Below are 144,179 nucleotides of genomic sequence, written 5' to 3'. Positions count from 1 at the left end.
CTAATCTCAGTCACCATTTCTGCTCTTCTGTCCCCTGTTAAGCCTCTCTGTTCCCCCTTGCTGTTCCTTGCTAACTCTGGGACTCTTCCTGTTCTTCTGACCAGGGCCACAAGAAGGCACTAAGATACAGCTTTCAGCCACACTTCCTTGAATGACTGGATCTCTCAGAGGCTTGCCATGTGGTTGGCCATTCCACGCTCACCTTAAGAAAAGAGTCTCGACTTCAATGGCAGGTTATGAACTAGGTTTCCTTCTAACCTGCTGGCCAGTCCTTCCTTTGTTCTTTGCTCTGTAGCTTTCTTCTCTTCTTCTACCAGCTGTTAAATTTCCTCTTCTCATGCGACATACTCCTCAGATGACCTCACCCATACCATGCACACTGGTAACTTTCAAACCTTGAGCTACAGCCAAGAATTTCCTAGTGAGCCTCGGACTTATGTACTTCTCAGCTCGCTTAGCATCCCCAGGTAAAATCTAACAGACCCACAAAGAGCATGTGCAAACCTGAACTTGTAATCTTTCCCTCAACACTCTTTTCCTCTTCAAGGGAATGACCTCGCCATTCATTCAGTTATACCTATAAAAATGATAGGAGTTGCTCATAGTAAATGCTGTAATTCTTGCCTGTCTGTCATCTGCTCACAATTCTAGTGGTAATAGGTTCTGAAATTTGCTTCCTTATGCTATGCATATTTACTCTATGTAGAATTGACACTGTTCTTGAGCTCCAGGCATAAACATGTTACTCACAACTAGGAGAAGAGAGAAAATGCCCTAGAATGTTGAAATCAACATTCAAAAATAAGAAAGAGAGCTATTTTTAAAGATATGATCTGAACTCCTCGGCCCAGCTTTGTTGAGCATCTGATCTACCCAAAGGTTTCTGAATACTTTGACTATACATTTCCATTGAGTCCTAACCCATCTTGAATGGGGCTGTCATTACTTGTACAAAGCCAGAAAACTGCTATGGGATAATACTCTTTTATACTGTAAAGATATACCACACATATTGGTTTAATTAAATGCCACACAGGAAGTATAGGCAGGGCAGCCAGACTAGGAGAATTCTGGAAAGAGAAAAGGCAGAGATGCAGTAACCAACCAAATGCAGAGGAAGCAAGATGAGAATGCTGCACTGAGAAAAGGTACCAAACCATGTGGCTAAACATAAATGAGAATTAAGGGTTAATTTAAACTGTAAGAGCTAGTTAATAATAAGCCTGAGCTAGTAGGCCAAATAGTTTGTAATTAATATAAGCCTCTGTGTATTTCATTGGGACTGAATGGCTGTAGGACTAGGAAGCACAAAAACTTCTGTCTACAAAGCATCATCCAAACAGATATACCATGGTTAGTACTTCTTTTTCATCTTCCCTCTCTCTTCTTCATAACATCAATCCCCACATCTTTCTGGCTCCTCTTTCTAACAAGCTAAATATATCTCTAGGCCTCTCCTCTTTGATTGTTTCTACCCATTAACCAAAGCCAAGGCATTCAATCTCAACTGAACAGCTACAAAGACATTCTAACATTCCTTGTCTCCATGTTTGTCCCCTCAGTGTGCTCTTTACACAGAAGTCAGCATGGCCTGAGTAAAAACACCAATCAGATCACGTGTTCTCACTGCCTGAAGCCCTTCATTGCTCCTTCTCACCCACATAATCAAGCCTGAAAGTACTCACAAGGCCTGGGGCCCCAGAAGAGCCTACTTGGGTCTTCATTTATGGCTCGTCACATTCCATTTTTTGGCAGTGTTTTCTCTGTCTCAGCCATATAGAAACCTCTCCCAAACTAGCACCAGTACTTTGGAAAATTCTATTTCTGATGGCCAGTTCAACCTTTGACCTCCCCTCTCAATAGCATCCCTGTAGAGAAGGGCAGCTTCCGGCCAGACCAGACCAGACCCGCCTCCCTGAACTTCATCCTCCATCTTCTCAGCATCAGCCTGGGTCTTCATTTAATTTGGTATTTCACATTGGCAAGTGACTTAGGGTCCACCTTCCCTGTTTGATCTCAAGGGCCATGTGGACAGGACAGGCCTTCTTTATTTACCTCACTTGCTTGCTATATGTCTGATATGAATTTTGACTGATTTTCCTTTGTGTTTGGGTCTGGGTGAAGTTAAAGAAAAACAGGGATATTTTCCAAGATTTTGAGCAGGTTTGAAAATTTCATTTGAGACTAAAGGCTTTACATTTAAAATCTGGCCATCTGTTATACCAATAAGGCAGAAGCAATTGTAGGTGAAGATAAAGCAGAAAGTTGGGCAGTTGTTTTTTTTAAGTCTGTTTTATGTAAAGAATCAAATCTAAAAAGACATAATAACTTGCATACAGTAAACTTCAACCTCTCTTGATGTTTTTTCAACAAAAAGTTTTATGAAAAGTACAAGATTAATGAACTCATAGGTTAGGGTAATAAAGAGGTATGCATGACCCTACACTTTGAGTTCAATTTTGGCAAACCGATTGTAAAGGACATTACGGGGTCAGGCAGGGGAAATTTGAATATAGACTGGGTTTTAGATAAGATGAAAATTTATTGACCTGGCAAGATTGAGATCATTAACTAAAACAAACACACAAACAAACAAAAAACCAGCAGGCTACAAATAGCATGTGCAACATGATCTCACTTTGATAAAAAACATCGATGTGTGTATGTATATATATGTATGTATATATATTTATAGAAAAGGTTTAAGGATGTGCACATGCAGGGGTTAAGATGGGTAATCTATAGGGGGTAAGAAAGTGGGGCTATCGTTTTTAATTTTTTTCTTATTTGAAATTATAACTCTCCACAAAGCACACATTACTTTTGTAGTAACAAAACTTAAAGCAGTAATTAATTTTTCAAATGTTAGAGTAGGCTTACATAGATCCAGACGTACCCTGAAAGCCTTTTAGGACATTTTCGTTCTATGTCTTCCACCTCAGGAATGACTAGCATGTCCTAACTTCCGGGTGGGACTCAGCGTGAAGGAATAAATGTTTCGGCAATGCTTGATATGAAGATGTGAAAGGGAATCCGTTATTGAGCATGCGCACATTTCTACAGGCAGCATCCGGCTCCTGATCACTCGCAGAGAAGCCACCCTTACAGTGAGGGGCCCGCATAATTACAGGCAATACTGAAACCTCCATTTCCACTCTAATGGAAAAATACACAGTTCATCAACTCTTATGGGTAGGAAGTACACAGAAAACGGAGAGAGTGCTGAGTTCCAGCTGTCTGAGAAGAGGAGGGACGAGTATTTTTGATGACAACTGAGAAAGCCAGGGAAGGTCATTACCAGGCGCGACTGAAGATTTAAGAGGCTGTATTCTCGCCTGGCAGCCTTGTCCCAAAGGCATCGATAAAGCTCATACCCAAGGTGGCCCCTACACTTCTTAAGTACAGAATGAAGTCTAGATGCAATCTCAGATTTAATTGATTTATAACGATGTTTTGTTAATTAACTATATATTGTATTTGGTTAAAACACATACACATTTATATACACTGAAGGTACAGAAAGACAGATTAAAAGAAAATGTTGCTGGCATCGTTCCTGGATTCGCACACTGCTGAGAAAGTCCCCTGTAGAGGGCACTAGTCAGTTGTTAACCTCTGCATCAGTTTGACTCTAGGAAAGGAAAGGGCTGTAAAGGGTCCTATAGTCAACTTTTTTAGGGAGGTGGAAATTGAGGCCCAGGGAGATCAGGGGCCATGCTCAGAGTGACAAAGCTAGAGCCTCCCAGTGCTAAGTAAGTCTGACTTACAAATTTTAAAAAGAAAATAAAAGGAAAATCAGAGCACAGTGGTCCCAAATCCATTTCCATCTAGTTATCCGTTTAGGAATAACATCAGCACCTTAAGTAGACCATCCCAGAAAGCCCACGGTGTGAGAGACTTTTCTAAGATGTTTAATTACCACGCCCCATCTGTAATTTTGGCAGCAAAATTCTGCTGAAGCATTACCTTTTTTTCTGATAACCTTTGCTATTTAAACATTACCAAAGAAACTGGGAGAGCTCTAAGACTGCTTTAGTGGAAAGGATAGCTTGTGTTTTTCTTTCTCCCAATGCCATCAAAGGCAGTCCATTATCAACCAATGGGTGGGTCTAGCTCATTTATTTTGTTAGCATTAGACAAACTGGACTGGCAGTGTGGTTTCCGGGATGGTTGCCTGCTTCTGTGCCACTCTATGGCCAGGCTAGAGAAACACCTTCGCGAGATGCGTGAGTTCATTTCTGTTGCTGTGATAAGACACCGTGACCAACGGTGACTTATGGAAGGAAGAGTTTACTTTGGCTTCTGGATCAAAGGGAGATTCCGTAATGGCAGGGGAAGCTTGGCAGCAGGTGGCAGGAGCGGGAATCGAAAAGGTCACATTCTCAGCAGTAAGAGAACCGGAAGTGAATCCAGGCTATGAAGTCTTTAAGCCCACCCCCCACCCCTGAGTAATATAAATCCTCCAGGAGGAATCTATGGCTGCGACTTAAAGGTTCTGCAACTTCCTCAAAGAGCACCACGAACCAGCGACTAAATAGTCAAATACATGAGACTCTGGGGAATGTTTCCCATTCAAAACACAGCATAAGATTATGTATGCCTTAAACTAACCTTTAAGTAACAGTAGCATCAAGCAGTGCAGACTTGTGCGTCTGCTTGATTCAGTTTGCCGTGTCCTTACCAGGCCTGAATTGGAATCGCACCATTTCGTAGACAAAGGAACTGAGTGTATTGCTGCACTTTTAAGTTTTCAAAACAGTGTTTTAAAATTGCATTGTTTTTATTTTTTTTAAACTCAGTTTAAAAATAACTAAAATGTTCTTTCAAAAGAGGCATCTAAACGTGTTCCTAATTTTGTATATGGGCTTAGGTTTTTGTAACCAATAAAAAAGCTGCTATCAAAAAAAAAAAAAAAGATTATGTATGCCTTGCCCGTATATCAAAATTGCTGCACGTGGACCCAGTCTATGTAAAACATGGCTATATGTGTTTGTTGCTTTATCTTGGGGGCTTTTCTGGTTGTTGTTGTTTTGAGGACTAGTTGGTAGTAGCATGTTATAGTAGGGGAATCAGCAACTTTGGAACCCAGAAGACAGATTAAATTTTAACTGTGGCTTCCGTATATGAATAGGTTGGGTCGACTCAGCAAGTTAGAGTCTAGATTTCTCAACATAGCATCCACCTCACAGGGTGAGGATTGAGAAAATGCCTATAGGAGGAGAGACTCTTCGTAGGAAGGAGATGCTCTGTTTGGAGATTTAGGAAAGAGAAACCAGAATCCAACTGTGTGATAGATTCAAGGTCATGCTTCCAAGAGAGGACATTGCTTTGAAGACCTCCTGAAGAGATGAATGGGCATTCTAGGGGATGGTTGTCAGGGCTCAACCCTCTCCAAGCTGGTGCCACAGCCCTCTCACGATTCCTCCACCATTATAGCAGCGTCATTGCCAAACTCCAACCCACATCACCCCACACATCTCAGAGGTAAAAGAACAACACGGTCAGGGATGTGAAAGGAAGAATTTGCGGGGCAGAGGCACCTCTCATTTCATAATTTCTAGGGTGCATAGAAAACACTCCAACATCCTTTTCCAGAAAAAATCCAATGTTCTCTTGCAGGAGAACGAGGGTCGCACATTCCAAAGGTGTGACGGCCTAAGTACAGGTATCCCACTGCTGAGACACACTCTCTTAGTTTTGAGCAGTTTATTTATGCTCAGGTAACATGTGTGCTATGAGGATATTAGACATGCATCGTTTCATTCCAGCTCCAGCACTTCTGCAAAGGAAGACGTTAACAACTTCAATATGTTCCTGAGAAACTGGAGTTTGGACCTAGTGTACGCTTGCACAAATCATGCCACAAGTTCGTAGTATGAAAAAGCCTGGCTGGACTCCTGGAACAGGGGCTCCGTAGCCATATAGCAGTAGTGTGCCAAAAGGCAAAGGTGAAACTTCTGATCGAGGAACCGCTGAGATCTTAAATTTAATAGCCTCATAGGTATACGACTTCCAGCTCGTGCATTAGTACAGGTTTACTGTCCAGAAAAACCTTACTCAGAAAGGTAATAGTTGTTTCATGGTCATTCCAGAAACTTCCATAAAATCCATTGATTCCTTGACAAAAGGCATCATGGAAAATTTTTCTATTGGTTTGAGCATCTTCTAGCCACCTTGCCTTAAAATCTTTATCTTGCTGGGTCCAGCAATCCTGTAAAAACTCTAACCATTACAATCGTCACCCAACCTAAGTGCACCCCTCTGCTCCTGCACTAAAAGATGCATATTGGAGTACCCATCTTCAAAATTTCAAAAATATTACCAACTTTCCTCTCTCCTTTTTTAGGCTCTTTTCAGACTCTGCCAAATCAGTGTACCCCATTATGTGTAAGATGCTGACTCTGCCTCTTTAGGGGGGACATTCAGCAATGTCTGGAAACATCTCTGATAGTCTTGACTGGAGGTAGGGGTGGAAGTCCATTCCAGGGGACATCTTCAATGTGCAGGACCTCCTCCACCCAAAACTAGCAATATAGATTTTAATGATATCACAGGAGCCAGCATTTGAGTCACTAATATCCAAGGTTTGAGCCGATGGAGTCAAACCTTCGCACAACCCCTGGACCCTTCTCGCTGATTTGTTACCCTTTTGTGCTCTTGATCTCAAGTATCCATGCAGGCAAAAGAGCTCCACACCCACAATGCCCATTGTAAGAAACTTTACTTTCCTAGTTTTTTTTTTTCTTTCATCTTCAATGAAAAAATTGCTTCTGCACTGTGTGTTGTGAGTGAATTGTTTGAGGGACAGGCTTGGGACACAGGTTTTTGGAGGAGTTTTTGACCATGCTCATAATACCATAATGTCATAATTCCTGGAGTTATAAAGGTGACTTTAGTGGACAGAAGGCATTTTTCGCTGTAGAAAAATAGCATTAATTCTTACAATCCATGAAGAAATAGAGATGAGAAGCTGTCAGTTGAAATTTGCACTTTGAACCTCACATGTTCTTCCAAATATTTCAAACAGCAATAAAGTTTCCTTGCAGTTATAGATTCAGATTGTGACTCAAAATTATAAGCAATCCACGTTTTCCTGTCTGTAATAAGCGAAGGGCAAAGTCGGGGGAAGAATTGGTGGCCCTTGTATTACTTAATTCTAAATATTGCACAATGGTTTTTAGATGACAGGTCACAGACTTTGGATCTATAACAGACACCAGGCTTCACTGTGGCACAGACAGATGGCTCACGCGGTTGGAGCTGGGCCCAAAGTGATGTCAGTCTGTACAGGGACCTTATTGATAACCTCAGTAGTGTATTTACATTATCCAGAAATTTCTCTGTCACCAGGACTGTCACCGAACCTTCCTGAAGTTCTCTGGCATGTCTCTAGAAGATTGTCTACCTCAGAACCTAACCGAGAGGGCTTTGGTCAGTTTTCCTTTGTAAAAGTCCCTGGGATGCACATGTCTCTGGTTTCATATGGCTATGGGTAGACTCTCAGTGTAGCAATAAAGGTTATTTAAAAGTAAAAAATTGTCAGTTGACTAGAATACAGAACCGGTAGCTGGACTTGACTTAGCTGACAAGGACTACGGAGCTTCAGATGTCACTGGCCTCCATTTCCAGGAGTATTTTGGAATTTTGCTAGAGGCCAGGGAGGCAAACTACATGAAAAACCCAATAGAACCTTCCAGACCTTCCCACTGGTGATCTTGTTCCCTGTCCCTTCATTCTACTTGGCGTATAAAGCTGCCCTGAGGTTCTGAGTCAGGGTACACAGCACTGAGTACTTCTGCAGGTGTTCATAAGGAACCCAGTCCCTCTTCCTGGTCATCAGTCTGTTGTCTGATTATTATCAGACCCCCGACCATGAGACTCAAATTGGAAGAAAAGAAATTTTTCTCTCTGGGATTTGGTGACAAGTCTAGGACGTCTGGAGTCTCTGTTCTTCCGGAAAGTACAGCTGCGATCTCAAGATCTCTGACCATGCCAACAAAAATAAATATCTTACCAGTCAGATTCCCGGACATTTGCGCTGGGTCCAGCCAAGTGGGTGTGGTGGGAACCCCTTCTTCTCGCTTTCTTCTAAGACACAAACTAGCAGGGACACTATAGAAACACTGTTCTTGGTATATAATAAGAGTGTCTTACTTGCTCTAGACACTCTTATTATAGATCCCTTCCCTCCTAAGGACAGCCGTAGTGCCCTCCCTGTCTGTTTCGTGTTGTCCCCGAGGGCTTGGCTGGATTCCAGTGGGAGAGGATGTGTTCTTTCACATGCTGGTGTGTCCAGATTGTGGGTTCATCACTGAGAAGTGGTCAGCGGTCATGCAGGGGCTTAAACAGTTGCAGTCAGGGGAGCATAAATGTGGGCTTCCCCTGCCCAGCTGGTGTTCACATAAGCCTAGATGATAGGACCCTGTTCGTGTGGTCCTTGTGACTTCCTGCTTCCTGCCTTGCTAGTGCTGGGAGGTCTTATTTGGGCATTGTCTGCCCAGTGTTGTGGACATAGCAGGCTTTTCTTTCTTTTATTTTTTTAGATTATAATTGCATAATTAATTTCCTCCTCTTTCCTCACTGCACACCGTCTCATATAGTCCTCCTTGTTCTCTTTCAAATTATGCCCTCTTTTCTCATTAATTATTGTTACATGCCTACACAGAGACATATTTCTAAACGTAACCTGCTTTGTCTGTATAGTATTACTTGTATTCAGGACAGAAGACATCAATTTTTTGGACTCTAATATTAGTTTGCACAAATATCATTCTTACTTCCTGTAACAATGATAGTCTTCACTGTCCTTCTTGGTTTATTTCTTGCTTAGAGTTTCTATTGCTGTGATAAGACCATGACCAAAAGATATTTGGGGAGGAAAGGGTTTATTTCAACTTACACTTCCACATCACAGTCCATCATCAAAGGGACACAGGACAGGAACTCAAAGCAGGAAGGTGGAGGCAGGAACTGAAGCAGAGGCCATGGAGGAGTGCTCCTTACTGGTTTGCTCCTCATAGCTTGCTCAGCCCATTTTGTTCTGGTGCCAAGGATGTCACCATTCATAATGAGGTGGGCTCTCCCACATCAGTCTGTCACTGATTAAGAAAATGTCTCATGATCGTGCCTATAACCCAATCTTATTTATTCATTGTCTCAATTGTGGTTCCCTCTTGTAAGATAACTCTAGCTAGTGTCAAGTGGACAGAAAACCAGCCAGACACTGCTCTTTGCTCTCTGTAGAAGTAACCTTAGGCTGTGAGGGTTGAATCTTCTGCCTCTTTTCGGGGATGCCTCTGGCGGCCATGATGAAGGCATAAAAGCTAGTTGCTTTTCAGTCACATTTTAGGACTGATGTCCCTTTAGAGACCTTAAATTGTCCAAGACCAAACAACAGATCCCTTAATGGAGAAAAGTTTTTATGTTCGAGAGGATTTTGAGAGAATTCTCATCCTAAAAAAATGTCATAGTAACAATATGGTAGGATCAACTTGAAAGAAAAATATTTTTTTAAAAAAGCATCGAGATTGGCCTAAAACAAAATAAGAGGGAAAATCAGATGTAGAACAAAGGGTAAAAAAAAAAATACTAATATTCCCCCTAGCTCTTCTCTGTACCATCTTCCTGTAGATGGCCCAGGTGAAAGCTGATTTTCAGAGTCTGAGGAGACTTGGAGAACTCTTCCCTCTGAAGATAAACTGGGTGAAGGTGGAGCAGGGTGTTCAGAGGGTGGGCACCCATGCCGAGGCCCCCACTGAATGACGGATGAAAGCATTCCAAAAGGAGACGACCCTGAAGTCCAGGAGACCCAGAGCCTAGACATCCTTCCAGGGCACTGCAGTTGGAAATCTAACAGCAAAGAAAGCCAATAATGCTATTATAGTCAGGTTAGTCTTTAATTAATGCTAACAAGGAGGCCGCCATTGCTTTCCCTGAAAAACTAAACATTACTGTCTTTCTTACTCAAGATATATGGACAAAAGCAGCGATCTGACACACCCATGATTCTCAGCAAACCCTGTTCATTTCAAGATGTGTGCAGGCATTTCAAAAAGGGCTGGGGGAAGGGAAACACAGAATAAGAGCAGATAACACCTGGGTAAACATAATATATGTATGATATATAATAATAAACATAATGTACAATAATAATTGTATAAATATATACAATATAATATATTGTATCTATTATATATACAATATAATTTAATATAATATGTACAATATATAGTGTAAAAATTGTGATATGTAATAATAAATACAAGTTCTTGTAGAAATTTATGAAATGCTTAGAAATTTGTCACCATCTATCAATCTTGATAGAGCATTGCCAGTTCAGATTCCAGTTATTATCTTAAAATGCCATGTCAGAGATATAACCAAATTTCTTCATCATTTGCATTATTTCTACAACAAACTTGTCCAGACCTGTAACCATGGACATCCTGAATCTTTTGTCACTCATTCTATTGTTGTTTTAATCCAATGTTCTATTAAAGATCTTGCAGCCAGCTACAAGCCAGAATGTTTCATCTTCAACAAAAGAGACATGGCAGAGACCCCCTAGAGAACACACTACTGGGTACTGTGGATATAGGCTTCTGATGACAGAGTACCAATAACTTCAAGTTCACCTGTCTGAATGAGGGTTTCTAGAATTCTGGAGAAGTTGAAGCATTTAAAATGATTAACCCAAGGCTAAGTAGACTGAGGATTCAGTTTATAGAGAGCTGTGGGCAGATTGACTATGATTTTCTACTTTTGTTTGCTTGTTTGGAACATTGCTGCTCTTGGGTACTGCATTTGCTTGGTGCAAGGAGCTTTTCTCTTAAGCTCTCTATAATTCATAATAACTTAGTAGATTGTATTTTATTAACAAAATTAAGTATTTATATATTTTTAACCTGACTCTCTATAATTAATAAACACTACTTGCATAGTCTTATTTTCAAGGAATTATGCTTTTTGCGTACATTCAGTGGGGTTCTTAATACACTATATTAAGGAGATTGGTTACATTAATAAGGTTTTCATCGGAGTGTCATATATGAGAATGATGTGCACAGAGACAAATAAGACTGCACACATAGGAGCTAAGCACTCAGGGAACTGACACTTATAAAGCCCTTTGACAAAATAATCCACACCCCATTAGAATTCTGCCGTAAAGATAAATAATGAAAATGATTTTAGGACTGACTCAGTAAAAAGAATATTTGGGGGCCCTTAAGAGGAAGGAGCTGAAAAGAAAAGTCTGGTGACTTGGTTGCCCAGTGTGTAAGACTTTATACAGTGTAATTCTGAGGGCTTCTTTTGTAAGGCTCTAGAAACACCTTTCTCCTCCTCATTTCTTCTTCTTCCTCCTCCACTTCTTCTTCTTCCTCTTCTCTTTCTTTTCTTTGAGATAATGTTTCATTATGAAGCCTGGGTGGGCCCTGAACTGTCAATGCCTTGAGTACTGAGATTACCGGTGAGTGCCACTATACCCATTGATAAAGCAAGTTTTAAAATGTCTATGCAGTCAATTACCTAATGTACTTATAAAACACACAAATTAAAGAAAACTACTTATTTTGTAAATAAAAACCACCTTACTTCGATTTATTTTTTAGGAAAATGAGTGTGATTCTAGAGAGAAATTTCATTTTTCAATGGAAAGCTATAGTTAACCAAATTCTAGTACTGTTGCTGGTTTTTTTAATTTTTTTTATTCCTTATAAATTGAATCCTATCATCTTGCACATTTTGTCAGAAATTAAGACTCTCACACTCCCAGGCCCCTCCCTACAAAGTCACCCTCACCAGAAGTAAATCTGTCCATCCCTATCTCTGCAAGCTGAAGGTAGATGATGTTATAGAAGATCAGGGGATTTGTCACCTCAGTAGTGTGAGACACTCGGAACATTGAGTGGCACCTGCATCTCCACACTGTCATCCTGCAAACAATTACAACCGTGACATTTTTTCCCCTGTCATCCTCACTCAAAACATTTCCACACCAAATTCCAGAATTTTCTTCACTGACTTCCTTCTATATTCATCGAATGGATCCACTCTGCTCATACTTGTAGTCTTTGTTTTTCTTTCCCTGTTGTAGGAGCCTGTTTGTTTGTTCCTGGCTGCTCAGCCCCAAAATAACCACACAGTAACTGTATTATTTGCGATACTGTTTGGCCAATAGCTTAAGTGTATTTCTGGCTAACTCATATCTTAAATTAACCCATCTCTATTAATTTGTGTATTGCCACAAGGCTGTGGCTTACCTGATAAAGTTCCAGCGTCTGTCTCTGATGGGGCTATATGGCTTCTCCTCGACTCTGCCTTCTTTCTTCCAGCATTCAGTTTAGTTTTCTCTACCTAGCTCTATTCTGCCCCCTGCAGGCCCAAGACAGTCCTTTATTAACCAATGGTATTCACAGAATATAGAGGGAAATCTCACATCATCTCCCACTGCAAATACTGTATTTCAGAACTTCATCAATCTCTCTTCATAGCACTAACCCTAGACACATCCGCTGCTGCCCCCTCCCCCTGTTCCTCCTTTTTGGTAAAATTTTTTAAAAATAGGCAAAATAAGAGAACCTGCTTGGACTTGATAAAAATATCAGTTTAAAACAAAAATAGTTGAGCTAAAGGTGAGGCATAAAGAAATTTTATTAGATATTTTGCATGTGTATAGTGTGTGTTTTGTGTGTATGTGTGTGTGTGTGTGCACGTGCAGATGCACATGTTCATGTATACATGCAGAGACCAGAGGTTGGCACACAAGGTCCTCCATTAGTACTCTCCATCCTATCTTTTGAGACAGGGTCTCTCACTGAACCCAGAACTCACTGATTGGCTAGATTGGCCGGCCAATGAACTCCAGGAATCTACCTATTTCTACTCCCCCAATGCTAAGGTTTCAGGCATACTTGAGCACGTTTAGTTTTGCTGTGGGTATCATAGATCCAAATTCATGTCTTCACTCCTTGTGTAAATGGCTGGGCAATCTCTCAGCCTGTCACAATATATCTCTATCTGACCAGAACCCCTAGAAAATACAACTCTCACTAGCCCACCTCTTAGGAAGTTCCTGGTACCTTTAACTACTATGGGAAAAAGTGATTTGTCTATTAGCTGAGAAGGCCCAGCAGAACCCTCTCTCCTTTCCCATCCATCAACCCACCCTGGTTTGGTAGAGTAGACAGTGAGTTACTCGTCACAGTACTCTGACTGTGCCGTAAGTAAACTCTGCCTCTTCCTTCCTTTTTCTTTATTTTATTGATTCTTTGTGGATTTCACATCATGCATTCAATCCCACTTATGGCCCTGTCTCCTCACATTTGCCCTCTGCCCTTCCAATCTCCCCCCCCCAAAAAAAACAAACTTAAGAGAAAAACCAAAACCAAACAAAATAAACAAATCAAAACAAAAACAAAAATAAAGCAACAGAAGGAAAAGAAAGAAATGGGGAGGAGGAAGAAGGAGGAGAAGGAGAAGAAGAGGAGGAGGAGGAGGAAGAGAAGAAGAAGAAGAAGAAGAAGAAGGAGGAGGAGGAGGAGGAGGAGGAAGAAGAAGAAGAAGAAGAAGAAGAAGAAGAAGAAGAAGAAGAAGAAGAAGAAGAAGAAGGAAGAAGGAAGAAGGAAGAAGGAAGAAGGAAGAAGGAAGAAGGAAGAAAGAAAGAGGAAATCTCATTCTAGAAGCTACAGTGTGGCCATTGAGTCACACAGTTTACCCTTAGGTCTATTCTTTACTTGCAAGTGTTCATTGCCTCAAGTCATTGATCTGGCTCAAAGTCTCTGGTTTCTGCTTATACCACCCTCATTGGGACTCCCCTTGGATATCCTGTTGTCCTATGGCATGGAGATCCTGCTGTTTTGAATCTGTAGATTCTCCCCCTTCACCTGTTCCAACAGTTCATAGATTTGGTGTATGCTGGGGTGGGTTAACTCAAAGGCCTTATTCTGAGCCAAGGTAGTGGCTGGGTTGGTCAGATCCTGTCTCTCTTTCCCCATCTATCCATTGTGAATTAATTTCTGTACCTCCAACCACTAACCATAATTTGGAAAGATCTTTCTTCTTAAAGGTCCCCACTCTGTTCTCTGTCCAAGAAGTGTTCTGTGCTATCTGTTTATGTATACACACATACTTAGACTTGTTATTTCCTATATACACATGTGCACACACCCATGTATTCCTATATGCATGTGTATCCATGTCATGTGTTTCTGAATGCATATCCCTATACATGTGCTTACCATGTGTGTGTACCATGCCCATTTCTTCCAACACATATGTGCTTGTGTCTATTTATGTATGCACTCACAGGCCTATATGTCCATGAACACAAATCTTACGTTCTAATATGTAAGCATATGCGTACATGTATGTTTATGGGCATCTGAATGACCATCTTGAAGAATTTCTTTGGAGACTCAAAACTTATAAGTGTGAAATGCTTCCCAGAAGATCAGAAGCTCTTTAAACCTAGCTCATGCCCTGTTAAGTATTCCTGAATACCTATCTGTGTTCCTGTGTGTGTGTGTGTGTGTGTGTGTGTGTGTGTGTATGTCTACACATGAATCTGTGAACATCTGGCTGACTATCTTGAGGACTTTTCTTGGAGACTCAAAGTTTATTCAAGAAAGAATACTTCCCAAAAAATCAGAAAGTCTTCAAACCAAGCTCACCCCTGCTTCGTTGCATCACTATGCTGGGCGCTTAAAATAAAGTAGCTATTAAAAAGGGAAGCGATTACAAAACTCACCTTTCAACTCTGAGTTTTGGGAAATGGATGAGAGTACTTCTTCAATGGTAACTTGACCGAGCTCTCCCCGGTGACATCATCTTGGAATGCTGTTAAATGTCCCTGCGTGTACACTGCAGTGAGAAGACAGTTGCTCAAATCAGTGACAGTCTGACAGTCCCGAGCTTTGGTGTCTGGCATACCATGATGAATTTCTAACTTAGTCACTTACTCATTGTGATCTTCAACAACCCGCAGGCAGCCTCACTTTCCTCATTCGCAGAATAAGGAAAATAAGACTTTAAGTCGAAGGAGGGTTTTTCAGGGAGGGTAAATGAGATAAGCAGATATGTGTGATCTGGGTTTTCTTCCTGGACTCCTACTTTTGAAATCATTTGGGCTGCTGAACTAATATTCCATAGTGGCTAAGGACCTATGGTTTCCTCTTTAACATAGCATATGTCCTTATTTATTTACTTAACATTTATTAGCTATTTATCTGCTTTCCCCATTCAAAAAGGTGGCACATGTTTTATGTGGACAGAAAAAAAAATTCTATTCTTTTTTATGTGAATAAAACTATAAAAAAACGGAATATAATGTCTATTTTGAGGCAATTTATATGTTAAAACAAACAAACAAACAAACAAAACTTACCTAATTCCATGAGGGTTTTCTGGACTTCACTCTAGTTCCTGTCTCACGGGCATGGGCTGTTGGGAAAGGTGGAACCTGCTTTTGTCTTCACCTGGATGTGTAGATTCCCTCGCAGCTGTTCTACACACCGTGACCTGAGCCACCCTGTGTCTGGGTTTGACCACACCAGGCAGTAAGCAGGCCAAGATCTTTCTGGTCAGGCCTTGGCAACACGCAGGGAGGAAGATGCCAACATTATTGCCAAACGGATGGCTCATATTTTCCATCTTTGTCTATGTGGATGGCAGTCATGTGTTTCTTATGGTGCCCAGTTGAGCAATTGATGAAGCTGGCCCAGAACCAGAACAAGGGCCTCCTATAGGGACAGGTCTTCCTGGTGGGCCCTAGTCGGAGTTGCATGAGCAGGCATGTATTCTGCCCGAATTATCAGCTATGATAGGCTGGATCATAATAAGCTTGATGTCTATAAAATAGGAAACAAGTGCTGAGGATGACCCTAGGAATGACAGAATGGAATGATTTGGAATGAGGAACTTCGGTTGCTGCTGATTTTAGAGGTTCTACATGATGTAGAGAAGACAAGGAAGGCAATAAGTTGAACATAGGTGAAGATGGTAATAAACTCATCACTAAACCTTTTGAAGGGGTCTGTGGTGCTGATAGAGACTTCCAGAGGATCTTAGGGTCTCTTTGGGCAGTTCCATCATGGGGTGGTCTATCTGTGCTCTCCAACATTTCAGTTCTCCAGTTCACAGGTGGCCAAGGTCAGTAAAGAGAGGACATTTGTTCCACCGAAACAATGCCGAATGTCCCTTAGGCCAGAGCCAGTTAGTGTAGTAATACTGTCCTCTGAGCTGAACTCTGAGGCAAATCTGAATTTCTCTCCAGAGCAAAGAGAGAGCTCTCTGCTCTGAAACATATAACCAGAGTCTTGGTAGAAGGGATTTAGTACTTAGCTATAAAGAAAGCCCACTACCACCACCGCAAAACCAGGTGACAGAAGGGAGCCGTTATTCACCACTGGTGAAAAATGTAAACTAGTCAGTCTCTACAGAAAGCAGTGTAGATGTTGCTCAAAAAAATAGAAATAGATCTACCATATTAACTAGAAATAGATATCATACCAACTAAGCTATATCCCTCTTAGAAATTAACCCCACCAAGTCAACATGTCTGTCTTGGGCAGGTTGTGAAGACATACCATGGCCCTGACAACTTTTATAAAAGAAAACTTTTCATTGAGGTTGACTTATTGTGTCAGAGGTTTAGTTCTTTACCATCATGGTGTGGAACACGGCAGAATATAGGCAGACGTGGTGCTGGGAAGGGAGCTGAGATTCTGCATCTAGATCCACAGGTAGTAGGAAGGAGAGAGATGCTGGGCCTGGCTTGAGTTTTAGAAACCCCAAGACCACCCCAGCGACATGCTTCTTCCAACAAGGCCACACCTCCTAATCCCTGTAGGTAGCACCGCTCCCTAGTGACCAAGCATTCAAATCTGTGAGTCTATGGGGGACATTCTCATTCAAACCACCACAATGTCATAGACACTTGCCCGTCAATACATACTGCAGCCTGATTCACAATAGTTATGCTATGGAATTGGCCTGTGTGTCCAAGAACAGGGAAGTACAAGAAAATGCCATAAACATGTGCATTCTGTTGTATATTATATTCTTATATTCCCCCTTAAATTCCTCTCTCCACCTAGACATAACACTCCTGTCTCCACCTCCCTAGCGCTGGGATTAAAGGCGTGTGATTCCATGTGCTGGGATCACCTTTGGGTGATCTTTGTTTCTCTTTTAGACTGGATCAATTTCATGTAGACCAGGGTGTCCTTGAACTAACAGAGATCTGTCTGTCCCCCAAATCCTGAGATTAAAGGTGGGTGCCACCACTGCCTGGCCTCTAGTGGCTTAGCTCTGCGCTCTGATCTTCAGGCAAGCTTTATTTGTTAAAACACAAGCAAAATACCACAACAACAGTCAAAAGGATTTTTTCAGCCATAACTAAGCATGGAGTTATGCCGTTTGCAGGAAAGTGGATATAGCCGGAGATAACTATACTTCGTGAATCAAAGCAGTTTCAGGAAGACAAATATTGTTAAATGTTTTTCTCTTTGTGGTACCTGGATGCTTTTGTAGTCACATAAAATCATGTATGCATAGATTCAGTGGGAGTGAAAATAAATCAGGGGAACGAAAGAAATTAAGAGGAGGAGGAAGTGATGAAAGCGAGAGAGCAGTGAGGTGGCGGGCAAGGCCGTTATGTGCCCAGCATACACTGTGTGCCTGGCATTGTTAGATTCATCAACTTAGCACCACCTTCATCACCTGGAAAAACAGATTTTCTTTATTGAGCTTGACTGTAGGCATGTCTATGAGTGATTGTCTTAATTACTTTAATTGATACGGGAAGACTCAGTCCCATGTGGGTAGCTGAGTACGGGCACCATTCCATAGACAGGAGGGCCCCAAACTCTGTAAGAGTGGAGAGATCTGAGCTGAACAGAAGCAAACAGGCAAGTGAACGCACATGCATTATTTTTCTCTGTTTTGTCTGGGGATATGATTGGCTGCTCTTAGATACTGTCCCTCGACTTCCTTGCTATGGCAGACTGTATCTTGGAATTGTAAGCCTAGTAAAACCCTTCTGCCCCTAAATAGGTTTTTGTCATGGAGTTTTATCACAGCAGTAGAAAGGGAACCAGGACAAGGTCTGTACACATTTTTTAATTATTATTTTTAAATTGGTGCTTTAGGCACTTCGATCTGTGTTGGCGGGAAAAAGATATGTTTATGGGTGACTTTTAGGGACCATATTACTGAGTGGGCACACCAGCCTAAGGATACATCTTTTACACCATTAACAGACCTGTTTATAAGCACCTGTATCAGAATGCTATAAAGGGATTTAAAAATCAAAAACAAAAAACTGACAATCAGGAACATCCACTGCCAGAGCTCGTCAGCAATTGTAAAGATGCTTTAATGCCATGAAAGTCTCAGACTTAGAGATCATATGGGCCTGTGGCTTGTTTCCTTAACCCAGTCAGTGGCTTTAAAATGAAACCCTGGGGAATGACATCATCTGGGGGTTGGGAGGAAGAGGTGGGGCCTCTGTCAGTGGGGTCCACATCTCTTTGGACTTCCAGCACTTTGTAGAACTCTTTCTAGAGCTGTTTGTCAAGTGTTCTGAATCCTCTTGGCATCAAGAAGCCCCTGGTCTGGGAAGCAGGTGTGATCCTGCTAAGACTTGAAGGTATGAGGTCATTTAGCATCTATGGCTACTTTAGTAGGAATGTTCACCCAGGAAATTAAATAAGGGTGTGGGGTTGAGGGGTTGGGGTTGTGGGGTTGTGGGATCAGGACATGGATATTGTGGACAAAATGCCATGTCTTTCCTGAGAGTTGCCTCTGTCATACTCATGAAATTAGATGACCCTCTTTTCATGCCACAGGGACAGGCGACCTTCCTGAATGGCCACATTCTCTCTGTCATGACTCTAGGACACAACAATTTATGTATTCTAAGTACATAAATTGATCATTTTATTTTCCGAAAAGTCTTAGTCCCAGCTGTAACAAAAATTTGGCCCTTTAGTACAACTGAAAAAGCAAAAACCAGCAACGAAACCTGAGACTAAATCAAGACCATAGAAACTCCTGGCTTCTCTAAGCTTCACACATGAATAAATAATTCCCCATGGATGAGTCTTATGCATATCAGAGCAAGATGCAAATATATAAACCTTGTACTGGATCCTGGAGTGTTTCTATGAGGGCACCTGCAAGGTAGGATGAGGAGAAATGTGCACATAACTGTGGCCAATAGGGAAGCAAAGTCCTCTGGATCACTACATTCACAAAGCACGTAGTAAGTCAAATATCTAGGCGATTGTTTTATTCCACATCACACTTTTCAAATACACAAAATACTCTGCCATTTAAAAAAGATCAAATGAGCTCTTTATGATACTATATAGCCCTACTTTATAAAATATAGTTTGAGCCGTACTTTCTGGAATTTTTAAAATATTTTTGTAATTTTTTTTTTTTTAGAAATTTCTCAGAGTCAGTTTCTAAGACTGAGGTCACCCCAGGAGTAGGGTGACCTCCGGCAACCCCTCATTTCATCCCCAACAGAAGCTTGAATAATGACTGAGTGACACAGTGTCTCATTTAGTTATTATTCAACTGTATTAAATTGCTAAAGTTGGTAATTGGAGCATATCTTATTACAGAGGCAAAAGTTCACCCTTTCTCCCCAGGCACAGAAGGCTTGCACACTTGCAAACCTCTTGTCTGTTAAGAAATTCAGTGTCAGGCCACAGTGCATGCAACAAGTTAAACAGAGAAAGACGTATTAACCAAACTCCGTCAAATATACCAAGCGTTACTTTGAAGATATTTACCAACCCTAAGGGTTTATCGTGAGGACTGAGGGGGGTCGAGGTAGCTGAAGGAAATCTTGGAAATCTGTCAATATCCCCAAACTCCATTAAGCATATGCAAATGAAAGCCAACATTTAGAATATTCCAGGGCTGATATTTAGACAATAAGGGATGGTTGCTTAAATAATACTGTTTTCCCTCTTTGGGTGATGCTCACACAGAATCTATAATTAAATCTTTGGAAAATCCACCTGAGTGTATCAAAAACCATTGGCATCCCCACTGCTGGGCTGTTTACCGGAAGTGTCTTTTGAGTAACAACAAAAAGAACGAATTTTCTCTAAAATGATTCTACAGTAAAGGAACAGGTTTCCCCGAGACAACAGGAGTCTGGGTACTTACTTTGATGTGGTCTCCCTAAGTTTCTGCTTCAGAAGCCAGAAAGTAAATACTGTGAGGATTATATAAACCACCACTTGTGGTGATATTTCCCCCAAATCCCATTAATAGACTCATCTAGGGGACCAGTACAATTGAAAGACTTCCAGATGACACTGCTGGAGATGGCTAGCATGAAATCTTAGGGATGCCTAGACAATGGTCTTCTTAACATGGACATCAGTGATTGTCATAGCAATGCGAATTTGGGAGGCACTGTTTAACGACCCTCTGTGGTTCATTCCCTCTTTTGATTACTTAGCAATTGCTTGGGTATTTTTCGAAGCATGAGCTTCATTGCAAGCTCACCTGAGGCTAGTTCCCCTGAGGTGCTGTCCCAAATCTATGACAGTAGAATCTACAGAGGTAGGCTCTGGAAATCCATAGTAGAAAGGAGCTCGTCTGGAGATCCTTTATAGCAAGGCCTGGCCCTCTGTGTGTCTCTTCAAGTGGCTCGTGCCCGGTCAATAGGTAGCCCATATGTAAATCCTTCCTGGGAGAGTTTCCATCAGTAGTGTGGAGGTTGAGGACTAAGATGTGGCTGTCCCTGCTTAAAAGGGTCAATCCACAGGCTTGTGCAAATAAGAAAGGAGGCTGTCCTGCAATGAAATGGTCGGATTTAGGGAAGATGACAAAGATGAGTGAGACTTTGTCATCCTTCACAGTCTGGATGTAGCAGCCATGTTTCTGGTTGGAGACAGTCAGAAAAGGCTCTGTGACTACTAGGTCAATGGATGGGCCACTCATGGGAGTCCTCATTCAGAACTTCTTCATAGAGCAATAGTCCTGAGCACATATATACAGTTTCATTTTCTGCTTCCTTTATCATCTCCATATTGTTATTTGGGGAGCCGGAGTAGGGCTTGCCGACCCATTGTTTTGCTTTGGCGTATAAGATGCCTGTTCTGAAGTCACCTTCTCATTGGCAAACCTATGGGGCATGCATTTATCCTTAGGGGTTTTTGTTGTTCAACAATTGTGTTTGAAATAACCTGTACACACTGTGTCTAGAGATTGACACATTTATTACAATCACATTTTGACAGGCAATGCCAAATCAGATTTTCTCTCTGCTCAGATGACTGGGTGCTGGCCCCTCTAGTGTTGACTGGAAGAGTAATAACATTGATAGGTGTACTCACGACCTTGTGGTATTCAGCTCTAACATATGATTTAAATAAAAAAGTCTGAACAAGTAAAGTAAAATGTCTCTCCTCTTGGAAATGAAATAAGTCCTTACAAGCTAGCCTTCTTCCCTGAGTTGCTAAAAGTCTACTCACTTCTGAATACTGAAGTCAGTTAAGGCGTTAGAGTTTCACCCACCCATTGGCTGTTGGTTTTAAAACAGATTGATTTTTGGTGCTTATCCTCCTCTAGCCCCAGCCAGCGTTGAAATACTTTTGTCAGTATGAGTCAATCTAAAATTAAGCCCTGAAAAAGGAAACACTCGAATGTGGGGAGAAGGTACACGCCACTGCATCTGCCTCCATTCCAGACACAATTATTTGGACCAAGATTTTTGTTTGCTGAGGTCTGGGAAGAAGGAAGTGTGATCCAAATACCAAAGGTCCCAGTGACAAATGAGAAGCCCTTGGACACTGTGGCGCATTGTTCTGCCTGTCTAGAAGGCAAAATACTGCCGGGACAAGGATGGAACATTTCCAAGTCGATGATGAAATATACTTTATTGACATTATCAATAAGGATGTATTTATGGGAAACAAGCACAGAGCATAGCTCACACTTACAGGACTTTGAAGGTAATAAGAGTGGAGTGGCGTGGATCATCATGACGTTTACACTGCTTTGTGGCTACTTGGCACTGGCTCGGGATGTGGCAAACGAGGTTACTTTCAGGTTTTATCTTCCATCATGAAGTCGCAACTTCCTCGTGCCTAAACTAGAGATGAAAGTGTTTGGAGGGTGTTATGAGATCACAGAAGACACTCATTTTGCTTCCAGATACAGGGTCTCACACAGTTAGTCTACAACTACTGGACAACAGAAGTGATTTCTTTCATGTCAGTTGAGATCCCAAATGACCTATGATATGGTCAGCAAAGCAACAAGTGTATTGCAGATCTCTGTAAATTTTTTGGCTTTCAGAAATATAAATATTTTATTCTTGGTTTTCTGTTTCTTCTTTTGTTAATGGCTTATATATGTATCTTCTTGTTAGACCCTCAAAAGGGAAATCAAACAAAGAAGCAAACCCAAACCCAACAACTCTCTTTGGGACTACATATGAAAACAAGCTTTTCTAGTCCAAACCACTCCCCTTCTCACTTCTCAGAATCTTAGAAGGAAAATGGAGAGAGCTTGGTAGATGAAATAAATGCAAGCTGAGAAAGACATTCCGGCCATGCCTTCAATGCGTGCGCATCACCATAAGACGATGAATCATTGCTTGTTCCTGTAGAACTTTTTAACTGGGGGAGAGAAAAAGGTTAATAGAGGGTGGTTAAAGTTGCCAAGTTGACAAATCCAGAGAACAAAGAACTTTTCTTCACGGGTTAGGTAGGAGTCATAGCAGGTTTAAAGCCACCAGGAACCTTCAAAACTCTCAGGTCGCAGACTGGAAAGCTGGTGCAAAACGGTTAAGTATCAACAGTATTAATAACATCCACTGACCCTGCCTCACACTGACTATGCATCCAGGGATTTGCATGTGGTGCTTAATCCTAAAAGCAACCTCAGAGCTAGGTGCATTGTTGATGCCATATCAAAGATAAGGAAAATGAAGTTGAGGGACAAGGAGTCATTTGCTCAAGGGTAAACAGATTGTTCTTTCTCCTGAGCTGCCTTGAGGAGGAGATTGAGTCATTTGTCTAACCAATTAGTATTTCCTGCACATATATTAAGTGTCAAATGTGTCAAATGCATGCTTGGCGCTGGGGACACCAAGGCACGTGAGTCAGTGGTGGCACCCTCCTTGGGGCATGTGCAGAGTGTTGGGGAGACAGGTGCAGGCCAACTGCCACAGAAGAGTCACTCTAAAGTGGCATCTGTGGGTCTCAGTGCAGAGAACATGTCTGTGAGCCAGGTACTTGTTTTTAGTTAGAGGGTTCAAGGTGATCTTTCAAAAGCTGAACCCACTGCCCTGAGACCTGAAGGGTTAGCATGCTAACTAGAAAAAGCAGGAGACTGTAAAGATGTTTCAGATTGGGAAACTCAAGGGCAAGTACCCTGGGCCAGAGCATGAAGAGTGGGGTGTAAGTAAAGGCAGTGGGAAGAAAGAAGAGAGGACGCAGCTTTTTGTACAGAATGTTGGCACTTCTTTTCTGTGTCATGGGAATAAGGGCTTCTGGAATTACCTTCCATAACTTTGCTGGCGACCTTCTAGGTATCTGAGGTAACAGCCTTTCCTTGGTCCCTCAGAAAATATCTGGAGCATCTTGGGTCTACAAGTCCTCCAGTTTCCTTGGTGGGTTCTGCCGAACCTCAGGGTTCTTTCTTTGGCTCGCTTCTTGGTCACCTCCTTAATACAAAATTACAGCAAGCTCTTTCAAAGCACAGACTGTCTTTTCTCAACAGTATTCTTGCTCATTTCCCCAAATTTCCAAATCTCATGTTCTACACTGACTCAATTCAACTTTGGTGAAGCCACTAAAGTTCCTAGAACTTAGTATTTTTTTTTAAGGTAGTAGCCAAACTCTTAGTTTTATCTCCTATTCACTGACTGTGTTTGAGAATCATGTCTATATATTTCTATTTATTTCTGGAATAGTGTTCCCCTCTTTGTAGGGTATTTTTACTAACAGTTTCAAAACATCTCTGCTACTACTTTCTCACTTGAGATGATAGGATGTCCTCCATTGCCACTGTGGTTACAAATAAAAAGCCATCCCCCATTCATGGTCCTGTGTCTGAAATTCCCATTAGAATGCCTTTCTTTAGTTAAAACATTATCCAATCAATTAAAATAACCAGTCTGAAAACATGATACACATAAGTTATTCCCATCATAGCAGACATGAATTCGGGCCTTTCTCACATTTAACTTACTTACTTTTCCAATACATTGCAACAGTTAAAGGAATAAACATGCCCACTAGTATTATTTAGCTTAACAGGAGATGTTACTTGGGAAGAAATAGCTAAATTTGTTGGTTGCATGATTCAAGATGATTGGCCCTTAGAAGCAGGCTTCCAAGTTCCATAGGGGGAGTTTGACTTGGATTGGGCAGTCACTTATCAGGGTTTGTTCTACTGGTCTCCGGGCAATGTATACATTACTGCTGACTTGGGTGTGGTAGAGAATGAAGGCAAATTCCTTCTTTAAGGAGACATGCAATTCTATTTGATTTATTCCATGTGGTAACATCGGACTGACTAACGAGAAGAAGCAAATGGCACCACGACACGATATGGGCTTTGTAGCACCTCAGGAAGACTGGAATTCTGCTTGTAGACTGAGGCTTACTGCTCAGCTGTAAGGAAAGACACACGGTGGTTAGAGGGGAAAGGACTGGATGCTCCTCTCTCCGTAGTGACTTTGAAGTGGTTTGTCAAGTGATATTTCAGGCTCCGCAGCCTCACCCCGGTGCTAACCCAGGGAACAGCTTTGTTAGGTTTTTCTCAAAGCTGGTTCAAGGACTTTGAAGAAGTACAAAGTCAATGATATTTGAGAACTGCCTGCATCGTTATGGATACGAAACGATTCCTACCCCCTGAGAAATAGCTACTTCTGGCCAGAAAGAGTTAAAATGGGTCACTGTGTCAAAAAAAAAAATGGCCTAGGAATAGAGAGGAACTCCAGGGAGGCTTATCCAGGAACAGGCAGCTAAAACACCATCAGAGTTGGAAGGTGTCACCTGCGCTCGGCTTGACAGATGTTTGGTCTGCCCACTGGGGGGTGGGCAGTGTCATGGGCATTCGGGACACAGTGGTCCTTTTGTTCTGTTCCTTAAAGGTGTGTACCAGCCTTTGCATGGGAGACTGGCTGTGTGTCTCCTAGAGAAGAGTCACAGCCACCACTGTGAAGAGTGAAGCCGAACTGAGAGTAGAGCCCTCAGATGGCGACCCTCAGATGGCCACCCTCAGATGGCCACCCTCAGATGGCCACCCTCAGATGGCGACCCTCAGATGGCCACCCTCAGATGGCGACCCTTGCACAAACAGCTCTGTGAGGTATTGAAGATTATAATGATGACACCTTGAAATCACATTGCCCTTCTGTTTATGCCCCCTCCCCCTTTTTAAAATTGAAACCGTGTGATCTCACCAGACATGCTGCTAGACCAAAGTTGGCATCAGGAGAGCTGCTAAGGGCCTGCCCCGCCCCCATCTCTGCCTCATTCGCTAAACGGGTACAGTTTATAAAACAGTTAATCCTTGTAGGGGAGTCAAATCCTGTAACCCACCAGTGACCTTTCTAAATTTGTTAAACATCACGCTCTTTCTCTGGTCCTAGAGCAGAGTGCACACCCAGCATTGGGGTGGAGAAACGAGCGGAGTTTCAGGGTAGGGCAGCCATTGAGATTAGTGAGGCCCAATCCCAAGGTGAATTCTGCATCCAGCCTGTGCCCAGGGAGTTGGTCCCCAGACACCACCCTTGTCCTCCTGACCTGGACTTCCTACCTTGCTTCATTCCTTTCTCCAGTAGACGGAAAAGGAAGGGAAGTAGAGAAAAAGCAGAAATGGGATTTCCACTCACCCAAGTGGGTGAGGGGCCTCATTCCGCAAAGGGGAAAGGAGACCAACGCCGGGAGGAGCTTCACCCTGTCCAGTCAGCACACTCGAACTGCTCTTGCTCAATGTTCTCCTGTTCTTATCCTTCCTTCCCAACTCCTCCACCCCTACTTACCATGGGCCATAGCACTTTAGTAGTACTCCATGTCCTCACAACCGAAGAGCCATCACAGTTCTGCCCCCATGGGATGGCTGACTTCCATCTTTCTCTTGGACAGTTGGAGGTTCCAGGCAGCAACGACCTCTCCGGTCAAGGTGGAAATAAAGACAACTATTTTATAATTCAGCGCGTGCACATAGTGAGCCACAGAGGGCAAAGGCAGGCTGAAATCCTGCAAGTTTTATACATCGGCTTGCTGGAAAAAATCAAGCAAACGGCTCCAGTCTCCTCAGGAGACAAATGGGTCTAGCTCAAGATAGGATCCCAGACTCCTTCTAGGGAGGCATGGCAGCCTTTGGAGGGGTTATGAGGTCCTGACCTTAGAGATTTCCTTGTTGTAAAACCAGAGGCTGGGCTTATCTCTGCAGCCCAGGAGGTAGCATTTAAATTCCAAAAGATTGGAGCAAAGACTCCAGCCCTTATGCTCTCAAGAGACTGTACTAAGAACAGTAATACCCTGAGCCTCTTAAGCAAAATATCCACAATGCCCTTCTCATAGTGAAACATATCGAAAGTCTACTCTGCGCTCCTGGGGGACCTGCTCCCCCAAAGGGCTTTTCTCCCCTCAGTGCCACCACCACACACTGGGTATTTTTATGCAGACATGGCAGCGGGGTGCGGGGAGAGGGAAGAGGGCAGAGGTTGGGATTGGGATTGTGGTTCTCTTTTCTTTTTCTTTCTTTCTTTTTTTTGTTTTTGTTTTGTTTTTGTTTGTTTGTTTTGTTTTGTTTTTCGAGACAGGGTTTCTCTGTAGTTTTAGAGCCTGTCCTGGAACTAGGTCTTATAGACCAGGCTGACCTCGAACTCACAGAGATCCACCTGCCTCTGCCTCCCGAGTGCTGGGATTAAAGGCGTGCGCTGCCACCACCCGGCTGGGAGTGTGTTTTTCTTAAGCAACCCCTTTCAGCGGCACCTGCAGCAGTGCCGAGGTTCATCCTGGGAAGTCCGGGGACTCGGCAAGCTGGTCAAAGGGAAGCAGTCTATTTATTGAGAGAACTCATAGAGATGACAGCCAATGACAGTGCCCGAAAGCCACCTACGCGAAGAGGTAGGAAAGATGCCCGAAAGCCACCTACGCGAAGAGGTAGGAAAGATCCCTTTCTCATTCTGGACTCTGGTTCATGACCAGAATCAGCTCTAGGGGCTGCATGAGGGAGGCAGAGAAGGAGAGACCTGCCCTATACCCTCACTTGCCTTTCACTCCCAACGCCTCGCCAGTGCACCTCAGACTTCAGTCTGACGCTTGTCATGCCCGTTTAAAGTTCACGCTTCTGATTCTCCTCTCTCATCTAACCAATTCGGAGTGCAGCTGAGGAATACTTACTGTTTACAAAGTGTCCTAAGTGATTCTGAAGTCAGTTTCACACAGGGTGACTGATCTACCCCAATAGCTATATATGAGCCTATTCGTCTAGTAAGTGACTCCCGGAAGATGGAATTTCCTATGCCCGTAATGACCTAGGCCCTTATGAAATGTGCACCTTAGAAATGTTTCAGGAAGTGTACTTTGGGCTCCGCAAATATGGTCCTAGGAATATCTGTTAGTTCTAACATATGTATTAGGCGATAAGAAAACGGAGTTAAACCTGCTCAGCAAGGGTTTCTTTCTATAAAGTCTCTCAGGCCCTTTCGTTAGCTCACAGATTCTCCAACTTATCACTTTCTCTCTCTACCAAAAATCAGGCTACATCCCCGCCTCTGAAGATCTCTGGAGAGAGCTGCTAAGAGGCCTGCTGATAGCCTAGCAGTCTTCCCTCCCCTTTGTGGCTCTAAGCCCAGACGCCCTGGTACCTAAGCCCAGGACAACCTTGAATTATATTTTTACTTTTACCCAGTGATTTTGTTGTTTTTGTTGTTGTTGCTGTTTTGTGACTTGACATGGATGCCAGACTCTGTGATATGGACACATTCTCTCTCAAAACCTGTAACAGCCAGACTTCCTTTGTCCTTCAGAACTGAATGGCCCATCTTTTCCTGGAGGGCCCCGTCATGCTATCCACAACAGCTGTCTCTTCTAATGTCGCTTTGCTTCAGACATGAAGGCCTGCTCCCTTCTTTAGGGCCCCACCGTCACTGTCAAGGCAATGTTGGGGTGACTCCTGATAAGGCTCTTTAGAAAGGAGATGCTTCTCTGTTTCCTGTGAACCGCTTACGACAGCTTGTGTTTTAACATGTGATTAGCATGATCACATGTTCATGTGATGCTCGAGGGAAAGTATAGAATGCATGTTTACATGGCCACATTCCTCTGCTGAATTTGTAACCTGCCTTAGGAAAGTCTGACCTGTGGGTCTTCAGAGACACATTAGATAAGGTCTCTGCTGTATATTAATGGCAGCTAAAATACTTGATTTGACTATATAAAATAAAACAGATAGGTGTATATGAGCCGGCTCTTAAACATGCCAATCAAAACACACCATACTCCAAGGGATATATTCTCCCAGGTACCCTAGTAAATGGCATATGTACTGTTTAACTTTTTGTTTGTTTGCTTGCTTGTTATTTAATTTTTAGCTTTTGCATCCCAATCAAAGCTTTCTCTCCTGTCTCTTCTCAGTTTCTAACCCCCCACCCATCCCATCCCTTCTCCACTATTCTCTTCAAATACAGGCAGGCTTCCGTGGATATCAGTCAGCCATGGTACATCAAGTTGCAGTGAGACTAGGCACCTCCTCTTCTCTTAGGGGTGGATGAGGCAATCCAGTAGGAGGAATGGGTCCTAAAAGCAGGCAACAGAGTCAGAGACAGCTTCTGCTTTCACTGTTAGGAGTCTCACACAAAGACCAAGTTACACAACTTTAACATGCAAAAGGCTTTCCTACTTAGGTCAGTCCATGTGGATACCCTGGTTGTTGGTTCAGTCTCTGTGAGTCCCTGGGAGCCCAGATTAGTTGGTTATGTAGGTTTTCTTGTGGTGTCCTCGACACCACCGTATCCTATAATCCTTCCTCCCCCTCTTCCGCAGGATTCTCTGAGATCCACCTAACGTTTGGCTATGGGTCTCTGCATCTTTAACCTGGTCTTCTTAAAGTGAGCATTCTTCTTCCTATCTGTTGATAAAGATGCTTGACAAACTGAAATAACTTGTCTACGATCACACAATGAATATGTAACCAACCTGAGATTCTACTGCAGGATTCAAACCCAGGTCAGCCTTTCTGAGAGCCACCCTCCTTTCTCTATGGTCCCTCACCTCCTGAGCAACACAAGGGATAAGTTCCAGGAGCTTCCCACCTTTTGCGGGTTTAGATTCTACTGTTGGATATGATAAAGGTAAGATAGAGAGACTTTTAAATCACCTAAAAATTAGTTATATAAGGTTTAATATCATGATTGTATAAATATTCAATGGATATATACATATAAAAGGTAAAGTTATGCTATTTTTAACTAAATAAAAGAAACTGAACTTACAGAGCCAAACTCATGTAAGTTAAATTACTATATGATAATTTTTTGCATACACATGCATTTAACTGTGGGCCAGTTTAACAGAATAGTGTGGTAGGATTGTGCAACTTAAAAGCCAGGTGAGGGCTTCTGGCATCTGCTGATTCATTCTACCTTTGGGTGAATCTAGGCCCAAAGAGGCTGCCCAATTTCAGTGTCTACTTTTGTTTCTAAAGCCTTCTGTAATGGAGTGTCTGCTACAGCAAAGAAGAGAGGAGAAAGAACTTAGTTGCCCTTATGTTTGCCCCTCGTGGCCCAACCAACCCCATCTATAAAATGCAGTCACAGTCTGGGCTTCTTGTTCTGCAGGAAGAGAGCTGTTTACTGCCGTTTCAGCTTTATGTTGTAGCTGTCTTCTTGAGGAGAGTCAATCCCAGCCCATGGTAGCTCTTCTCTGTGCAGTTCTGGGAATTGTTCTGAGTCCAGGGGTGTTGAGAAAGGGATAGTGATCTGTAGCCATAGAGCACACTGTACATCATGGATATATGGACCTCCATCCCTTTGAGGCAGGATATATGATGTGGTCAGCTGTTGACTTGTAATGAGACAGCACTAACTCGGAAGAATTGAGACAAAACTGGGGAGTGCCTATGGCTCTTGGTGGGCTAGACAGTGACAGTCAGGATCAAATTGTAGAGATGAAGGGAGATGGGGCTGGAGAGATGGCTCAGCTGTTAAGAGCACTGACTGTTCTTCTCAAGGACCTAAGTTCAATTCCCAGCACCCACATGGCAGCTCACAACTGTCTGAAAATCCAGTTCCAGGGGATCTGACACTTTCACACCAATGCACATAAAATAAAGTTAAATAAGCCATAAATTTTTTTTTTAAAAAAGATGAAGGGATATGAATGCTACTTTTCTCATCTTGTGGCAAAAATTCCAAACAACAGACACTGAAGGACAGAAAAGCTAATTTGCGCTCGCGGTTTGAGGGATCCCTGTCAGCTGCGGAGGGCAAGGCATGGCAGCAGGCAGCTCCATGGCGACAGGAGTGTGTGGCTGGCACTCCTCACCTCCTCACATCATGGTGGAACAGAATGTAGAGAAGGAACAGGAAATGGGGCCAGGTCATAAAACCTCAAGATCCACCCACCCACCCAGTGACCCACTTCCTTCAGCAAAGGTTCACCTAAAGGTTCCACAACCTTCCAAAACAGAACAAACACTGGGAACCAAGTGTTCAAACACATTGGCTTATTTTAAGCCACAATGAGAGTAAACAGCACTGACCTTCAGTCTGTGAACTGACACCCATACCTCCTTGGGTTCCTCATCAGATCTCACAGCCCTCTGACCTGTCTTCATTCCCCAAGCTGCATGCCAAGATTGCGAGCAACTCCTCCCGAGACGGCAGATGCCAATGAGACCAAGGTACTTCCAAAGGAAGCGATGGAAGGAAAAATCTGCCAGATTACAAAGATATTTCGAGGCTACATCCATGCCTTTTTGATGTGCTTCAAGCAACAACTCAGCTCATGCTGCTGTTTTTGTGCTGTGGAGGGGGACCAAGTAGGAAATCTGAGGAAGTCATAGTCCGGCCTGAATAATTCTTCATGCCTGAATTTAAAGATGCAAGCTGTCCTTGTGAAATACAAATCCCTATCCATTCTCATTTCTCACATCTTTGTTTTTATACCTAAAAACCACTTCATTCTGCAGAAATTTTGAACCCAAAAATATGGGTCACATCCCTTAAGAGTTTTACATTCCCTCTTTATGTTTTCCTTCCAGGCAATTCATGTAATCCCAGCCACTCCCTCCTCTGTCAGAACTCCTAACTGGGGCTAATGCAAGGTTTCAGGTCCTTTCGAGAGACAAAGCTATTTTGAAAATATGTGGTGATTAGTCAATATACCAGGACACCAAGACATTCAACAAAGGGACTTTCAAGGTCAGCCTTGCTCAATTTGTGCAGCTGGGTTGATGACTTACATCTCCTGCCATGAAAGACCCACGGTGGTATTGCAGGAACGATGGTTCTCAGAACTCCTGCTTCTGGAATTACTCGGGGAACCTGTTAGCATGCCAGGCCCGGGTTCAGGAGCTGGAAAGTGGACTGAGCTTACTTACCTTCCCTCTGTGAGCAAACGAGGGCCCATTTGAAAGGCAGATCATCTTCAGCTTGTTCACTGAAGACTCTGACATGATCATCTGTGTGCCGAACAGCACTCCCTCGGCACATTGGGGGGTGGGGTGGGGAGAGCTGGCAAGTCGGTATCATCAATAGAGACGCTTCTTGATCTCTTGCATTGTCTGGGAACCTTCTCTGTAGACCTGCTTCTCAGCCAAGGGACACTTAGATTTTATCTTGACTGGAAGTAAGTCCTGGGGCAGCTTGGCCATGAAAGTTGGTACCGCTTCAGAAAAATTCCCCAACAAATTGTCATTCCTTGCCAACCAAGAAACCTCCTCTGAGAACACAGGGCATTCTCAGTTATCCAAGATTTAAATAGTCAACACCAACCAGGTCTACAAAAAGATTGTGCTTGGAGGTAGCGTGGTCTATGTACAAATTTCACAACTGATGCGGTGGTATCCGTGTGTGCTTCTACTGTCTCCTGTAAAAAATGACCTTTGACCTTTCTCTTGGGTTTATTATAATAATTGGTGGAAACACTGTCCACCAAATTCTTAAGTCTGGGTTGTCGGAAAACAGAGCTCTGACTGGCATGCAGGATGTCTTCATGCTATTGGAAAACGCTATCCACCTGCGAGTAGACAATGCTAGAATACACCACTTTCTCTAGGATGGGTCAGGCTGGTTCCTAGGCTGATGTCTTTTGGAAGTGGAATACGCTGCTCAGCTAGCACCCTTTAGGCTAGGCATTATCTACAAACCTGAGGCTGAGGTTCAGTCAGCACCCTTTAGCTAGAGCAATGGACCTAGGAAAGAGATTAATGAAGAGACCCCGCCCCCACCCCAGATCCTACACCTCTTCCACAGGCTCCCCAGGATTCTGCCTGTCTACAGGTCCAGGCAGAATTGCACCCTCCAACGAGGGAGAGTGGGAGGACTAAGTACTGCGGTGCTAAGCTCAGCAAAGGCTCCTCTTGATAAACAGCGAGAACGGAGAACAAAAGCACCACAGTACCACGTCAAGGGGCAGGGTTTTCTTTTCTGAGCCTTCTACCAGCTGATCCCGCTTCCTGTTTCTCTAAGGGCTTCCCTGAGAGGCAACTTGCTTCATATTTGGTCATTGCCCTCTCACCTTCCCGGGTGAGTCGGTGCAGCTGACCTTGTACCCTTCGAGCTCCAGGGCTCCAGTGTGTACCCTGTCCATTTCCCAATCTTCTCAGGTGACACCCCCCTCCCTCCACACTGAACAGAGAAATCGTCCCACCCACAGCCCACAGCCTACAGCCCTCTGCCTCTGAGACAGACGCGCATGCACCGGGGACGTGAGTCACGGCATTCACCCATCCTCTCCATCTGAAGCTATAATTGGAATGGCTGTGCACGCAGTGCACGCCTGCTTCCTGTATTTCACAGGCCAGGGCTCCAGGAGCTGCTAACCACACACTGCTCAGCCCGAGATGCCACTTGGATGATCACGAGGTGGTTGCTCGGAAGGGTGACTGCTTCCAAGAAAGCAGGTTGGTTGAGTCCAGATATCCCCACCTCCTTCGACTAGCATCAGCCATGTGTCTGGGACATGTGCCTAGCAGTGTGCCTGCCTTTGTGGGTGGTTCAAAAGAAATTGTTCTGGATTGAGTTTAGAGGAGGAGGCAGGAGCATGGAAAGCAAGAAAGGGCATTGCAAACACATGTGCTAAGCAAGCTCTCCAGGCAGAGGGAGCTGGGGAGGTCCATGGAGGAGGAGAAAAGGAAGAGGGAGCCAGAAGATAGGTAGCTGTGGGGGAAATGATGGGCCAGAAGCCATCAGCTCAGGGAAGATGCATAGGGGGTATGAGTTGGACTTGTTCCCACAAACCTAAGCATTGAGGTAAGTCTGAATTTTGAAGCTGCCTCCTCTCTATGCTAGGGGATTAGTCGTTTCATATGGTTTTGTCTGTTTGTTTAGGAATGTTTCATTGCCAGGCAAAGTTATTTTCTCCTCCTTCCCTTAGTAGAGAAAGAAAGTGAGGCCAGAGAGGAAAAGGCCTGAGCTTTCAGTCCATCCACCAGAGCTGAGGGATGACATGCACAGCCCAGAGTCTGCCTTCCTTCAAGCGTTATGGCCATAAGCAGTGAGAGATGTTTTTCTTTAGGTGGAAATGGGAAGGGGTGGGGTTAGCCTGATTTCTCCACCCCTTTTCTGTGAAAACCTAAGGTCAACCTCACCTTTTAGATACAGATCTTGGTTTGTGTCCAAGCTGCTGGGCTCTCAGGAAAGTTCTGGTGCCCCTTGCAGGTTGGATAATGCTGGTCTCCCTAAGTTTGGGAAGACCATTTCCAGGCTGATCTGACACAGGCTGAGTTCCTGACAGAGGCAGCGATTAACGTCCAATTTTCCCTATTGGACATGAGCATGCAAACCTGAGCATAAATATACGTACAAAGACCTTTGCCTAGAGCATCTTCAGATCCTAGGAAAGAAGACTGGGATTAGAAAAGCAGTTCCCAGGCCTGTGGTGGGGGTCAGTCACAGAAGGGGTTCTCAGAAGCCCATTTATCAGCAGACCCTTAGCACGATCTATATGGAGAGAATGGGGTGGGGGTGGGGGTGGGGCAAGACATCTCTCCTCAAGTCTCAAGCATACATGGCATCTCATAATACCTGGGAGCCACGTGGTCCCTTCCTTCCCCTGACAATGTGAGGAATTGGCAAGAACTCAACAGCCCACTGTGGTGAGTCACCAACCGTCTTGAGGACCCTTTCAGTCTCCTTCAGTTTGTTACAAGTGACTACACTTCTGTCCCTCATCACCTGGAAAAGTGGGGTGGAAACAGGGCACATCTATGACTTAAGGTTAGCTGACTTTGTTCTGCTCCTAGATGCAAATCGTAGAGTGGCTGAGTCAGGACAGTTGAAGAGAGGACTGTGGGAGGCAGTATGTGGATCCCTTCACCGTGATGGAGAGAATTACCATGTGACACACTTCCACTTGGAAATACTCATCACCAAAGAACGGAAACCAGGGAATTGCACACATATGTGTACCCAGGTTCACACTGCAATATTCACAGTAGCCTCCTAAGGGTCTGTGGGCAGGGGAGGGAAGTTTTCAATGCAGCACATGCATCCAGTGGGACATTATTGAGTCTGTGAAAGGTGGAGAGCCTGTCAGGCCGAGCAAGATGGGTGACTTACATAACATGTCGTGAGGAGTCAGTTTAGAGACAGAAATGTTGGAATAGTGCTTGCCAGACACCAGAGGGAGGGAGACTGGGTAGTTGTTTCATGGGTATAGAATTTCAGTTTTGTAAGATGAGAAAGTTTGTGTCATATGTATTTCATCACATTTTTTAATTTTGAGAAATGAAAAGGAAAGCCTGCATTCTGTCTCATACGTGACTACAGCTATGTGAAATGCTAGATCACTGTGGCCGGGGAGATTGGCAGTGATGTAGAGATTGGAAGCACCTCTTTGTCCTTGCTTCCATAGACAGAACAAACATGCACAGTGTGACAGGCCGAGGGAGACCGGAAGATTCCCCCAAGAGCATCTATGACTCACCACAGCGTGTAGATGGAGTTTCTGTCCCACCGAGTCCCACAGCCATTCAATCCCAAATAAACACACAAAGGCTTATAACCGTTATAAACTGATTGGCCTATTACCTCAGGCTTATTGTTAACTAGCTCTTACAACTTAAATTAGCCCATAATTCTTATTTATGTTTAGCCATGTGGCTTGGTACCCTTCTCAGCAAGGCATTCTCATCTTGCTTCCTCTGCTTCTGGATGTTGACTGCCTCTGCCTTTCCTCTTCCCAGAATTCTCTTAGCCTGGTTGCCCCACCTATACTTCCTGACTGACTACTAGTCAGGAAATTTTCAAAATATATATGTTGGATTAATCCAGCAGCATTCATAATCAAATGTCTTTTAGCAGCTGTTGCTCCTTCCTCAGCAGTCAATTTGAAGACAACACAATAGCATACAGTATCCAGATTTTCTGTGTATTTCCATCTTTACATGGCTTTATTTTTTTACTCTCTTTTATTTTTACTTTTAATTTTTAATTTTTTGAGACAAGGCTTCTCTGTTTATCTTTGGCTGTCCTGGAAGTCACTCTGTAGACCAGACTGCCCTTGAACTCACAAAGATCTGCCTCCCAAGTGCTGGGATTAAAGGCGTATGCCACCACACACAACTACTCTATTTCTTTCTCTTTTTTAAAGGACTTTGTCTATCCTTTTTTTTTTCCACTCCCAAGCCTACATATATTTTTTTAAACACACTGTAAACTGTTTAGAGACTTTTTTTCATCTGAATCTGTTTTTACTATATATCTCTCTTTTTCTGACCACATGAGTCCTTTAATTTACTGAGTGATATGACTAGGATTGAAGTTGCGGCTTTGCTGGCTAGATCTGCCCCATTCATTGACTTCCTGAGAGTCTAGCCTCATGTTAGAAGTACTGGCAGGAGCCTTTTTTTTTTTTACTACAACTCTGGAGTCTCTAGGTCCATGTCTCCACCAAGAAGCAAGCCAGCAACTGCTCATAAACACCATTTAAGTGTTTGGTGGCAGGGCCTCCTAAAAGAACTGCACAGTTTTTGCTGCTGAGTCAAGAAGCCTCTCTTAAAACATTGGCACCACTGCTCACCTCTAGCAAACAGATCCCACCTGAGACAATGTCTCTACCAAGAAGCCACTCTTGACTTTGTTCTTTTGTCTTTCTAGAATCCTTTTCTTAAAGCTTTCTCAGACTTTATGTGAAAATTTATGGCAAACATTTGGGCACTGTAAGATAATGCTCTTGTACCCTATAAAGATTTGTCACTTGTATTGGTTAAATAAAGCACTGATTGGTCAGTAGCCCAGCAGAAAGTATATGTGGGACAACCAGACTAAGAAAATTCTGGGAAGAGGATAGGCAGGGTCAGCCACCAGCCAGATGCAGAGGAAGCAAGATGAGAATGCCTTACTGATAAAAGGTACCAAGCCATGTGGCTAAACATGGACAAGCATTATTGGTTAATTTAAGTTGTAAAAGCTAGTTAATAATAAACCTGAGCCAACCAGTTTATAATTGTTATAAAACTCTGTTTCTTTGGGACTGAATGGCTGTGGGACATATAAATTTCATTTATAACAGTAGGCTACAAGTTTCTGCCACCTCCTTCCATAGCTGTTCAGGAATGCACAGCTCGGTGTCTCTTCTGGATTCCACCACCCAGTAATCCTGGCCCATAGAAGGAAAGGTGTCTGCATTTAAGATCATCATGCAGCAGGCTCAAGAGACTTGCCGAGAGGTGTGATAGCTTCTCTGACTTTCAATTTCCCAAGATCCGGGTACTTTCTTTCTTAGAAGAAAGTGAAACATAGAAATGATTTTGAAATCTGATTTAAAACTACTGCTTTAACAGGCCCCTGAGAAACAATGCCCATCAGTCATTCTATTGACCTTTTTTAAACAAAATGAAGTGATCTTTGTATGATATCCAGAGGAAGAGATTTACTAGGGTTAACAACAAAAAGAATGGGGATATCCCAGAGAAAGGGGGGGGGAGGACAGAAGTAAGAGCAAGTTTTTTTTTGTTTGTTTGTTTTTCGAGGCAGGGTTTCTCTGTGGCTTTGGAGCCTGTCCTGGAACTAGCTCTGTAGACAAGGCTGGTCTCGAACTCATAGAGATCCACCTGCCTCTGCCTCCCGAGTGCCACCACCACCCGGCTGCAAGTATTTGTTTTTAAGGTGTTTGTTTAGCATTTTATGGTTAGAAACACTGAACTGGAGCTGTATAATTGACCAGGGAAGGGATACCTCAACCCACTAGGAACATAACACTCCAAACCACCATGCAACTTTTTGGCAAATAACAAAACTGGTAAGTGTGCCGGTTGGCTACTGCATGAAGGGTTAGCCACTGGGGAACAGAGCATCATTTTGTATGCCTGCTTTTTGTTCTCTCCTGTATCTCCAAGCTCTAGACCCAGTGTTGCCCACACACTCTCCCTCACTTCAGACTTTTCTCAGTGGCATTTTCTGAAACCTCCCCCACCATTCCATCCATAACCTGGATGGAACTGTAGAATACTGCTGCCATGTTAGTTCAAAGTTTACCATGGGTCAGAAGGTTTTAATCTGATGCGTCGCCGAGTGTAAAAAACATTGCAAAGGTCATGGTTTGGAATTCTGAGATGAAGAAGGATCTGGAGTGTTTCAGTAAAATGTGAGGTGACAAAACTCACGGTTCATCTTGTTTAAAAACCGACTATCAGCAGCCTATTATTTAATTTGTTTTTTCCTGAAATTCATCTTTGGGGAAACAAAACCAAAACAGATCTACTCTATTCCCTACGCTAAATATTCATGGGTTTCTCTAGGCCTTCAACAAAAGTGTGAAGAAAACCAGTAAAAAGCATTCCAAATAAGTTGAATCAACAATACTGTAACTGAATTTCAGAATAAATCATGATGGCTCTCTCACCGTAAGAATCACCAGTAAATTGTGTGTGTGTCCAAGCAGAACCTGTTTCTGTTCTTGCAGAATGGAACCTTAAGTGATGCTGCCTCACTAGTTTCCAGAGTCATGTTCCAGTCAGTTCAGGCTTCTTGGTGCCTCTCTGGTTCACATGCAACATGAAGCACTCCAATTAATCAACAGCAAGAGCTTTAACGTGCCAGAATCTTCTGAAGAAGAAGGCAGTGGCCAGCCAGATGTTCAAGAGGGTACCACCCTGCAGACTGACCACAGATGCTGTGGCTCTATAGCTGATCATGGGCAGCTGACCTGGAGATGGATAGCCACTTCTGTTTACACACTGCCGAATGGTTAGACATGATCAAAGGGGTGCTAGGTTCACACTTGTAGGCTTCTGAGTAAACCCTGAAATTGGATTTTTGATTTTTTGATCATAGCAAAGCATGAGTCAAATTGCTTTGAAAGGTATTTAAATTCTGAGGTTACTCCCTCTCTGTATCCACACCTCTGCTCCCTCTCAATCCTGGAATGAGTGGGGGAAACAGGTACAGTCAATTCCTCCAAATTTTTATTATTTCTGGGAGCAGGACACTAGTTAACAGAAGACGTGGTTTCTAGAGCCTATTATGCCTCTAAGTAGCCTGGAGAGTTTGGGGGCACCTAGACAATAGTGTTTAGCTTTGTTGCACTAAGTAGATTCTGTAGTGATATTTCATTTGTATTTTAATAAATAAAGCTTGCCTGAAGTTCATAGAGTAAAAAAGCCCCCACTGGTCAGCCTTACAGACCAGGCAGTGGTGACACATACCTTTAATCCCAGAAGCCATACTAGTTTGCCATAGAAAGAAGGCAGTAGTGGTGCACACCTTTAATCCCAGGACTAGAGAGGAATATAAGATGGGAGGAGACAATTCTCAGACACAGTCTCATTCTAAGATTCCTGGAGGCAGGATCGCCATTTTGGACTGAGGTAGAGATAAGAGCCAGTAGCTGGCTGTTTGCTTTTCTGACCTTCAGGTTGAACCCCAATTTCTGTCTCTGGGTTTTTATTAATTGTGCTACAAGATGTGGCAAAAAGAATGATGGCATGGTGTCCTTTTACACACTTCCTTGGTTCCTGTACTGCCTGGTAAATGCTCCCCGTTTTCATTCTTGACCTTTCCAGCTTTCCAGCGAATCTGTGGAGCTTTACCACACAAAGATCTTCCAGCCTCACTTCCCCAGCTGGCCAAAATACAAGCTAGTAGCTGTAAAGGAGAAAGTCCAATGGTAAGGGAGTGGGAGTGGGGGTAGGTGGGAGCAGTGGTGGAGTATAGGATAGTAGGAAGCATGTTAGCCAGCAAGTTATGACGTGTGGTGTAGCTTTAGAGCGATGGTGGTGCACGCCTTTAAACCCAGCACTAGGGAGGCAGAGGCAGGCGGATCTCTCTGCGAGTTTGAGACCAACCTGGTCTACAGAGCTAGTTCCAGGACAGGCTCCAAAGCCACAGAGAAACCCTGTCTCGAAAAACCAAAAAAAAAAAAAAAAAAAAAAAAAAAAAAAAAAAAAAAAAAAAAAAAAAAAAAAAAAAAAAAAAAAAAAAAAAAAAAAAAAAAAAGAATGGCCAACAGAGCTAATTTCTGCTAATTTCTGGATGGTAAGAGGCAGGAGAGACGTGTGGATCCCATTGGGTGAGTTCTAGTTCAGCACACGAGGATTCCAGCTCTGGAAAAGGTCTTCCAAGGTAGGAAAAAAAAAAAATCTGGGACTTTCCTCTTACGCTGGTTTCCCCAGCCTCTGGCCATTAGGAGACCACGTGATCACAGAAGACTGGACCAAGCATAAAAGACTCTGTAGCATGGCCTTTGCGCTTACAGAGGAGGGATAGAGGCTCCATTCTGAAGACGGCCATGGCTTAGTGAATCTCATAAAACCTTCCGAATGGTTGTCTCTGTGAAGAACTGATAGATGGGTTTGACTGTGCTTAATGGGGGTCCAAATTTCCCCTTCCGAGCCCCAGCACGGGTCCCTCTCCAGCCCCTGTGGTAGAGCCTTTAAGCTGCAGCCCTGGAATATGCACTGCACCTTGCCTTCTGCGGTTGTTTCCTAGGTGAGCGTCCCACCAGTGGGCAGCTCAGGGTGTGTGAGTGACTTTTCAGTCCTAACTTCTACTTTTTGAGGGAGAAAGTGTCTTGGTCAAAACAACATGAACAGCAATCCTCCTGAAATGAAAATGAACAAATGGCATCCAGTTGGAGCCCAGGCTTCTTCCAGGTCTCCACCCACACAGGAAGAGTCTGTGCTTCCCGGTATGTGCCTGCGTACTGTGTCTGGTGCTTATTTCAAAACCCTGCCTGAGAAAGTTCCGCAGGACTCTTGACATGTCGACAAACAGCTTAGTCTCCCCTTTGAACCTGAGGGAAGCCAGACAGAAATGGAGTCAAATTTGACAAGCTGGAGAAAGAGGCTGTCCTTGGCTGTTGCTTAGGCCCCTGAGGGATGTCTTCACCTCTGATGCAAGACCTGCCCAGAAGGGAGGCCCTGGGCAATCCCTAGGCTTCCTGGGGCCACTTCTTTATTATCAGTTTCTCCCTTGCTTCTGCCTAAGCTATCAGAGTCCACAGGCAGGCCCGGCAGCAGGGCTGTACTCCCAGCAGCTCCGCTGTGATTAAAAGGGCAACTGGGCCCCTCCACCTCTTCTTCCGGTGCCTGTGTGGGCATCATCATGAGCAAGAGCTGCCTGGCAGGTGACCGCAGATCCTGTATAATCCTTCTGCCTTGGCCCCCTTTCCCTAGATCCCCTTCTGCTGCTCTCACTCACACTTGTTTGCGAACAGCTAGAAGGAATTAAAGCGTGCTAAAGGATCAGGCTAGAAGACTTATACGTCCAATGGCAAATCCTTTTTCTTTTTGCTTTATGTCCTACTGTTATCTGTGGCAGTTGGGGTTTGACTTTTGTGTCACTAGAAAGTAACAATGGTGTGCCCCAGAATTTCTTAAGCAGTACTTGCAAAGCAAGTGTGGATTTCGGCTTCAGAACTCAAGTGGACAATGTATATTCTTGGGCAGTTAAGTGTGAAGAAACGGCCTTTGGAGCAGCAAACGCTGATGAAACGGCCTACTGTTCTCCAACCCCTGTGGTAGAATCCGGGAGATACAAAGATGATAAGGCACACCCCGCCACCTCTAAGTCTGAATTTCTCTCAAACTTTCACTTCATGGTAAAACATGAGACTGATTAGCATTTTGTTCCCTAACAATGATTTTAGGAGAGTGGGATTGTGGGATTGTCCAAGTAGCTATTTGTATCTATACACGGTGGGAGTGTGCACCTGTGGCTACCAGCATATACAGAAGAGGAAACCCGCTTTATTTACTTAGTGATGCGTCCTGGGGTCTTACAATCCACAGCTTTTAGTGTGTTTAAAAGAAATCTCACCCAGAGCCCCACTGTGATGTGTGAAGCAAGACCAAGCATGTGGAGTGTTGGACATATGTCGTCGATGGGAAGCGGACTCAAAGGAGAATCAGGTCTCGGCATCGGTGGCACAGAAAGTTGGAAGGGACTTGGCTGTGGAGCTAATGGGAGATCTCAGTACGCAAAGATAAAACAGATATGAGAAGGTATACAAATGACTACATATGTCTATAATGTGTAAAAGCAGTAGGTCTGTCTTTATGTGTACAGAGAAATTTTTAAAAATATTCAATGATATTTGATTAACATTGGCAGTGACATATGAACATGAGTAGGCATGGATCTGAAACCATAGACCCTTTCCCTGAGGTTGAAATTGTGGGAGATTCATTTGACTGTGCTGATGGAGAGAAGCCATGCGGTACGGCATCAGGGGCAGACACATTTGGATCTTCGTCTTCAGCCATGGACTGCCACAACTGAATGAGAGGCCGGGGTAACACCATGAGATGAGAAGACCTAGGCTGTTTTCTGCCTGGATGCATAAGTCAAAATTTATGGTAAATAAACGTTACTACTTCGAGCCACTGAATTTTAGTGTCTGTAGTTCATCTCACAGGAACAGATAATAAGATCATCATATCTTAAAGTTCAGGAACTAGTCCCAGAAACAAAAACCACTTATCAAAATTCTTCTTTAGACACACCACCACCTTAGACAGGAAAACAAATTCTGGTGAACAAGAATATGTAGTCAGAGAAACCCTAAGATCAGAGACTGCTGGGACTGCCAATTGCTAAAGTGCTATTGTTGCGGACTAATCACTGGTGGACCCTACACACTAGGGATCTGGGGCCTTACAGCACCCAGGGATCTGAGCAATTTGGTTACTTTGCTTCCCCCATGAGCAGCTTTCTTCTTTTAAAGCCTTGAAATTGTCTCTTTAGCTATACGTGCCTGCTTCTCAGGTGTGTTCATCACTCTTACCTACCATGAGGGCCAGCAGCCCTTCCCAACATTCTCACCAGCAGAAGTCTTGCCAGAGGCTGACAGCCAGATGTGCTTGCCTGTGAATTAGGAGGGTCCAGAGCAAGAGAAGCTGGAGGGCGGCTCCTCTGCTGGGGAGGGCAGAAGTGAGGGTTTCAGTGGTTATCAGATTCTGCACTGACTCCCAGACATCTCTCTGTGAATCATCCACACCAGTTCAAGAAGCAGATGTGAGGAGCAGCAGCAGCAGCAGCAGCAGCAGCAGCAGCAGCAGCAGCAGCAGCAGCAGCCTCCTGAAGTCTCTACATCTTTGTGAATCGGAGAGCAAAGAGTAGATGTGAAAGCTCATGGCTTCCCCTCACCTTCCTTCCCTGCATTCTCCTGGATCTTCTATAAGTTTTGCATGCATCCCAGTTCCCTGTATTAAATTCCTTTTCTAACTGGACCACGAAGTGTGGCTTCTGGGTTTCTCTCCTAATGCACATGAAGTCTGGATGAAAGGGTAACAAATAAGGAAGAAGCATTTTGTGACATGTACACATGCGCACCATTCATTTTTACAAATATCGGGGTGTCCCCTCCTTAAAATTTGGAACAAAAATGCTTGGCATACAGCATAGCAGGCAATGAATGTGGAATCATAAAGTAGAAAGAAAGAAGAGGAAAGTAAAAAGTTCAGTCCAATTGAGATCCTGGGGTCAAGGGAATTTAATACTAACCAAAGAAAAATGTTATAGGTAGTTTCATTAAAATCAGGAAACAAACAAAGGGAGCCTAGTTAAATGTGAGCTGTACATAAATCATACTGCAAGTAGAGAATATCCCAGGAAAGATGGTCGTGTCCTAATCCCTGGACTCTACAAATAAATACATGACCATACTTGACAAATGGGACTCTTACATGACTCTTACATGATTCTTACATGGATTACAAGGTCCAGATCTTGAGACAAGGAGAGTGGTCACCTGAGTCCTTAAGAAGGGGAACTTTTGCCAACTACAATCAGAAGGAAAGGTAGCTGAGGAAGGAAGACATGGGTGGCTTTGAAGATGCAGGAAGAGTCCATGATGCAAGTATACGGGTGACCCCAGAAGCTACCAAAGGAAAGAAAATGAGTTATCTCCTGTAGCCTCCAAAATGGACTGGACCTCCACCCCACTCTGTGATCCCAGATCACTGATGTCTGCATCAGAATTCTAAACAACAGACTTGTAAGTTACCTTATAAGCCACTAAATGTGGAATGGTTTGTCCCAGGAACAATAGACAGACAAATACAAACAGCTGATAATTTTAGTATAAATTTGGTCATATGATATTTGGTATATATACTTAATGAGAATTGCTTCTTTTTAAAGTGGAAATGAACCAAGTCCTACTTTTTACCTGGCAGCTTGTTTTATAGAGAAGTGGGTTCCCAGAGTCCTCCCCCATCTCTGTATCCATCCTTATAACAGTTGAGAGCACTTCCTATGTACTAGGCACTGAAACCAACATGAGGCCCATTTAATTTCATTGACATCTTCCAAATCCTGTGTGTGGGTATTATCATGTCCATTGTAGAAATGTGGTAGTTGAGTCTATGAAAACTCAGACTGTTCAAGTTCTGACAGGTGGGGGAGCAACTGTGGAGGTGTGCTGGGTCTGTCTGATTTCAGAATCCACTTCGTTATTACCTTGATCGTGTTCCATTTTCACAGCTAAAGCCCCGAAGACCTTCGCTATTGCTTCCACACCCACAAACCCTAAATCCTGGACCAGTCATCTCAAGTCTGTCACTCCTCTGTCTCATGTCATCTAGACTGCTTTCTCAGAGGTCAGCAGGGGCCTCTGAGCTGTTTCCAATTCTTACTCACCACGCTAGTTCCCTTCCCTTCAGCATGGGGAACCTTGGCTGTCATTTTTACTACCACTACATATTGGCTTTCATGTTGGAATTCTGATTCCTCCTCTTCTGCCTCTATGGGTATTCTTCCTGTCTCCTTACCCTATTGACTCTGTGTGTGTGTGCTTGTGTGTATGCTTTTGTGTGTGTGTGTGCTCGCGTGTGTGTGTTGCTGAAGACTGACTCCATGGCTTTGTGCATCCTAGGATTGCTCCACCGTGGACATCATCCCACCCTCTCCTCCTGACAAATCTCGAGTGTGACAGATTTCTGTTCTTCCTCAGTGCTGTCTCTTCATTTCAGAACTCCTCTCATAATCTCGTTCATGGTTACAGCTTCAGCTTTATCTCTCTCTAGGATCCCCAGATCAGATGTGAACTGCAGCTTCCTCAGGTCTCATCAGTCGCCATCTTCGTGAGATGCCTGGGAACTGTCTCCGAGGTCTGGGCCCCACCTTAAGACAGTGCCGTTCGATCTGGAAGGGGACCTAAGAGTGGGAGTTTTCTATGGCTGCTCTTCTAAGTTAGCTTCAGCTTGGTGGCCTGAAAGAAAACAAACGTATTCTCCTCATAGCTTGTAGGCCAGAACTGTTTAATAGCACTCATTGAGCTTAAAGTTAGATTCCTCTCTTATTGGTGGCCATAGTGGAGAGCTTGTCCCTTCCTTGTTTGGGAAGCTATCCTGTCCCTCCTGTTCCTTCCTGGCATGTCACATCCCCATTGATCCCCATCCTCCTCTGGTCACATTGTCTCTTCTTTCTCCTGTACACCTGTTTCTTTCTTTCCTAATCCCCCTATCTTTCTTACTAAGTAAGACATATTTTTTTATTCATTCCTAGATAATCCAGTGTAATCTTTTCATCTAAAGAATAGGAGAAAAGTCTTCCTTGTCATTCAGACTCTCACAGATTCTTGGGATTAAGCTTCAGATATCCTTCCTTGTGGTCATTATCAGCCTGGCCTGCCAGGTAATGCTATTCTGCAGACAAACTGCAGTCCCTCACATAACAAGTCTCTTCTTCAAGTCTCTAGACTCTAATCCAATGCTCAACATCGTTTTTGTTGGTTTTTTTTTTGTTTGTTTGTTTGTTTGTTTTTTAACAAGCATGTGTTATAATGGGCTCCTGCAGAAATCCCACAGAAGTCCCCCTCTCTTTTCAGAACACATGGCAGCAAGTCCAGTGCACACAGATATGGGGACTGCTGGCCTATCAAGTAGGGCCACCTGCTCTTCTGCACATCCGCTTTGCTTCTTTCGTGTTGATTTTCTTAGAACATGCCTGGTCCTGTGATTGGCGTCTTTGCTCAGCGTTGTTTCCATCACATGTGAGCCATTCCTCACCCTCCTGGCCTTACCCTACACTTGAGCAGGCTGCATTGTTTTCCTAAGCTGCTGTGCCCCAGTACCTCCCAGGTTGACTTTTGCAGTAGCAATGGGCTGACTTGTAGCTCTAGAGGCTTGAAACCTGAAGTCAAGGTATCAGCAAGTTGATGGCCTTTGAGGCCTGTGAGGGAAGGGTCTGTTCTGTCCAAGACCTTGTGCCTTGGTTTTCTTAGGGCTGTTCCCTGCCATGGCTCTTCACCTCATGTTTCTTCTGTGTGTATCCATCAACGAATTTTCCCTCTTTAAGGATACAACTTAAGTTGGAGTCAGTACCAATCCTGGCAGACTCATTTTAACTTGGTCATCTTTGAAGAGATGATATCTTACAGAAGGTCTCATTCTGAGCTCTTAAGGGTTAGGGATTTAATATGTGCAGTTTGGAGGGACATGATCCAACCCATAACACTAGCTAGTCATGGTTATACTTTAATTCTGAAGTGTTGAGGCCTTTCTGCACTGTAGGCCGAGGGCTCCTCCCTCTTCTGAACCATGCAACTGTATTTGTACTTTCTTTTGGATAAATGACAAACTTAAAGGTGATGGCGTCTCTTTGAACAATACCATGCATATATCCACGTCTGTGTAGACCCATAGCCATGTGTCCTTCCCAAATAGAGCCTAAGCTTTGGAGATAGCTGTGTGGCTTATTGATCTTATGACACTCACGCTGTCTATGACATATATCTTCAGTAAATATTTATTGATTTAAATTCAGAAAATTTGAGAGTTTAGTTTGGAAAAGAGAGCAGAAAATATTTTTTTTAAAACACAGAAAATTATCTGCTATTTTCTATCACTGGCTGAAAGATACCTTCAATACTTTTATGTGGGGAGGAGCCTGCTTTATGAGACCGGTTTTCTCATGGAACTCAGACTGGCCTCGCGCTTACAATGATCCTTCTGTCTCAGTCTCCTGAGCACTGGGATTACAGCTGTCCTCCCATGACAGGTTCCGGCAGTGCCTTTGTTGGCGAGAATCTGAGAGGATGTTTTCAAGTGGCTGTCATGAAATGCCGTGAGCCAGTCAAAGAAGAGGAGGGGAGGCGAAGAAGCAAAGCAAGACCCTAGATATTCAGACTAGTTCATCTACAAGTTGGGGGAGGCAAGGCCGACAGCATTGCAACATCCCCACCTTCGCCACCTCCAGCCCCAAACGCCAGCGATAGTGTAGGGCTGGAGAGGGCTTATCAAGCTCACCCAGTCATCCTGAGTGAGAAACTGCCAACGTCTTGCTGCATGGCCTTGAATCACCCTCTTCTCGTTTCCCGTTAGTCTTCTGCTGCCAGGCTCGGATGCTCTAGTCGCTTCTACACCCGCAGTGCGTGGGTTAATGATTAATAAAGGACCATTTGTGTGGTTAGAGAAGCATTGCCTTCGTAGCCCTGGAGGAGGGTCTCCACGTACATTATAAATTCTGAAATACCCGAGCGTCATCCCTCCAAAGAGGAATGCACCCAAGCCTTCCAGATAATGAAACAGTTGAGCCAGCTGCTAACAATAAACCTCCTTTACATGGAAATAGGACAACATTTTAGCGCCTGCACTTTGTCAGCTTTATGTACTGGTTAGTCCCGACTGTTTCCCAGCCCAGGTGTCCCGTATGCCTCTGCCGCTTTACCACATGTATGTGACATTCCTTTTAATTTTCGCTTCATTTCTTATTATCTTGCCTGGATTCCAGGTCATACCAGCCGGCTCTTCCTGGTGCTGATGCTGGGCGAGATGGGAGCCTGTTCAAGCTTCACCCCACCTATCGCATAGGTGGGGCTTTCCATGACTCTTTTAGCTCCGTGACCCTGCCATTCTCGCCCCCTCCCTCGTGGCTCCTAGGTCCCAGGAATGGCTACCTCCTCTGCCGCCATTCCTGAGTGCTTACCAAGTATTAGGTTAATCTGCTGCTTTCTCTTTGCAGCTGCTGCTCTCTGCAAAGGAAGAGGAATCCTCGGGCCTCAGATGCTTGTTCGAGTGGGCTGCCTTTCCCTGTCTGAACTCTGAAATGTGGGGTTAGGCTTACGGCCTCTAAATTTCTGGAGCAGCTGGGGGTTATTTTTGAAGTAGGGGCATTAAAGAAACAACAAGTGCAGTTGTCCAGGACTTTCCTCCATGTGGGACTGTACAGGAGGTCAAAGGTTAAGGGGGAGCTAGGCTCTCTGAGGCTGCTTCCCAGGGAACTGAACTAGGTTGGCATGAGTGTGGCCGTTGTACTTTTGCAAAGTCTATTTTATTTCTTCTTCCTTTCCAGCCTCTAAGTTAATTCCCAAGAGGCTATGGGTATGGATTACCTCAGTGTCAATCATTAAGCGGTTCAAAGAACTCTTACTTACTATTTGACTTTCAAGAATAAATTCAAGGAGATGGAGAGACAGTTTGGTCATTGAGAGTCCTTGCTTACTGCTCTTCCAGAGGACCAGAATCCAGTTCCTAGTATCCACCTTGGGTGGGTGGTTCACAACTACCTGTAACTCCAGCACCAGAGGGGTCACTCAAGTGCACATAGTCATGTGTATAAAAGCAAATTTATACACATACTGAAAACTTATAAAAATAAATCTTAAAAAATGATGTATTTGAGCCAATGACTTTTCTCCAACCTATATTATGTAGGTTGTGGACATTCCTGTTTTTCTAAATGAGGACTCTTATATACAGGAATCATAAGCCTTTGTTTGTGGGTAGATGTGATACCTCTTTTGTGTGTCTTTATATTTTTGCGTGATCATCTATATCAACACTTTAAGATGGGAATTGCAATCCATATTATAACATTATGTTTTATGACTGTGAGCAAGAAACTGAAACATCAACAACTAGAGCAACTTAAATAAAAACTTTTAGGGAAAAAAATCGATTTTGTGAACCAGTATAGAAAATGCTGTCTTAATGTGTTTTTTATATTTGTGTTTCTTCTTTGATAATTTCATACAATATATTTTTACCATATTCTTTCTCTCCCCCAATTCCTTCCTGATCCCTCACCTTCCTACCTGCCAACGTGATGTTCTTTCCTTAAAATAAAACCGAAATGAAATAATGCCACGAACATAAAAACAAACAACCAAACGTGGAGTCTAACTTGTGTGTCTCCCTCCCCCTACTCCTGAGCATGGGGCCTGCCTTTGAATGTGGTCGATATATCCAGTGTCATTCTCTTGACGAAAACGGAGTTTTCCTCTCTCAGCAGCTATTGGTTTCCAGTAGCGTCTAGGGCAGAGGTGGGACTTCATGCCAACTTCCCCAGGGGTCTTTGTGCTAGGATTTTGTCTGACTTGAATCTATGCAGGTCTTGCGCATGCTGTCCCTGTCTCTGAGTTAGTATGTGCTGCAGTCCCATTGTGTCTGAGAAATACTGCTCTAAAAGTCCACTCACTGCCTGTTAGCAAGAACCTCGACTTCTCTTGTTATTCTTAGCTGTAATGGAGGCTGGGGAGCAGCAGTGTGACCTGCCCATGGCTGCGGATGGACAGTAGAGGACAACCAGCAATCACTGTCACAAGGATTCTTATAGGAGTAGATTTGGGGAAACACTCGGTAGGATGAAGAATGGCCATTCCAAATATGCAAACTAAAGGCCATTCTAGAAGCATAAATCTCTATTCAGATCTATGAGCAAAGATAAATTTACATGTGTCAATAGGTATGTAATACCATTACTCATTAAGTCAACTCTGCAGAGTAAGGAATGTGTTGGGAAAATGTTAAAGCGGTTCCAGTAACTAGTGTGACTTGTTCTGGAATGTTTCGTTCAGGATTGCTGTAATCTTCAGAGCTCTTAATTTGGCCAGTGACCTTGAGCTGATCAACAGAAGCTTAGACATTGAAATGACTGAAGTCTTCAGAGTACCGGTTGCCAGAACAATTCCATCTTAGTTCTAGGAAACAGTGCCCCATGGGCGACCAAGGCTGCATCTCCTCTTACAGAGAAGTAGGCTACATGGCTGAACACTAGAGTCCCAGCAAACTGTAAGCTTGGTGTGTGTGTGTAGGAGCACAGAGGCCCAGACAGACACGTGCTGGAGATCTAGCCACAGATGTTAGAAATGAGGCACCAAATGAAGTCAGGCACATAAGGAAGAATTTGGGGTACTCTAATAGACCATCTTGCTCTTGAAGGATTTCGGTTCCACGCAACAGAAGTCAAAGTCTACTTCTGGATATTTTTTAGGCTAACTTTTAAAATGAGATATAACATATTATACATTTTATTTTTTTTCATTATGTACAAAGTAAGTAATTCTGAAGAAAATATCATTTATTTTGCCTGGAGGTACTGAAGCATCACCGTCTACAGCCTCTAGCTTGGTTAGCAATCCATGTACTAGAAAGAAGTCTATTGGTGGCGGTTTGAAGATAATGTTAACTTTTAAAAAGAGTTATTCCAAAAGTTAAGACATTTAAAGCATTTGAAATTGGGGGCTGGAGGGATGACTCAGTGGTTAAGAGCTTTTGCTGCCTTTGTGAAGACTGAGTTCAGTTCCCAGCATCCACACGGTTCACAAACTGCTCGTAATGACATTTCAGGCAGGGAATCCAACTCCTTTCTCGGGTCTCCCTGGGTACCAGACATTCACATGGTGCACAGACATTCCTGCAAATGAAACACTCAAACACACAAAGTAAAATCAAATATAAATTAAAATTTTCTGATTGTGTTATCTAAAACATAAAATGAAATATCAATCAAAAAAACTCTTTTACCAAAATCCCTTTTTCTTCAATTATTCATAATGCCTTTTGGGTCCTTTGGTAAAACTGAGTTTCCTGTGTTGCACTTGGAAAGAGCTTAAAGTTATTTTTCACTAACCATTCTAAGACAGGGTGATTATCAATAAGGCCATATAATTTCATTTAAAAAACCAAGAGAATAGGAAGATGTCACTTAGACACAAATATCTTCTCTGAGATGCAGATGTGTTTTCACTTCCCAGATATTAAATGAGTGTCTGGTAATTGACAACCACTCCGTTTCCCTGTCCATTTTCATATTTGTCCTTTTTACACTTTCAGCAGCGCTGAAGAGCAAGCTCTCCTCTACCATGCACCTTGGAAGAAGTGTCTGTAGCTCGAATGGGAGATGTGCGGGAGAGGACAAAGGACAGGCTTTGCTTGTCTAGCTCAGAGACCTTAATCACGGCCACAGACACCAAGCCAGCATGGTATTGGGTACCATGTTCCCGGGGCAGTTCAGAGAGCGATACAGGGGATTTTGAAAATATGACAACTTGTTTTCCCAGGATCACATTTTGATATGAAGTTTTAGGTGGCCCAACAACCCAATAAAATGTTAAAATTGAGTTTTTTTTTAAAAATTAGAATTCTCATAATACCTTATCAAAAGCAGCCCTGAGTTCTTTCTATCATGTAAGTACAGTTCTCTAACACTACATATAATTGTTTATTTCTGGGCAAAACAAAACCCTTTTATCAAATTAGTCTTGCAAGTTTGAATTAATAAAATTTATGAAATTTTTTCCCTTCTATTTCTTTTGTTATTTACAATTAAGTAAGTAGTTCTCTTGATGACCTCACATATGTAAGGCTGCTTGGTAATATTTGAAGCATCGAGGTAACTGGGTCTTCATTGGTCGGTAGTCTTCAGTGAAGATCCGGAGTTCTCTGTATTGTCAAGCTGGCATGATCACATTTATGTCTTAATTTGGGAGGATTGTTGGTAAACTGGACCTCCTTTTCCCAAGAAGCCTTGCTCCTTGTATCACAATGCCCAGTACACTCACCTTTACTTCAGAGCCTCTACCTTTAGTGATGACACTCAGCGCTGTATATAACCGGGATAGATTCTTTTTTGTACTGTGTATTGTTGGCAGGCAAAGATGGTGCTCAGCTCAGGACATCCTACCTGGCTGATGTTGAAATGTTGGCCTGCTGAACCATTTATATTTAGGTGGGTTTCTTGTATAAGCATCCTCTTCCATGCCTTTTTCTCTTTCCTGTTTGAATAATTTCTCCCATGTCTGCTCTTCCCTGGGCATAGACTTTGGGAGAAGGACTTCTCAGTTCCCTCCCTTGACTTGCTGTTTTTGCTCAGTCATGTTGAGAAGTACTTTTGCTCTGGAATATCCTTCCCTATCCAGCAGATAAGCAGGTACTGATTGCTGTCTAGTCTTCCCCATCATTGTTCGGTGTCTTTTGCGCATCTTGATAGTCCTTTTCATTTGTATGTTTAAGGTAGAACTTAGTGTTCCAGCCCATCATTATGTTTCTGATACCATCTTTCAATGTTCATGAGCCTCCCTGGCATTCTCTTTTTCTCATGGTTATGATATCCATGTGTGTAATATCTGTAGTGTTCATAATACTATTCAATATGTCTGTAGCATGGTAGCAGCCACAGAGTCCCCGGGTGCAGCCTCTGGTGTCTGAGAAGCGAACAACTTTTGGGTCTCAGTGACTTTCTACATTCACAAACACAAAACGCTTTTTAATTATTAAAATTTTCACCTTAGCATGCAAAACAATAGGTTTCCTTATGACATTTCCATATGTGTAAGTCATTATTCTTTGATAGAAGTTGCCCTCCACCCCCAGGGACCTTCCCCGTGTCCCCACCACTCTGGCTGGCTCCTCCCCTTCTTAGCCTCTTCTGCTTTTGTATCACGTTTTCCTTTGCCCTACTTCCCATGCTCCTGAAGATCTCTTCTCCTCCTCCCATAATTCCTGTTATAGTTTTATGACTCTCTCTCCTATGTACAATTTAAAATCTAGGTTCTACACATACGAGAAAGCAAGCATTATTTGTCTTCCTGAATCTCTCATATTTCACTTATTTTAATGATTTCTAGTTCCACCCATTTTTCTACAAAGTCATGATTTCATTTTCTTTTTGACTGCATAAAATTTCATTATAGTCAAGCGTGGTGGTACACACTTAGGATGCAGAGGCAGATATACCTCTAAGGAGTTCAAGGCCAGCCTGATCTATATAGTGCATTCTAGGCCAACCAGGACCATATAATGAAATCCTGTTTCAAAAATTTTTATTTACCCTGGCACCTGTTGATAGCATCTAACATGGTTCCATTTCCTGGATATGGTGAATGCTGTAACTATACGAAAATGTGCAGGTATCTCTGTGACATCCCCCAGGCTCAGCCCAAGAGAGAGAATGATTTCCATATGGCGTCTTAAGTTTACATTCCTTTCACATGAATAAATATTCCTCTTCCTCCAAGTCCTCATCAGCATTTGCTGTTATTTTTCTTGACCTTAACCTTCTAACTGGGGTGAGAGGGAATCAAACAGCAATTTTAATTTATAATTCGCTAGCAGCTAAAGATGCTTGTGTTTGTTGGTCATTTGTTTTTCTCCTTTTGAGAATTGTCTCTTTTGTTTGTGGATCTACTTGCTGATTTGATAACTTGCGGGTCTGGCATTTAATTTTCGCCACCCTTAATATAGTCTAGATACTAATTCCCTGTCTAACAAAGATTTTTCCCATTTAATGATCTTAACTTATGTATTTCTTTGAAATTCAGAGATATATTGTAAGTGTATACATATGCTTAAGATTTGTAAAAAATTTAAGATGACAAAATATTTTTCAACACTGAAAATATTGTGATTTTTTTTTCCTTTTAGGGGGACTATGTAACAAGTTTGCAAACTGCAGAATGTATTTTTTAGTTCCCCTGTCCACAGTTTAGTATCATTTTCCACCTGAATTTTTAGTTCCCATTGTCCCCTTCCCAGTTTCTGGAGTCCCCCAGTTGAGTCCAACCAACTCGAACCCCGTTTAATTCAGTCAGTGTTCCTGCAGAGAATGCAGGCCCTACCTGAACATACTGAATATCAGAAAGCATGCTGGCTGGTCTTAACAGTCAGCTCGAGACAGCCTAGAAGCACATGGAAAAAGAGACTTATTGAGAAATATTCTTGATCACCTTAGCCTATGGGCATGTTGGTGGAAAATGTAAAAATACCCAGCCCATTGTGGGCAGCACCATTCCCTAGGTAGGAGGCCCTGAGCAAGTTTAAGAGAGGAGGAGACTAGCTGGCAACAAACAGGGATGAGTTTATTCTCTCTCTCCTCTTCACTATGCAGTGATATGGCTTCCTGCCTTGACTTCCCCGAAATGACAGACTTTAACTGGGACTTATAAGACAAATAAATACTTTCTTCCCTAAGTTGCTATTTTTGTCAGGGTGTCTTATCATAGCAACAGAAATCAACCTGGGATGGTAAGTTATGTTTTAAAATATGTGCTTCCATTCACCATCAGAAAGCAAAGTCAAGATCGAGAGAGTCAGTTTTGCAAAGCTATTTACCGATAGATGGTGTTGGAATTATCATTGTAGAAATTGAGATATGAGGATTCCTTTGAAATTTAACCAAACGCATGTGTGCATGTGTGTATGTGTGTGTGTGTGCATGCAGATTTACTTACTACCAATAGATTAGTCCCTTCACATTCTTTAGCTGTACATATCCCTGTTATACTGTCCCCAAGGACATGTCCCCTGTAGTCATATACTTACACCAGAGCTCCTCAGAAAGTAAGGCATTTGGAAAATGTATAAGATGCTCAATAAGCACAAGAAGCAAAACAAAACTCAAGGCAAAACTGAGGAGAATTATTCTTTGTAGGGTGGAGTGAAATGTTTTTTTATTTGGGGTTATGAAATTGTGTTTCTCGAGCACACATTCAGCTGGCGATCAGCTTTCTGTTCTTTCTCATTGTGTTTACATCCTTATGTAACTTGGTCTTGAGCTCAGCACTGGAATGAAATGCCTGAGCCATCCCTTCCTCTGGAGAGAGACCTGTGTCTTTCAGGTCACGGGCTGCAGAGCCAACGCGAAAGGGCACGGATACCCCCAGCCCTCATCTGTGGTGAAACTGCTACAGCTTGACCCTGGGAAGGATGGTTCATGTCAGGCCATTTGGGAGGATGCTTAGCTGACAACAGGCCAGTGGAATAAGTGATGTGTGGCCCATGACTTTGTACTGCTTGAGGTCTACGGGGAGGAAAACAGAATGTTCATCTGTGTACCTTCAAAGACATTCTCAAGACATCATCAAATAAATCTACAAGCGAGTAATTTGTGTGAGGAGGGATTGACTGAGTGGCCTTCTGAAATGTTCAGAGAGCCAAGGTCAGGCTGGTTACTTCAGAGGTCAGGAGAGGGGCTACCCCTTCTCTCATAAGCTGGCTCAACTATGTAACTTGACTTTGTTTCTCCCTTGCTTGGGTCTTAGGTTACCTTTTAAGGGAAAATGTGGAGCCAAGCATAATAGCTCATGTCTATAATCCTAACATTTGGGAGGCTGAGGCAGGGGGGTTACTGTGAGGTTAAGGACAGCCCTGGCCACACAATGAGTTCCCTGCCAGCCTCGGCCACAGAATTAGAACCTGATCGCTGTTGTGGTCCATGGGCATCATAGCCAGGTAGGACTGCTGGTTGCCTCCTTCATTGGAAGCTTGTGAGGTGCTGCCTGGTACCATGAGATCCAGTCCTGAAAATATATATACAAGACACAAGTAACATTCTACAGCCTGAGCAAGTTGCATTTAGGCATGCATGTGCTTATACATGTATGTATTTAATACCAATTAATGAAAAACAAGACTGAATTTAAAAGAGAGAAAAGACGACTATATGGGAGGGTTTGGAAGGAGTAAGGGAAGGGAGGATGATGTAAGTATAATATCAAAAAGTAAAAGAAATAGTAAAAAGGAAAGGAAACAGCTATTTCTTTTGCTAATTTGAATGGGTTCAACTGAGGGCTGCTTCTAACTTTTGTAAGGCTCCCTCATGAGCCCGCAGTCAGGAAGAAGTCATGCACCATCTCTGTGGTGGCTTGTGAGTTTCTCATCCATCAAACTGAACAATATGGCCTTAATCACATGGTGGTTTCAAGGGTAAGTTTTAAAAAAAAAACCCACAAACCTTTGATTCAAAACTCGCATAGTTATTTCCTGGCCAAAGGAGGTCACAAGCCCCACCCAGATGTGTAGAAATGAGAATTAGACTACAACCCTTTCTGGAAAGAGTTGAGAAGGCCCATGGCCAAGGCCATGTTGTGAGGAAGCAAAGGATTGATATCTGTTTGAGTAATTCACCGCAATAACTAATTATTAATTGTGTCATTTATTTCTTTGTGTTTGGTTTCATGGGACAATAACTTCAAGGTGATTTAGAGCAAACCCAAGCATGTTGATATAGGAATATATGCATAAAATTTTACATGTTAGAAGGAATTAGGGGAGGGTCAAATCAGGAGTCATGTAATCAAGGTAGTACCAGTGGGTGACAGTGGCATCTTCGTGGAGTTTTGAAACTCCGTGGAGTGCCAAGCTTAAGCCCTCAGCCCACTAAATAAAACGATGATACCCAGGAAAGCAACGGAACTTCTCAAACATTACCAGCATAGCATGTGTTGGGGCTCAGTTAAGAGGTAAGGAGTCGTGATGGAACCGCGTGGGTTCCTCCATTGGTCCTTTTACTGCAGCTGTATGAGCAACTCAGCTGAGGCTTTTAGGGGTGCAGAAAAATGAACCCCTTGAGACATCCCAGTTCAGATACTGAGAATTGCACTGAGTCTGTGTAGACTTTCTTCTCCAAATGGGGCTAATTGTGCTTCCTACGTGCAATGTAAATCCCAAGGAAGTGAGTTTTTTGTTTGTTTGTTTGTTTTTTAATCATTGCTGTCACCTCCACCCTTCTTATACTTCATCCATATGTGGATAAGTAACTACCCTGGAGGGAGGTTCTGCTTCTTAGATATATTTCTTGACCTCTCCTATATTTATGACCAATAACACAGCCTACTCATGGAGCTGAGGACTATTCTGGTCCTGTGTAAGGTTTCCAAGATTAGTTTCCAAATTCAGTGCATTGGGGTTACTCAGTGCATGGAGGAAAGTTTCCAGTGAACCCCCTGGCTTCTCAGGTCTTTAGGGATTTCTAGCACCTATGGGTACTAGGAGTGTGTTAAACCTTGGACGTATGGGTGAGATGTCCCTTTGCTAAACTAATCCAGAGGCCTGCGGCAGCCTCTGTTACTGTGATAACAGAGGCCACACAGGTAGAAGACACTTGATTGAGACATCCATCTACTTTTCCTCTGTTTTTAGCTGGATTCTAGATCTGGGACTGTGAAGAGAAGATACCTGTTCTGTCTGTTATGGAAACCACCCATGATTTCCATCGTACAGACCATTGCCTCCATCTGTGCACACCAAAGAAAATAGCTAGGAAGCAATTAAGTAAGTGCACACGGCTGCATTCAGATAGTGACGTGTGGTATTTTTAAACCAGGAGGGTATTGTACCAGAGTGACTGAGAGGGAAAGGAGGTGGCCAGTACTTCAATGGGGCACCATGGGAGACCTCACTGGGAAAGGGAACTTACTTGAACTGAGACCTATAGCAACTCCTCAAGAAGCTAACCCTTACAGGCAGAAGGCAAGACAGTGCAAAGATCCCGAGGCAAGGACATGCTGAAGACTTGTAAGAAACTAGAAAGAAAGTGTGCACGACCACTGTGGGGAAAGAGGGAAGGGATGAAATGGACAGGAAATTTGGAGTAAGTTTTAAGAATTGGAAGATTTAAGCAAGAGAATAAAATAAATTAGTTTTATCCTGATAAGCATAATTTGGGGGGAAAGCATTCTTGGATCCCATTTAGTGATCTTTTGTTTTATCAAGGGAACTGTGTGTCTTCCTATGTTCTGACGTGAAGATAATGGAGATAAGCAAGCTCCACTTCCAGCCAAAAGGCAGGATGACAAGGATTCCAAGGGTGCAATGTGATGATTATTTTTATGACTACAGAGAATATTGATGCTGTTTGGTTTTAGGGATATCTTAGGGAGAGGTGTTGAGATAGGGAAGACATTTTTAGAAAACCCAAAGAGAAGGGCTTGGTGAGGAAAAGAAAAAGCTGGTGTGATTGCAAACATGTAACTGAGTTTCAGATCTTTGGATTTGAAGATCGCTCTTTTGATAAAACTTCTATTGGTAACTTACTCCTTGGTTCAAAGCCACAGGCTTTCTCTAATCTAATTCAATCTCTAATATGCTAAGTGTTTCAGGTGACTGAAACACTTAAATGAAACATGCCTTGGAATATACTGGGACAGAAGTCTTGAGTCTAAGTGACAACAGAGGCCGCTCTGTCATGGAGTGAGTCCAGCCTTGCGTTTCTGTACAAGAATATATCTGTCCTCATATTTGATGAGACACTTTGGAAGCAGGCCCCGTGCTCTCGGCCTGCTCTGTTTATTAAGAAATTGAAGTGTGATTTATTAGATATTGACTTTTAGAATTAGGAAGTATTTGTGATGTATTTGTGCTGTTTCTGTGCAGCTGAGTAAGGTGTTCTGTTGCAAAGTGGGTCGTCTATGAAAATAAGAATATTCACTGAGAATTACTATGGGGAAAAATCAAACCTTTAAGTACCACCTACTTAAGAGAATTTCCAGGAACCAACTGCAGACAGTACTAGGCATTGTCCAGATGTGGAGAAAGAAGAACATCTGCTGTTTGGAACCCAAAGTGGTGGTCACTCCGGATGGTAGTTTGTCAGCGTCTTTAAACCCATGCTTTTCCCAGAGGAAACAAAGTTATACTCCTTGGTATCTTAGAGCCACACGAAAACCTCCACAAGGTGTTTAGAGCAGCTTCGCTTGTAATTGCCAAAACCTGAAGGAACCAAGTGCCCTTCAGTGATAGGTGAATATCAGATACGCAGTGCTCTATCTAGACAAGGGAGTGTTTTCAGGACTACACCGATGTGTTTAGTCAATCCTCGAAATGAAGAACTGTGCAGTATCTTAATGCATATTTCTAAGTAAAATAAGCCAATGTGAAAATTCAGCATACTGTGTGAGTCCTGCTCTGTGACATTCTGGGCACAGTGAACTATGGAGATGATTAAAAAGATCAGTGGCTGTCAGGGGTTCAGGAAGAAAATGTTACATAAGTACAATTTGTTGGAAATTAGGAAGAAGTTCTCAAATAAGGGTCTAGAAAGGCAGGTTAGCATCAAAAGTACTTGCTATGCAACCGAGTTTGGCATCTGAGTTTGGATCCCAGCATCTACATGAAAAACTGGATATAGTCTCATGCATGCCTGTAAGCTATGCCCATAACCCCAGTACTGTGTGGGGCAGAGACAAGAGGGTCTTAGAGCTTGGTGGCCATTGGCCTTCCCGGCTCATGGAGAGACCTCACTTCATAGGAATAAGCCAGAGAGTGATAGAGAACATTCAGTGTCTTGCCCTGGCCTTCATGTGTGCATGCAGGCATGTGTACCTACGTACACATATCCCCGAAGAACACACATAAAAAAGTTCCAAGATGACATATAACCAGAGTCCTGTGAATAAAAGGAGTTTGGCAATGTATCTGACTAGGTAACAGGGATGCGAATACGTTGGAGGGAAGAGCACTCTGAGGATAAGAGACAAAGACACGAGCAACGTCTGCATTGAGACTTAGAATGGGAATAGAATATTAGGAACTGACAACAGCACAGGTTTGGGAAAAGTTAACCAAATATTAATATCTTAACATTGAAATTTCTGTCACTTCAGAGTCTGGTATCTGGGTGTCTGTGTGGTTTGTCTGTGTTTCACAAGCATCCGTGTTTGGAAGCTCGGTCCCCGTATGAAGCCACGGATCCTTTAGGGGTAGCGATGTCACTTGTCACGTGTAACTAAGTACGTGGGGATGCTGCTATCAGGAGGAACTGACAGATGGGCTCCCAAAGTGAGTCAGTGCCTGTGGGCCTGGGTTGTTATAAAAGAGCCTGTCCCCAAACCTTTCTGGCTCTCTGTGTCATCCTGGACTCGTCTCTGTTTTGTCTACAGTGGTGACCGAGACGGCAGAGGTGCAAGCTGTTCCTCCGTTTCAGGCCCAAACTGAGATAACAGGACAGAGGTGGGTGCTGAGCCAGATGGAGGGCACGGATACAAGATAGGAGAGCATATTTGCTGCTCATGTCTAACCACAGGGAGTGAGCCATCTCTGGGGGCATTTTATAATCATCTGCCTTCCACCAGTAATAGATGGGACTCAGTGAAGCCTCGTTCCTTCAGACATAAGCATAAGACATGATCACAAGCTGGCTGTGAATCCTGATGATCTAAATGATACCCAGACCTCAGCCTGCTAACGAAGTCAGAAGTTAAGTTTAAGACATTTAAGTTATCCTTTGAGTTCCTGGATAACCCTGTGAATTCATAAATCAGAGTTAATCTCTCTGTATACTCCCATAACGTTTGCTATTTAGATTTTACCATATTTAACTTGGAATGCTAAAATGTAAGCCCTTTTTCAGCCTTCTTACTGTTTGGTGGTAAGATGAATGAGCAGTTCATATCACACTCAAGACTGGCTCTGTAATTTGTGAGTTTAATACAGAATAAACATGTAGCATCGATATTCAAAGAACAACATGCAGAGCTCTTTTCTTAAAAGATGCCTTATTACTTTCAAAAATAAACAGTATTAATAGTGATGAATAAGAAACAACATGCTTACACATTAGGAAAACAAAGTTGGTCCCACACTTTTATGTAATGAACACAAACAAGTTGATATCTTTTAATTGCTCACAATATACATTTTGCCTCAATTTCTTGCAAATTCATTAAGCTACTAAATTTATACTTTTAGCAACTTCATTCTTATATACAAAATGATATTAGTTATGACACATTCAAGACTGAAAATAATTTTAAATTTTGAGAGAAATCTGCGAACACAGTTGTTATTATACTTAAGAGCATTTTATGGTCTATGATTGCATTGGGATGAATTTCTGATCATTTCAAAATATAATTTTTCATCACATCTAGAGCTAAAGATTTTTGGAACAGTTTTTCTAAAAGATTCAACTTTTCATTCAAATCAATGTGTGAAAACCTAATTTTAGTTAATATTGTATTTATACAGTGACCTTTTAATGTTCCTTTGCTATTCCGTGTAAGATTATATAGATCATAGAAGAAATCAAATGACATTGCAATTTTTCTATGACTCAAAACCCGTATTTATACATCCTACTATCATATTTTTAGTTGCAAGGAAAGTTTTAAGTTAGAATTATGTTCCTCATTAATAATTTGGTTCACTTAAAGCTCCAAGTGAAGGGACTGGATGATACTTGCTTTCCATTCGAGATCACAGTATGTCTGTCATATTTCTGAGCTTGCGTATATTAGAAACATTTCAGCAAATTGCAAAGCTAGTAATTCTACTGGTTATGATGGTACTGGCTAGTTTTGTAAGCAATCAGAACTGTGAGCTTGAGACCAGCCCTGGCTGCATGAGACTCTGTCTCAGGAAACCAAGGGCTTGGGCTGGAGCCTAGTCATGAGGACTTACCTACCATGGAGTGGGCCATGAGCTTGGCCCTTGGTGCTAGAGAATAAAACCACTACAGATGCTGAAACTCGTGCTTTGTCTTGGCGTTCCCATGACCCCTTTGTCTTGTGATGGCTTACTTTCAAAGCTTACTTCATGAGTGCTGCAGTTCCTGCTACAGAGCTCAAGCGGGAGAGATCCTCTGTGCAGACACTGCCCAACCAGGCTCTGGGGACAGAAGGCAAGCTGGCCTCCCACTGCTGGTCTTGGCCTTGCCGCCAGATAGAGCGCCTCCTTGTCCAGGTGGCCACCGCTACTGTTGCCAGCATGCCTCTGAGCCTGGACTATTCCCAGGCAAGCCCTCGGGGCAGTGGCTCCCTGCACCCCTCACCATGAGGAAACTGCTCACACGTGCTAGGTGTCAGGCCAGCAGATAGAGGAGCAGCTCGCTGTGACCAGAACTGCTGTTTCTAGGCCACAGTGATGTAAAGGTTTACTGAGCAGAAAAAGTCTTTTCCCGTGACTCCTCTAGGACTCTATACTAGGGTGATAACAGACCATCAGGCCATGTGTGGTTCTCCTGAGTGCAAAGTCTTATGCAAATGCCAAACATTTTGATCACAACCATTGTCAGATGTTCACGAGCATGATGTACCTTGAGTCTCAGAACACACACACACACACACACACACACACACACACACACACACACACACACCCCTCTATACAACCAGAATGAATTTCCTGAAATACCACCTATAATTAATTAGCGCATAATCAGTGAAGCCTGCTGATATTTTCCACTCAGTTCTTTCAGGCTGCACACAATTCGTGCAATCAGTGTCACAACCCGGTAATCAGTTGTGACTGCGGTTCAGGGCAAATCGGTGGCTCAACGGTGATAATCGTCTGCAGTTTTTACCCTTTTAAACTTTGAAATCTAGTCCATTATCTATCTGGACAATCTTCCTCAAAGGTAGCTGATGAAAAGGACGGTTGTTAAATAGGAGTGAAGTGTTCTCTGAGGTGCCTCTCTGCCTGGCTGAACATTTTTATCAGTGACTTAAAAAAAAAATGCTCTCTTCTCAGCCATCACACCGCTGAGCTCAGTTTCTGAGCCGAGTCGCGCTTCCTGGCTGCGGTTTCTGGAAATGAAATCAGGTGGGCTGACATGTGTAAGTTGGTCTGATGAGATCGTGGGCTATGGCAGCAGTCAGTTTCCAGAGCTACAGAGACGCACTCAATGGGGTACACTCTTGGTGAGGGGGACAAGTCAGGCCCTGCCTCAGGAACTGTAAACAGCCGTGTTCTATGTGTGAATTGCAAATACAGTCAAAATGGAGCATCAGATAGACTGCTTTCACTCATTGCTGGCACATGCAATGCTGACGGGGATGATAAATGACAAGAGTTTGATTAGACAACTCGGTAAGAGCTCAGAAGGACTCATCTACAAAGAATCCTCTTTATCTTAGCTCTTCCATGTTTTTTTTTTTTTTTCAACTCTATCTTACAGCCGTTTTCCCCATTCTGATGGTTAATTTTTACACCTCAACTAAGACCCTGCTACCTGGACATTTTGTAAACATTTTTTCTGTGTGAGCTTTTCTTTTGGTCCGAGATGAATGTTGCCCTGTGTGCACTGAGTAGAGAATTTACCCTCTCTGATGTGGGTAGGTATAACCAGCTAGTTGGAAACCCAGATAGAGCAAAAGGCTGTAGCAAGCTTTTTCATTGGCCACCAGCTCACGAATAACAAGGAAACTTATTAATTATGAAAGCTTGGCCTTAGCTTAGGTTTGTCTCAACTAGCTCTTATAACTTAAATTAACCCATTTCTCTTTAATCCATGTTTTGTCATGTGGCGTTACCTCTCTCGCCTCTTGCACCTCCTGTTTCCTCTGGCTGGTGATTCTGCTTTTCTTCTCCCTAGGGTTCTCTCTCTGCCTGGAAGTCCCACCTACACCTCCTGCCTAGCTATTGACCTGTCAGCTCTTTATTACATCAATCACAGCCATTCACCTCCATGCAGTGTGCAAATATCCAACAACAAAAGGCCTGGCCCTAGCCCAAGTAAGGGAGAATCCTCTCCCCTGATCCCCTCAAACAGTGGCTCCCACTTCTCATGCAGTCTTTGGAGCGGAACTCCAGCCACTTACCTGGCAGGCTTAAGATTTGTCAGCCTTCATACTCAGATGAGCCAACTTCTCCTAATCTCTCACTGCCTCTAGGAATGTATAAACACACATCCTATTGACTCTGTTTGTCTGTAGGATTTCACTGATATGGTTATAAAGGAGTTTCGACTAAACTCATTTTAATTGTCCTGTCATTAAAAAGGAAAAACTATGTAACTATTAGAGCTGTGTGGAAAAATCTTGATAAGCAAAAAAGGGGGAAAGGAGGAGGGCCAGGATGACTACATGGAGGAAGCCAAAGGGAAAAGGAAGAAAACAAAATTAATAACCCTACCAACTGTGGTTAATTCCTTTGAGAACTTGGCATGGCACCTTCTCAAGCTTTGTCTGTGAATAGATTTGTATATGTGTTTACTATTGTGTATATGTGTTTACTATTGCGTAATGGAACTCTGTATTTGAGAATAGTTTTTTCCAAAGTATCATCAACTTGTATCCGTATCAATAAATCTACAAAGCACACATCCTTTATGATGAAATAGTATTCTGTAATTTATTATCCAATTTTGTTGAAACTTAAATTATCTTAAATATTTCAGATGTATAAGAAATTTGATGCGTAGCTATTATTTACATCAGAGAAATTTCTGGTGGGACATCTCGGGCAGGAGAAATGCACATTTTTATTCATGTTGCCCCTTTTGGAAAGGGGGTGAATTGCCTTCTAGAAGGAATGCCTGAATTTACACTTCTGTTATGGTGTAATGATTTGACTGAGCAATGCTCACTATAGTCCCAGGCATGCACACTCTTGGTTCCCAGTTGGTGATGTTGTCTCGGGGAGGTTTCAATGGTACAGCCTTGCTAAAGGAAAGGTCTAACTGGGGTAGGCTTGGGCTTTGAGAGTCAAAAGCCTCAACTGCTTCTAGTTCGTTCTCTATACTACAGCTTGCAGCAAAGGGTGTGCGCTCTCGGCCTGCCTGCCACCTGCTGCCATGCTTCTCACCGTGAGACATTCTTATCCCTCTGGAACCGTAAGCCCAAATAAACTCTTTCTTCTATAGGTTGCCTTGGTTGTGGTGTTCTATTACAACTACAGAAAAGTAACTAATGCTTCTTAAACATGTGACGTCTATAGAAAATAAAAAACTAAGAAACGATAGGACAGGACAAAACTTTCCCCCAGATCTCTACAACTTCCTCTTAAAACGACTTGGATGGTGAAGAACAGGACTATAGATAGATCATCCTTGGTTTACAATGACTGCACTTCCCATTTTTCAACGTCACGATGGTGTGAAAATGACAAGCATTCCACAGAAACCAAGTCAGATTTGTGGATGTTGGCCTTTGTCCTTTCCCACACCTCTCTTGTGAGGCAGGACGGCAACATGAGGGACAGCTCCCAGTCCATCTCACTTCACCCACACGAGAGAGGACACAACCCCTGCTGCACAACTCTGTTGCTAACTATGGTGTTCAGTCAAATAGTTATGGCCAATGCATTGTTCAGTTACCAGGTTTTCCATCGTACAATGAGTTTATAAGATATCCCTCTATCATCAGTTGCTTTGCTTACTTTTCTCATTAATGTCACAAAACACCTGGCATCTTAAGAGAGGAAGGGAGGGTTTGCTTTGGCTCATTGTTTGAGGCTAGAATCCATTATGGAAGGGGAGGCTTGGCAGCAGGGATAACTGCTGGTTACGGTACACCACAGTGGGGAGCAGCGAGAGATGAACACTGGTGTTCTAGCTACCTTCTCCTTTTTATTCTCTCTGGAACCTTAGCCCATGATAAAGTGCTTCTCTCTGGTTCCAAGTATGACTTAGCTCAGTTAAACCTCTCCGGAAATACCCTGATAGACATGCCCAGAAGTTTGTCCTTAGGTAATTCTGAATCCTGTTAAATTAATGATCAAGATAAACTTATACATAAGCCAAAGAACATCAATAAATAATTGACCTTACTTTTAAAAATATGAAGTTGATGTTTGTATATGCAGGTTGCAGAATACCTCTGCTGTTTTCGGTGTTGCTGTCTAACAAATTGTCTCAAAATTCAGAGACTTAAGGACATATGTGCTTTGCTCATGGATCTGCAGTTTGGGCAGGACTTGGTGATGAAAGATTATCTTTGTGCACTCAGTACACAGGGCAGCAGAAAGAGTAAGAGCTTAATCACCTTCAGGCTCCCAGGCCCTATGCTAGAGGTTGATATTGGCCATTAAACAGCTTCAGCTGGAGCTGTCAGATAACCCAACAGCATGTAACTCCTCTGGGTGCTTCCCTGATGATCAGACAGTGTCCCAGGCAAATCTGTCACCTTGATGACTCAGCCCTACAAGTTCTGGGGGGCCCTTCTGCTGTGATCACTGTCCTGCCTGATTCAAGGAATTGGGTACTAAATCCCTTGGGTTGCTAGTTTTTATGCCAGCTTGATGCAGGTTAGAGACATTTGAGAATAGGGCACAGCAATTGAGAAAATGTCCTACAAGACTGGCTTGTGGGCAAGCTTGTAAGGCATTTTCTCAATTAATGATTGATGTAGGAAGGCCCTGTCTTTGTGGGTGATGCTACACCTGGCCAGGTGGCCCCAGGACATTATAATAAAGCAGACTGAGTAAGCCTTGGGGAGCAAGTCAGGAAGCAGCACCCCTCCATGTCTTCTGTATCAGTTCCTGCTCCAGGTTCTTGTCTTGAGTCCCTGCCCTGATGTCCCTGGATGATGTACAAGCTGTAAAACAATATAAGCTTTCCTCCCCAAGTAGCTTTAGATCATGGTGTTTTGTCACAGCAGTAAAAACCTTGAAAATGACACTCCTACATGAGTCTATTTCTGTTGCTAATAGCAAGACCACTATAGACTGTGAGTATTTAAAGAAAAGGTCTCTTCTGGCTCACAGTTCTTAGCCAGGGTCAGGGGTTGCATCTGATAATGAGCATTGCATTGGCAGATTGCCAGGTTAACATGGGACGCAATAAGGCAAGAGATAGGAAGCACATATGTATGTCTTATCTATGTCTATCTACCTATGAGATCACCAGGTTTAATCTCTGGGTTCCATCTTAATGGTCCTGTCTAATGCTGATCATCGCCCAGAGTCCCACTTCTAAACATCAGAGAGTAAGTTTTGACCCTCTTAGCACCACATGGTGAGGATTAAATTTCAATTGATGGGACTTTAGGGGACCCACCTAAACTATTCTCCAGCTATAGCCACCTCCCTTTTCTAGATGTGCCATCACTCTCTCTTAAGAGGAGCAGGTGAGAGAAATTATTTTAGTGCCCCTGGGTTTGGAAATACTATCTACATGTGTTCCTTGAAGAGCATGCTCAGCTCCAAGAACAGGGTAGTCCGTTCATCTCCTGTATATCAAATTCAGTCAATTTTTTTCTGTGGAGTATGTGACTGAATATAAGAAATATTTTTCCCTAGAGTTCCTTCTTAGAAACAGGAAGATTAGTCTTATATGTGTGTGTTTCATGTTGTGAATCACCTTCTTACCACTTGTGTAACACATCAGCCGAGTCAGATTCACCAGTTGCTCGTTTAAGGATGTTTGGAGATGCCATCCAACAAAATTAGTGAAAATAAAACCAAGAAGAACTTACAAATCTTTAGCCATTGTCCGTGGGGTGTAACTGCACAGGAATAAATTCTCTAGGCCTCTGCAAGTCTGCACTTTAAAGATCATTTTAAAAAGACAAAAAGCTGCCAGGCTGGTGGCTCTCGGCTGCAGCCCCGACACTTCAGCAGCTGAAGTTCGAAGGCAGCCTGGACTACAGAGTGAGTGTCAGGCTAGCCTGAGATAGATAGAGAAATCTTGCTTTTTTAAAAAGGTGGGGGAGGGAAGCACAAAATAGGGGAGAGAGCGAAGGCCATTCTCCAATAATGATGCAGAAACAAGTATCTCCACTGTTCAGACAGAATTGAGCAAGGACTAGCCTCCAAAAGCTATGTTTCCAATCGACTCCAATAAATACAATACCCATGATGTGAAAAGTCAATCAAACAAAACATGAAAAGAATTCATGAAATATAAGGCAAAATTGATTTTAAATTAACAGGTTACTTTATGTTGTATACAAACAAATAAATCAGGATAAACTATACAACTTAATATATGATTAGTTGCTTTATATTTCAATATATACCTCAAAGATATTATTTTTTAAAGACTATCAAAAGAATTTCTGAAATAGTCTGCTGTTTGGTCTAATGGGCTATTTTTTATTATTGATTGTGTTTGATAATTGAATAAAATATTCCAAGTGGCTTACCTAACACAAACTCTATATTTCAGCTGATATTCTATCCCTGGTATCTGAAGTGTACAGGTTCCTTACTGCCTGTTTGTTCAAATGAATGGGTTTGGTGCTTCCTCAGTCTGCTCTGCCATCTTGAAATTTATCTGCGGGGACGGAGGAAAGCTGGAATTAGAGATGGCAAAGTACCTTTGAATACTTACTTCAGAGGGTTTCTGCAATACACTGTCTATCATACACATACACATACACACACACATGCACACACACACATGTGCGCACAGGAGAGGAAGGATGCAGAAGAGGGTCACACTACCCTTGGAATGTTAATGGCTACAGGGAAAAAAAGATATAAAACATAAATATTATGAAATCCTTTGGGGTTCAGGCCCAACTCTCTTGCAGGTCACCATTGCCTGGTGGGAATATTCTGGGGAACTCGGTCTCACAGGCCTGTCTAAGGACCACACTCACACCGCTCCTGAGTTGGGCTGTTTTAAGTGGCAGCCTCTCAGAGCAGCGGGCTGATGCTGCACCTGCCACAGCTGCCATGCTGCTGTGTGAATGACTTAAATTAGAGGAGTCTCATGTCCTCAGTTCTCAGAGCTGCCTGAGCTGCTGCGGGTCCCAGTTAGTGGCATTTTCGAATCCAGAGGAGACAGACCCCACCTGGTCCGTGGGTGACAAGCTTGATCGGCATATGCCACCCACCAGATAATAGTGACCCAGTGTGAGCTATGGAAAGACACGGACTCTGACATATTCTTGATATTCCAGAAATTTTCATTTTTTAAATTAGGGCATGAAGTATTTTTTGTTGGTTTGGGTCAATAAAATTACATTTTTTAAGAATCCCATACATGTATTACAGTGTATTTTGATTGTATACATCCCCTAATTTCCTACCTCCAAAGTCTCCCTAGGCCCCTCCCCAGTGTGTCACACCCCCAACTTCCTGTCTTCTTTGGAAAAATAATATCTCACTAAGTCCATTTAGTGCTGCCCTGTGTGTGTGGGTGCGGGGCCGTCCACTGAAACACAGACACCAGGCCAGTCACTATAGCACGCAAGGAAAACAGATCCCTTCCCTCCATCAGCTACCAACAGCCAACCGTTGCTCTGCTATGAACGAGGCCTTGGGAGCCCCTCCGCCTCCCATCCTGGGGATTGATCTCGCGCAGAGCCACATCTCCTGTGAGTTCATGAGTGTGTAAGGTGTGCCATGTCTATAAGACAGCATTCAGGACGCTTCTGCCACCCCCAGCTTTTATGCTTTCTCCAGCCCCTCTCCTGGGACACTCCTCCAGCCTTGCTGGGGAGAGATTGCTACAGGTATCTCACTTAGGGTGGAGTATACACAGTCGTTTTTTTCTCAACAAGTTAACCAGTGACATGCCTCTGGATTGACCACCACCTACTGCATAAACAAGCTTCTATGATAAAGGCTGAGATCAACACAGACTCAATATTTTGATGGCAACCGACAAGATGACTGTTTATGAAAATACCAATCACAGGTCCCCATCATCTCCCCAAACATAGATCTCTATTCAGTATTCAATTTGTTCCTATTCTCTTCCCATTTTCCTTGTAAATTTAAACTCTTATCTATTTTATTTGATTTTATTTGTGCACGTGTGTATGAGAGAGTGCGTGCGTGTCACGATGTGCTTTAGAGGTCAGAGGACAGATTTGGCGAGCCGGTCTGCTCGTTTCAGCGTGGGTCCTATGGATCCAACTCAGGTCATCCGACTTGCATGGCAAACACTTTTCCTGCTGAGCCATCTGGCTGGCTGGCATTCAAGCTTTCTAACAATTCTTTATTACCTGGGTATTGGGTAGAGTTAGGAGAGTGTGAAATTGAGAAAGTGAAGAATGTTTCTCAGCACAGCAAAAATAGCCCTGCATTTCTATTGTGGTTTGAAGGCAGAGTGTTGCTCGGAAGGGAGATTACGTTAGTGCATACGGTAAGCATTGCTTTATAGAACGGACAGTGACGACGTTCCCTCTGATTAGGAACAATTGCCTGGTAAAAGGCAAGGGGACCCCGTATATCCCATAGAAGGTTATTCATGGGGGGGGGCTGATGCTTTAATAATGGCATAACTGTTGGTGTGGCTTCTACAGTATTGACTAGCAACTTATTTTTGACACATATGCATATGTGTGTATACATCCACAGCACATGTATACAAAAACCACATGATGTATGTGACATTTGCATGCTGATTTTCTTTTTTTTTTAGGAGATAAAATAAACAGCAAAATGTATATAAGGAGAAAATCAATAATATCACAACATTTTAACACTACTTCACAGGGTAACTATTATTAACCTCTTGGTACACATAATATACTTGTGCATTTATTTGTTGATATTCTTAACAATAATTTTCAGAAAAGTACTTCTTGCCTGGCTTTTCTCACTGAGAAAGGTCACTGCAAACATAGTCAAAGATCCAGAGCCCTTACCAACCATAAGGCAGAAGAATTCAAGGTCAGGCAGGCACAGCGGCACAGGCCTGCTGCCCTAGCTACTCAAGAGGCTGAGGCAAGAGAATTGCCTAAGTGCAGGAGTTCTGGGAAGTAATGTGTTGTGCCAGTCGGGTGTCCACGCAAAGCTAGGTAGCAATATGGTAACTTCCCAGGAGTGAGGACCACCAGGTTACCTAAGGAGGGGTGAACTGGCCCAGATAGGAAAGGAAGCAGGTCAAGAATTTAAGGTCATCCTTGGTCACACGGCAAGTTGGAGGCCAGGGTAGATTACATGAGCTCTTGTCTCCATTTAATAAATAAGTAGATGATGATGATGATAGGTAAGACAGAACAAATAGTGTGTTTGTACATTGGATCAGTTTTGATTTTTTTACAAGCTTTTAAGCAATGTTTTAAAGCTGTCGTATTTTTTAACATGTAACTGTTTAATACATGCTGTCACAGTTACCTTCAGCTTGACACACCTGAGATGAGGGGAACTCAACTGAGGAACTGGCCTGGGGGTATGTCCGTGGAGCTTTTAAAAATATTGACCTGTGGGACACACCCCACTGAGGGCAGTACTGCTCTAGGGCCGTGGGCCTGGCTAGAAAAGCTGAGTGTGACCTTGGGAGCAAGCCAGGAAGCAGCATTTCTTCACCGCCTCTGTTTCGGTTCCTGGGTTCCTGCTTCCAGAGTCCTGCCTTGGGTCCCTGTGTTGGAGTCCCTCAACGACAGGCTAGAACTCTAAGCTAAGATAAACCCTTTCTTCCCCAAACTGGTTTTGGTCAGTGTTCTACCACAGCTGCCGAGATGCGGACTAGGACCAGATACCTTTGTATACTAAATTTCTAAGCTATACATCCGAATGAAAGGTATACCTGTTTTAAATTTTGCTGGAAAACATCTTTCTGTAAACGTTTCAGCAATTCTATGCCCATCCACTCTTTCTCTTTCTCCCTCTCCCTCTGAAGTGGTGGGGACTGTGTTAGTCAGCTTTATAAAATTGTGACCAAAAAATCCTGAAAAAACATCTTAAGGGAGGAAGGATTTTGCTCAGTATTTCAGAGGTGTCAGCTCATCGTGGTGGGGAAATCATGGCAGAGCAGCTAACTCCGTCAAGGTCTGGAAACAGAAACAGCATGATTGCCAGGGGCCAGGGCAGGGTATAGCCATGAAGGACATCCTCTGGCTAACCCGGGTCCTCCAGGCATCCTTTCTACCCTCCCCAGGTTCGCTACTTCGCAATAGTCTTCAATATTTTATAAGTCTGTATACTTTGGTAATCCCATACATGAATAAAAGATATTTGATCTATATTTGAATTTTGAATCCATCAATGAATTAAGCCATTCATTGTCGGGTTCTTGATGATCCATTTGTCTTTGAAAATGTCCTCAAAGATACATCAAATGCTTCAGCAATCTCTCTGATTTTCCTCCATTAAGGCAAAAGGACAATCAATATCAACAATGACAGGATAGAACCTAGAGCCCTGTGTGTATTAGGCAGGTGTTCAACACCTGAGTTGTATCCCCAGTAAAATCGCATTCTCTTCCTTTTCCCCATCCCTCATCCTCTAGCTGTTCTAAACAATCATTTTTTCAATACTGTGCCCCTAAGGTATGTGTGGCCTTTCAGCATTTGCAAAGTGACCGTTTGAATAGAGATCTACTGGAACTGCAGAGGCAAATCATATTTCAGATGCAGGATGAGGAAACACATGGACTCTCCTGATAACATCCATACCCATTGCATTTTATCGTTTTAAATATGTGAAGTTGAAGCTTTTGATTACTAAAATTAATTTTTCTGTTTATTTTCCTTTTTAAAAATAGAACCTTTAGAGAAAGTGCATATGCCTTTCTCATGCCTACATTGTGTTTTGGTTGAACAGCGAGCGGTGTTATGGGCATTTAATAGATGACACTGATTCTCTGTCCTGAATAGGTTTCTTGCTTTGTTTTGGTTGAATTTTGAATTAGGCAATACATAGTACCACACACAATACAGAAATTTCTATGATCGTTTTCATTGGCTGGTACAAGAAATGACCACAACTTAGTGGCCCAAAGAAATACAGATTTATTCTCTTGGCTCTAGAAGTGAGAAATCCAAAATTGGTTGCACAGGCTGTTTCTTGCAGAGGATCTAGGATGGAATTCATTGTCCTCATTGCTTTCCACATTTGAGAGCTGACTGCCTTCCTTAATTTTTGGCCCCCTTCCATCTATAAGGCCATGAGTGACCAATCAATTACTCTGAATCCTCTTTGAACTTTCTACTTAAAACAGCTTTGCTATAATTCCAACAGACAGCCAGGTGTGTCTGCATTTAAGGGTAGCCTTTTCTCTCAGGGAAGGGCAAATGTCCCCAAACCTGTTTCTGGCTGAAGCTCGTACCTTGTCCAGAATGGCAGGAGTCCTGCGTGATCTCCACCCGGCTGTAACTGGGAGGAACATTTTCCCCATGAAAGGCCACATTTGTCCAGGTCCCTGTCCACACGGGGCTTCCCAGGCTGCTTTCTGCCTACTTAATGGACACCTGCCCCAGTCAACGTACTGAGAATTTTACATTAAGGTGAATAGTTGCTCGGTTGGTTTCCTCTTCCCTTTCCCTGCAGGACACACACCCCTTTAAGAGAAATCACGTCAGGTAAGGAGAACTATTGTGTTTCTCAGGTGAGGCTTTTTAGATAAAAACTCGAGGTGAAACACAGCCTGCTTACAGTGGCTTCTAGCCCAGAGGCAGTTTGAACAGGTTCTATTACACAAAGGCATAATTCAGGCAGGGCTCCTGAACAAGGGCGCATTGTCTCATTGTCACTGTGTCAGGAGATCTGTTAATGGTTTACATGAGCCACGTCCTCCAATTTAAAGCTGTGTGTTCCATTTGGCGGGCGAAAACAGGAGATCTCTCCTGACCACCTGTGCAGATTGACCAGACTGAGGGAGCCCTTAAAATCTGGGTGCGTAGGTCATCGTTCCCCTCCCACAACGGTTCGTTCTCCACTCTCTGTGTGAAACTGCAATCAGATTCTCATGTGAGTCTAAGCCTTCAGGGAGCAGAGCTAAGTGGGTAGCTAGGGCCTGAGAGGTAGGGACTCGGCACCCCAGGTCCAGTGATAGAGGAACGCCCTCTCCCACATCCAGGAAGTACTTGCTTCCATCACTACTTAGGTGTGACTCTCTTGCTTTTCGAAAGCTGGGATGGATTGTTCTGTGTTCTCTGCAGATTGCCCAATGAGGTTCTCAGGGACCGTCACAATGTTGCATTCTTCCTTGACTCTCATGAGACACTCAGGGCATCTTTCCCCGGGACAGACCCTTCGAGGACATTTCCCCCAGTTAATCCTCACAAGACTCTGATGAGGTAGGGTCTGTGACAGACACTTCTGGTGCAGAAGAAGCAGCTTAAAAAAATAGAGACTGGAAAGAATGTCCAAGGTCACCTCCTAATAGGGAGAAGCTCTGGGGTCAGTGCTCAAGGGGAGGTACAGAAACATGAGGGGCCTGGCATCATCACACTTGCCTTTGGTGTCCCCACTGTCCTCATTCTCATTATTCCAAGGTCCTGGAAGGGGAATGATGAGTTGAGGGTGAAAGGTGATTGTGGACACCATGTGTCTCTGAGGTTCTGCATAACAGACTCTCTTGACTGGGGAGCTGGGCCCCTGGGGAGTTCCACAGAGAGGAATGACCAAGAATCTTCACTTTGCAAACAAACCATTGTTTTGAGAATGGCCTATTCTTCCTCATAATTCTCTTCGAGTTTCTATTAAAATGCAATAACAATCTGTCCCAAGAGCCTCTTTTTTACGGAGCAGCACAGGCCTGTTCTACCAGAGGTCAGTAGCATCAAAGGAACCTTTCCTCATCTTCTACAGGAAGAGAGCCGGGCCTTTGAAAGGCTGGCCCACTATTCACGGAGGACGCTTTGTGGAGGACTCCTAAGCCTTTCCCATAATTAGTCACCTCCTTAAAATGCATCTACTCTTTGTGGCCTTAACTCACACCATTAAGAGCTGGCGAAGTGATTTTCTAATGAGCTTTCTGGTTCAGCACTAGGACATTCATGTATCCAGAAGAGAGTAGCATCATGTGAGCTAAGAAGAAACGGCCAAGTCCTCGTTTCTAACTACCTCATCGTGTCTTAAGACTCCTAGTACTCCTAGAATTTTGAAAATAAATGCAATGCTTGGGTCAAGGCTGTTTCTTCCCAAACCTTCTATGGGTTAATAAAAATATGAGTTTGTTGGTGTACAACAGAAATTCAACTTTTTAATAGTGAAATGGTAAATTCAAAAGTCATTTATTTACTTATTGGTGGCAAGAAGCCTAGTTATAACTAGTTCAGAGGGGTACACCCTCTTGACCCAGCCCCTGTTCCAGTTTCTTACCCAAGCCCCTTTTGTGTGTGTCTTTGGAAACTGCTGCTCTCACCCATCACAGCTGTATTCTGGGTAAGAAGAGAAGGACAAAAGCCACCCAGCCCGGTGCCAGCCGAGTGTGTCTGTTTTCATTAGGCAGGGGTTTTCTTCTCCCAAACCTCCTGTTCCACCTCATATTCACTTCTATCTTAGAAAATGTTCAAAAGGGTCGGTATGTTTTACTGGGCACATGGCTTTCCTACATAATATGGGAGATTCTGTGTCCAGGCAAAGACCATAAAGGGGTTCCCAAGTGGGGACGTAGTTACATCTCAGAGAGCATCTCCCGGGCAAGAGGCATGTGTTTGGGAAGTTAGCTTAATACGCCATCAATACTAAAGTGGAAGCTGGAGTACAGGAGGCAGATACTGTTTTCTCTCAAGTCAAGGTAGCGTTGAAACACTGGGCTCTCTGTGGAGAAAAGGAAATAAGTTAGAATTGGAGGATGACAGTGTTCCTCCCCTCATAGATTTGCCTAGGGTGTTGGCCTTCTTCTAGGATGTGGTTACGCTTCCTCTGGTCTAGGCTTCTAACCCCAGCCATCACTACACTCTACACTGGATGATTCTCCAGTGTAGAGAGTCCCTGTGCTCCGTAGGTTGCTTATCTTGTCCTCCGCCAAAAGGATGCCAGTAACATTGCCTCTTGTCTATAGCTGACACAAGCAAAAGCAAAGCAGCCCCCAGGCAGTGCCAAGGTGTTCCCGGTTAAAGATCAGTGATTTAGTCTGTTTTGTCCCGCTAAGCACTGCTGATGGGACTCAGTCTTTTTCTAGTTTTGAAATAAGATGGATGGGCTTCTCCTATGTACCAGTACGAACCCCTAGTGAGTGAGCTGGTAGCTGGAGGGTTTCCGCACACTGCATTGTATCTGACCTGGGCTTCTACTAAGCTGGCCGTGATGGCATCTATAATGAAGTCATCATGTTTAAAGCCAGCACCTCGTGGACAGAATTTACGGGAGTCTGAACAATCTAACAGCAAAGACGCTTAACAAATAAAACATAGGCTGAATAGCTCAATCAAATTTCAGATAACCGTTTGGCCTGGGAAGCCCCTGGCAACCCTAAATGGGAGCCACATGCGTGTTCACACGTTCAATGTGAATAATTCCTGGAATCAGCTTCTCTTGCCAGATTGCATGGCTGTTCACATGGTCTAGCAAGCACTTCCTGCACCTCTTGGTAACTCTGCTGGTGGCTGAAAGCTGCGGTCAGAAATCCTCACATGTGGCGTCTCTGTTCTTGCCCTGGTTTTGAATCCAAGGTGATACCAAAGACATCAGGCCTTCAGCCCACAGCACTCCTTTTCAGATGTTGGCTGGAAGGAGGCCCTTACCTTGTCCCTGGGTGGATATCTTAACAGTGGCAGTGACTTACTGGTGCAGCTTCATGCTGGCCCTTGTTTTCTGTGTCTGCGAGGCACAGGGAGCATGTGAGCTGGGCAGTGAGATACCAGAAGAAAAAAAAAACCCACATCATCACATCATCAACTGAGTCTTAAAGGTAGGGTCCTTTCCTTCTCCACATGTAACCATGGGACTCCTACCTAGAGATTCTCAGGCAGGGTTACCAAGCAGTATTCCGTGATGGTTGGGCTGGCTGGTCTGCTGCATAGGGAAGCTACCTGTGGTCTGCATCCCCCAGAAGCCCTGACATCATTGTCCCAGGGAATTGTTGTATTGGGTATCAGCCTATGAAGTCTGGAGAAAACATCCTTAAAGAGGTCTACAGCAAGGTTTCCCCAAATTATCTGAACAGAATGCTTGGACATGATCAGTAACTAGTCGAGTAGGGTCCACTTGGGCATTCACTGCTCATGCCAGTAATTCAGTAGTAAACATTAATCATCTGTAATTATTTTCTCATAGTTCGATTCTCCTTGCCAAAGTCTTGAGAGGATAGGGCAATGTGTGTCTTGGTCTTTAGTCTTTAGCTGCCTCCCGATTGTTCCTAGTCTGTGGTAGATGGGCTGTATGGATGAGTTCAGCAGAGAGTGGTGATGTGCAGTCTCCCCTCTGAGAACTTCACAGCTGGTATAATGACCCTTATGGGGCCACAGAACAGGATATGCCCAAGAACACACAGATTTGGCCACTTGGGCCAGAAGTTAGGTGAAAAGGCAAGGAAAATCATACTCAATACACTGATCCTAGGATTGAGGCCTTAGCCTGACTCTGGGAAATCATGCTTTGATTGGAGTATTTTCTTGAGTTCTCTTTTTTGTCTACATGGGTTAGCGAGTCTGTGTCTGGGTTGTGCCCTGAGACACCACAGGTGTGTGGCTCTTTAGCTGCTCACCTTACCCCTGATGCCACCACAGCAGACAGGCCAGCCTCACTGATGTCCAACTCTTCTTCCCTAACTTGATTCTTGGGGAGATCTTGTCTCATGGGAATCTCCTGGTCATTCTAAGGACTTTAGAATAGCCAGGGATCCTTTAAGGTATTCTGTGATGATCATAGCACACAGCAAACACTAACACATAGGAAGCAATTTCTACCATTTTTCTTCATTAACTTCTGGTCTGTCATTTCTTGCCACTTTCTTACTTTGGGTTTCATGTGCACTTGCATCTCTAGCTTCTTAAGTAGATGTTTAATTATGAATGTAAAACATTGCTTTTTCCTGCCCTACACATTAGTACTCTATGTTTCTCTCTGTGTGTTCTCCTAACTGGATTCACAAAACTTGATCAGTTTGTCTTTATTTCGAGTCTTATAAATATTTTCATTTCCCCTGAGCGTTTCCCTTGGAGCTCTGGGGTCATTTAGACATTCATTGCTTAATTTTCAAATACTTGTGGAATTCCAAGCTCTCTTTCTGGCTGTGGCTTCTGGTGTAATTCTCTCATGCTCAGAGAAAGCACTCTGTGGCAGTCTCTAGCCTTTTGTCAAGTTCAAGTATGGCTCAAAATATGGCTTGCTTTGGTTCATGGACACTTGAAAATAGCATGCATTCTGCACTTACTATGGAGAATATTCTAGCAATGTCAAAAGGGCAAAATGGCTAGATGCTGTTATTCAGGTCTTTTTTCTTAACAAATTCTGTGATCCCTATTGCATAATTTCTCGAGAGAAGAGTGCTTTGTTGTTTGGTTGGTTTTATTCTTTGTCTTTGACTCTTTTAACTCCTTGGTTTTTGTGTGCGTGGGGAGGGGGGGAATGAACTGAATAAAAATTCTGTCCAAATGTCTTTAAGGGATTCAGAAATGTAGGAAACACTAGTGAATACATAGTTTGACTTTCCTCCCTTCATCCATGGCCATCCCCACTGGTACATGCACGTGGGGTCTAAATGTGTTTCCCCTATGGGAAAAGGTCTGGTGTCAGGTCAGAAGTGAGATGGAACATTGTTCCCTCCTGCCATTCACTTCCATCCTTTACATTACAACACACATCATTGGCTCGCCTTGACCCTGACACCACTTTATAGGCTTAATAATAATAAATCTATGTCCTGAAATAGTTTTTGCAGATTACAGCAATCAATCAAAATTCAGGGAGCCCAAGACCATTAAAGTCATCAGCAGCCTTGCAGACCCCAGGAATCCATCTACATCAGCCATTACGATGGAAAATAGACCAGGAGAGCTTAGAGTCGGGGGCGTAGATGGGAGGGTAAATTGCAATTCTATTTTTATCAGACATCAAGAGATGATTTTCTTGGGGAGCTTTTGTCTTTTCGTAGTAGGAAATGCAACTGGGACTCGGTAATTCCTCTTGCAAATGAGCAACTAGGAGGCTTTTGCTGGCTCTGGGGCTGTGCACTTAAATGCTATCTGTTAATAGCCTACAAGCCAATATACGAGGGAGGATTTTCCACAGCTGCCCCAGTGAGCTAAGTCAAGGTACCATTCTCCACCTTCTTTGATGATGACCCCAACTGTTCACACATTGCCTTGGGAAGACAAGTCCTAAAGGGACACAACTGGGAAGGACTTATAGCCACATGAAAGCCCCAGACCTCCCATATTGGCGAGTGTGGCTAATTACTGAAACTCTGAGAACGAGGGCCATGGAGAATGAAGGGATTATTTCTCAGGCCTGGACTCTGAAACTTTGTAAAATCTCTAAGACTTATTATAGCTTGACTACAGCGTGGTGGAGTGAACACAACTGAGACTTACGAGACAGGAAACATGAGTGATTTCCGGGGTTCTTCTGCTAGCTAGTCGTATGACCTTGGGCAACTCATCTGACCTTTGTGGATATTATTTCTGTCTCTATTGTAGACAATCTGCTCTAGTTCAGGCATTCTACGTCACTGATTGATGCGGTCATTTGGGCCATTTGGGTCATTTGAAGTATGTGTTTGTTTATATGTGTATGTATATACGTGTGTGTCTCTGTATTCATGTGTGTGTGTGTGTGTCTGTATGGTGTATATATCTCCCTCTGTGCACATATAAAGTGTAATTTAAACATGAAAAAAATTCCATTAAAACTATATTTTCATTTTCAGAAAACCCAGAGGCGCTGTTAGTTCTGGATTAAATCTTTATGTTGCAGCAACAAAGATAACAGGCACACCTGTCTACAGATCCTGAATTCTCCCAGACCCTGCTCCCCCACATACTGTCTTTTTTGCCCAACTCTAGAATTCACTCATATTAACAGCCTACTTCTGGTGGCACAGGCTTTGGCAAGCCCCGGATAAGGTGCTCTACAGACAGGGTTATATCGAACTTTAGGGTTTATTTTATTTTTTTTAATTTATTTGTTTATTAAAGATTTCTGTCTCTTCCCTACCACCGCCTCCCACTTCCCGCCCTCCCCCAATCAAGTCCCCCTCCCTCGTCAGCCCAAAGAGTGATCAGGGTTCCCTGCCCTGTGGGAAGTCCAAGGACCACCCACCTCCAACCAGTTCTAGTAAGGTGAGCATCCAAACTGCCTAGGCTCCCACCAAGCCAGTTTAAACAAAGCTTATATTTAAAAAAAAAATTAAGCAAAGTCTTTTAAAAATAAAATGAAAAATAGGATCCCAAACAGCTTGGTATGGCCTTCCTTCACCTTGTCCTTTTTTCCTGCCATGTGAGTACCAGTAGGAATATAGGCTGCTACATGTCACCAACTTCTGGGTTAACAATTACCAGTAGGAAAATAAGAACCACTTTGCTTGCCTTTCATTTTAAACCATTTCCACACACTCTAAAATGCCTCATCACAGGCCTGAGGACATATGGAAAGTTTGATCTTGACACTTGTCACTAAGGATAAAGAACTTAAGTCAACAGAACTGTGGTCTACTTAGATCACATGTCTCATGCCTCTTCACGCCTTACTTGCTAGCTAATTAGTACTCTGGTCCATGTTCTCAGCCTGTTGGGGTGGCTTCCTCCATTGCTTCAAGAGTTCGTTCTTCTACTCATATAAGCTGATTAGGTGGTGTCAGATATGATGCTTTTACAGTTCTTCCTCCTTCCTGGTTGGGTGCCAAGCATAGTCTAGAACCATCCTGAATGGCTCATGCACATATGCAATGAGGATCGGACCTACCTTTATAGTACTGACTGCAGGGAGATTCTCTCTTACTAGTAACCCATTAAATCTCAATTAGCAGCTCTTCATAACTGCGCATCAAAAGCCCAGTGATGACGGACATATTCTGAGAATCTGTGTGTGTCATAATCAAAGCCATAGGTGTGGGGACTAAATGTGGGGTTCGTGATGGATATTCTTGGACTTGCTGGGTATTTTAGCGTCTTCTGTGGCTAAGCTGTCTTTACCAGGCAAACCCCATTCCCTTCTGCACCCTCAAAACCTTCCCATCTTTTCTCCTTCCCTGTGGATTTATAGTAGCAAGGAGTGTGGAAATTTCTAGGCACAAGATGCTTATAGAAGTAAATCATCTCATCTGTCTCCTCACCCCTTTACCCCCTAACCGGCGTCTCAGGGGAGCCTGCAAGCCTTTATGCTTTCTCTGATTGAGGGAAAGATTGATTCCAGGACAGAGAGTGGTGACCTTGACAATGTCAAATAATTTAATATGCCATTAGGCTCCAGGCCTGACTTTGGGGTTCATTGGCCATCATTGAGAGCTCTGTTTCCTCTGAACAATATGGCTGTTGAGAAGGACTGGGGAGGTGGTCGTTCATGCAGTCAGCTGCTAAAGGGGGTCTTTAAATTTCACTTTTAATAGGAAAATAAAAATCAGTTGCTGTATCAGCAAAAGCTTTTCAGAAAAAGCAGGTCATTCTATGGTCCGTGGCTCTTTTATTATGATTGGAATCATGTCACTAGATACACGCAGAATAAAATGCTGCCTCGTAGGTCTGGGGAAACAGGCAAGAAAGAGAATTGGGTTTTCAAAAGTTTCACTAAATATTGCTTTCTCGAGACAACAAACTGTGGGCGTTTTAGGAAGAGAAAAGCCATGAAGTTGAAGTTATGATGATTATAGTGATCTTTGTGTGTATGCGTGTGTGTGTGTGTGTGAGAGACAGACAGACAGACAGACAGACAGACAGACAGACAGACAGACAGAAGTGAATGCTAAAAGAACATACAACCTATGTTCCCTCCTTGGCAAACTAGTTGCTACTTGGTCTACCTCTGTCCCTCTAAGTCCCACTGGCCACCAGCTCTTCACTTAGGCTTGCAGTCGGTCACACTAGACTCTGCTCTCCCACTTACTGGGTGACCTTGTGCAAATTACTTAATCCTTCTGGAGCCTCTGTAGGAATTAAATGAGCTCACGCTTGTAAAGTGCTTCTCACAGTATCTGGCTCAGAGCCAGCGGTCAATAAATGGAACTGTGATTAGCATCATTATTATTATTGGGCTCAGTCCTCGGTGCCTTAATTATCTGTGGGCCCCACCCCATCGGTGTCTTTCTGCCTCTCAGAACAACCTTCCTTCTGTGCCCAGGTTTCGCTGTTGGGCTGTTGCCAGCATCTCCCCTCTAGAGCAGCGAGGGATCGCGTCTTCTTCCCTCCTCTGGTTAGAGATAACCTCCGAGCACTTTAGCATTCCTCGAAACAGAGCTGTAAGCTAACAACAGCCCTTCCTGACCTGTGGACACCCAACGCCTGAAGGCACACAGCAGGGCCTAACCTGTGTGAGGTCTTCTGACCACCCAGGTAGGAAATCGCAGGTCTTTGAGCCCTCCCAGGAGTCCCAAGCCTCTGCGAGGAAGATCCATGGCACCGTATTTCTTTATTCCCGGCAGAAACGGACTTCCAGGGCACACAGAGGCTTTCTGTAACAGTTACAAACACCTGGCAGCTTACACGAGCACAGGGCTCCAGTCTCCTGACTGCCGGCTGCTGCTGCTCAGAGCCTGATGCTGGAAGATAGGTTGTGTCCCTGCGAGTCCTGTTGGGTGTTGCTGTGGTTTGAGATTCCCGACTTTAAAAGAAAAATCGAGGTTTTGGCATTTGAGTTTGACTTTCCAGGAGGTCCGGCAACGCGGAGCAAGGGAAGTTTCCTGTAGACTAGAAGTGCTGCTCAGCCACTTCAGTGTTGGAGCTATGGTCTTCTCACCACTCTCTCACAACACTAACTTGGAGAAGAAGAGAAACTTGTATGCTTGGGCTGACCTTGTTCTGAGCATCATATTCATACTCTATATAGCTAGAAGGAAATAATGTGGGGGTTCTGGTTTCAGGCACCTCTACCGATTCTTTGCTTGTTAAGAAGATGTGACCCAAGGAATTAAAAGAAGGGAATTGGCTCACAGTTTCTTTGCCACTGATTTCAAGACCTGAACTTCCAATTGTTCCTAATAAAACAGCGTGCACCTGAAACAGCATCTCCTTTCAACTGTGCTGTCCCTGCTACCACAGGGGAAGAACACGTAATTGAGAAAATGCACCAACTAGAAGTTTCCATGAGCAGTTTACCTTTGTTATGGAACACAGAGAGCACAGAGAATATACCCCAGACATTCTGAATCTAGATCATACATAAGGGAGTTATTGGAGTGGCTTACTGGTTGGGGTCCAGTTAGTCCAACAATGGCTGTCAACCCATGGAAAGTCCAAGAATCAAGTAGCTGTTCAGTCCATAAGACTGGATGTCTCAGCTGCTCTTCGGTGTGTGCTGGAGTCCCAACAGAGTAGGCTCTAATGCCAGTGAAGGAATGCACTTGCCCGTGAGACCCAAGTCAAGCAGGCAAACAGCGAAAGCTTCCTTCTTCAAATTCCCTTTTATAGGCTGCCGTCAGAAGTCATGGCCCAGATTTGTGATGAATCTTCCCACTTCAAAAGGTCCAGATTAAAGCTTGGTCATCCCAGTTCAAATGATCTAATTAAGAAAAAAAAAATCCCTCACGGGTATACCCAGTAACTTGGGTTTAGTTAATTCTAGATGTAGTCAAGTTGACAGCCAAGAAGAGCCATCCCAGCTTTCCAAATCACTTCCACACTTGGAATCTAGGCGAGGTTGCCAGTCATAGCTGTAATGTGCATTTCAGGGCAGACTCACTTTTGACACATGCAGAAAGTTTTCCGTATTCAAAAGTAGTCACAAGAAAATGATAAGCAGTGGCTGAAGAGTAATTTCAAGACAAGGAGAGCACTGTGGGTAGATTGATTCTGGAGTTGATACAAACGTTTGTTAGAGGCATACCTGGAAACCAGAAAACTCCTTATGTAAGCAGATCAATGTCATGTCTGCTTTTTATCCTCTCTCTCTCTCTCTCTCTCTCTCTCTCTCTCTCTCTCTCACACACACACACACACACACACACACACACACACATACACACACACATACACACACACAGAAGGGAATGGGGTTTACCTGGTAAAGACAGCTTAGCCACAGAAGACGCTAAAATACCCAGCAAGTCCAAGAATATCCATCACGAACCCCACATTTAGTCCCCACACCTATGGCTTTGATTATGACACACACAGATTCTCAGAACATGTCCATCATCACTGGGCTTTTGATGCACAGCTATGAACAGCCGCGAATTGAGATTTAATGGATTACTTGTAAGAGAGAATCTCCCTGCAGTCAGTACTATAAATGCAGGTCCGCTCCTCATTGCATGTGTGCGTGTGTGTGTGTGTGTGTGTGTGTGTGTGTGTGTGCAAGGAGCATAACACAGATGAGAGGAAAGAACAGAGGAAAGACACATATTCAACTACCATGCCTTTGATGCCTTTGGACACAGCATTTCTACCAAGGCTTACATGGCTCGAGCAAATGTTCGGTGGAAATCAGGCCTGTCTGTGTCTGCTCTAATCTCACAGGCCATGCGTTGTTACCTGCTTTTCTAGAGGAATCGGGAAGTGTGTCTACATTCTTCTCTTAATAACAAATGCTTTGAAGACAGATTCAGTGCTCTCCTGTGTTGCCCCCTTAGAGCTGATAGCTCAACATCGTCTATCAAATTCTCCTCTGTCTACTAAGAGTGTAACTCAGCCTTTGATAACACACCAGCATGCTCTCCCTCCCAGACAATTGGATCTGCCTCCTAGACAATACTGCTTGTTAAAGACTCCATCCTCTATCAACCTGCTGCAAATTAAACTTCCCAGAGTTGGCACTGTGCACTTCAGATGTCTTCACTGTCTCTTTAAGAAACCTGCATCCCCAAACCCTCCACAGATCCATGAGAATCTTTGTCACTTTATCAATCTATAGATTTTTTTTAAAAAATGTAAAATTCTATGTATTTTCTTGTACCCCTCTTTTGGCACTGGGCAGCCTTCAATCCCATCCGTGCTGCCTACTTCTAGCTGCCATGAGAGCAGACTTGTCATTATCTTATCAGTGACAACCTATCACCCACTTCTGAGGTTCTTCTGTGACCGTCTCTGTGGTCTCCTGTAACTTATGACTCAGAGATGTGGGAACCAAAAGAAATGTCATGATTCTTGTTTTCTGGAACCTTTATGTTTTGCTCTGTCTACATGGACACACTATGTGACCTTAATCCTAACTTGGAAACAAAAGACCTCAAGAAGCCTTGCCTTACGGCTTCTGGTTGTGAAGATGATGTTTGTGACAAGCACTGGAAGGTGGGCTGTAGCAGAATTCCAGGAACTGAGTTATATTTTGATCTAGGTTCTTATGCTGTAATTAAATAACATGATTGACAGAGCCTATGTCACATCCACGCCCATGTAAGTGCCAAGGGGGACTCGGGGGAGAAGGGGGTGTCTGTTGGAGTCACCCATAATCTAAGTTCCTACAGTGTTGGCGCAGCAAAAGTACCCCATGGCTAGCTATCCGAGGAAGAATTGGAAAGGAGAAAGCACAGAGTTTTACTCTGTGAGACCTTTGATACTGCTTCAGTTTCGTGTTTTCTTACAAAACAAAGACAACAGCAGCAACAACGATAACAAACTCCAGGAAACATAAAAACAACCAAAGTCTTTGTTTCCTCATATAATTTTATAAAATAAAAAGGGTCAAAGCAACCCCATTTCTCCGCTATTACCCTGTTCTGGTTCCTGTTTGGGAAGTATTTTGTCTTCACATTAAGGTATTTCACCCTCACCATGATCAACTTTAATGTGTGACCAAATGCTTTTTGAAATTGTAGTGGATATAAGCTTAGGTTTTCTCTCCCTTTTGTCTCCTGCAACAGAAGTTCCTCTTACAAAAACAAAAGAAAGGAAGAAAGAAAGAAAGAAAGAAGTAAAAAAGAAAAGTAAAAATAAACAAAAAATAAAAAACAACAACCAAAACCACACAAGATCAAGTTCTCTGTAGCCAGATCTATGCTGTCCTCACAAGTCACCCTGAGTTCATCCTCTCGGGCTCCACTCCCTCAGAGCCTTCTGCAATGTCATAATCCTGGTGGCTGCTAGTTTTCCTTAGTCAATCTGATATGCATACTCTTTCTAACTGTAATGGTTTTCTAAACATATGTGTTAGGCGCAGCATTCATTCCTAGCTAACTCTTGGCCTTTCTAGCTTTCTCCGTAATTGGCCGTGAGGCTAATTGTCTAGAACCGAGCAGGAAATCCAAGTGGGCCTCATACCCCTCTGCTCCTTGCTATTCAGGAGCTTCCTATTAACTCTTGATGACAGTTCCACTCCTGTCAATAGTGTCTGAACCCTTGGGTACACAGGAAGGACAGATATGACTCTAGGAAGAAAAATATGGTAGCTCCCCTGTCACTGAACTGAAGATTTTGGTTAAGAAATTTGTAAAGAACCAAGAGCTTGTAGATTAAGGATAGACTAACACCAAATGTCTGGCAACATCTTAAAATAGGAACATTTTGCAGGCTAGCTTTGTTCCTAAGTTATGGGCCATTCTTTATGGGGCCCTTAAAAATCGCCCTGAGGGAGTGGTGAATTCTAATTCTGTAGCTGTCACTTTCCTGCAGCGATCGATGCCAAAAGATTGCCCTTTGTGTGACCTCTGCACTGAATTCAGCCGGAACCACCTAACCCACGCGCTCGGGGACTCTATGCTCAGTTCATGGGTCTCCTATATGGGCACATCTGTTTGTAGACTTCTTGAGTCATTGAAACCCTGGTGTAGGAAGCAAAACTAAATCCAACCCCCAGGAAAATGCTGGACAAGCCGCGATGCTCCCCTACACAACTTCTCCATTTATAGTATGAAGAGACTAGGGTCAGCTGCTCTCTGAGAGTCTCCACCAAATACATCTTCGTGTGTTTTGAACTGAGATCAGGCATTAATCATCTTGCAAAGGTTTCCACAACCAAAACTCTAAGGGTCCTCATAATTTCTCAAATGCACACAGCATGGTTTTCTTCTCTCTCAAATTTCTTCTATCTGTGAAGATGACAGAAAAGGCTTGTGGGTACACAGTGCAGAGATGCCTTGTGGGTACACATTAGAGAGAGGCATTGTGGGTACATGGTGCAGAGAGGCCTTGTGGGTACATAGTGTAGACAAGGCTTGCGGGAATACAGTGGGTTCGTGTGCATAACAGTTGGATGTTCCCGGGAATCTTAGCGAACAGGTCATTCTGGCAGAAGAAAGCTTTATTCTGATCCTAATTATATCTTAGATATATCTTAGGAGAAACAATGTTAACCCAATAACTAATAGATTCAACCAGGTAATGCTAAAAATAAAAACAAGCATATATCTTTTTAAAAAATAAAATAAAAGTTGACAGACTCATCCACCTAACGAGTCAATTTTTTTTTTTTAAAAAAAAAAAAAAGCGTTCCATCTCATCTCCTCTATCTCTTGGCTCCTTGGTTTGAGACAGTTTATATAGACCTACGATGACTTATTTCTTCCTTTCCGCTTACCGGAAGAGCAACATTTGCTGTGGGATGAATCTGGACTCTCTGGATGACCTGAGACTTAAGCGCCCTCTTTCAACATTTCCTTAGTACCCAGGTTGATTTCAGCTATGCGCATGTTTCATCTTGTTCAAAGCCAAGCTCCTGGAATGAACCTGGTGAAGACGGGAAGTGCTGGGAAGCTAAACTCATGTTTGTTTTGGAAGCAAAGGGCCAGTGCATTCCAGTTTTCACTGTAGGGAGGCAAGTCTGGGTAATGTTGCAACGCTGGAGCTGCGAGAGTGGAGAAGGGGGGACTGGTCTTCTTGCTACCTCAGCTCCAGTTGTTTCCCAGGCTGAGTTTTGGGGTAACATCTGTGACATCAGGTAGTCTTTGAAGACACACAATATATAACCAGTGAGTACTGATCTAATTCTGAAGCCTTGATTATAAGTGCAGCTTCTAAAAGTAAGGGGGTGGGAATATTACCTATAATGAATACAGCAGTTTTCTGAGCACTTCCATGTTTTTGTAGCCTTATCCCATCTCAGAATTTACCCCTTCACCCTCCCTCCAACACTAAAATGAACAACATAATTTTCTGACTCTTGAATTTTGTCATTTATCTTGGTAAAGAGGAAATTTTATCTGAGAAATTGCCTTGGATATTACCCGCTCTTAGTCAAGCAAATAATTCGACATGGGGTGGGTCACTATATCAAGATCCATGGACAACTGCTCCAGGCTTGAAGCTGTATTGTAGGTTTTATGTCTGCTTTTCAAGGTCAAATTCAGATGGAAGGAAAGACAATCCTCTGCCCAAAGAACTCCAACTCCAAAATAGATTTCATTTTGTTTCTGTGTTTTGAAAGCTTTTTAGCTTGCAGGTTTCTCATTGTCCCCAAATGAAGACAGTAAAATATTCTAGCATGCTGTGTTCGTAAAACCATCTTCCTGCCCTATGTGTGATATGTATTGACCTTTGTAGAGAATTCGAGTTCTGACTGAGATGTTGAAAGGGTTGCCAAGAGGTCCCCATTTATTCCATATATCAACTTTGAGTTACAGAATGACCGAATGGATGAAAACTCTGTGTTAAAATGGGTAGGGGTTGTCTAGAAAAGGAATTGGACTCAGCCTCCAGAATCGTTGTGTCTCAATGTCTCTAGTCTCCTATTATCAAGTCCTTTCTCAAGGGCTGGGTCCTAGAGGGCCTGGGGAAGAGCATATGTTCTGCCTTCTCTCTCTGGCTTGTAAGCTGGCCCTCTTCACAAAAGCCCCTCTCTTTTCTGTGCAGTTGTAAGCCATTCCCGTATTCCTTCCAGGTCTGGCTCGTTTCCAAGATCTTTCCTCACCTTTGTCGGCTCCTTCTCTGGCTCATCCAATTGGCTCTGTCTCACCTCCTCTGTGGGTCTCAGACATGGAACTCAGTGAGTAAATAGCATTTCTACAGACAGGGAGGAGCAATGAGTAGTCCCTTGTGATAAGTACGCCCCTCTGAAAAGGCTGTTGGGGGAAGGAAAAAGTACCAGCCACAGACTTTTTACCTTGCTGCTTCTTAATGGTGAAAAGAGAGAGAAATAATATTTGAAAATTATACCCTTCTCTGAAATGCTGATCTTGCATGCACACGTTTCTACATAGATTAATAGCATGAAGGGTACTGAAATATTTGACCTATCTAGAAGACCCAAAAAAAAAAAAAAATCCCACAATCCATCCAACCCATTGCCAACCTTGGCTCCCTTGGCTTCTGCCACCCACCAGTGAGGTGAAAGCTGCATTCACTTGAATGGCAGTCAAGATGCTCCTCTTCCTCATTTTGTTGTCATTGCCAAAGATAACAAATGCAAACGGTAGGGTGTGACCCGGATCAGAGGAGCCGGAGTAAAAAGCCAGCCTAGTTTTAAGGTTAACCGCCTCTATGATAATCCTCAAACATCCCGAGAGAGGCAGGTACCTTCCGACAGCTGTACAGGCCATAAACCAAGCTTTTCTGACTTTTATGCCTGTGTGGCCTCAATTATAAATGTCTCATTAACATCTTTTTTGCATAACTCCAGAGAGACGAGTTATTCTTCTGAGAACTTTGTCCTTTGGTGGATTATACCTAAGTTACATGGAACCAGAGTTTGACTTAAAGTTTTGAAAGTCCTTCGAATTGAGCAATTTCTTGGAATATTGGGGTAACTGCAAAAGAAGGGGATGGGTGGAGAGCCTGGTGGTTAGGCAAAAAGCCAAGAAAGAAGGTTCCCAGAGACTGCAGGATCTATTCTCCACCCTGCTGGAAATACCATCTCTTTGCTGGATGTGTCCATGCAGTGGGCTGTTGTCTTTCCCAATCTTAAAAGCTTGCAGACTTAAAAAAAAAAAAAAAAAGTTTACAGTGCCTTAGAGCTGAGATGCACGCACGTAGTTTGCTCTTCTAATGCACAAATGAACCAGGGATGGATGCACGGGGAAAGCAAAACTGGCTCCTGGACCAGACTCTGGCTCCCACAGTCATAAAGAGACAGACAGGTAGATCTATCACTTTAATTTAAAAATGAAAATCCCTTCAGAAAACTGGCAGGCGTTCAGCCCTGACCAAATGGATTTGAAAGCATTGTGATTTCTCCTGCTGTCGACTGGCTCTGGCGGAGTGGCTGCTGGCAGGCCCACTCGTGGAGTGATTGGTGGCAGTCACCATTGGACCAGCTCTCGGGACTCTGAGAACGGAAGGTAGTGGGGCAGTAACAACAAGTACTGGATAAGTATCCTGCAGTCTATGCTGCTTCCATTACCTGGGTACTTTTTACTTTAAAAAAAAAAAAAACACTATTATTTTACTAACTGGCTCTTAGGCCTGTTCCTCTTCTATGGCTGTTGTAACAAACCACTCCAAAGTCAGAGATTTTCGGTTGCATTAAAGATCTCACAATTCTGTAGAAAGTTGGGCCCCAGGTCCAGTGTGTAAACATGAAGGCATGAGAAGGGTTGTGTTCCATTCTGGAAGCCATCAGAAAGATAATTTTCTTTCCTTCTCCAGCTTCTGGAAGCTACTCATGGTCCTTGGCTCATCATCCCCTCCCTTCATCTTCTAGGTAAGCAAAGCTTGGCTTAACTTTTATCCCGTCACATCACCCTGACCTGGTCTGTAGTCCTCTTCCGTTTGTAAGGACTTGGATGATGGCATGCGTGCCGCTGGCGCATGTGGGTAATGTAAGGTGATTTCCTGTCTCCACAACAGCCCATTGGAACCCCCAGCCCCTGCAACCTCAGTTCCACTTTGCCATGTAACACCCAACTCGGATTTCTAGGCTTAAGGATGTGGGCATATTTGGGGAAATGAGAATTGTTCTTTAACACAGATAAAACCAGGAAACGTAGGGCTTAGGATCATTCAGCTAATTAGTAGCAGAGAAATGACTATCTCTGAGCGTCAGGTCTAATCTGAAAATAAAATGCAAGAGGAAAAGATGAGAGAAAAATCAAGTTGAGGGGGTATTTTTTTCTAGGAAGACAACAGACATTTACAATAAATGCTGTGTTGGTTATGATTCACTGAGAAAGGAAGGATATGTGCGTTGACAAATGCCCTTAGCTGGCTCTCTTGCTCCCCCTCCCCATGTGACCTATAAATAGCTTGAATAATTCATAGTTCACCAAAATGCAATGGCTGCACTCAGGACATTGGTTCTTCGGGTGCCATAAAACACGCCAGAGCATGGAGACTGACCCCACAGCAGACCACACACAGCTACAGAGACCAGGATTAAGGTGTCCATGTGCTTACACAACACTGTACCAAAACCTTTACTGCCGTGCAAGCTAAGCAAGCTATGTTGCTCTATACGGCCGTGGTGCAGAGGATTTGAATTAAGGGATGAAAGGTACAGAGAGCCAAGGTTAATGTCGAGTCAACCATTTCTAAGAGGCAAATAAAAGAAAAAAGAAAAGGCTATCCAACTGGGCTATGCCTCAGGAACCATCAAGCAGATGCTGCGGGACCTAGTATCCCCAGCACCTTAAAGCTACTTCATGGGTATTTTCACTTGAGATCTTACCTTTGCTTGTCTAGAAGGCACGTGCAAGGAGGGAATAGAAAAACAACAACAACAATAGCAGCAAAGCCTACCCATCCTTTCACTAGTCCCTCTACTAGGTAGAGCTCACAGCTTCTTCTCTACCAAAATCAGAAACGTTTAGAGAGAGATTTGACATTCTCCTTCAATTTGCACACCCCCCCATACACAAATAAGGATATTGAGTTTCAGAATGTCTGAGCAATATGGAGTCACACAACTGACCTCAGCAGACTTGGCGGGCAAAGGTCCCAGTGTTCGGGCAGCAAGCGAGGAGAAAGCCACATGAGATGTGTGCTGACACCCCCGTAGGAGGCCTCCAGCTGCAGCCTGGTGTGTTTTCCTGGAAACTCCAGCGCAGTAGCTTTTCCCACAGTGCCCAAGCAGATTACTGTCTTTGGTACATTTTAGGAGCTAGGTTAAATGAAAAAATGCCCATCTTTAAGCATCTTCAAACGTGGAAACCACAGTTCATAGGAGAAGATGCCTACTCTATCGGACTCTTGCGAACTCCTACTGAAGACTTGCAGATACGTTTCCCCAGGGTAAAGCCTATCCCTAGCACTTGGACCATCCTAAAGCAGAAATTCTATAAATATATGTATTCATAGAATGAGGTTATATATTATATTATGTATTATCATATATAATACATTATATAATATGATTATAAATATAATATAAAATGTCATAGAATGAGGTTATAAATTATATTATATAAGATTATATTATATGTCATAGAATGAGGTTATAAATTATATTATATAATATAATCACATATAATATAATTTATAACCTCATTCTATGACATTTTCAGTCATTATAAGACATAGAGGGCAGAATCCTCAGAGCCATTGTAAGCATTAAGTTGTCCATGTTAGTTTTTTCTGCTGTAGATGCTAAATAGTTGTACAAGTTGTAATAGTTTCTCACATAGCTTGAGGATGTTGGCTCAACAACAACTATCTTGAGAAGCATCAGGCCTGGCTTAACAGGACAGTATACTAACCCTGGAAGCAGAGTGTTTTACAGCATGGTCACTACGAGATTTTCTGTAGATTAGGCAGAACATCAAAGCCTGCACCTTCCTCTTGCCTTTATCAGATTATGTTGGAAAATATTTGGTTTCCAAAAGATTCCAAGCTCTGGGCTGTGCAGGAAAAAAACCTCTTGTGTGCAACTAAAGTTGTCGCATTAAATACTTACATTCAGTTCCTTATTTTGTCCCACTCTTAAAACGTGTTCAGTCACAACGAATGTCTCAGTATGGTGGTATTTATTGCATAAGGGTTGTCTTTCTAAGTTCAAGTTCACTTACCTCCAGGTGAACGCTTCATTCTCCCTAATAGTGGTGCTAACTGTTATTTCCCCAGGAGAAACCCACCGACTTCTGATCTCTGTCTAAGTCAAAGTAGAACTTCCCTTTTGGGACACTAATGGCATGTCCTGAGTCTGCCAGCCACGAGAAGGGATAAGTAGAAATCAGCCATGGAGTGTCACCAAAAGGGATGTCCAAAGGAACCTGATGGAATTAGGATTCTCCTGGGAATCGAGGCTTATGCTAAAGATGTCTCATCAGCCAAAAGAGATTCTGAATGGAGCAAAGTCCCCAGGCATATGGAGGAACCCCCAACCACAACCCAAGATTGACTGGCAGTCCAGCAAGTGAAGTGCTCTTGTGTGGGCCAATGAATGCCATACCTGTGCCCCGGCAGTTCCAGGGTTTAGTTACTCTCTCTGCAAGGTTGTTGCTCACCTGCCATATGGTAAAAGCCATAAGAAGACAGTGGCCTCCTTCTCCATAAGGTAGAGGGGTTGGCTTTTATATGGGCAGGAGGTAAAGATAAGGGGCCTTCTGTAGTCTTCCGTGTCTGCTCTGTCCTATAAACAATGGAGATTATAGACTTGTCCTCTGAAAGGAAGGGAGGAGCTAAGTGGGAAGGCAGAAACACTATGGGAGTCCTATGAAATGACTCATCAATTCTACTTCTGGCTACATATCCCGAATAATTGAAAGTGGAGTCTTGAGGACATAGCTGTATTCCCCCTGGTCCTAGCAGTGTTAGTCACAATAGTCACGAGATAGAAACAATTGGTTTCCATCAACAGATAAGAGAACAAACAAGATGTAAAATATGCATTCAGTAGAATATTCTCAACTTTAAAGGAAAGGGAATTTGAGCATGGACTATGACATGAATGAACCTTGAAAACATGATAAATGAGATAAACTAGTTCCAAGGCGACAAGTCCTGTGTTCAAGGGAAAGTGTCAAATTCAAAGAAATAGAAAGTAGAATCATAATTGCCAAGGGCTAGGGCAGAAGTGGGGAGTTGTTTCATGGGTAGAGCGGATCAGTCTTGTAGTATAAAATGGTTCTAAAGATCGGTTGTACCACATTGTGAGTGTGTATACGTGCACACACATGTGTGCAAGAACATTGGGATAGTCTTGCTAGGTGGCCTAAGGAGACCGAGACTTGCTATGTAGCCCAGGCTGGCCTCAAATTAATATTTGTCCTGCTTCTGCCTCCCAAGTGTTGAGATTGTAGACGTGTACTACTTATTGCCAATGAACTAAAAGTGAAGGAAGGTAAGTTTTTTATTTATTTTTTGGACTTTTCTAAGCCAAAGTTTAAAATAATGTTACAAAACTTAAATTTGAAAAAGCTGGGAGACAGAACAGTGATTAAGCAGATTAGTGAAAGTTAACACAAACCCCTTGATCTTTATGAGTTGAGGACAATTTCCCTTTTGTTTTACTGCTTTGAGAAATACTAGTATACCAGGAGTCTTTTGAGTGATTGCCCTGAAAGATGTGGAGTGAGTTTCATCTATTCTGAAAGCTTACAGCATATGAGAATTATAACAGTTTGGCTACTTTGTAGTTCTCTCTCATTCTCTCTCTCTCTTTCTGCCTATCTCTGTCTCTCTGTCTTTCTGCCTCTCTTTGTCTCTCTGTCTCTATCTGTTTTTCTCTCTGCCTGTCTCTCTGTCTCTGTCTCTCTCTGCCTCTGTCTGCCTGCCTGCCTGCCTGTCTGTCTGTCTGTCTGTCTGTCTCTCTCTCTCTCTCTCTCTGCCTATCTGTCTCTCTGTCTCTGTTTTTCTCTCTGCCTCTCTCTGTCTCTCTGCCTCTGTCTGTCTGTCTGTCTTTCTCTCTCTCTCTCTCTGTGTGTGTGTGTGTGTGTGTGTGTGGCCTCTTTCCATCAGGCCTGAGGAATTTCACTAAAGAATATACACAGAGCTATGCTGCACACCTACACACATCTCTGTTTCTGCTGAGTTCTAAGAAGCCTGGGAAACTTGGTACATGAGGGGACAATGACAGATGCATCAGTCCATTTTTGTACACGTATAGTTTCAGTTTCATCCTCTCTAGGGACCTGCCTGCCCCTCTCAGGCTAAATTAGACCCTGCTATATGCAGCCATACTGACTCCACCTTTCTCACACTGTTTCATAATTACTTGGTTAGTCTCTGGCCCACCAGCCCCTGAGCTCGAGAGTGGAGTTTTTTGACTACCCAAAATAATGCCTAGCATATTAAGCATATGAACTTAGTCAGTGGATGCCATCTGATGATGCCTTGGTGATCACTTTTGCCCTCACAGGATGGCTCATGGACCTATTCCAGTTTCATTCTGGTCCCAGTGTCTCATTCACAGTCAGGAATCTTTGAGCTCCTCCTTCGGCTTCCGTGACTTGTTCCATTTCAACAGCCGCTCATCCTTTCCCTGAATGTATGTGTGTGGTTTCTGCCTGGTTGGTTTGGGTTGTCCATGCCCTTATTAGTCATGTGTGGGCGTCTACGCCTCCATTATCTTCTGAACTTCTCAAGGACAGAGTCTCCAACACACTCTTTGTGTCTTCTCAGAGCACCACACACTGACACCGTATTCATAAGCTCCTCCCGTCTGGGGTGTGCCAGCACCGGGAAGGGCAGGCTCACACCTCCTCCTTTATGCTCTACCAGGAACTCAAACATTCACTTGCCCATCTTTTCTCCACGAGCCAGCTTGTTTCCCTGAATTCCTGAAGTGGTGGCTAGATCTTAGACTTTATGCTTAGAGGAGAGATAGATGCCTTTCTTAGTGACATTATGCTAATGGTCAAGAACACTTTGCTTTCAAAGGATTTACTGGTTTGCTTAAAAAAAATCATAGCAAGCTATTACAATACCGCATCAGAAGTGGAAGCGTTTAAATATATGTATAGCAGTAAGTTGTCCACAGTGGGAGGGGGCAGGATGGCTAAGAGAGACTGGGGTTGGAGATATGCCATCAAGAGAGCAAAACAGCAAGATTCCCCCATGTCCTCCCACTGAGAGCCTCGCCGAGACCTTAGTTTCTTCAAACTTCTTCTGTTTGTCTTCCACCCAAAATGTAAGGCTTGACGTCTGGTGATTATTTTCACATGGTGTTTCAGCTGTGCCCTTCGTGATGACCTCATTATTGCCCTCCTGTAATTGACAGCTGGCCCAAGGGCTTTCTGTGCCAGCTTGCAACCCTGGGAATGATTGTGTAGGGCAGCAGTATTTTGACTATTATAATGACTTGTTGGGATCAAGAGAAGATTGTTTAATCCATTAGTGATGTCTGTTGTGGCTATAAGAGTGTGGAGTTGTGGTCCTGATGCTGAAATTCTGCTATTTCAGACCAAGGTAAACGCTTTATTCTTGTTCTTCCTTTTTTTTTTTTTTTTTTTTTTTTTTTGTTCATCATATGTGTCCTATCCACTGAGCCAAAATCCACTGAGCCAAAGCAGACAGTGTAGCTAGGTGGCCTCTCTGTCTACACTGCAAGGTTCTAGCATGACCCCAACACTCACTGTGGGAGCCTCTAATTCCTTCCATCTTCGGGCTCATTCCTGCTTAGGAGCTGAGTGTGTCCATATTAAGATGGGAAGTCTATCGGGCACCTCAGTCCCTCCAGAGGTGGGGCCTGAACTTTATCTTAGCTACCCACAGACTTGCCATCTGCTCTGCCTCCTGTGAGCCCTGGGTATCAGCTGACTTCCCGGGTTGCGTCACCTCTTATCTTTGGTCTGCTTCTCCTCTCCACTTGCTCCCACAGACTGGCCCATGAATGGCCCAAGCCACTGCCTCGGGTAACCTGTCTGCACCTACATTTATACTTTGAACAGAACTTGTGTATTTCTGGTCCCAGGAATGTAAGACTTACCAGGCCCCTCACTCCTGCTTCAGAATGGGTTCTGTCCACAGATGAGCAGATTGCCCAGAATGGCACTGGAGATCATGGTATACCTCTATTAGTAGGCCAGACATTAAAATAATTGCCAGCCTAGTACTAGAATGTTCTACTGTCTGCATGAGGCAGTCACATTGTCTGGACTTTGTGTGTAGAACCATTTAACTCAGCCTGGAGAAGGCAATCAGTTCCTTACTTCTCTGACTTGGATTCTTTTCCCACAAGGCCCAGAATATCCTAAGCTTGAGCTGGGCAATGCTAAAAGACCACTTGCTATGTGCCAGGACCCTGCAGTAAGTGTTTGAATGTGTCACCTCTCCCAGGGTCCATGAGAACAGGTACTGTTATTAAGCTCATGTTACACTGGAGGATATTCAAGCTAAAATATTTTTGCTTTAGAGTCACCTACACACTACAAGGCACTTGGATCTGAACTAACATTTGCCAGGTCTAACCCGTCACTGTTCTAGAGATTGCCATCAGTGCTCTGGAGACTGAGGAGTTACAGAGCATGGTAAAATTCTAGCCGTGGTTCTATTTGCGAAAGAGGGATTTCTTTCTCTTGTTTGTTTTATATTTTTGTTCATTTATGTTTACGCTGGCCAAGTCTCCAAAATCAGAAGATGTCACATAGAAATTTGTGTTTGTAGCATGTTTATATAAAACTGGAACGTCTGACAACACGGTTTCCATATCTTGCAACGCCAAAATCAAATGCGCCTCGAGACTTCTGCCCTTTGCATGGGTGTGAAGCCTCCAGCCTGCCTGTCTTCGCTGCTCCGCGTTGCATCAGTTCCCAGATGTTACCATCGATCAGAACCATCTGGAGGAGGCTGGGTTCTTGCCAGAGTCTCTGATTCAGTAGGTCTGAGAGGGGCCTGAGAATCTGCCTTGCTGCCACGCCAGTGTCAGCTGCCATTGCTTATACTATTAGAGCTGTCGCCACTTTTACACTTGGTTCATCTACACACCTCTTTCCCTTTCGTGTTGATTGTGGGTGTGTTACGCTATTTTATTCCAATCCCAAGCAGTTCTATGTCCTTCCATCTCTGCTGAAATGAATCTTAAAGGCAACTCAGTTGGTTTATCATTTCCCCTTTCTCTTTCAAATATTTTTAAAAGCACAGTATAACTGCTTTATTCAATTTGGAAAAGGCAGTAAAAAATGTGATTAAAAAAAAAAAAGGCACCGCAGTAGACACATTACAGTGGCTTCTCCCCGTGAGCTGTCAGAGGGCCTTTTGTATACACGGTAACTAAGAGCTTCTGCTAGTGGTGATCCTCGGCGGTAGATTGCTTACCTGGAGCCCCATAATTTAACTTGCAACCACCCTGCCATTCTGTTCTTTGGGGAACATCTGTTGCAGAGTCCGAAGAAGCAGTCTTCTATGGGTATAGAAAAGACAGTCTGTCTCAGGAGAAACCGACTTGGCCAGTTATTCAGGAAACAATGCACCAAGTCAAAAAGTGCACGCCAGGTATCTGCTCCACCCAGAATGCCCTTCTGTAGTCCAGAAGGTCCATCTCGGTTGTCATGGATTCAAAGTGCCCTTCCTGACTAGCCAAGGCAGAAATATTGCTTTTGCCTCTCAGAACTCACAGAACGGCCACCTCCACAGGAGTCGCCCATATTTCTTGGGAATATAAAATGATAATGTTGTCCCCATGTCTTCTATAAGAAATTGTCAGTTCTTTGGGGACATAAGGTGAGATCTATACAGCCCTGCTGCTTGCAGAGTGCCCAGTATTAGTGCCTTGCTTTTGGGGACCACTTAGAACAGACTCAACGCTTGGGTGGATTGTAAGGCTGACTCACCAGGTTGTAGACAAGGCAAAGAGCAGAGAAGACATTTAGGGACATGAGATGACTTCAGTTCTCAATGGCTAGGAGCCTGTTGTGTGCCCACAACTCAGGTGCTGTTGAAAGAGTTGTGTAGCCTAACAATGTGCATGAGAAAGCTCTCAAGAAACACAAGCAAGGACAACAAAGTGAGAGCCCTTTAAATTATGAATGGCAATAATTGTCAGGTAAATAATACATGTGAGAAAGGGGCCATGTGTAATCGGAGTGGGTTAGGTTCCATGGACAGGACAGCTGAGAGGACAGCTATGTGACAGACAGCTGGATGAGGTGTTTGGCTAGGGGTGAAGTTCCAGTCTCCTGCTGCCAAGGTCAGGAGGATTCTTCCTCGCCTCCTTCTACTACCGGTATTTGCAATGGTTGGAAACGTTTTGCTATTGTATTAGAATCAACATGTCGTCATGTTTCGTAACTATTGGAGATGGATCTGATAAGTGTTCACTCTACTGTTAATAGGCATACCAGTTGATGTGTTAGTTTGTTCTTAGTATCTCCTTGTCTTTTATTGTCAGAGTTGAGTCTTCTTCAACTTTTAGATCTATCAGATTTCCACATGCATGTATAATTAAGTGTTCCATTGCATGACATTAGTACATATAAATGTATGTCTTTATCAGCAATATTTCTTCCTCTAAAGTATGCTGAATTAGATATGAGTGAACTCTCCAGTGTATTTGACATTTTTAAATTACTTGTCATTGCTTCATTTTCATTCGATATTTTTTGTCCTTATAAATAAAATGTGTCTGTTGTGAGAAGAATTTAATTGCATCTTTATCTAGATTCATGGTCAGTTAATTGGAGTGGCTACTCATATAACTTAATGTGACTGTTAATATAATTTTATTAAGATTTCCCCCTTGCTGCTTAAAGACTCTGTATCTGTGTGTCTGTCTCTTCCTGCCTCTATTTCTTCCTTTGTCTTTTTTCTATTTGTCTTATTTAATCTGCACCATTGCTCTTTTTGAATTATTTTTATTTTTCTGTTTTATTTTGTAGTTGCTCGTTATTTTAGCCTCTTTGCTGTCTTTTTCCTTTTGAAATCATCACTCTAGAGATCACAAGGGTTCTCAAACCATTTCAGAATAAAATTAATCAGCACCCTTCCCACTTCCTAGACAGCATACAGACTTTCCAACACAAGGTCCCCGTCATCCCATTTATCTTCTGTGGTAATTTTCTCATTAACTTTGAGTATACCATGTGAATCACCCAAGACACAAGGATGGCTCATTTTCTCAGGCCATGTTCATTTGGATTTATTTACCTGTGTTATTACTGTTCAGAGTCATCTTCACTCCTTCTTATATTCCCAGCCATCATCTGGAATCCTTTGCTCTGCCTGGAGAAATCCCTTCTGTACATCTTTTGCTATGTGTATTCTAGTGATTGAACTTCTTGGTTGTTGTCCTAACCATCTTCATATCATTGTAGCTTGTTTTACTCTTTGTAAAGAAAAATGTATTTTTATCATGCTCTTCCCCACCCCCCAACTCCTTCTTGATTCTCCTTTATCTTAAATTTTCAAGAATATTTTGGCTAGATATAGAATTTTTAGATTAACAGTTATTTCTTTTAATATAGTAAAAGGTATCACTAAACTTTGTTTTATGTTGTTTCTGCATATACACACATATACACATGTTGCTAACATATATTAAGTTCCTTTGAAGATAAGCATCATTTTTCTTTCCTGCTGTTTCAAAGGTTCTGTCCGTCTGTCTGTCTGCTGTGTGTGCATATGTCTCTCCTTCCTGTGCTCTTTCTCATCTTGTACTTTTGTTACAATGTGTTTACCAACAGTTTTCTTTTTCTAATTTTTAAAAGATTTGTGGTGTTTTTATTTATGTGTGTATGTTTATGTACATGTGTGTGTATATGCTTTGTGTGTGCCCATACCTGCAGAAAGGCCAGAAGAGGATGGACATCAGGTCCCCTGGATTTGGAGTTATAGATGTGAGCCTCAGGATATGAGTCCTAGGCACCAAATTCCAGTTCTCTGGAAGGGCAGGACGCTTTCTTAATAACTAACTGCACCATTTCCCCAGCCTTTCTACATCCTTTGGTTTGTAGAAAAGGTTCTACATTTGTAATTTGATATCTTTCAAGAATGTTGGAGAATTTCTAGTAAAAAATATTTTCTCAGATATTCCTTCTGCCTCATTGTCTCATTTCTTCCCATTTTTATCACACTTATACTATACCTTTTAATTGTGTTCTGTGTGTCTCCTTTGCTTTTTTCTGTATTTTTAATCTTCTAAAATTCTTCGGTGTATCAACTGATGCCACTTCTACTGCATTTTCTCCCAGTTCACCTGCATTGCCCTCTGCTATGCCTCTTCTCTGTTAACAAGCAGCTATTAAATCTTCATTTTCATTATCATCTTTTATAGCTGGGTAACTTCATAGGTTCTAGTTTTCCAGCAGCAATCTCCATCCTTTCATCCAGGTTCTTAAATGTTTTGGAATGCATGTTTTAGCAACGGTTCTTGATGACTCCAAGAACTGAGTCACGACCAAGCCTATATCTACTCTCCATTCTACCTTCAAGCATTCCCCTCCCTTTGTCGCGTGTCTAGTGAGTTTTTCCTGGTGTGTCTGTTTCCTAGAATTATGGAGATTATAAATGAAAGGTTTGGGTGGGATAGATGATGTTAGAATTTTTCACGGAGAATTATTTCTCCTCTAACAGCTAGAGATAATCTAGGAAGATCATACTGTTGAAAGGTTAGCTGGAGGGCTCTGTGAAACTCAGGGTTCAGGAAGGATCTCTCCTGAGTATACAGAATTAGGAAGGTTGAGAGTCACTGAGAGATGAAAAGATTGACATGGAGAAGTAGTGAGAAAACAGTTACTTTTAAATGTGGTGTATGTCAATCAAAATTGTCAGTTTTGAACCATGGGCATTCAGAATGATCTTCTTGCCTTCATGCAAATGAATGAAAATGCCAGCTCAACTGAGACCTTTCTGATAATAAAATCCTGTTAATACTATTGCTTTGTAGAGTTTTGATCCATACCACCAAGCCCTATAAAACATGTGAAAACACAGTTACCTTGAGGTGGGTGTTCAGCAATAGACAATAACAGCAGGGAATGAATTTGGGATTATGTATTCGTTTATTTTACAACTACTTTGCAAAACTCTTGTCAAGTTTTGATGTTTTCTTTATATCTCAAACATTTGGCATTAGGGCCATTATTTTCTAATCCTTTATATATCTTTATGATAGTTAAAATTCTATGGCTACAGGACACCAAAATATCAAATAATCCAATTAAAAATGGAATACAGTTCTAAACAGAGAACTCTCAATAGAGGAATCTCAAATGGTTGAAAGACTCTTAATGAAATGCTCAACTTCCTTAGCCATCAGAGAAATGCAAATCAAAACAACTCTGAGATTCTATCTTACACCTGTAAGAATGGTTAAGATCAAAAACACTGATGACAGCTTATGCTGGAGAGGATGTGGGGTAAGGGGAACACTCCTCCATTGCTGGTGGGAATACAAACTTTAACAGCCACTTTGGAAATCAGTATGGCGGTTTCTCAGAAAATTAGTAATCAGTGTACCTCAAGACCCAGCAATACCACTTTTAGGTATATATCCAAAGGACACACACTCACCCCACAAGTACATTTGCTTGACTATGTTCATAACAGCATTGTTTGTCATAGCCAGAACCTGGAAACAACCTGGATGCCTCTCAACCCAAGAGTGGATAAGGAAAATATGCTTTATTTACACAATGGAATACCACTCAGTAGTAAAACGTAATGATATCTTGAAATTTTCAAGCAAATGGAAGGAACTGGAAAAAACTATCCTGAGTGAGGTAACCCAGACCAGAAAGACAAATGCAGTATGTACTCATGCATAAGATAATATTAAACATAAAGCAAAGGATAACCAGCCTACAGTCCACAACCCTAGAGAACCTAGACAACAAAAAGAACCCTAAGAGAGAGACATACATGGATCCATTTTGGGAAGGAGAAAACGACAAAGTTTCCGGAGTAAATTGAGAGCATGGAGGGGGGGGGGGGATACAGGGGAGGAAGGAAGGAGAGTGGTAAAAATGTATAGCTCAATAAAAACAATAAAATAAAGAAGCCCTACAGGCTTTGTTTCCCATTGATTGCTGAGGCCTTTCCTCCAGGCTTCATGGACAGCACTGGGACAAGGGAGTCCCATCTCAGGGCTTTAAAAGGCAATGGAATTTGGGAGTGGGTTTGGCAGCTCCTTGGTACTTGGAGTAGGAGGGGGATAGATGAAAGAAGAAGAGCAGAGGGAGTTTGGGTGGGTGGTGCAGCCAGCCACAAGGAACAGGTGGGGCTGGGGGAAGAAGCTGGCCAGGGCAAATTTTCCCGTGGTGGGAGTGGCCAAGAAACCTGAGGACACCAATGTCTAATATTACGTTGTGAGCTGTTGTGCATGCTGGAATGAGAACCACATGCAGTTTGTATGAGTGTTCGTCTAAGTACCATGAACAAGCTACACACGAAACACTGCTAGTTCTGGTGTTAGCTCCCTTCAGCTGAACTGGTGGAAACCCCAGGCACGTTGTGGCTTCCGAGGTTCTCAGCCCTGGTCTGGCCTGCTTCCTGTTCTCTCATCCTCCTTGTCTAACCGCTTCTGTCACATCCCAGTTGTATTCTTTATAGCCAAGTGGAAGGTCCCTACTCAAAGATTTTTATGTAAGTTACAGAGAATGCCGTCTTTGGTCTGCTGGTGTTCAGACTCCAGGACTCGTCATATTTTGATGGATGTGTGTTATTCTTTCGTTCGTCTATCTTCCTAGTGGTCATGCTTTACCAAAAGATGAATTATATCGTAGGCTTCGGGCTGGAGAGAACAGCCTCCAACTTTAGGAGCTAATGACTGTGGTACAGCACAATCAAGTATTCCTATAGCTGCAATCTTTGGTGCAAATCCTATGAGGACATTTTAATCCCAAGTAATTCTTTAATTGGCGACTATAAGCTAGACTCCTTTCCTTTCCTGTCTGGCCCTTTCTGTTCCTGGTTGTGTTTATACTGTAGTCGCTACAGATGTGGTCACTGCTGAGCCTTAGCACATCTTTCGTCTGAAAGCTTGCAGCTGCTGCTTGGATCCCAAAAAGGAGGATCCTGGGATGAGTCAGCAATGAAGGCCTACAGATAGATGCTAGGAAGGATACCAGCAAAAGATGGCAGCATCTTTTGATTTTTTTTTCTATTTTCCTTCGTTGTGAATTCTTACTATCACATTGCCACTGCCTCAGCTTTGTTTTCGAACAGGAGTGTTTTGTTTAACTACTCTGAAAGTGTCCCTGTGAGCTGAACCTTTGGGTTGAAGGGAAGTTTAGTACACGGCATCGTCGTCCTATCCGGGTTTTCTGTTTTAGGATTCCACTTCTTGGGGTTTGGGTTGTACTTTCAGCTGGATTCTGTGTTCTTTCTTTTTAATGATTTTATTATCTACCCCCTGATGACAGTTTGGCCAGCAGCCCTGCTTTCCGACTTTCCCCCTAAATAGAATTCAGATACATCCCCGGGCCCCCAAACTTCAAACTGGACTAAATATCCTGGAACTCGTAGTGCTCTTCAGAAAGATCAGTTGTTGTACGCAGGGCAGTTTCCCCTGAGAGCTTCATTTGAGTGAGGTCTGAATATTAATTTTCTCAGGGTGAAATAGTAGCAGCCTCAATAGCCTTAGCACACTGCCTTGGCAGGAGTCTGTACCCAACGCTTTTGACCTGTTACTCCAGTGAGACTTTTCCATAATAGAAGCTGTCACTATGAGGCCAGGGGAGCATCTGTAACCAGCTCCTGTTTGGAGAGGCCTCATATCACTTAGTGTAGATGTAGGAGCGGCGGGGCTGCGTCCCTGGCACCCGGCCGCCCGCATGGCTAGCTTATGCCCAGAAATAATTACACGGAAACTGTATTCTTTCAAACACTGCCTGGCCCATTTTCTGTAGCCTCTTATTGGCTAGCTCTTACATATTGTTCTAACCCATTTCTAATATTCTGTGTAGCCCACGAGCTGGCTTACCAGGGAGGATCTTAACCTGCGTCTGTCTGGAGCGGGAGAATCATGGCGACTCCTGGCTCAGCTTCTTTTTCCCAGCATTCTCTTCTGTTTACTCCACCTACCTAATTTTCTGTCCTATGAGGGCCGAGGCAGTTTCTTTAATATTAACCAATGAAAGCAACAGATAAGATACAAGACCCACCTCCATCAACTTAGCATCAAATTCACTTTCTAATTTTTCAGTATAATTTTTAGACGTCATGTTACCTCTGTGCAGATTTTCTAACTTGATGCTAAAAATACTTTCAACATGTTGCTAACGAAGAATCAAGAAATATGTTATATATGATTGCCAAACAGTGATCCTCCGCTAACAGGTAACCATCCGCTCACTATACAATCAACACTGGGCTGGAAACTGGGGCCAGAACCAGCTGCAGCACCTCCAGGGTAGAGCACCAAGTGAGAAGTCAGGCCTCTTTAATAAACAGATTAAGAAATTCAAGCCAGGAACAGTAGAACATTAACAGAAGCGTTAGGCCATTCCAAATACAGGGCTTCCCTGGTTCCACGCCACTCTGGAGTTTCATTTGTAAAGTCCCTGGCCATGAGGGATTGAGGGATAGAGCGTGTGAACTAGCCATCAGCCTGAGAGGCTTAGAGACCCTTCTAGCATCCATGTATGCGGAGTCATTGCAGCCACCAGGGCTGGAGTTATGATTAAGTAAATCTAAGTGCTGGCAAACATGTTCCAAGTTCTGTGATCTTTCTGTCTTTTTAAGTTGTCCAAAGGCTACAGATGCAAAATTGTCCCCTCTTCTACAAATCAAACCAGAGAGTTTCCCTTTCAGGCAATTGTCTACACAGAGTAGATGCTATCAGAAAATCTTGTTTGCAAGCCTCCAGGGCATCTTTATCTCTTTTCCTCAATCACCTGACCTAGGAAAGCTGTCTTGTCTCCAGAAGCCCAGATCAGGCCTGAGCTGCATTCTTAGTGTTTAAGCAGGCTGGCTGCTTGAGCCCTGTGTTGGGTTATTGAGGGGGAAGAACCTCCCTCACTGTGTACCAATACAGCCCAATCACTATGGGCCAAGACATAGAAAATGAAAGGGTTTCTCCTGTGCCCACTCGGGCCTTTTCTCTGATGGGGACTGGACCATGGGCTTCCTGGTCCTGCAGTCCCCAAGTTTGTCCAGAACTGATCTGTTGTATTCTCTGACTCTGCCACTTGTGGCTGCCTATCATTGAGCTTCCGGGCCTCCATGATCCTGCAAACCTACTTCTTTAGTGGATTTCCCATCATTTGGCACATTGGTCTGTTTCTTTGGGCAACTTTGACTAACAGGATTGGTGACAATGAATAATAATAGGAAGGTAGACAAGTGACATGTGCGGCCCAGTCTGTGGTAGTGAGGATTCAACCCAGAATTCGTTATAGGGAAAGCAGAGATATTGGTATGAGTATTTCTGAAGGTCCCAGGAATGGGCTTCATTATAAACCTGAGCTTCTACCTATCACATGCTTGCTTTGAAGCCCTGTTGTGCCCTCTCCCACCCACGATACCCGTTTTCATGAGGTTCGCTGAGAGTCTGGAAGGCGAAGCAGCCAGGATGGAAGCCCATATTCGGGCCTCTAATTCCTGGACTCTACACCTCCACACCGTTCTCAGCTTTTGCTGGAGGAGGATCAAGGTTGGCAGGATCAATACCTTCCTACTGTGCCTGGGGCCTCGTTTCAGAACCCAACAGAACCCATTCTGCTTTGTTTCCCCAGTGCTGAACATATTCTGGTTTCTCTGTCTCAGCAGAAGCCTAGCAGCTCTCAGTATAAGAAGAGATGAGGCCCGGTGGCAGAGTCTGCTGAGAGGTTGCTGAAGGACTTCTCCCAGAGCTAGAGAGATGCCATGGCAGAGGGTGCTAGGTGGCATTCCTTAGATGCCCTCTAGGCAGCGGAGGCCATGTTAGAGACACTGACAAGCCAGACTACAGGTGGCTGAGGAACTCATGCCAAAGCCAGGAGACCCAAAATGGATTCACTTCAGTTCAGCATAGCTAGTGTTGTTTTTCATTTGTTTGTTCCTTAATGGGTTTTATTACTTTTTTTGTTTCAGAAAAGACCCACGCTGGTCTTGAACTTATGATGCTACTTCTTCCAACTTCCAAGTGCTAAAATTGTAGGTGCATATGACCATACTTGGTAACTGCTTGTTTCCTTGTCTTATACATAGCTTATTATGAATGATAGAGTATGGAGAATATTAAAATCTTTTTAGTCCTTAAAATCCCTGACAGTCTTAGTCTGACCAGAACGCCCAGTGGCTCTCTGAGCTGTTTCACCATCCAGCTCACACAGCACCCTACTGTGGAGAGTCATTCTGCCGAATGCTCGAGATGCCTTTTAGGAAAGGTGAGAGTCTTTTGATTCTTCTGTGGTGATGGGTGATCATACCTCTCAGGTATGGAGATCAGCAATCAGGGGCTGAGATCCACAGGAGCTTGGACTGACACAGCAAGGCCCTAAGCTGTGGCAGGAAATAGCACAAACCGCCTCCATACTACAGCTGGTGCCCTGGGTATTTCCAGTCCATTCATTCCTCTAGTTTTTCTTAATTCCTAGACTTCACCTGAGCTTTCTTCCTTTGTTGCGAGCCTACAAGGAAAGTGGATCAGATTCTACGCTGGCCTGCATTTCCTCCCACACGCTGCAGCCCTTCCATATGGGCCATGGCACACACTGATAGTTTCTTTACGGAGGGCACAGAGAACTCCCCTACGTGACAAAGGCATGCTGAACTGATATACCCTGCACTAATGCGTCCATTAAGAACTAGATACTCTTCTACCTACATTTACCAACAGGGAAGTCTATGAGCATAAAGCTTTAAAAGACCTGCCAGAATCATGCTGCAATTGGTAATGCTAGAGTCCCATGTAGCTCACTCTGTCCCTGCCTTGAAGATTCTGTTACCTTAAAACATGTTTTCATCTTTGTTTTTATCAATTATTTTTATAACCCCATGGCGGATGAATTATTAATCCCATTCTGCAGATAAGGACACTGAGATTCACATATTGAAGGCTTGGATTTTTTTTTCTTTTTTTTCTTTTTTTGCAAGGTACATTTTAATGAGGGCTCCTCTGTAGAACATCTTGCAGACACGGAGGTTGGCTCATGAATATGGAGGAAGACAATGTGAGAAACCAGTTCAGAGGAATAGTTCCTCCTTCCTCACCTCCACCCCCAGCAGCAAGGGGGAATAAAACCTACTCATCTGTTGGGAAGTGCTGCTTTAAGTGAAGTGAGACAGGCTAGACCCCTGGGAGCAGAGAATTCTCTCGTGGATTTCACGGAATTAATGAAGAGGTATTTAAATGGGGGGAAGTGGGAGGGAGAAAGAGAAAGTAGCCCTCATTCCTGTGACCTTCAGCCCTATACCTTGCCTCCCTGAAAACCCACATACACATTCTTTAATTGAATTGAATCCAGTTCTTTGGAACGCACTTTCCTCTTGAGCGAACTAATGCTAATTCGCAAGTGAAACAGGCTGCTTTCTAACACATCCAGGCTTCTGTAAGACATAAAGTCCTTCCGACTCCTATAATTACCCTCCTATTATTGCTACACACCAATTTAGTGTCCAGATTGAAAAATGTAACAAATGCTTACCAGAAACTCATTCACTTGTCAACTCCAAGAGCAAGTCTGGGACGAGAAGCAACATTCTCTGGGTTGAGGGATGTCATTTTCCCGCCTAGCGTTGACGGTACTTCATCAATTGAAAATCAATAAACTTCAATCAGTGCCCTAGAACCCATGGCCTTAACCTTTGGATGGCAAAAGGGACCCTTTCTCTCCTCGGCAGCTGTAAGTCTAGTACAGTTTTGCCTTTTCCATACAATCAGCCAAGCTCAAACTGTTTCCTGATGGAGGAAAATTGCTCTGCAGCCCCCGGAAAATGATTGGAAATTGTTTTTTAGTTTCTAACAATGGCCACGGGAAACGAACTCAACTGGGGGAGGGAGGGGAGGGCTCAGGCTCTCAGCATCTCTGCAGACTTTGCTGCTCTTTTTTTCTTCTTCTTACTTCATGACTTTTCTTTTCCCTGTGTGTACTGTGGTAACAAGGTTATGGAGGCTACCATCTCCTCCTCCCAGGGGTAGGATAACCCACGTAGGAATCAGCTTCAACAAAGACTGCCTTGTAGGCACCAAAGACTGCCCTAACCCCTGGTGTGCTAGACTTGATGATCTTAAAGCTTAAGTGGGGTTCTCCTTGTACTAGCTAACTCTAGTCTACTACCCTTGGGATAGTCAGTGCTTCCCTGTGTCCATTTCTATCACAGATGACCACAATGGGTTCTCATGTTAGTGAGTGGAAGCCAAAGAAGTAGAACCAAGGGATAAGGGAGATAAGGGAGTGAAGAAAGATGCATTTCTATAGCAGGTAAGGCAGGCAACACTGGTATTATTATTATTATTATTATTATTATTATTATTATTATTATTATTATTATTATTATTATTATCAGTACAGTGCCTACCCAGAACAAAGGAAGCATGAGAAATTTTTTTTTTCATAAGGGAGCCTCTATGTGTTCATTGGAAAGCGCTTTAGGATGGACACATTCCTGAGCATGCTTAGTTTAACTAATACATTTCCAAGCACGCTTAGTTTGAATGGAATAAAAGATAGTGGACACAATTCTGGATGCGAGCTCCATAAAAGTTATGGAGCACGTGTTCAAAATGTTATAACGATAAAAACGAATGCTTCTGGGTATGCTCAGCCATGCCCCCAAAGAAGTTTTAGCTGAAATGTAAAAGGAAAGCCCCTTTGAGGAGGATTAATATAGAAGTGCGCCCCTAATGATGCATGCTTCACTTTGCGGCTAGGGATGTTTGTTTTTGCTAAGTTCCCCCGGGTACACTCTCAGGGGAAGAATTCTTTACTGTTTCTCAGAATAACTTTTCATCATGTTCACACGTTCTGTGCCATTTCAATAAGGAACTTTATCAAGGGGGGGGGGTACAGCTAATGTGCAGGCTCAAATCTCCATTTTAGAGCGGAAGTCTTGACGTCCTTTTCAAAAACAATTGTTAGCACAATTTATAGTCCTGTTTATGGTGTAAGAGTTAAAAAGCCCATGAAAGTGTTCAGCGCTGTAGGAAATGAATAGTTTATTAAACTGGGGACTGCGCTCTAATCCTGGCTTCAGAATGATTAACTAATGAATCCGTCATCTAGAGGGAAGCTGGCCTGGCAGAGATTAACTCTCAAACTATTCTTATTGGGGGGGCATTGTTTACCTTGAATTGGCGAGAACTTCCAGAATTGTTAAAGGGCATTGTGTGTGTGTGTGTGTGTGTGTGTGTGTGTGTGTGTGTGTGCCTGTTTTTAAATTAAAATAGAAATCAACGGCCTTTTATGCATGGCTGTAGTCACAGCCCTTGCTTTTTAACCCTTGTTGGTTGTTTTAACACTTAAAAGCACAGCAGTTTCCAATGAGTGTTTCTCAGAATACTTCATTCGGCTGACAGTTAGGGTGTGACTGGTAGTGGGTACCAGGAACCCACATGATAACATAAGGTCAAAGAGGCAATTTATTATAAGGGTGTGTGTGTGTGTGTGTGTGTGTGTGTGTGTGTGTGCACGCAGAATTTGCAAATACAAGTGCCAGTATTAGAGGAGATAATGTATTCATCTGCCAACTGCGGAAAGCTACATCTGAGGAACCTCCACTTGACCCAATTAAATTAGAGTCCAGAGGGAAGGAAGCCGCCCATGTCAGTTTGATGTCCTTTAGTGTCTTCTAGTACCTGCTTAATTTTCACAAAATCGCCTCGTCTTTGCGCTGCTTCCATAGCTATAAGAGACGAACTAATGATTCAGGAGATCATCCCCGCCTCTCTATCTTTGCCCATGTTCTCAGAATCTAAAGCAAAGCCTCATATAAAACTTTATCAGAGCCCAGGATGTGACTTGGAATACAAAAGGAAACAGGACAGTGAGGGGCTGAGTCCATATGTGAGTTGGTCGAGTGCTATCCCACGAGTTTGAGGGCCTGGATTCAAACCGCAGAACCCATGGAAACCTATGTGGTGGCGTGCATCTGTATTATCAGGACTGGAGAGGAAAATACAGGTGGATCCCTGGAGCATGCTAGTCCATCTGGTCACGTCAGTGAGCCATGGGACCCAGACAGAACAAAGCGGACCATGGCTTAAAGGATACCTACCTACACATGTTCAGAGAGTAGGGGGTGGGTAGGAAGGGAGAAGGAGAGGAAGAGGTAAAGACAGGAGAGAGAACATAGAACCTGGAGGCTTCAGAAGGTTGCATGAGCTGCTGTGTTGGGACTGTCTAGGAGGGTGTAGCAATAAAGAAGAGTGTATCTATCAGAACTTCCTGTCCCAAATCATCAGTCATTCCATGAGATCTAAACTCTCCCAGTGTCTGATTATATCCCAGAGCTCTCTAGCTAGCTGCTAGAAGCCAGAGACTGCAAGGTAGCAGTAGGGCCAGCCAATAGGTGTTGTCTTAGTTAGGGTTGCTATTGCTATAATGAAACCATGACCAAAGATATTTGGCGAGAAAATAAATTTGGTTCACACTTCCACAATGTAGCCCACCATTGAAAGAAGCCAGGGTAGGAACTATAACAGGACAGGAACTTAGAGGCAAGAGCTGATGTGGAGGCCATGGAGGGGTTACTGCTTATTGGCTTACTCCTGGCTTGCTCAGCCTGCTTTCTTATAGAACCCAGGACCTCTAGCCCAGGGCCCAGGGATGCACCACCTACAATGTACTTGGCCCTCCCCCCTCAATTACTAATTAAGAAAATGCCTATAGGCCTGCTTACAGCCCCATTTTGTTGAGATTCCTTCCTTTCAGATGACTTTGGTGTGTGTCAAGATGACATAAAACTGTCCAGCACAGGTACAGTGATATCTTTGCTAGGTTCTCTAGCTTTGGCAACAGCAATGGCAGCAACAAAATGGATCTCTCGTTTTGGACACTATGTAGCTATTGCTGGAATCTTGTTGGTCCATAAACAAAGAATATCATAGATTTGTGTTAGCTCATAAACTGAGTCCATTTCTTCATCCTTATCTGGGATTTTGCTTCTTCCAGAAGCTTCTCCTGAGAAGCAAGGAAGCCTTTTTTCCTTGACTCATGTGTTCATTGTCCTGGTCTCTGAAAAATCCAGGGAGTAGTGGTTTGTTAAATTTACACTCTGATCATCTGTCTAACACCAAGGACTTTTGGAATCACTATAGCTATCAGAGTGAAGCCCAGAACAGCTTTCAAAAGATGGGAGAAGATGTGATAGTAGTAGATAAATGTGATAGGGTTTTCGTTTTGGTTCTGGTTTTTGAGACAGGATCTTAGGCTATAGCCCTGGTTGTCCTGGAACTCACTGTGTAAACCAGGCTGTCCTCAAACTCAGAGATCCCCCTGCCTCTGCCTCCCAAGTGCTGGGATTAAAGGCATGAGGCATCGTGCCCGGCTGATGTGGTACTTTAATCCTAGCACCTAGGAAACTGGGGGAGAAGAAACCCTATGAATTTGAGGGCAGGCTAGGTTACATTTGGAAACAGGATTCAGAAAAGATGAAACTCTGTTTCCCCGCACATTTCTCCCACTGTAAAGATAAATGTTCTTTCATAGTCAGGGTACAAACTGTCTGTGGTCTGGAATAACATAGTAGTTTAATTGCTACAGATCAAGGAGACCAAATTTTTTCTCTGAACCTTATTCACTCGGCTCAATCCATGTCTCCTCCTAGACCAATCCAATTGCAGGTAGAGTGTGCACTCACTTAAAATGCCTGGTAGAAGCTCACTTTCACAAAAGAACCACGGGTTGGGAAAAGGGTGATTATAAACTAAAATAATACAACATACTTTGAAAGGGCCCTTTTTATAAGTTTTAAAGATCAATGCATTCAACCACGCATGGCCTGCAGCCCAGCCTGAACATGTCTGACTCTGTTTAATATTCGCCGGTACTGACCCCACGTGATCAAGACCATTAGCTTGCAGCTTAGAATTGCCCTGTAGGGTGCTATTGCATCTCCTGTTTCCATTCTATGGATCATGGCAAACACCCAACTATGTAACTTCAAATTCAGACTGTGCATTTCTTGAAATGCACCATTTCTTGAAACACAAGAAAAACCACTCTTAGTCTGAGTGGCCGATGCATTGTGAAAATCGAGGCACGGTATCATAGCAATGGCAGACAACCGGCTTTAGAGGCCAGGGCAGCAGGTGTGTTCATTAGCGCAGCAGCTACACAGCCAGTGCTGCCCAAACACATTCTGGACTCCGTCCTTTTCATGATGGAAAAGCAGTTGCTTATGCTACCATAAAAAGGACTACTGTTATGGCTGCCCTTTAAAGACACTAGGTGGAAGTCAAAAATAGTTCTGAGGACAAATCTATGAGCAGAACGTCCTTCGGTGTGCTAGCGGAGAGTACTGCAGTCTGTTCTGTCCCACTGGACCAGAAGACCTCAGACTGGAAAATTTATGAAGGATTTTGTTTCTCTGGGAGATAGGAAATCAGAGGATCAAGGGCTTTCTTCTTACTGTGTCGTCTTATGATACAAAGTGGGTGGTCAAGACAGCCTGAGGCTGGGGCAGGGAGTGGGCTTGTCACACTCATCCTTCCACAGGAACATCATCATCCTTTCATGAAGACAGAGCTCCCAGGATTTAATCACAGTTCAGAGTTTCTAACCCCCAGAGCTGCTGTCAAGGCAATCAAGTGTCCAACACATAAACTTTGGAGGTTCCACTCCAGCAAGACCAGGTAAATAAACTATACTCTATCTACACAACATAATATTTGGCAATAAAAAGAAGTGAGCTATAAAGATATAAAAACAGAAAAAAAATTTAATTGCATTCTGCCTACTGCGAAGGCTATCTGAAAACCACACATGCTATCTGCTTCTATCTTTGCCGTTCATAGTTTCTAGGGATTTGAGGGAAGAGAGAAATGAGTAAGCAGAATACAAATTTTTTAAGACAATTAAGTTATTCCGTATCATGTGACAATGGAGACGTGACAATATGTATTTGCCAAGACCTATAGATATGCCCATCACATAGGGCAAACCCATATAAACTATGAACTTCAATGGCTAGGTTTTCTATATTGGCTCATCAATTATGACAAGCATATCATGCGCTAATGTAAGATGCAAATAACAAGGAAAATTTAGACTAAATGTCATACAGGAAATTTTTCATAAGCATTAAACTTACAAAAACTGAAGTTGACTATAAGAAAGTGGAAGGCGGGAGAAGGAAAGGAAAAGGAAGAGGACTGGAGCAGCCATTCTCGGCCAGTCATCATGGTCCATCACAGTTGCCTTTGTCTCAGGCCCAAAGCATTGGGGTCACCGAGACCATGCACCTCCCCTGAAACCACGGTTCAAAGGAAGTATATAAGTCTTTCCTCTTTTAATTTGTTTTTTTTTTCCCCAGGCATTTTGTCACAGCAAAGAAAAAAATTGACTAACAACTGTATTCCCAGTTCAGTCATCCTCCACGGTTTGTGTGAGCTGGCCAGCAACAATGCATTCTGTAGCGGCCTCCATCCCCTCGGCTGCTGCTTGGTTGGTGGAGGTGATGGGTGGCGCTAAACTAATTAGACTCCGGAATTTCATCTCTTGATTATAGGTGGACTTGAAATGAAAACGGGCCCTCAGCAAGAATTGTGCTGTCGGGAAGTCGATTGTGCTACCCTTTAAAGACCATACCATGTTTCCCTTTGGTGGTTTGCCAACCTGGTTTAATAGTAAAGGAATCCAGGCCTCCAGAATATAAGCTCCTAGGTAATGATAATTCCACCCGCAGAGTCAATTCTCAAAAAAATGTCTATGATAGCCATGCAGTCTATGGTGTTGATAGAGGAGAAAGCTATCAGCCACTTTAATTTTAACAATCCAGTCACTTACAGAAGACCATTTTCAACCTTCATCTTCTCATAGATGTCAAAGGGATGAAGCTGGGATTTCTCTCCATCCCTTCCTACTGCTACTCAAGTTTAAGCTGGAGTTAGAGGTCAAAAGTCAAAGTTCCCTTTATTTGGCATGGCCATGCCCCCAATCTCAGGTCACTGCTGCTGGCAACAGGTACATTCTTAGGAAAGAGAACACATAAACCTGCTTCTTTACAATATCACCATTGGGCTGAGTGTGTCACTTTCTTTCAAATGGCTGAGAATGCTGCTCGGCATATAGTGTCTCTTCCAGGTCTTCCTGCAAGATAGGGAGGGAGCTAACATTTGGAAGACTTGCTCATCTGAACAAGAGCAAGGCCTTCTTTTTGCCTTTACCTGCAGAGAACGTGAAGGCATCAGTGTCCAGCTCAATGCCCGCCACCCCTCTAGCCCCACCCTCACCCCCAGTGATGCTTGCTGAGCTCTGGGAATGAACAAGAAAGCATCTCATAAGCAGAATGAGGATTGGGAAGACAATCGAGAAAATGAGAATAACGCCCTACAAATAAAACGCAACTGAAATGGGAAAAGCAATGAAATCCTCATTGTTTAGAAAGGAGAGGCAGCCTTCCATGGCGACGTCCCCGCCCCTTCCAATTCGGGTTCCCAGGCTTACATCCTTTTACTTTTTCTTGCACCCTCCTTCACCTTTTCTGAACAAGAGTTGATACCACTTTAAGCACCCATCTGTAGGCGTGTCATTTAAATAAGGACATGACTTGTAAGATCTGTGATGACTCAGTAAGTCCAAACTGTATCCCATGTGTTCTCGCCCAGAGCCTGCTGGAAGTCCGGGCACCTGGTAGGAAGTCGGGCATACAATGGAATGTCAGGCAAGCATCTCAGGCCAAATTGTTTGAGTGAGTGGCAGGACAGGGGGAGGAGCTGATATAAGAGAGCCTTTCTTTTCTCTGGCCCAGAAGAGTGGGAGCATAGTGTTAACACTCAGGCCACTCAAGCTTGTGGGACTTCAGCTGCTCCTTCTGAAGCTGTGTGGTTGGTGGTAGCTTAGCTTGGTGATTACTAAGTTTCACCTCTCATGCGCATCACCCTGGGTCATGTTAAAATTTGAGCTCAGCAGGTTGGGTGAGGCTAAGGATCCTGCATCTCCAGCAGATGCTGCTGTTCGATGTTCGTTCCAACCTTTGAATCACAAGAGCCCACCACTTTGCGTCTGCCATTAGCAGGAAAGAGAACAGAAAAGCATGATCCTGTCCCCTGCGGGAGCAGAGAAAGTGAAACTACCATGGATGGAGCCTCTGTGGTGCTCAGGATGAAGCCTCCCAGCCAGCGTTTCGTCCAAGTATACGCTGCAGAGGATTTTAGCAACTCAGCTAAGAAAGGCATCAAGTAGAACCTGAAATGTTCTAACCCCATTTCTAACACCATTGGTTGTTGGTATTGCTGAGGTATTTTTGACAGGCCCAACGCTGAGAAGAGCGCATGTCAAGAAGGACTAAGAGCTCAAGGCACACGACAGGAAACCCTGACACCAAACATGACCTGCCAAAAATAGAGGTGTGCTGATGCCACCGCTGCTGTTCCCCGAGTGGAGGAACCCACTGGAAACCACGCTGGTGACTCACCCATCACCGCAGTTGCCAAGAGCTCTCTGCAGTCAGTGCCTGGTGGTGAAATATACCCTGTAAGCTTTTCTTCAAAGAACTTCTGAATTCAAGGCAGGATCCAGCTGAAACACATTAACCATGGCTAGGTTACACAATGATTTATGCTTTGCTCCTTGAGCAAGAAACCCAGCCCTGGTGGTCAGAGGTCCTGACTCCTCCCAACACCATAACAGAATTAAAGGTTTTCTATAGCCAGGTAGAGTCCCTACTCTATGATTCCCCATTTATCTAAGCAAGTGGGGACTGATATTCTGAAATCTATACACTCTAAGGGCAACAATGCCAGCCCTGTGTTCTAGGGGAGGGAAAATGTTCTCTGTTAGAAGCAAATGCTTGAAAATGTTTCTCAGCTGAGGGCCTCTTTCCTCTCCCTGGCACACCTGAGCTCCTGTCTGTGTGTCCCTGACTCTGTCTCCCCTACTTATTTCCCCTGCTCCTCTTTCTTGCCCTCTCCTCTCTTGACTATTCATTCTAGCTCATATAGCCGTGTCTTCCAAGGCATCACTCCTACTGATTGCAGAAAATGAGAGCAGATGAATAGAGATGGTTATTCATGCTGACATGTCTTGTGAAATATTTGCTGTATAGGGAAGTATTCCCAATTACAAAGATCTGGGCTGAAATTTACAATAGCAGAAAGAGTTCTTTGGGAAGATAAAGGGTGTCATATATGAGAAAATGATCAGTGTTGGCTAGCACCAGTCTCGGAACCTTTCCTATGAGTGTGACATTGTATTAGGGGTAAATTAGAAATAGCAAAAGCTATGCCTCAAGATCTTTATCATCTGTTGTGGAATAGGACCTGCGCATTAGGCTTATTAGATAGTGGACTTTTCCATAACAGGAACTGTGTGGATGGAAGCTTTTCCTTCAGTCATTTGAGGGCACTATAGCTGAGTCTATGGGGTACACCAACAGCAAACATATTAACAGGATAGAAGGTGTGTTACTATAATATGGGTATAGGGTTGTCATAGGAGAGAAAAGTGAAGACCTCAAGGCCCTATGATCTAGAGGCTCAAGTTCCGTCTTAACAGGAGAGAAAGCAGGAAGGATATAGACAAACCAATAGGAAATTAAGTGATCTGTGGGGGAAATGAATGAAGCTTAAAAACAGCAAGTGATGCCATAGTCTGCATGGACATGATATCAACTTCCATGTTTTATTTCCTACTGCCTGAGTTTATCTTCTGATGACATTCCCAGAATGGGCTCATGCCCATCCAGCTCCATTCTGAAGATCTGTCTCCTCCATGCAGATAAGGGAAGTTCTTCCCTGTGTTTGTCGCTTCTCCCCACATGCCCTCAATCCAAATCCATCAGCATTTGGGGTGACACTTTGTGATCACTTCCAGAATAAATATGATGGCACATTAAAAGTTTATGGAGCACTTGTATATAAATTATACTGTTTGATTGTTTCCAGCTAACTGTGGGGTGAGAAGAATCTGCATTTTTGTAGATAAGAATGAACCTCAGAAAGGTTAACATACCTTTTCAAAATTCCATAGGTATCTAGAAATGGAGTTGGGGTTAGGCATTGAGGTTGTAGATGGAACTTTCTGTCCTGCCTGGTCCCTCAGGCATTCAGTCCCAAAGAAACACACAAAGGCTTATATTATTTGTAAACTGTTTTGCCTTTTAGCTGAGGTTTATTATTAACTTGCTCATACAACTTAAATTACCTATAACTCTTGTTTATGTTCAGTCATGTGACTTGGTACATTTTCTCAGAAAGGCATTCTCATCTTGCTTCCTCTGATTCTGGATAACAACTATGTCTCTTCCTTTCCTCTTCCCAGAATTCTCCTAGTCTGATTGTCTCGCCTATACTTCCTGCCTGGCTACTGGCCAATTAGCATTTTATTAAACCAATATGAGTGACAAATCTTTACAGTATACAAGAACATTTTCCATAGCAGTTTTATACTCATGTGCCCAGAGCCACTTCATCCCTCTGGAGTTAAGAAGGAAAGGGAGAGTTCCTCTGCTCAGTGCCTTGTGTTGTGAGTCCTAGGTCTTTGCATTTGGATCTATTTTCCATTCTTTTCTATTGTCCCTATCCTCGGAGGGGAAGACATCTCTAATGCAAAGCCTATGACTTTTATGCAAATCCCCAACTTACACCCCAAACAAACAAGTCAACAAACAACAGGCACAAACTCACATAACCTTTGCCACCAAGTATTTTGTTTTCTTTTAAGATTTATTTTTATTTTTTAATTATATATATATAATTATATATATATATGAGATTGGGTATGTATGCATAGATATGTTGGGTCCCCCAGGAACTAGAGTTACAAGCAGTTGTAAGCTGCTCAAAGTGGGTGCTGGGAACTGAAGTCAGGTCCTCTGGAAGAGCAAGAAGTGATCCAAAGTACTGAGCCATGTCTCTAGTCCTTAAGGGTTATATTTAGCCCATCCTCTCTTGTCAGGTTTAAAGGTAAATAATGAGTTTCTTGGTGTCCCTGGAATGACCCCATGAGGATCATGTTATACTTTGCACTGAACCATCTGCCAGTCACAATTTTGTCAAAATCTATGCTCTATTAAGACAATTTAGTGACAATTACTGTGTCTTACTCACTGGTCCATACTAGCCATTAGTATTCTGGATTTGAGATCACATTTCTTTTTCCATGAAGGTCTTAGGGGGAAAGCTTTAGTTGACAATGCAGATAGGAATAACACACAGCCATTAAGGGAAAATTTGAAAAACTATACTCTTTGTCAGAAAATGTCACCAGGATCCTCTTCTGTGGAGAATTAAGCATGTAGAACTAGGATTGTAGTCTGTTAGTACCTTAGTGGCTGGATCTGGCCTCTGGATGGTAGATGAGGCTCGCATAGGAACGCTCAGACAGACATACTATTTCACCTAAGTGCCGTTCCTTCCTCTCTTGCCCAGTCTTGAGTTGGCCACATCTATCTCTGGACCTCAAGATGATCTGTGATAAGGGGTTGGCCCCTATGCAAGAGTGCCAGTTCTCCAGACGGAAATCAGGTCTGCGTACTTTAAAGGAGCTCAAGGTAGATGCAATTGGTTGGCTCCCACACTGCCATTTGAGACAAGAGTCTGTTAGCAAAGGTCAGACGAGGGTTGGTGAGAACCATTCCTGGTAAATTCTTGGGTCTGAATCATGCCCAATCTGGTCACATTGTGGCAAGGAATCAAGAAAAGTGTTTCTAGGTGACATTGGGACCATTCTACGTAGAGTATAAGGCTTTAAGCCCATCCAGAGCCATGGTGCTTGACCTGGGACACTGCAGGATTGCTCCAGTTAAAGGTGAAAATGTGTACATCTCCTCTTCCACCCGACTTCTGCATCTACCATCTTCTAACGGCAACAATTAGTACACACCCGATAGGTCAGTCAGTGTCTTGAGCCTTTCACCTGGGCCAGATAATATTACTAATAACTCTTTGAGATTATCCTCCGTTAGAGATGATGAGTGAAGTCAGAAAAGTTAAGTAATTCATTTAGATATAAAGTGAACATGGCAGAGTCGGGGTACACGCCCACCTGCTCTGTTCCGGCATCCGCCCTCTTCCCAACCTGCTATGTTCTTTCTCATCCAAACCCCACAGGTCTGGTGTAGAGAAGCAGGGTGACTCAACAAGATTCTTACCTGGAGACAAGCTGTCCCTCCCCAACACAGTTTCCATCCTGTATCCAGCTGGCATCTTTGCCTTGTTGGACATTTGTTCAAAGGACTTAAATAAAGATTAAGCAGGAAGTCTGGTAGGAGGGTGGCAGGCAGAGGGTTTAGTAATGGAGCCAAATGTGTCCCTTTCTGCCACTAAGTCTGCCCTTTGCTCTGCACTCTGTCCTAATCTCAGTGGAGGACGGGTAGCCCCTTGTCAAAGGTGAGCGGGACAAGGGTCAGTGGAAACACAAGCTCAGACCATCTCATGGATATGTTGATTTTGGCAGGATCCTACAATGTCATTCTGTATGTGACATTTATCTCTTTATTCGTGTCTTTTTTTCCCTCTTAAGGGGCAAAGTAGAAATGTAGACTCAACATTTAATTCAAGAGTAATTAAGGGACAAAATTTGTGGTTAGACTTATAGGCTAGTTTTTTTCTCTCTCTCTCTAAAAATTAGTGAGTTTTCAAGCAGATCAATATAATTCTTAGCATTTTTATTTATCAGTTTGTTCCTACCAAATTCAAGCCTCTGGACAGACTTCAAATTTGCTCTCCTGGTTTGTCATCTTCTTTCTGTCGCCTACTTAAGCAAGATACTCAACACCTCGGCCTCAGTCTCTCAAGATTTATGGGTGCACAATGATATGTGCTTTGAAGAGAGAGAGCTGTGAGGATTAGAAGTAATTCGTGTGGAGGAGGCTCTCAACAAATGGGTGGCTGATATTAAAACCCTGGGACTCATTCCCAAGACGGATGACTCTCTGAAGACGAACTGGATTCTATGACAGGCCTAGACTTCTGGCCTTTATAACTTCAAAACTGATACAGAATGCAGATAGGCCTATGCTTATTTCTGTGAGCACACAAATGACTAGGGCATAACAATTTTGCACCTCTTAGTCCATTTGATCCTGATAACATTCCCCAGGCATGAGACAGGCATTATTTTCTCCACTTAAAAGTGATGGTTTTAAGAATTTGGAATTTAGGTGGTTTTCTTTTATAATTTTATAAAGAAGAACAAATTCTACCTTTCTGAAGCTAAACCCAGAGCTTGTATTACCCAACAACATTAGAATTTTCCATTCATGTCTATATTACCCTATGAAAATGCATATCGAGGGATTAGTGATATAGGATGGATAGCATAGCCTCTCACCTGCCTAACTTGCACACGAGGCCTTGGGTTCAATTCCCAGCAGAAGAAAAGGAAAGAAAGTATATATCAATTATTAGAATTGAATCAATCTTCATCGTATTTAGAAGTATAGAAACTATGTGCTGGAGAAGGAAAGATTGTTTATTTAGATGATAAAGAACATTGGCAGGATGGGTGGGACCTTTTGAAGAGGATGCTTTAAAATACAACATATAAGATGTGCAAAGACATCATGAGAATGCCCAGTCTCTGCTAGGAAATAGCAGTTCAACTGGACGAGCTAACCTTCCCAGGATGGTTAGAGTTTAGGTCTTTGAGTTTAGAACTAAGAATAACAGTCTAAGCCCCATAGCGTTACCATGGTGATGAAGCTAGATAACAGATGTGCACCAGGCATGTGTTTTTCAGTGCGCCATAGGTGGTAGGCCTCCTTTACTTCATGCATTAACTTAACAAACGAACCGTTTGCAAGTCTGGTAACCAATGCCTGGGTGTCATGAAGCCTTCTCATACCCACAAACCAGAAGCTGTGGGTACTTGGCATTGGGGGCAGAGTGTGTCAATAGTTCCTGCCTCAGCTGTCCTACAGCAGAGCTGTTCCTAGAAGGGGTGCTGAGACTCTTTTGGCCTCCGTGAGGAGGTTGAGTCCCTCTGTAAGGAGCTGCCAGCAAATGGTGCTAATGTGATCCAAATGTTGGAGTGACTTGTCTGCTCCAGATGACACGGATGCCGATAACTAGTAGATGTGCCGCCACTAAGGTTCAGGCTTAATGTGAACACATGCTCGCCTAAGAACAAGCCTGGGACCATTAGCTCCCAGGGGGAAGCCTCTGAGTCTCTGCAAAATGGTCACAGTGCTTCGCTTGCGATGCCTCTCGGAGCTGCGATGAATTCGGAGGCCCATTACCAACCGTGGAAGCCTCTTTCCTTGGAACCAATTAGTATTCCACCTGCATGCTGGGACCAACCAACTCCTCCAAGTGGGAAGGAGGCATCCATTTGAGTCCAAGAAGGAAGGCTTTTCCCTGTAGTTTTTCTTCTTGGCGGGCAAGGTGATTGAAGAGGTTAAAAAAAAAAAAAACCCAGCTTACACTGTGTGCAAGCTTCTGAGTTACCCATAAGGGAACACTGTTTCATAACCATCTCCTGTGTGACTACGCTATAGGGCACACCCAGGGTCAACTCATTAGCAAAATTACCTTTCTCAAGTCCGGGCTGTGTCTACGCTGCTCCTTCACTAGGTCTGTGGGTTTGGCCTGGACTTCTTGGCTTGCAGAGTTTCAGTTCTTTTAGTGTCCCACCCAACTTGTGCCCTGCTGAGAAAATACCTGGTTGGTTGTTTTTGTTTGGCTTACATTTACTATGTTCTAATTCATTGTCTATATTTAAGGTCATAAGGGTAGTTAGATAGTGGACCACCTTGATCCCATGAAGGACACACTAGGCCAAAGAAATACTGCATTTTCTAGAACCTCTTTGTTCTCGGCCAGCTTAGCCATCATTGGAATCATGGCATCTGATGCCCTTGTCTGTCTAGTGCCCCTTCCATCTCCCGAGGACAGCCTAGAACTTCTACAGCCTAAAGGATTTGCTCTTCCTAAAGGACTTTGTCCTGTCTAAATCCCCTTTTCCTAGGATGTGTGAATTTCAAAAGTTAGTTTCTTATTGTTGCTATGATAAAGTCAATAGCTGAAAACACAAATTTACCATATTACAGTTTTAGGGGTGAGAAGTATCCCTGGGCTAATATCAAGGAGCCACTTTGGTTTGGAACCTTCTAGAAACTCTAAGGAAAAAAAAATAGTCCCTTATCCTCTCTGGCTTCATACTTTCTCTCTCAGCCTCTACTCCCCATCTTCAAAGCCAGCAAGGCCAGAATCCATTTCTCAGTGCTGTGTCTCTGTCTCTTCTTTTTGTGGGGTGGCTGTTTGAGACAGGGTTTCTCTGTAGCTTTGGAACCTGTTCTGGAATTAGCTCTTGTAGATCAGGCTGGCCTTGAACTCACAAAAATCTGCCTGCCTCTGCCTCCTGAGTGCTGGGATTAAAGGCATATGCCACCACAGCCCAGTTTCTCTGACTCTTCTTTATCACTTCCAAAGAACTGCAAGATTATATGGAAGCCTTCCTAATTTCAGTTCAAATTCTGCACTTGGAGCCTTCATGTCACCTATCATAGAAATTCTTCTTTATTGTGCATGTAACTTGGAATAATCACAGGGTCTGGTATTAGATTGTTGATACCATCAAGGAGTCATTACTTTGCCTCTCGTCCACATTACCACTTTTCCATGAGAAAGAGTTTGCACAGGACCCTTGCTGAAGCAGGTCTGGTCACATGCTATACATGGGTAGACGTACCCATTGAACTGTCTCCCGGTCATTGATGGATGCTTGTGTCCATCCTCCCTCGGCAACCTTCCCAGGCATGTGGTGTGAGCTGAATTTCAGGAATGCCAATGTCCTTTCCCTTTCAGATGACATATACTGTGTGTCCTTGGTAATCACCCATTCAGTCAATTCTACCTTGGATATATGTTTCACTCTGAGAAAAATTTGCCTGAACAGTTGATTCTGAGAATTTAAACTTTTGATTGCTTAGAGTAATCCAGGAAAAAAAATATCAATTATTGGCTTGGTTTTGGGGATGTTAGTATCTCTGGAGTGTGTAAGTGGAGCTCTGTCTACAGGGATGGTATAGAACCCATAACCAAAAACTAAAATATCTATCTTTCTTTGGCCACAGTGTTGACTTAAAGATAGATATGACCTCAGCCAGGTTGGCAAGGACAGTGATGCTCATCAGACATTCTAGTACTTGCCTACATTCCTGCCACGTTAGAGTTCGGAAGGATCATGTGGCAGCTCTGGCCAGTACAACATGAAGCAGGTAGAGTTGGGTGGCAGAGAATGCCTGTGGAAGTGCAAGTGTATTGTTGGCCACTTCTAACGCCAGCCGAATTCCTGTGCTGGAGCAGTAAAGACAGTGTTCCGTCCTAAATGACATGACTACAAAATGGTAGCATGCCCACCATTCTAAGTCACAGATACCCAGTGGCATCCACCGGTCATTTTCTCTATGCAAGAATTTCACCGGAGTGTGGAGTCTTGGGTCTGAGCTTAGTGGTTAATAGCACTAACCAACTGATACCAACATGTTCTCCCCAGTGGAGTCCTCCTGGGGCTTCACAGCGATCTCTGGAAAGTTCTTTTATGGCACTGCTTATGATAAAGTCATTTCAAGGTTGGAAATTCAACTGTCATCTTCCCACATACAGGACAAGGACCAGGCAGACATGAAGTCTTCCAGAAATATTGCCAAGAAATAAAGATGAAAAATCCTGCTGGCCACCTTGAAGTCCTTGGCTACATCAAGGCACAGAGACTGCTTGACCCTTCTGTTCTCTTGATGTTGGGAGGACATCTCTGCCTTTGCTAAACTAATTTGAAGGGTGCCCTCTGGAATAGTGAAGTCACACTCATGACTCTTCCTTCTGACTGACTCGTGTTACAGTCTAGAAATATCCCTTTTATTCTCAGAAACCCTTTTCCAAGCTCCTATATGTCAGAGCTCTCGATCCAGTTCGTTGCCCTGAAAGATGCTAAGTCCTCCATATCCTATATGCCAGTTCCCTGTTGAAGTGTATTGTCACTCCTCTTGGTCATTTCCCTGCAAGCAAGGGTTTACTAATGGCCAAAGACTCTGAAATGCCCCTCTTTGATTATTACCACCAAGTTACCAAAAGGCAAAAATTAACCAGTGACCACAAACTAAACAAAGACAGTGAATATTGACGGCTATCACAACTTGCAGCAATAAATAATACAGAGAAAGTGGCACTGCCTCCATCTTACTATAAAACTCTTTCTAGACATTTATTTGCTTTCTTGTATTCCCCCTAAAAATAAGTTTTGACCTCTTGGAAGAAAAAGATTTTGTGGGTTCCCCCATACAGACATGATATCCGTGTATGAATTCATCTACAGCCTCTCATTTGTTCCCTGTGGTAGACAGAGAGGTAGCCCATAGGAGGCCACCTTTTGGAAAGAGGTCAGTGTCTGTGGCCATGGAATTATACCAACATAGAGGTCCACTGACAGTCAAACTGTGAACACTGACCTCAGCTCCATGATTCAACCAATGGTGTCAGATTCTGGCCAGCACCCATGGATGGTTGAATTACATTTAGATCTGACCTGAGCTGACCCATTGACCTCTACAAATGCTCACACATGATTCCCTAGAGATCCCTGAACTGACCAGATTTAATCTCCAAATTTAGAAATGGTCACTGGTCTGCAGGGGCACACCTCAGAGGGTTTTTTTTTTCAACTTTGATCATAACTGTGAGTTGGGGGGTTCAATTGAATCTCTCCCCCAAGTGTCCTTCTGGGTACTAGCTTGGGAATTCAGTAAGCTCTGTAGGAAAGACTTCCGAGAATGAAGAATGTCTTAGCTGATATGAACTTCCCTGTGTACATGTGAAATAGTGGCTGGAGCTCTTTTGTTAATTTCCTTACTCAACAGGACCAAACTGAGATATGTTCCAAAGGATTAGTTATCCCCATTAAGTATTACTAGCTAGGGGTCGTGTTTACATAATACCTGATAAGGCACCATTGAAAGAGAATTTTTCTTCCTCTGCCTCTCCTGTCCTTTCTCTTTTGTGGGGGAGGGGAATAGGAGGGTGGGTCCCTCTATGTAACTTATGATGGTCTAGAATTTAACATTCTCCACCCAGTCTCCTAAGTGCTGGGACTATAGTGTGCACCATCATACTGGTTTTCAATCTTTGTCGTTATTCTTGATGAACACAATAACACAATGTTAACATAACAACACACTTATTAGTCAGCAAATTATGATAGCCTCTGTGAACATCTATATAGAGAATTCCAGAATTTCATGTGAAGGGACTGTCCAGCCTATATATTCAATTATTTTCCTGCAATGCTTGCCACTCAGAGTCTTCACCCAAGCTAAAAACAATCTACTCAGCTGGGCGATGGTGGCAGATGCCTTTAATCCCAGCACACAGGGAGACAGAGGTCGGTAGATCTCTGTGAGTTAAAGGCCAGCCTACTCTACAGCCTGGGTTCCAGGATAGCCAGAGATACACAGAGAAAACCTGTTTCAAAAAACAAGAGAGAGAGAGAGAGAGAGAGAGAGAGAGAGAGAGAGAGAGAGAGAGAGAGAGAGAGAGAGAGAGAGAGAGAAACGGTCTACTCCAAACACCATTGAGATTCTGACCCCTGGCCTAGCCCCTTGGATACATGGGTATCAGCCGCAGGCCAGGCCAGCATCATTTAGAGCTGATGCTGTCTAATAGCAGCTGCTGGATACCTTGCATTCATCTGCTCAATCTCTGGGAATGGCCCACAAGAACTGCTTGCTTTTCCCTTTCTAACTTCTCTCTCTCTCTCCCCTCAGTGAACTGCAACCACCTCTCAAACAATGGCTTGTATATTCAAGTTCCAGCATCTAACTTTGGGAGAATTCAAACTGAACTAGCTTTTTGTTTGTTTGGTTGATTGGTTTATTGATTTTTTTATTTTTTATTTTTTTGTAGTGGGAAAGAACGTGTCCTTGAAATAAATACATTGTATGACACCAACTCTCTGATCTTGGGCACACTGTTCTTAACCATCTTTGTCCCATAGCTTTTTCGTGTGTAAAGCAGAGAGAATGGATTCGGCTACATTCTGGGGTTAGTATAGAAGTCGTAGTGATGAGGGGGAACCTGTCCCCCTATGTTTTATCTTTGGGAGGAAAATGACCAAGAGCTTCAGCCCACAGTACGGTTAGGTTAGGGATGAGACAGATGAGAAATCCAGTCAGTGTTTCCTGCGGGGGGGAGGGGGGGGTCATGAGTCAGCTGTGAAGTTTCTTCTCTGGACTTGCTTTGTTTTAGGTTGTGAGGCCATTCAAAATAGCTCTCCTTTTAGTGCTTCATGGCAAAGAGCAGGAGTTATCAAAGAAAGACAGATTATTTTACTAATTCCTATAATGAAGAGCATTTAATTGTTACAGAAATGTTAATAAAAATGGTATCTAATACAATATGTTTTATCTTCTCCATTCTTTTCTGACAGCCTGGGTTTACTATTCTGAATGCATTGCTGATGGCAGCTGCCTCCCTGGTTCGATTCCAACCCCACGTTTCTATTCATTTGTGAGTATGTAATGTAAGTTTCAAGAAAGTGATTAAAAACAGAGGTCGAGAGCCACCGTGGGTATTTGCTGGGGCTAGTGGGTGGCTGACTAAGGGTGATAAGGGGTTCACGCAAAGGCTCCCCTAACCTCGCCCTATACACTGCTACCCGGCTGTACACCTAGTCAGCATTCCTTTTGGACGATAGCTAGGCAAGGTATGGATGGTGCACCACGGTGCCAGCAATATTAGAAAACTCAATAGACCAAGAGAATACCAGGTCCTTCCCTGGGCCTCTGAAGTCTATTTTTACTCATATTTCCTTGTGCTTCTAATGTGCACTGCAATTTGAGAAACTGTCTGAAGAACAAAGATCTCTTCCTTGCTGGTCCCTACTCATAGGGATGGGAGTCCACATAGTCCCATACTCCACTCCAGAGAGGCTGATGGTGGAAACTGAGAGCATCCCCTCCTCCACTGCTTTCCCATGAGGCAATTGAAGAAAGAAAACAATTGAGGGACAATGGGATAGGAAAGAAGGGAGAGAAGAGACAAGCAGCCGATAGGCATTAGCAGGTGCAAGATGAACAATACGTTAAGTCATTGCTAGTCGAATTGTAATCCACAGGATCATAGAGGTATAGAGGAAGGGACTAGCAGGAGACAGACAGGTCTTGTTAGGAAAGGGAAATAGAATTGATAGTTATGTAGGAATTGGGGGCATGGCTCGAATGGAAGGATCAAATGAGGAGAAGGAGGAGAGGGCATGAGGCAGGGAATATTGGGAAATACAGCTAAAATTAAGGGCCATCTGAGAGGTAGTATTTTAACCTAGTACAGTAGATGCTTCCTAAAATATATACATAATGAACACATTATAAATGAAATTGCTAAATAATGGAGTAACAGAATCTAACTGGTCATCTCTTATCACCAAATGAAGCTCCCAGTGCCAGGACTGGGTTCCATCTCATTGAGCTGCTGGTCACAGGGGTCCCACGGGAATCCCCAAACTACCCAGGCCATTACCAAAACCCTAGGTCGTTCTCCACAAACTGACAGCAAAGCCCCATTGCTGAAGACAGCACCTACACATTACTCACTGAACACGGGGAAGTCGATCGGGTTCCCACATAGAGCCTCAACCCCTTTTCTGTTGTTGTTGTTTTTTTTTTTTTTCTGCCAGCCGCAGGCTATTGGCATGCCTTGGTCCCCACCTCCATTGTCAAAGCCAACAGCTCAGTGCCATGCTGGCTCTACTTCCATTGCCATCCCTTCTCTAGCTCTCACATTTTGCTCCCCTTGTTTGCTTTTGGCAGCTCTGTGATTTTACTGGGCATTCTCAGACGGTCTTCCTATGCTGGAGTCACCTGATAGGAACCACTATTCCACCTGTAGGTATGTTTCTCTTTTGCTATGTGGTAACTTACTCAAAGTCTAGGATCAGGATGTGGGCATCTTCAGAGGAGCCCCGATTTTCCCAATTGATCACTAGAACAATGCTACAACGAAAGCACACCTTTCTCTTCCTGCTCACGTCTCTGCATTCTCTGGGCATGACCTCTGCCCTGGAACTTCCTGTCCCTTCTTTGCTTTTGACGGTCCTTTTAGAGTCAGATCTGTCTTTATTTTGGGAACAATGACTAGTAAGATGAAGCCCAGAGAGCCCAGCTTTATTCCTACCGCGAGTGGATGGAGGGGGTGTCTCGGGCCATTGGGTCAGGCTCTGTGTGTTCACTCCCTTCCATGTTTATACTTGGGAAGTTTTATGGTCCTGATAGCTAAGAGGGAGGTTAGATGGTTCCGCAGCACTCCAGGGAGGAATTTAAAGTCCTGTGCTAAAAGAAGAACTGCCTCTGATTCAAGGAAAATCTGCAACCTCTGTTCACGGAGGAAGTCTGGCTAGGGGTGAAGAGATGGTCTTGTAGTTAAGGGGGTGTCATGTGTGCCAGTTGTTCTGTCGGGCACAGCCCCCTATAAAACTGACTCTTGTAATTTCTTTAAGACCCAAAATGCATTCTTTGACAATTGTGACAGCGTAGAAGTATCCATCTTTTTGAGGAAAAAAAAAATGTTTATTTTGATGTCACAAAAGGTGAGCACAGTTTAAGTCATACAAAAAGTGGAAATATTAGCTTAGTAATATTTCTACAGTGAAAAAAATAAATGCTTCGGCTGATTTGCTTTTATATCCTTGAGGCAAAGTGATCACCTATTTTAGTTGACTGTGGTGATTGGGCTTTGCCTGGTTATAGAAATTTAATTGGTTGTAGTCATGAGGGTTATAATGAAGAATATTAAGTAAATATTCTTCACAGGTTCCGCAGCTATGGTGAGATGAATTTCAGGTGAAACTCAGATGAAAATCCTTTAGAGGCACCAGCCGCTTACTCAGGGGAAACTTGGGGTAGGAAATAGAACACTCCTCAGAACAAAGGAAATTCCTTACTATAAAGACTTTAGTGGGAAGAGGTCTCTAGCTTACAAGGTCTCTGAGTTTTGGCGGAGACTGCTCATTTGTTACCCTGCCGCCCAGACCGTTAAGGTTCTGTCCAGTGTCCAGCGTCTGTCTCCTAGCTATATGGCTTCTCCCCGACTCTGCCTACTCTCTCCTCCTCTATCTGCTTGGAATTTATACGTTGCCCCATCTGTGCTGCAATAGGCCCAAGACAGCTTCTTTATTAACCAATGGTATTCACAGCATACAGAGGGGAAGCCCATATCATCTGAGTTTAATGAAAAAACTAGGTTAAGAAATCAGATGGTCACTCTGCAAGCCAATCCTATTGTCCCACTCTGTCTTGGGTTTTAACAGCTTAAGGGTGGTACTAGATAGGCTATGAGGTGTGGTTGATCCCCTTCCAGGGGCAGCACCTGTCATCTAACAAGGGTCTCTCTCAAAGGGCCCTGGTTGCTTTGTTGACTTCTTCTATAATCATAGTATCCTGTTCCAAAGGCAGTTCCAAAAGGACGTAAAGTCATACATAAATAATGTCAGGATGGAGCACCAGCTTTCCAATGTCCCTACTTTTAAGAGCCCATTATTGTAAAAGTATTAGTATTATTGAGTTTTCTTCTTTTAAAAGTGCTCAAACATAGATCAGAAAGATGGCTCAGTGGGTTAAAGCACTTTCCACCAAACCTGAGAACCTGGTTTTGATCCTCAGGACATCTATGATAGAAGAAGAGAACCCGCTCCCACACGTTATCCCTTGACCTCCGCATGAAATGGCCCACACCCAACCCATACCACCCACACACATACGTACATAAAACAAATTAAGTGTAACAAAAAAATTAATGGTCAAGCAAATGATTCACTCTTAATACTTTTCTTGGCTTCCTGGTAATTCACAAACATAGGGTAGTGGGCGTTGGAGCTGGGGGATGACAGTGACTGGGGCTGAAAGACCTTCCTCTCGTTTCTCACTGCCAAGATGATTTTTTGTGACTTAGTCCTGCTGCAGATTGTCCTTGGTATTATTTACTGAGGGACCAGGCTTTATCACAATAATAGCTTTGGGGGAGGGATAAAGGGACAGCGTGTAATGTAGTGTGCCCTGGGTCCTGCAGGCCCGCAGGAATGGCCTTGACTAGGGGCATGGTTTTCTTCTGGGGGGCAGGATAAAAGCAGAAAGGGTGTGCTGAATTATGATACTGTAATGAGAGTGTTTTGAGAACATAGTGTGAGAACGATTGCTTTTAGGAGGGCGGGTCATCCCAGGGTGTCACCGCCAACTTCATTCTATACACATCTCCTTTTTCCTGTTGGGGGACGGTATCACTTCATAAATGTGACCTTAGTCATTATCATAATATAGCTTCCCAAAGTCTGGAAAGGGCCAAAATACTTCAAAGGGACTTGTGGCTATTGATGTAACATCATTAAATTCTACTAGAAACATGAAGACATAATACTGACACTTCAGACTATTTTGGGGCTAAAGAATGTAAACAGACAATGTTTCAAACAGAAACATCCCCAACCCTCTGATATCAAAAATAACAAGTTTGCCACAGTCGGGATATCTGGGCGTTCTGGCCACAAAGAAGATCTCCAGTGGAATCGCAAACCATAGTGATAAAACGCAGGCTTAAAATAACAGTTTCAACTATTTTTAGAATCCTTTTTCTCCAAAGGAGGTCAAAGTAATGGAGATGTTTGATCATCCCCCCCACCTCCCCATCTTGCTTCTCCTAGAGGGGGAAGTATAGGCAGGACTGGGCCAGAGCAAGGCAGAGAAATTAGCCACTGCTTGAGTAGCGTGTCTCACCCGACTGCTGTGTGCAGGGGATGGAACAGTGGGTTAAACACACAGACATTGCATCAACAGCGTCACCACTTCCAGGCTCAGGCGACTAACCTTTCTCTGTGCTTCCTCCCTGAGATCATGCCAGACTTATTACAGGGGCTGCCTCGTAGGTGTGCTGTGAGGATTGTCTATCTAAAGCATTTCCTAGTACCTGTGTCCCTCAATATCCAACGGGGGTTGATTGGTTCCAGGACCCCCTTGGATAATACAAGTCACAGATGCCCAAGCCCCTTATATAAATTAGCACAGAGTTGTGGACAACATTTTCATTCTTTCTGTTATCTCTGAACCCTCTCCGAGTCACTAATAAGCTCAGATATGATGTGATATGAGTCAGAAGTTGCCATGCTCTATTGTTTCGACAAAAGTCAGTGTGCTTTTCCAGTATAGATGCATGTTTCCTAAATCTTTTCAGTCTTTGGGTGTCTGAATCTTCATTCAGGTACCCACAAATGTGGCGGGCCCAGGGTGAGAGGCGCAGAAGAAGCACACAAACGTCACAGTTACAAAACAAGTGTTTAGGGGAAAGTATAGCCGCCAACATGAGCGGTACACCATCAAGAGGAAGCGATTGCTCTAGCAAATGAAGGAAGCCAAGATTTCAGACTTCAAGAGGAGGAATCCCTCTAGGAAGAAGCAGGGTATGACCAAAACTTTGCTATGACACAGGAGTCAGTTGCAGGGACCCACTTAGCAGAGCATGGATTTCAGCCAAAAATCAGTCAATCCCTTTTCCTTTCTTTCTTCCTTTCTTTTCTTCTCTTTTTTTCTCTCTCTTTTCCTCTCTCTCCCCTCTCTCTTTCTCTTCTTCCTCCCTTCATTTCTTCCTTTCTTTTCTTCACAAGCTCGTTTTTATATAAGTGGGCCAGCTGTAAAGTTCATTGGATAGGTACCAGGGGATGCCTGAAAAAAAAAAATAGACTTGTACTGTAAGCATCAGTTTTTTTCCCCTCAGCAGGGTCAAGTGTCTGGAGTCTGATCAGGGGAAGGGAGCTGTAAAGAAACTCTTCTGTGGAGTCAGCTGAACATGAGAGGGCTTCTTAGATAATGCTAACTGACCCAAGGAGTTTCTGGTGCTCAATGAAAGACAAAAGACCCAACACTTAGCCTAGAATGCTAGAAATGTCTCAATAAAAACATCTCAGAGGCTAGGGAGAAAGCTTGGTTCATAAAGCTTTGTGATAAAACTGTTGAAAGCCTGAGTTTTGATGCCCATCACCCATATAAAAAGTATGAGATGGCCCTGTAATCCCAGTGTTGAGACAGAGACAGGAGGATTCCCTGAGGCCTGCTGGCCAGCCAGTCTAATGGAATTGGTAAGCTCCAAGTGCAATAAGAAAGCCTGTCATGAAGAATGAGGTAGAGAGCACTAGGGGGTACCATCTTGAATATATTTAGGGTTTCCACATGTATATGCATATATGTATACATGCACCCACACACATGTGCACATACACATACAAATATAAGTACATGAACACCCCTTCACACACTGACATATTGTTAATAAAGAAGAGTCTCGCAGAGACACTTCTCTGGGAGGATGTTGAGTATGTGGCCTCTGATTGTTCAGGAAATACTAAGTGATCTGTGTAGATACAGTGAGCTGCTGCTGAAGGTCAGGAGGGCCCCTTGGACCACAGAGGTGACATTATAGTAGGCTGACTTTATTCTTTGTTTTATTATAAATCAAGTGGTTCTATTTTTAAAGAGGAAGAAGCAGCCAGCAGTTGGTTAAAATGGAGAACAAACAAAAAAAAAATAAAATTTGAGACTTGAGACTGTTATCCATAGTTTTGCTTGCATTCAAAAATCTCATGACCCAAAAACGTAAATTTGAGGAAAGATAGTTCTAGTCATGACAACTAGCATTTGCTAAAGAGACAGGTATTATTACATATCAGCCCACTTCATTCTTAATTAAGTAGGTATATCATTATTATCTGCAAACCATTATTGGCTTGCAAGTGGGCAAGAAGAGGAATAAAAAGATGATTTTATAGCCTCAGCAGCATAGTCTTCCTGTTAGCAGTATTATAATTAGCATCGCTCTATTAGCGTGGATTCCATGAGTAGATTCTGAGCTGCTATGATGCCGATGTCATCACTATTTCTACTAATGTCTAGGGACTCACAGACTGTACCTGAGAGGTTCCACTCGTTAGTCTCCTCCTACTGGAGTTAACACGGATCTCAGAGGCATTGGTATTGAGAGTGTTGCTCCGTAACTGGTCCAGTTTCATATGCTGCTCTGGCACTCAAAACAGTCACTGCAGCTAACACCTGTGGAACTGGGTCAAGTGCTGGCCCTTATCTCACCCAGGAGGACCTCCCTGGTGGTCAGTAAGCCAAACAGGGGAAAGAGTAAAAAATGTGAGTCTCACTGGGTCTGTGCTTTTCAGGCATTTGGTCACCATTAAAAGGGCCACAGAGAAGCCGGGCGGTGGTGGCGCATGCCTTTAATCCCAGCACTCGGGAGGCAGAGGTAGGCGGATCTCTGTGAGTTCAAGGCCAGCCTGGTCTACAAGAGCTAGTTCCAGAACAGCAACCAAAAGCTACGGAGAAACCCTGTCTCGAAAAATCAAAAAAAAAAAGGGGGGGGGAGGGGCCACAGAGAAATCCTGTCGTGAAAAACAAAACAAAACAAACAAACAAACAAACAACAACAACAAAGGGCTGTCGGCCCTCCATAACAGAATCACATTCAGATGTTCAAATTACTAGAGCTGAATAAGCTCTCTACCCAAGAGTTCCCCTATCTATAAATCGGTATTACCATAGCATCCGCCTTTTGCTCTCAGTATCATCATGGGGATGTTAGTGACTAGAGTCCAACCACATCTTAGACATGATAATAATGATATTTAAGAACCAGTTATGACATGAGTACAGAACAAGACGACACATAGTGTTTTGCAAGTATACCACAATGCCGCTGAACTGTAACGTGAGCTTCTCCATCAATTAGGAAGCAGAGCAAAAGGAAAGAATGGCAGAATCGAAAAGGAAGGACCCTAGCAGCCTTGATTTGAGAAAATAGAATTGTCAAGCGTGATGATCAGTTACGTCTGAGGAACACTTTCCTGAGCACTTTTAAAGCTATGAACTCTGAGATGCTGTTAATCTAGAAGCCCTGGGAGTCTTCATCTCTTCCAACTTGCCCTGTTCTTCCTATTCTTCCTCCTACTCCTCCTCTTCTTCCTGCTCTTCCCCTTCTTCCTCCTGCTCTTCCTCCTCTACTTCCTCTCTTCCTCCTCCTGCTCTTTTTCTTCTTTCTCCTCCTGTTCTTCCCCTTCTTCCTTCTCCTACTCTTCCTCTCCTTCCTCCTTCTCCTCTTCCAACTTCTTTCCAAGATCTTCTTTTAAAATAAAAGTTCCCTAGATAATTGCTGGTTGCTTGGAAGCTTTGTCACCATCTACCCAAGGACTGACAAAAGCTTCCCACCAGGATCCAAATGGACTTGCAGCCGTACAACAGCTGCACACTGAGGTTTCAGGAAATGGCAGCAATGCCAGGCTTTTCAGTTATTTATCAACCAGAGAAATAAGAATGAACTAGTTTTGTGGAATATTAACCTCGAGTCAAGAATATTTATCTTCTGGAGAGCTAAACTAGTCTGATTCCAAAACTGGATACCCAGTAAAAAGATGCACAGGGCTTAGTTGCTGCAGGGTAATGACAGTGAAATCTATCCCATTCCAAAAATCCATCCTTTAATACAACAATCGTTAAAAGCATTGACAATGTCTCCCATGAAACTAGAGGCCAAGGAAAACCCTGACATACCACACATGCAGAAAAGCAATGAGAAGAGACTACGACCTTAGGAGATTGGAAAAGATGAGAGAAGGTATGATTGACAGCCACATAAAACTTATTGAGTTTCTCTGGATCCACCCCATTCTTCATGGTTGGGAGATGGTACCTTCCCATCTTTTTTTCTTTTTTAGAAAACTACTGGAGGATGTACTGACCAAAATAGGAAATAAACCAGGGAAGAGGAAGGCAGATTTTTTAGGAAACCGGAGCCCACACAGGAAGGAGGTGAAGGGAAATCCCAGGATGATGTTGCAGGGAAGTCCCCAACAACAGCTGTGCAGCAAGCATGAACACGCGGCCCAGAGCTGAGCCATACAGAGGATTCCAGGGACAAAATATATATGTATATATATTGAAACTCAACAGTTCCCAATGAGTTTGAAGGTATGAAAAGTTTAATGTTGATACAGCCATAGGAGGGCTTGGTATAGTTTATTTTTTAAAACTTGATCAAATAAAACATCAGGTAATAATTCCAGGAAAATACAAAAAGTTTATGCAAAATAAGAAAACCACATATCACTTGCCTTTGAAATGAGTTGTCATCAGGGAAACACTAGGCAGGGATTCAACCAAAATTAGGGTACATGTAGTGAGCTAAAATGAGAGTCAAAGTGCTCATACACCATAATACACAGCAGATTATATAAACAGGGGTCAAGAGATGTAAGTATTGGAAATGCGTTAGAATTCTACAGTAACTACACAACGACACAGGTGTGCAAAGACACACACTCAAGAACTAAAAGTCAGTGCCTCTAGAGAATGGGACAGTGAGGGTGTATGTGTGTTTGTGTTTTTGTGTGTGTGTGAGAGAGAGAGCGCACACCTACATGCGCATGCAAGCGTGCACTTTCTTGGAACATATTAGTTTTATTTTTTCAGAGTCTAAACTTTAATGTTTTATTATAAACTTTCTTGAAGCAGAGTGCCGTGATGTTAAGTGTGTTGATTCTAAATAAAACAAAACCAGAGTTCAATTCGAATGCCACAGTGGAGAAGTTCTGTGAGGTGGGAGGAGTTTCTTCCGCTCTGCATCAACTCAACTCAGAGGAGCAACAGGAACAGGGCTCGGCTCACCCGTGTGCACTGTTAAAGGGTCATGTCCAATCAGGGCTCGGCTTACAGGTGTGCACAGTTAAAGGGTCGTGCCCTTGTAAAGTCTTTGTTATAAGCCTGGCACATAGCAAACTCCCAGCAAATCTTATTTCACTTTTATAATTAAGTTTATATATTGTCTTGATAAGAAAAAAACCATTTAAAAGAAAGCAGAGATGCGTGGCAAGGGCATATTAGAGAGGGGTCCTCGCCTTGCCCAATCTGATGCTGCATGCTGGCTTACTGTGGTCAATAAAGGGCACCAAGTGAGGAGTGATGCTTGTGAGCTGACATGAAATGAGGAATGCTAGGTGTCTGTGCCTTTAAGAGAGGGGGCTGAAGCTTCCACTTATGTCCTTATTTAAAAACAGATTTGTTGCACCAGTATTTTTTTTTAAAAAGTGTTCTTCCCAGTGGGTCTCTGACTTAGAATGAATCCTCCTTCTTGCCCTGTGTCTGTGGAGAAGGAAGGGCAGTGGGATTTTGCTCCTGATCTCTCAGGCCTCATTGTGGGCCTCTTCCTGTCTTTGAGTGAGGGGCCATAAGGTTGGGGATAGTACAGTTTCCCACAGCTCTCTCCCTGCCTCAGCCATATGAGGAACATGACTAGTCCAGACCGAAGACAGGCTGCAGCCATGTGAGTTGTTCACCTGACTGCGGCTCAATCAAACCAGTTCATTGGTACTGTTTCCAGCTCATGGTTGGTACAATTGGCTAAATATCGGCCTGGCTGATACAGCTGGAACTTGGTTCCCTTTCTCCTGGAGAGCAATGCCTGCAGGGCTCCTATTAGGAGGCATTGGCATCTGCTGACTCACCCTGCCTGGAAGCTCTCCAGGCCTGCACCCCACCGCCCTCCTGTAATCCACTGAGCACCAGCTATCTGGAGCCCAGTTTCTCACACTCACTGCCTTTTGGGAAAAGTTCACTGATGTCACTGAAATGCCACCATCTTCAGGAAACTACATCGTAAACTGAATGCTGGAGTGTGGCTCTGCTGTCTCTTTCATGCTGCCTGGACTCAGAGCATTCAGATCTGTCCCCCTTCCTAACCAGATATTCACTTAGCCTGGATCACCATTTTTTTTTTTTTTTTTTTTTTTGTATGTTCACTTAGCCTGGCTCACCATTTTTGTGTGTTCATTTAGCCTGGCTCAGGACTTTCTGTGTACTTACCTCCGACCTAAGTGGATATAGTCTAAACATTTAGACCCCAAACGCAAACTGAATTGTATCCCCACTGTGGCGTATAACAAGGTGAGGTCTATTAAAAAGCAATTAGGTCCTGAGGGTCCACACTTGTGAGTGGGGTGGGATTTATAAAAGAAGCTTGCGGAAGCTTGCGTTCCAGTTCTAGCTCACGAGGACTGATAGCAGGCGTTGTGCAGGAGGGAGAGAAGGTTTCTCCGACACAAGACCTTCTGGTGCTTTGATCTTGGCGTCGTAGCTCCCAGAATTGTAAGTAAATCTTTTGCTTTCTGTGGGGCTCATTCTGCGGTGTTTTGTCACAGCAGTTGGAACGGACCTAACGCCAGGGAGTGGGTGATGCCATAGCCCTTCTGTAAGTGAGGACGGTGACGGGATTGTTTAAGCTTAACAAATGTTTGGAAAAGCTAGAGGAATATTTGGATTCGGATAGGAGAACCAAGTGGCAGGCTCAGAGATGAAGCAACTTTTGGCTGCATGAGGTGTGTGGAGATCGCATGGCATCCAGGGCAGCTGAAGTCCTTGGACGGACCGCTAAGGCTTGACTACTCCCTCGGTGGCCTCAGTGAGTCACTTGTGTTTGGTCTTTCGGTTTCCTTGTTTTTAAGTGATGATAACGATGCTTCAGCAGTGTGAGGTGGGGTTTTCAGATTGCTTCAGAAACCCTCCAAGAAATGAGGGCTTACCACTGTGTTGTCATTTGGGTGTTTAGGTGAGAGAGAGAGAGAGAGAGAGAGAGAGAGAGAGAGAGAGAGAGAGAGAGAGAACGAGGTGATGGGCTCTGAGGTCATTAGAGATGAAGAGGCATTCAGTGGTTCAGCCTGGAATCTAGAACCCAAGGCAGGAAGAAGGTGAGAAGCTATATTGTTGGTCAAAGAGCCAGAGCCAGGGGCTGGACTGTGAATATCATTACGCGTCAAAGGCTACACCCTGCTTACTCACTTTATGGGCACAGGAAGCAGCCTGTTGCTCACCACCGTATGAGCTTCCTGTTTCTGCCTTAACAAATGAAAACAATACAGATCTGTCATCTGGTGCTACGGCCTAAAATCTGGTGGTTGGGAGAGCTGCACTCGCTGCCTCAGGAGGCTGTGGGGGGGAATCTGCTTTGCTTTTTCCGTCTCCTAGGGATCATGCATCCTTGGTTTGTGGAACACTTTGCATGACTCCAGCCTCTGCTTTTGTGACTGATCTCCTTGCCTCATTTCCCCAAGGACTGGCTGTTGTCATTGCCTGGTCAGCCTTCCCAAATCAGCACGTACACCATGATGCACAGGCCTTCTCAAGCATGTGACTCATGGGTCTGTGAACAAAACTGAATTGTTACCAGCAGAACTCTACAGCTGGCAGTGCTCAGGATTTCACTGAAAAACAGATAATACAGACACCAGTATCCCCACCATTTTATCCTTGATTTGTTTGTCCATTTCACTATTCAAAATGTTCTTGACACCTCCTCCAAGGGAAAATCTTCCTGTAGTCCTCAACCAACCTCCTTTTTCTCAGTCCTTTTCCACTTCAACATAATTTGTCCACCTTTGCTAAATGCCTCAAGCTCTTCCTCAGCTTCCTATCACTGTTTTTGTTGTTTGTTTGCTTTGCTTTGTTTTTGAAGTTCTCTGGATCCGTGGGTATGTAAGAGCATGGCTACCATCCATCCAAACACTGAGAAAGAGCTTCCCACCAGCATCCAAGTGGACTTGTAGCCACACAACAGCCTGTCCAAGTACTGAGATTTCAGTCAAGAAGAAGCCTAGTAGCCCTGCAGAGTATAGTTAATGCAATGGCTTAGGGACAAGTGGGAAAATCTGAGGGCCCTGGGTGTCTTAAGGACCTGAAGGCTTGCCCCGACCCTATGTGTGCTTGGGAAGGAGCCCTCATAATAGGTGAGCAAATGAGTAGGCAAAGATCTCATTGACCAAGCATGAGTGTACAAGTCTTTCATCCCTTGGCTCTCACTGAGCAGATCTGTAGTAACTTTGCCAGGACAGAGGTAAGGTTAAAGCCTTTGCCTACTGCATAAGAGAATTAAATGCATCATGTCAGTCTGGTTCTTGTTTTTTTTTTTTTTTTCTGTCTTGTTTATTTTGTCTACCTGCTAGCTCTTTACTCCTGTCATCCTCTGATATGTCTCATTTTCTCTCCTTAGCCCAATCTCTCGCTTATATATGGCCAATGCATATATGGTCCTGCTGAACACTGTTGCCAAGGGGATGGGAAGCCATGGGAATCTTCTCACTTGTATATGGCCAATGCACATACAATACTGCTGAACACTCCACTGCCGAGGGATGGGTAGCCATGGGCATCTTCCTTCCTGTGGGTGCTACCTACTCTCTAGATGTGTTTTTGTGTGTGTGTGTGTGTGATTAGTTTTTTTTTTTAAATCTATGTCTCATTTAGTAGGCATTTTCTGTGCGTCTGTTTCTGTGCTGATATCTAAAACATAGACACCCTCCTTTATTCTTATATAGCAAGTAATATTACCATTTTTTGGAAGAAACAGACACAGAGAAGTTAAGAATTTGCTGTAAAATGCATTGCCTCCCTGATTTCTAAAGCTGATTCTTTTTAAGAGGATCTCAAGGAGAAGGTTTCTCCAAACCCTGACACAGAAAACTGTGAGCTTTAAGTGCATACATGGGGAAGTCTGGAGAGAGTGCTTTCTGAGTTATCTTTTAGTAAGATGCTAGGTTTCAGGTGAGGCCATGTGATGTGTAATGAGAGGACCCTAGACAGAGCACCATCTTCCCTTCGCTTCAGAATCTTTGCTTCTTGTTTAAGACCATGAACATTTAAAGAGGGAGGAAGAAAACAACACCTAGAGAAACCAAGTATCTTCTCTCCCTCGTGCCAGGAAGTATTCCTCCTGCCCTTGGCATACCCCTGGCAATGAGACAGCTGGCGTTAACATGGCTGTAAATCAGCCTAGCATTTAGGCAGTGGTCCATTAATCCGGTCAGGGAATAAAGTGAGTAAGGATTCTGGTCCCTTTCCTTATGCCCCACGACTGCAGTAGATAATCACAGTAGAACACATCCCAAACTCGAAATCAAGATGGCCATGGAACTTGGTTGGTCCTTACTAGTGTTAGCAATGTGATTGTGACTGTGTGACTTTGTCTCTAGGCTTGCTTGTTAGTTCTCATCTGTGGAGGGAGGTTTATGTCTGTTCTCACTTAGGGAGGATAGATCCCAGAATCAACTGAGATTATATGGAATGGAGACTTAAAAAAATCAGCGGCTTTAATTTCCTAGTGGTACCAGGCCTTCTGAGACTAGGGGATATTGAGAAGTTCAAGTTCTAGGTCACTTGGGAAGCAGCACTCATCAGGGAGCTCAGGATCTGCTTTTAAGGCAGTGGGCAGGTTGATGCCGGCTTTTGGCTGGAGGCCCTGGTCCATCACCACATGGATCTCTCTAAAGGACTGTTTCAGTGATCTTACGCCTTCCAGCCAACTGCCCTCCCAGCAGGCCTTCCCTTAGAAACACAGATCAGCTCCACACTGTGCGGAGCATGAATAGCAGAAGTCAAGGATCATTAGGGACCTCCGAGAGGCCATTCTGTAGGTGCTTACTGCAGATGTCGTCAGATTTATTGTTCTAGCTGACAGTGTTGCTCTAAGCTGGAACTACTGCTAGCTTCCATGATGACTTTGGCTAAAATTCAGGCTGTCCCTCAGCTCGACAGCTCTTTCTGTATTCTGAACTTATGACTCTAGAATGTGTGTGTTCCAAAGGCTATTTGGAAGAGGAGGGTGGGTAGGGGAGAGTGCAGATGACAGCCAAGGTCAGGGCAGGAAGTGCTGTGGATATTTTAAAGAGCATGGGGAAGGGCTGCTGAAAGACTCGGGATAGCTTCAGGACCTGAAGCCAGCAGTGCCTTGCTCAGACCTCGTTGTTCCCGCTATAAGAGGCAGAGGAAGAATCTACCTGAGGCGGTGGTTTTCACAAGTCTGCCCTAACTGATCTTCTGTCCATCTTGCTAGCAAAATATGAAGCGTAAGCTTCAACTTCCTGTGCCTTTTCCTGTTCGTTTTTTTTTTTTTTTTTTTGTGTGTGTGTGTGTTGGAGTCAGCCATCCCCTACGGAAACGGTTAGAAAAGCTGTTCAAGGGCCAAGTAGAAGGCTCAGTCAACTCCCTCTGGCTTGCAGTGTTGCTTTACACCGGAATGAAATATGATCAAATCTGAATGTAGTTCTGTTTCAATCAAGATTTTATCAAAAGGTGTCAGAGAAGAGCCCTGCTTGTAGGTCGGCAGTGGGGATTTCATACTTAATGCGTGAGATATACTACAGGGGTTTGTATAGTGCCAACAAGGCACTCAGAACATGGTGTGATCACCATGGTCCCCTCTGTTCTCACTACTGTGCTTTTATTTGGGGATGCCAAGGAGCCTACAAGATGCTCCAATAATGGAATGGCACGGACTCGACAGCCATCCTAAGGGTAACTTCTCCCTGACTACCTCTAACTATAGTGTGTTTGTTTTTCCTTTAAGGGAAAAAGTTGTCTTTCCTGGCAACTCCTGGCCACACTGTCTATCTTACGTGGTCCCGGACACTGCATATTAGAAGTCATTGGCAGGAGGAGGTGACGTGAGAAATTCCCCTTTTCCACAGAAAAGGGGTGTGTGCAAGGAGGGCTCACTGCCATTGCTGCTCTTCCCACTTCCTTCCTTCCATGTGAATGTGCTGGCTTGGGTGGAGCAGGCTCATCTTGTAGGCAGGAGACAATCAAAAATGTAGCTAAAAGTCCCACATGGGAAGCAAAGGAGAAAAAGAGCCTGAGTCTTGGATGGCCTTGTGTTTCCATCAAGATATTGAGTATGGAAGTCCCTTGCAGGCAGGCTTTCTCTTACCAACTGATATTGAAGCCACATTGTAGACTGAAAGCAGAATTTTAGAAAGGCTGAGGATTAATGGACCCGACTTTGAAAGCTGGAGAGGCAAGGATAGAAACAGAATAAAAAGGAATGGGGTCAGAGGGACTGCTTAAGAGATGGAAGTGTAGGAGAGGGGGTGTACCAGCACAGTCCACAGCTTGTCCTGAGTTCTTGTCTTTAGAGGCAAGGTTTTTGCAGGTCCCCACTCCCTAACAGGTGGCAATAGCTGGGGAAACTTGTATAGTGAGGGACAGCTCAGGGTCCTGCAGTTGAGTTATGGCTTTAGCATTAAACAGCCTGAGTCTTTCGCCCATCATAGACTAACTCTGTGTCCTTGAGCCCTTCCTTGCACAATCTCCTTGGTGCTCAGATTCCTTATTTGCAAGTTGGCAATGAAATTCAACAATATAACACATACAAAGCACCATGTTTGATCCATAGTAAGTGTTTGACAATGTGAACAAGGGGTGACTACCACTATTTTTATTGCCATCTTTACCTGCCATAGAAATATCTGCTTAACCTGAGAATCAGTTGCTCCGTCTCTCAAATGGAATCGTCCTTTCTCAAAGTATATCACAACAGGATCCTTCAGAAATTGTTTCCTTTGAAGCAAATTTGTTTCATGTGTAAATAACATAGTTTGATTTTTTTAAATCCCTTTACATGGATTTTTGAACAAAAAATCATTATAAGATTTTTTTTCTCTCCCAGCAGAAATGAAAGAATCCCATGAGACAAGAAGGTCAAAACTTTATAAACCATGACTTTTAGCTAGAGTGGCGATTTCAACATTGCCCCCGTCTGAACCAAACCTCTTAAACTGTGGCAAGTTCCAAAGTACTTGTGTTTTGTTAAAGACCTCTGAGAATTGCCCTCCCACAGAGGAATGAAGAGAAGCCGCCGAGGCAGGACAGAGTTACAGTGTCAGGAAGTAACCTGGCGGCTAAATGTGCTATGCACTCTTGAAAACTTACCCTCCAGTTGCCTAGAGGGCTGTGGAAGCAGCCACCTGTGAGCGTGAAGAAACGCACACCACATGTCATGCTTCAGTCTTTGCATAATGCTATTAAACAGGTAGCCTTGTAAAAGTTTTTGCATAGAAAGCTACATTTCATGAATATGTTTTTGTAGGAAAATAGATGGGTGCCTACTTGTTTAGCAAAATGGAATCAGGTAGTTTCTGTGTAAAGCAAATCAGGGCTGAGCAACGGCTCAGGTAGAATAGTGCTTGTCACACAAGCAGGAGGACCCGACTTCCATCCTCAGAACCCATATAAAAAAGCCAAGAGCACAACTACAGCCTTGGGGAGGTAAAACAAATTGAGCCTTGGGCCACCCTAGTCTTGCCAGACTAGTCTAACCAGAGATTCCAGGCCACGTAAGAGACCTTATCTTACAAAATAAGTTAGATGATTCCTCAAGAATTCAAACACACATTCACACATATATGTATCCCCTCATATGCATTCCCATGTATCTGTTTCCATACAAACAGCAAATCAAATTATGAAAATATGAATATTATGATCATATTTATATCAATAAACAGGTATTAGTGCAGATCTCTGTATTTTATTGTTGTTAATATTCTGTAATATATATATATATATATGTATTTCCATGTGGAAGCATGTATGTATGTATAAATGAATAGTTGACTGCAGAGTTCAGAAGAGGGCATAGGATCCCATGGAGCTGGAGTTCCAGGCAGTTGTCAGCCCCCTCCCCCGACATGGGTGCTGGGTATGTAACTTGATTCACCTGGAAGAGAAGTACATGTTTTTTAAATAGTGAGCTATCCCTCCGGCTGCAAAGGGTAAAACAGCTTTCTAATTTTTATTGATATCTTCTGATTTACTTTAGAGGCTTATTCATGAAATTTAAGAAATGGTCTAATATTGTTAAAGGCAAGTTCTGTAAGCATACTTGCTCATACTTATTAACACAGACTCACGACTATTCATTATCTTCCCTAACCTTCAGAATTAGGAGAATGATTAGGACCTTTAAATTCATCTGACTATTACATATACTCTCAAGCAATCAACTGTCACTTTTCATTATCAGAAATGTTAGCAATTATTCAGATATTAACTCCACTGCCTTTTAGCCACTAGTTTTTAATTAAAATTTCCTTCAGAAGTTGGTGAGTTCTATATTTGTATCACTTACAGCCCTTCCTCCCCCCTCCCCAACTCCTTTCCTGCCTACCCCCTCTCAAGTTTATAACCTCTTTCTAAATTATTGCTGCGTGTACATAAATACAGTCTGTTGGGTTCACTGAGTGTTGCTCATGCGTGCTCAAAGCTGACTGCTTGGTTCTGGGTATCCCATCAGAATTTCCTCACACTCTTGATTTTCCCTTGATTTGGCTGGAGGATTATTTATCTTGAGTAAGTTTTTTTCAGAGACGGTAAAGAGTTATCATTTGTAGACAGTATATGTCTTGAGTGATCATTTGTGGGCATTATATGTCTTATGATTCTCTTTCCTTCAGATGTGACTTAGCTGCTGGCGTGTTGTATGGCTGTTGGCATAATCCCTAACCTATGCTGTGATGGAAACCTAAGATATGATGAAAAGTTTTT

General features: G+C 43.3%; 4 long non-coding RNA genes across 8 annotated transcripts; 2 read left to right on the top strand and 2 right to left on the bottom strand.

Annotated features, from left to right (window-relative positions):
• Positions 1-8,876: 8,876 nt before the first annotated feature.
• On the bottom strand, positions 8,877-15,528 carry LOC126512549 (uncharacterized). Of its 2 annotated transcripts, XR_007595082.1 has the most exons (4): positions 15,386-15,528; positions 14,750-14,862; positions 12,264-12,375; positions 8,877-9,849 (listed from the first exon to the last, which is right to left on the bottom strand). It is a non-coding gene; the product is annotated as an uncharacterized lncRNA (long non-coding RNA). The 2 variants fall into 2 exon arrangements; XR_007595083.1 differs by lacking the exon at positions 12,264-12,375.
• A 17,332-nt stretch (positions 15,529-32,860) lies between these two features.
• On the top strand, positions 32,861-42,858 carry LOC126512546 (uncharacterized). 3 transcript variants are annotated; one of them, XR_007595077.1, is made up of 4 exons: positions 32,861-33,120; positions 38,124-41,661; positions 41,771-42,015; positions 42,660-42,858. It is a non-coding gene; the product is annotated as an uncharacterized lncRNA (long non-coding RNA). The 3 variants fall into 3 exon arrangements; XR_007595079.1 differs by having other exon boundaries at positions 42,632-42,858; XR_007595078.1 differs by having other exon boundaries at positions 32,862-33,120; positions 41,449-41,661.
• Positions 42,859-67,370: 24,512 nt separating this feature from the next.
• On the bottom strand, positions 67,371-119,111 carry LOC126512547 (uncharacterized). Of its 2 annotated transcripts, none has more exons than XR_007595080.1 (3): positions 118,938-119,111; positions 115,263-115,366; positions 67,371-67,588 (listed from the first exon to the last, which is right to left on the bottom strand). It is a non-coding gene; the product is annotated as an uncharacterized lncRNA (long non-coding RNA). The 2 variants fall into 2 exon arrangements; XR_007595081.1 differs by lacking the exon at positions 67,371-67,588 and adding an exon at positions 75,730-75,784.
• LOC126512550 (uncharacterized) lies at positions 86,525-113,930 on the top strand. The gene is made up of 5 exons (XR_007595084.1): positions 86,525-86,932; positions 87,841-87,945; positions 89,544-89,598; positions 112,343-112,479; positions 113,160-113,930. It is a non-coding gene; the product is annotated as an uncharacterized lncRNA (long non-coding RNA).
• Positions 119,112-144,179: the final 25,068 nt, after the last annotated feature.

Source organism: Alexandromys fortis, unplaced genomic scaffold (genome assembly GCF_014885135.2).
Source record: "Alexandromys fortis isolate MF-2015 unplaced genomic scaffold, M_Fortis_MF-2015_v1.1 scaffold_76, whole genome shotgun sequence".
Taxonomy (NCBI): domain Eukaryota; kingdom Metazoa; phylum Chordata; class Mammalia; order Rodentia; family Cricetidae; genus Alexandromys; species Alexandromys fortis.
The sequence above is the reverse complement of the archived record's forward strand: the minus strand, read 5'-3'. Positions and strand labels throughout refer to the sequence as shown.